The sequence below is a fragment of the Marmota flaviventris genome, chromosome 3 (genome assembly GCF_047511675.1).
Source record: "Marmota flaviventris isolate mMarFla1 chromosome 3, mMarFla1.hap1, whole genome shotgun sequence".
Lineage (NCBI taxonomy): Eukaryota > Metazoa > Chordata > Mammalia > Rodentia > Sciuridae > Marmota > Marmota flaviventris.
Window position 1 is genome coordinate 58,932,708 of NC_092500.1, and position 121,176 is coordinate 59,053,883.

A 121,176-nucleotide genomic window follows, 5' to 3' on the forward strand; every position below is an offset into this window, starting at 1 on the left:
GTGTGTCTCTTCCTTGCTGACAGACCTCTACCGGGTGTCTGTAGAGAACTGAACTGTGAACTTTTCTCCCAGTCATGGCCTTCTAAAATCTGGTCTTAGCCACTGTGTTAACATTTACCTCACTTGCAACCTCCCAACTCCTGCTAGCTCCTGAATGTGAATGAGTAATTATTTTTATTAAACTTTGCATTGCAAAAAAATAATAAAACTTAGTGGCTAAAAAAACCTCAGCGTATAGAAAGGTAGAAGAAGGTGAAAAGGCAACTGCTCACTCTCCATGGATCCCATTCTTCAGCTCCACCCTCAACTAGCAGTTCATTGAGGCTCCTCCCAGGAGGGTTTTTTTTCTTAAATGATATACAAATATAAATAAATATCCTTTAAAACTACAAGTGAACTCATATATATTGTTCTTGCAATTTGATTTTTTTCAATTAGTTTTCTTGATCCCTTTCCATACTATGTATGCATCCAGCTGACACTTTATATTGGCTCCTTGGAATCTCCTTGTTTGGATGCTCCACAATCTATTGGAATTGTTAGGCACTTAGGTTATTTCTAGTATGAGAAATGCTAAATGTGTCTCTGTAAAATGAGAAAATACCTGAGCCTTTAATTATTCTGTTCCCCCAGTTTCTCTGCTCTTCTCAGAAAAGTTCTGTTATTCTTCCTCTTCCCATCTTCCCTGTTCAAAACTTGTACACAAGATGACCTGAGTATCCAGAGTTTAGCCAATTGATTTTGTGGGTTCTATGTTCACCACTAGACTATAAACTTCTTGAGGGCAGAGATCATGTTTTTTTACTGCTTTGTATCTATCCAGCTCTTGATTGGTGGAGAGGTTGCAGGAGTGTTAGAACTTGGGAGTTCCTGCCTGATAAGGGAACAGGATTGCTCCTAAAGCACACATTATTCAATCCCTCTCCACCTCTGTGTCTTTTCTTTATATCCACTTCTTCAGAAGCTTCTTTCATCATCAAATGTTTGAGTTGGAATTATAGCCAAAATCATAAGAAATGAAGGAGGAATTCTCTAAAATTCGTGATCGGGATATCTACAATAGTGATAGACTGCAAAAAAGTTGGTATGCAAATTGTAAACCATCCTCCTTTTCTGAGTTCAACAGGGTCTCTAGTGTGGAGCTTTAAGCTGGCAGCTTTTGTACTGACATCAGGCCAGAGGCTACCACCACCTAGTGGTGTGAATAGGAAGGGATATTTGAAGAATCTGATGGAAGGTGGGGAGAGGGAAAAGATATTTATTGAGCAATTATTATATACTGCGTCCATGCAATGGACTTCATATGGTTTAACTCACTTAAGACTCATAGCTATCTTGCAGCATGGGTATTATTGCCAATTTGTAGACCAGGGAATTGAGGTTCAATGAAATTAAGGAATTTGTCCCAAATCTCTGAGCAGATTGGAGCCCCGATTTCATTCATTTACTAAACGTTTGTTAGGTACCTCATCTGTTCCAAGATTACAGTTTGGTGGGAATGCTCAATAAGGTAATTGAAAATTACAACACAATACCTTAAAGCCCATGATGAAGGCATGCACAGAGGGGCATGGGAACCAGGGAAGCATACATGTTCCAGGTAAGGAGGTCAAGGCAAAGAGGGCAGATGATGCCAGGCTAAATGTTGAAAAAGGAAGGAGATGACAAGCAATGACAAGAAGAAAGGGTGTTTTAAGCCTCAGGACAGGCAAAGGCATGTAGGCAGAAGGGAGTTTAAATATTTGAGGAATGGCAAATATGGCATGGCTCAAGTTTAGGTAATTTTATGGGGTGGAGAGTAATTTTGGGTGAACTGTCAAGAAGTCTAATCGCAAGGGGTGATTTTAGCCACATTAAGGACTTGGGTGTTTTTTTTTTTTAATAGGAGTAGTGTGGAGAACTGAAATTGTGGCTCAGTGGTGGAGGACTTGCTTGGCATGTGTGAGGCACTGGTTTCGATCCTCAGCACCACATAAAATAAAAAAATAAAGGTAGTGTGTCCAACTACAACTAAAAATATTTTTTATAAAGGAAGTAGTGTGGAGCCAGGTGAGACAATGATGAAGTCTTTAGTGCATCAGTGGTAAAGCTGTTCAGGAAGGGCATTTTGCGACACTAAGGAAGTAGGATCTAGTATACTAATTGGTTTATCATGTAGCCCTAAAGATAGCAACTGAGAAACTTCAGCTTACATTAGAATTTCTCAAGGTTACCAAACTTGGGATGTACATTATAATCACCTAGAAGTTTGAAAAAAATCCAGTATGGGAAAAAAACCTTAATACTGAAGGACTTAGCCTACTTGATTGTAAGTCTTGTGAGCTAAAGTAATCAAGATAGTGTGGTACTGGTACAAGGATTAGCAGATTCATGGGACAGAATAGAGAGCCAGAAATAGACTGACACTTAACAGGTATTTGATTTTTTAAAATAAAAATTCTATATGCATTTATTTTATAATGGTAGTTTTGTACATTTTTGTCTTGGAATTGTTATTTTTTTTCATTTGATTAGTTTTCTATGTATCTATCATTTTCCTCAAATCTTTAAATATAAGAAACAAAATCAGATAGTTAATCAATTTCTTGTTTCAATTCTTTAGTGTTTACCACTCTTCCGCACGTCTCCCCCTGCCCTGCCCTGTACCCCTGCAGTCCTGCTTTTTTTGGTATTGGCTGGGCATATTTTTCCTTTCTTTAGCTCTTCTTCACTGATTAGGAGACTGAGACAGGAGAATCACAAGTTTGAGGCCAGCCTCAGCAGTTTATTGAGGTCCTAAGCAATGTAAAGAGACCCTGTCTCAAAATAAACAAACAGAAAGGACTAGGGTGTAGCTCAGTGGTAAAGTGCCCCTAGGTTCAATTTCCAGGACCAAAAAAACAAACAAACAAAAATGTTAATGGGAATGTAGAGCAACTGGAGCTCTCATATATCCTTAGTGAAAATGTAAACTGCATATAGATTTGAAACAAGATGTGGTATTTTCTTATTTAACTAAGCATGCACCTACCCTATGACTCGGTAGCCATTCCTAGTAATTTATACAAGAGAAATGAAAACATGTTCGAACACAGGCTTGAACATAGAATATTCATGGCAGTTTTCTGATAGCCAAAACCTGGCTATTGCTTAGGTGTCCATCATTAAAAAATAAAAAAGATAAACTGTGGTGTATCTCTGCAATGGGATACTGCTCAGCAATAAAAATTAACAAACTATGGATGCATACAGCAACACAGATGAATCTCTTTTTTTTTTTAATTTAGTTTTCTAGCATCTATGGATACCCACTTTTCTTCTTCTTCTTTTTTTTTAAAGAAAGAGTGAGAGAGATAGAGAGAGAGAGAATTTTTTTTTAATATTCATTTTTTAGTTTTTGGCGTACACAACATCTTTGTTTGTATGTGGTGCTGAGGATCGAACCCGGGCCGCATACATGCCAGGCGAGCGCGCTACCGCTTGAGCCACATCCCCAGCCCACAGATGAATCTCAAAATGCATAAAATAGGCTGGGCACAGTGGCCCCTACCTGTAATCCCAGTGACTAGGAGACTGAGGCAGAAGGATCACAGTTTAAACCCACTTCAGCAGTTTAGCAAGATACTCATCAGCTTAGTGAGACCCTGTCTCAAAATATTAAATAAATAAATAAACAAACAAATAAATAAAAGGTCTGTGGATGCAGTTCAGTGGTAAACCCCCTGGGTTTAATCCCTAGTATCCCCACCCAAGAAAAGTGATGAGTACAAGAAGGCAGACATAAAAGTACATCTGTATTACTCTGTCTATATGAATTGTAGAAAAAATCAGAATGGTAGCTCCCTGCCTCCATCAGTTGGGATGGGTGAGAGTAATGATTCATATCATTTTTCCTTTCTTTTATTTTTTCCTTTTTGGGTCGTGCTGGGGATTGAACCCAGTACCTTGCACATGCAGGGACCAGCTTTCTACCTCTGAGCAACACCTCCAGCCCACAATCACTCCTTGATAAGAGTTTGAATATCAGGGCTGGGGATGTGGCTCAAGCAGTAGCGTGCTCGCCTGGCATGTGTGCGGCCCGGGTTCGATCCTCAGCACCACATACAAACAAAGATGTTGTGTCCGCCAAAAACTAAAAAATAAATATTAAAATTATCTTAAAAAAATAATAAGAGTTTGAATATCATACAGCAACCACATTGTAGGGCAGATGGTCTGGCCCCAGAAGTCATAGTTTACCACCACACATTGCCTTGCTTAGGACATAGAGCCTCAAGTGTGAATGAGATCACACAGAACGAGTTGAGCATGCAGAGAGATAGGAGGAAGACTAAGAAAGAGGGGCTTTGAAAGCCAGCTGAAGGGCTTACTCAAGAATGACTAACATGGCAGCCAGATATGGTGGTGCATGCCTGTAATCCCAGACTCAGGAGGCTAAAGCAGGAAGATCACAAGTTCAAAACTAACCTCAGCAACATAGTGAGGCCTTAGGCAACTTAGTGAGACCCTGACTCAAAATATAAAAGGAGCTGAGAGTGTAACTCAGTGGTAGAATACCTTGTACTGGGGAAAAAGAAAGAAAGCCTGAATGGCTGGGACTGGGACTGTAGCTCAGTTTCTAACATGCTTAAGATCCTGGGTTTGATCTCCAGGGTGCGATGCACAAGTGCACACAAGAATAATGGTGTTGAAAATTGCTGAGATCTATGAGATAAGGAAAAAGGGACAACACTTTAGAGGACACATGACATGGGCCAAAACCAGTTCATTGGACTGGTGGGGGAAGCAGCCAGCTGGCAATGTAATGAGGAGGTGAAGAAAAGAAGACAGTAGATGTGAAAAACATTCCCAGGAAGCTTGGCTGGCCCAGGGGAAGAGAGAAAGGCAAGACAGTAATTAGAGGGCTGGAAATTCCTTGCAGAGGCTCAATTCTGACCACAGCTGGCTCCATCCAGAGATGCTTGACTTTGCCCACCCACTAGGACTTTTGGGAGTTGAAGGTCTGTTGGCCATAGTAAGCCTCTAACAGCCTGAGAGCTTCTTGTGGTGTCTTGAGATCAGCTGATTCCACCATTGCTCACATCCTGTCACCCTTGGCAGGCTGTGATGGGCATCCACCCTTCTCCATTAAGCCCAGTGCTTCCTCTTCCTAACCACTATTGCACTATTTCCCGCCCCGCTTCTTGCACAAAACCCTGAGCCAACCTCAGTTCATGTTGTCCCTGCTTCTCTTTGCTTGTCTGAAACCTGGTTCTTCCCTGTGGACACTCTTCCTTTGAAGAGATCTCACTTATTTGTCCAAGTACACAAGAGGTTTGGTAGTGGAAGCATAGACAGTCTGCTCTGGGCCTATTGCTTATAGCCATTATAGCTTCACAGGGTCTCAGGGGGGAATGCATTTATTAGCAAATAATAGAAGGCTCAATTAGAGTAGACTGAACAATAAAGACTTCTAGAGCAGGTCAAGACTGATTCATCAAGGGTTTTCCATGTCTTCACACTGACACTCTGTCTTCAGTGACTACGTCTCCCCTCATATCTCCAATGTGGTTGCAGCTATTCCAGTCCTCACAAGTGGGCCTGGCACTGAAATTTCCAGGAGTCCCCTAAATCCTATGGGCTGGGTTTGAGTCACTGGCCAGGGGAATGGAAATACCCTGATTGGCTAGACCAATCAGATTCCTCTCCTGAATAGGTGGGAGAGAAAACCTGTACAAAGTCAGGACTTTACCTCAAGGGAGAAGGGCTTGACTGCTGATTAAGCACCATCAGTGCTTGCCTCAGTAGTCATAAAATCCTCTTCCTTTAAGGTCCAGCTACACTGCTTAAGGGCTGACGCCAGACTAACTGGATTCATCCCAGCTGCCTTACTTTGGCCTTGGGCAAGTTGCCTGGCTTTCCATGCCACCATTTCCTTGTCTGCTAAATGAGAGCTACCAGCACTATCCAGTAGAATTTTCTGTGATGATTGAAATGTCCCATGTCAGTGTACTATAGTAGCCACTAGCCTATGTGGCTATTGAGCATTTGAGATGTAGCTAGTGCATATGAGGACATACATTTTTAAGTTAAAATTAAATATTTACATGTGGTTAGTGCTACAGTAAAATGTACAGTGCTTCAACTTTTAGGCAGAAATTGAAGTAACACATGAAGCCCCATGTAACGTTAATTCTTATTTTTACGGCCATCTACTGAAGTCCTGGTGACCGGATCATTCTCCTCTCCTTGAAGACTTTGATAGGTCTTCTGCAAACCCAGATGGCTTTAATACTTACACAGTGACCTGTAGTCCAGCCAGCACCTTGGTTTCTTGCCCTCCTCTCTTCCACTGACTCACCTCCACAATGCCATAGCCACTCACTCCCACATTCTGTCCCCCGCCCTCCTCCAGAAGAGCAGGACTAAGATCTCACGCCTGGTCTCCAATCACAACATCCTAGCCTCACACTCTTTCTATCCCTTGCCCCAAGGAAGCCTGCTCTTTATGTCTGTTGAAACTTCCAGCTCCTTGATTCCATTCTTGCCTTTCCCACTGGCCCCTCATTTCTTTACTTCTCTTCCTGACCAGTCTCTTCCGTAGGCTTCCCCTCAGCTCTTCAACCCAATGACCTCCTTTTGAACCAGTTTCAGACTTACCTTTTCAGTCTGTCCTCCACACTGCAGGTAGGGCGATAGCTGTACTAAATGTCATCCTATTACTCAACTGCTAAATCCTCTAACACTCCCCATTGCCAGCTACTACTTGTTCTCAGAAGGCACTAAGCTCCCACAGGTATCCATGCCTTTGCATGTCCTTGGCTTTCTTCCTGGTTCAACTTTTTCTTTGTTCTTTCTTCAAGATTCACTTCAGACTTTTACACTGTCGGTGGGATTGTAAATTAGTACAACCACTATGGAAATCAGCATGGAGGTTCCTCAAAAGACTAGGAATGGAATGGAATGATGCAGCTACATCAGTGTTTATAGCAGCTCAATTCACAATAGCTAAATTGTGGAATCTACCTAGATACCCTTCAATAGATGAATGGCTAAAGAAAATGTGGTATATATACATGATGGAATATTACCCAGCATTAAAATTCACTGGATGTAAGTACTAGAAGGATTGGTTTTGTTTGTATGAAGCTATACCACTTCTCAGTGTTCATTCTAAAGAATCAAAGTCAGCAATACATGCATATCCATGTTTATAGCAACACAATTCACAATAGCCAAACTATGGAACCAGCCTAGGTATGTGCCAAGGGATTAATGGATAAAGAAAATGTAGTGTGTGTGTGTGTGTGTGTGTGTGTGTGTGTGTATAATGGAGTGTTATTCAGCCATAAAGAATAATGAAAGGCACACTCAAACATTGCTGATGGGACTGCAAATTGGTGCAACCAATCTGAAAAGCGGTATGGAGATTCCTTAGAAAACTTGGGATGGAACCATCATTTGACCCAGCTATCCCACTCCATGGTCTATGCCCAAAGGACTTAAAATCAGCATACTGTAGTGATGCAGCCACATCAGTGTTTATAGCAGCTCAATTCACAATAGCTAAATTGTGGAATCAACCTAGATGCCCTTCAATAGATGAATGGCTAAAGAAACTGTGATATATATATATATATATATATATATATATATATATATATATATATATATATGAGATGGAATATTACCGAGCATTAAAAGAGAATAAAATTATGGCATTTGCAGGTATATGGATGGAGTTGGAGAATATCATGCTAATCAAAGTAAGCCAATCCCCAAAAGCCAAAGCCCAAATGTTTTCTCTGATAAGTGGATGCTGATCCATAATGGGGAGGGGGCATGGGAAGAATGGAGGAAATTTGATTGGGCAAAGCAGGGGGAGAGGAGAGGAGATGGGATATGGGGCAGGAAAGAATATGGAATGCAATGGACATGTTACCCTAGGTACATGTATGGCTGAACTATGGTGCGATACTGTGTTCAATCAGAGAAATGAAAAGTTGAGCTGCATTTGTGTACAATGAATCAAAATGCATTCTGATGTCATACATACCTAATTAGAATTAAAAAAAAAAAAAAAGAATGAGGCTGGGCGCAGTGGTGTATGCTTATAATCCCAGGGGCTCCAGAGGCTGAGGCAGGAGGATCACAAGTTCAAAAACAACCTCGGCAACTTATCGAGACTCTAAGCAACTTAGTTAAGATCCTGTCTCTAAATAAAATATATGAAAGGGCTGGGGATGTGGCTCAGTGATTATGTGCCTCTGGGTTCAAAAAAAAGAAAGAAATTATGTCATTTTCAAGAAAATGAATAGAACTTGAGAACATTAAGCAAAATAAACCAAACTCAGAAAGTCAAAAGTTGTATGTTTTCTCTCATATGTGGGAGCTACAGAGGAAAAAGAAAAAGATGGAGGTGGATCTCACAAAAATAGAAGAGCAATCAGTAGAGTAGAAGAAAGGGACCAGGAGGAGGGAGGAGGAAAGGCAAAGGGAAATACTGGGGAATGATATTGACCAAATTATATTGTTATTGTTCATATAATGTTTATGTACAAATATATAAAAACAAATCCCACCCCATTATGTATAATCATAATGCACCAGTAAAAAATACAGATAAAATGGTCCAGTTCAGGCATTGCTTCTTCCAGGAAGTCTTTCCTGGTCTCCCCCATACTCTGCCTAATTTAATGCCTCTACATGTACTTCCACGGCACCTTGTGCTTGTTGGAATTGCAGTCCTGATTATCCAGTAGTATCATTATCTTCTAACTACTTAACTTTGCCTCTCAGTTATAAGTTCCTAAAGAGAGACATTCAACAAATGTTTGTTGAATTCACTGGATGTAGTACTAGAAGGATTGGTTTTGTTTGTATGATATCAGTTTTATTTTATTTTTTAAAGGTGGAATGGCTTTGAATGTATATATGCTGAGAGGATAGAACTACAATAATTAAAAAGCAAGAGATCAGAGGTTTGGCAGATCAAGAGGTAATGAATAGAAGCCTGGTGCAGTGGCCCATTCCTATAATCCCAGAGATTCAGGAGGCTGAGGCAGTAGGATCACAAGTTCAAAACTAGCCTCAGCAACTTAGTGAGACCCCCATCTCAAAGTAAAAAATGAAAAGGGCTGGGGATGTGGCTCAGTGGTTAAGTGTCTCTAGGTTCAATCCTCAGTACAAAAAGAAAAAGGAAAAAAAAGATAATAGAATAATTGCTTGGAGAGGCAGAAGGCAGAGCCCTTGAGCCCAGGTGGTGGAATATAACTCAGATAGAGAAAGGGATCCACTCCTTTGAGCCTATGGGTGCTGATATGTATGTCTATTTTAAGTGGCAGGCAGGAAAGTGGGGGAGTTTCCCACTAAAAGGCCCCTGTTTTCTCTAGTCTCAGTGGTGAATTGATATCAAGGTGGATGTAAATTTGGGCACAGTGGTGTAGACCTGGGAGACAGAGCTGACAAGGGGCCCTCAGCAACTTCCCATCTTCTGTGACCTCTTCCTGTCATCCCTCTATCCTCCACAGATGCCAGGCCGCTACCCAGCGCTCCTGTATTGTCTGGTCTGTGGAATGTACTGAGCTCTAGCAATCAATGCATCAATAAGTTTAGTCCTTATATAAGAAAGTTTGTGTAAAAAATTTAGTCCAGCTCCAGGAACATAGGACACACTCAGTAAATGGCTGCCCTGCTGTAATTACTAGCAAGGATACATGTTGTCTTTTCTAGCTGCCACATATCTGTGTGTACAGTGTAGTGAGTCCCCATCCTCCTCCAGCTTATGTTCTCATTGAGGAAGAAAGATGTGCTCATAAAAACCATTAAAATGCAATGCAGAGCTGGGGTGTAGCTCCAAGGTAAAGCACCTGTCTAATATGGGTGAAGCCCTGGGTTCCATCCCCAGCGCCACAAAAATAAAAACAGTTGATTCCCCCCACAAAAATAAAAACAAAAAAGTAATGCATCAAAAGATGCTTTTTTAGAAAATTTAACCTTCACTAGAAAGTAGGTTTTACATTATGACCTAGAATTCAGGTACGTATAAAATCTGAAATAAGCTGGGCATGGTGGCCCAGACCTGTAATCCCTGCGACTCAGGGAAGCTGAAGCAGTAGGATGGAAGTCAGCATGGGCAACTTAGAGAGACTCTGTCTGAAAATAAAAAGGATTTGGGATGTAGCTTACTGGTAGAGTGCCCCTGGGCTCAATGCCTAGTACTGCAAAAAATAACATAAAATCTGAAACAAAAGCCTTACTAAACAACACTGACTCTTTTTTGTACGGTGTCTTTTGATATTTTATATTCTATTTATATTCTATTTTACTTCACTTTTAAAAGTGATGCTTAACAATCCCAGAAAACCAAAGCCCAAAAGTTCTCTCTCTGATATGTGGATGGTACGTGGTGATATTGAGATAGGGTCTTTACAGAAGTAATCAAGTTAAAATGAGGTCATTATGTGGGTCCTAATCCAATATGGCTAGTATCCTAATAAAAAGGGAAGTTGGAGGCAGACTTGCATGTAAGAGAATACCAGGTGAACACGAAGGTGGCCATCTACAAGCCAAGGAGGAAAGCCTAGAATAGATTCTTTCTTCACAGCTCTCAGAAAGAACCAACCCTGACAATATCTTGATGTTGGACTTTTGTGCCTCCAGCACAGTGAGACAGATTTCTGTTTAAGCCACCCAGTTTGTGGTACACCCCTAGAAAACTAATACACTCACCAAATTGGTTTTGTGACTCAATATTGGGTTGCAAACTGTAGTTCACAGACCATAAAGTTCTCTTTTTCCTGTGCTTTCTTTCATGCACTCTTTATAGTCACTTGATGGACGGCAGGGCCTGGTTGAAGATGAGGAAGGAGGTGCTCACGCTCAGAGTCAGAAGCTGAGCAAGTTGTGTGTGTGTGTGTCTCAGTGCTGACTTGTCATTAATGAAGGTCTCACTGACCCTGCAATTACACAAACTGAAGATGACTGCTTCCTGAAATTCTGTACCCTGGATGCATCACTGCAGTTGAGGCCCTGTTGAAGTAGCTATAATTATTGTCCCCATTTGAGAGGTTGACCCACAGTTACAAAGCTCTGAGGTAGTATCAGACCCAAGTCAAATTTGCCTCTAAATTTTGGGTTCCTTCCATGACACACTGTCCCCCACTCATGCAATCATGAAAAAGAAAAACAGTAAATATTGTTTTCCTATCAGTACTTGCTCATCACCTTCCTACTCTAAAAGGAGCCAAAATTAGAGACTGCATTTATTCTTTCCCCTCTTCCTGCCCATCTTTAGGGACCTGGACCTCTTGAGACCCTCAGATGGCAAATCTTAACTTCAGCTACTGTCTGTGGATGTCTGTGGGCAAAGTAGGCATGTAAAGGCTATGTATCATGAGCACACATGTGCTCACACCTCAACACATGTAAAGACTATGTGTTGTGAGCACACATATGCTCACACCTCAATCCAAGCATTGCTTGCTAGACAATTCTCTGGATGGATTTCCTGCTTGCCTTCTTGACCTGTTGTCTCTCCTTTTTATTGCCTTGCAGACACAAGAAACACAAACATTCACACTTCCACTAAGGCTTTTTGTGGCAGTAATGTTTCCTCCAAATCAAGAGACCTTTATGTAGAATGTAGGCCCTTCTTTTTTCCTGGTTTATTCTGAGCCATAAAAATAATGCCTGGTGTTCACTATGTGTTGGACATTGTTCTAAGCCTTCACATGTATCATTGCATTTCCTTCACACAATCTTATGGATTAAGACCCTTATTTGCTCTGTTTTACAGGTAGTGAAAGTGAATCATAAACAGAAAATTGCCCAGGGTTGTGCAGTCAACAGTATTCATTGAACCCAAGCAGTTACTCTGCAGGTGGCTCCTACTCTCTGCTAACTGGTTGGATTCACGTGGCATGCAAGCAAAGATGTGCCTGTTCACATAGAGGTGAAGGGGAGGAATCAGCTCAGACACCAGGGGGCAGCATATGCCTAGCTTTGGCCCCTCAGCCCAGCCCTGTAGACGGAGGAGGGAAGCAGAAAATTCCTCCCATCTCCTGCAGTGCCCTAGACACTAGGCATTCCACATACCAGGGCTCTAAGTTTTAGGATCTTAAAGGCTTCCTTGGGTCTCCTGTTCTTCTCCAGCTCCTTCCCCAGCAAAAAAATTGCTGAACAAGCCACTAGTTATGATGACTCAGAAGCTGAGCAAGTTGTGTGTGTGTGTCTCAGTGCTAACTTGGTGTGCCCGCCTGCACGTGTGAGGGTGTGTGGAGTTCTTGTGGCTGAGGAAGTTGTGCATGTGTGTGTTTGTTTCCGGGTGTGTCTCAGTGTTTGTACCAGAAATAGATAGGAACTTTGCCAAGGCTGCAGATTCCTATTCAAACTTGTCTCCTGGGAGCCTGCAGGCAGTCGGTACTGCTACCACTAGAGTCTGAGAAGGGGTATCCAGTGAGGAGTAGCAAAGAAGGTCTTCAATATGAGGGACTCTTGGAGTCTTTCAGAATTCTGAGCTGAAGGCTCCCATAAGCCACCTCCTCCCACTAGTGGTCACGCGACCTCTAAGGCGTTGCCGGCAAGAAGGGAGGTGAACCTTGGTGTTCCAGATGGCCTCAAGCTCCCCAGCTACTTTTCAGGGTCCTCCACTGGAGGGAGCCCAGAGGGATTTGCTTTTCTGGAGAACGCCAGGGAGCCCAATCCCTCCGGGCCCCAAACTCTAGCCCTGAGAAAGTTTAGGTATGGAAGCCAGGCAGTTTGGGGTGGCATATTTCTGCTTGATATTATGTGATTTTTCTGGAGAAGCTGGTTGTTTTTGAGGGGGATAGAGTAAGAGGGGGTCAACCTCCCTTCCAGCCTGGTTCCAATACTGAGAGCCCCAGCCCTGCCCCACATCCCTACTATGTGCTTCCCCACCCAGCAGAGGAGGCACACATGTTCACCCCACTTTCTTCCTCTTCCTCCTCCAGCCCACTTTCTCTTTGCTGTGTCGTCAGAGCTCCAGGGAGGGACCTGGGTAGACAGAGAAGCCGGAAACAGCAGGCTGGGGCAGCCACTGCTTGCACTGAAAAGGAAGGCCGAGTGAGGGGGGAGAGAGAAAGAGAGAGAGAGAGAGAGAGAGAGTTGTTGTTGTTTTCTTTTTGGTGGTAGTGGTGGAGGGGGTGCTAGCAGGGCCAGCCCTGAACTCACTGGACAGAACTACAGACCCATGGGGCCTGGCAGTGCCCTCTGAGAGGGAGAAGACGGCAGAGGGGTGCCTGCCGAGGTGAGGGGATGCCTGCGAGCAAAGGAGGGGAGGGGGCTCTGGCTTTGAGTATGGGGATGGATTAGTGGGGCCTCTCGGGATCCTCCCCTGGGCGGGGCGGATTGTCCCCTAGAAACTGTTTCATCGAGTGTTAGTACCCCGTGGTACTAGGTTTTGGCAGTTTCCGACTCTCGGAATCTGGGTGGGTAGGGACCTCCGCATTCCCCTCTCTCATGGGTCACTTTCTAAACATTCCAACCTCTGCACTCCCAGGGGCATGGAAATTCGGGGGCAGGGGGCGACTGGAGGAGGGCCTCTCTGTCCCCTGGGTGGGGGAAGTGGCTGCCCCTCCATAGGAGGTTGCTGCCAGAGGGCGGTGGGCCATGTCAAATCTCTATTCTGCCCCCTGCCGAAGGTTCCTGTTCAAGGGTGTGGCTGGACTCGGGTGGGAGGGGGGCTGGTGAGTGAGCCCCAGATGTAGACCTCATGGTGCCCCAGAGGAGGAGGAATTTCCCCCTCAAAACCGCTCCACGCTTGGCTGCTGTAGACGCCGAGATTTCCCGGGGCGGCGTGGAGTTAACCCTCCTCGTGCTGATCAGGCTCCACCTCCCCGCGCCCCTCCTCCCACCCCGCCGCCACAGTCACACTCTAGGTAACTTAGAGCCGCTCGTTTGACTTTAGATCCTGTAGTCATGCGGTCCGAGGAATCGCGTTTGGAAGGGATTGAGGGGACGGGGTTTAGGCCACCAAGCCCGCGGTTGAGGATGTTGGACGTTGGGCTTCCCCTCCGGGTTTGGGAGGAAACTCCGGCCCCGCCCCCTCGCCTCTTGCTCCTCCCCATCCGTGGCCCTGGAAGGGACTAAAGGTACCTCGGTCCTCTCCAGACCAAGCGACCTAGCCTTGTCATGAGGTAGTAGTGGGGAGATATGTGGCTTCCTTATGCCTGGGGAGTGAGGAGAGCTGGAAATTTGAAGCCTGGCCAAGCCAGGAGACTGGTCACTCAACAAGGGGATATAGAGGAAATGGGGACTGCCTATGACCTAGGTATCTCCCCAGTCTCCAACAGGGTAGTGATAAGGGGTCAAAGGTCTGAAATCGAGGAATCAGCACCTTAGAAAGAGTGGAGGAAGAGAGAAGAAAAGAATGGAGTTCTCTCTTGAATTTGAAACAGACTGAACACAGTTCTGAATGTGCCTCCCCCAGAAGAGAGTTGATTAGGAAAAAAGCCTGTTGGAAGACCTGAGCAGGAGGGAGACTTCTGCTTTTCATAGAAAAGAGTTCAGGAGAATAGGAACTGGGGGCAAGAGAAGCAAAGGGTCTTGGGGTGGGAGTGTCCAGAGAAGGGTTCTCTGGTTTCCATCTATTTGGGAGGGCTGGGAGAGGTGAGAGGCTCAAAGTAACAGAAGGACTTGGTGTTGCTGGATTGGAGAGACCCAGGGAATTTCCATTCTATCCTCCCCCTCCTCTCTGGGAAAGTGACATTGTGAGAAACATGAACTGAGAGACCCCTGGGAAACCACTAGTCTACCCAGCCCTCCCTGCAACACCCGCACCCCTGAAATGGAGAGCAAGCCTCTTCTCTTCCCTGTCTCTTCCTTTCTCTCACTCGTTGTTGTTCTCCCTTCAGCTTTCTAGCTCTCTGGTTTTCTCATTCCCTCTTTTAGTCTCCTCACTCCAGGCTGACTAATCCCAGTGTTTCCCCAGTCTTTCTCACCCTCTTTCTTCCATCTTTCTACTTTTCCTTTTTCTCCATCTCCTCAAACCTTCCCCACTCTTAGGATGATGGTATTTGGAGCTGGAAGGGATCATCACAGCACAGTGTGGTAGTTAATCCCCACTCAGATTCATAGTTTGATTTCCAACTCATTTGCCAGGGGCTTTGGGCAAGTTAGAGAACCTCCTTGAGCCTTGGTTTCTTCATATATGAAAGAGGTATATAATTATATACCTTTAAATTTTTTGTGAGGGGGCTGGGGGTACAAACTCAGTGGTAGTGGTCTCATGCCTAGGATGCATGAGACCCTAGGCCCAATCTCCAGCATCACAAAAACTACCCACAATATTGTACTGAGTGTAATGCCTTCTGAAGAGAAATGCATGATAAATAGTAGTTATTGACACTCTATTACTCTTCTCTTTGTCATCTAGCCCACTGGTTTTCAGAATACCTCATGGAGTCCTAGAATTTTGACAGGTTTTTCAAGGGATACCTTTGGGATTAAGAGGTTAAAAAGAGGGGGAGCAGACACAGTTACAGGCCCTCCACCCTTGGCTTCAACAAAACAGCTCCAGTTTTATACCTTGAAGGGACAGTAGTTCCCCCTTATCCATGGTTTCATTTTCCACAGTTCAGTTATCCTCAGAAAACCACACTCTGAAAATATTAAATGGACAATACCAGAAGAAAACAATTCATGTTTCAAATAACTTTTGCTTTCAGTTTGTTGGGATCTATTTTATTATTAGTTATTGTTGTTAATCTCTTCTTGTGCCTGATTTATAAACTAAATTTTATCATAGGTACATATGTATAGAAAAAATAGTAGATATAGGGTTCAATACTATCTTCTGTTTCAGGTACTATCTGAGGTTTCAGGTATCCCTACAATATCTTGGACTGTATTCCTCATCGTTAGAGGGGACTACCATATTGGGATTCCACAAATTAAAAACTAAAATCATCCACTACTTAAAAATTTGGAAGCAGTGATGTGGTGGCACACACCTGCAATCCTAGCAGCTCAGGAGGCTGAGGCAGGAGGATCACGAGTTCAAGGTCAGCTTCAGCAGTTTAGCAAGGCCCTAAGCAACTTAGCAAGACCCTGTCTCTAAATAAAATATTTTTTAAAAGGGTTGGGGGATGTGGCTTAGTGGTTAAGTGCACTTGGGTTCAATCCCCAGGACCAAAAAAAAAAAAAAAAAAAAAAAGGAAAATGCTCCACTCATTCAGCTCTCAGATTTTGTGGATGAGAAGATCAAGGCCCCTAGACCAGATGATCCTTGCCCACAGAACAAGAGCCAGGTCTAGAGCTGCAACCTAAATCCTCTAGCTTCTGTAGGGAGCGCTTGCCCTGCTTCCCTGAGTTCCCTTGTCATCCCCTCTTGCTGCAGCTCAGCTCTTCTCACCTCTATCACCTGTGGCTACCATTGAAGGTGCTGCCCCATCTCAGGCATTGACAATGGGTGCCCAGGGTTTGAAGATTAAACTCAAAGTGCCCATCAGTGGCTGTGGGCACATTGTCTCAGAAGATAGTCTATAAGAGGTCAGTAGCTACCCCAGAAGCTAGGCCACATTTCTTGGCCATCTCCCAGAGTGGTTTTGTTTTTCTCTTCCAAGCACCCTCTAAACCCACATCATGTCTCTGTGGGGTCTGGTCTCCAAGATGCCCCCAGAAAAACTGCAGCGGCTCTATGTTGATTTTCCCCAACATCTGCGGCATCTCTTGGCTGACTGGCTAGAGAATCAACCCTGGTGAGTGGTGCTGTCCATGTCCTCCTTTACCTCTCTTTAGATTCTGTCCCCTATCCATAGAATTAAAAACTTGGGACCCATTATTCCTTGTGTGGTGGCCTAGACTTAGTAGGGACACTGTACCTTTTTAAGATCAGATTATGCATGTTGACATGTAGACAACTCACCTCCTAGGAGGCAGAGTCAAAGAGGAGGGAGGTCAAGTCAAGCACAGTGGCACAGTCGTGTAATCCCAGCTACTCAAGAGGCTGAGGCAGGAAGGCAGGAGGATTGCAAGTTTGAGGCAAGTCTCAGCAACTTACCAAGACTCTGTCTCAAAAATAAATTAAAAATTAATTAAATAAAAGGACTAGAGATGTAGCTCAGTAGTACAGCACTTGTCTAGCATGTGTGTGACCCTGGGTTCAATCCCTAGTGCTGAAAGAAAAAAAAAAAAAGAAGAAGGATGGAGGCCAGGGCTGAGACAAAGGCACTTCTCATGATAGCTAGAATGTTAGGGAGCAAGAGTGACCACTGCTGATGACCTAGATGGAGTATAAGGAGAGGGAAAGGAACCACTGAGCAGTTGATTGTGTGATGGAGGGTCAGGAACTGAGGAAGCCCTGGTTTAAGGTAGACTCATCCTGATCTTCCTGCAGGGAGTTCCTGGTCGGCTCTGATGCATTCTGCTGCAACATGGCCAGCGCCCTACTTTCAGCAACTGTCCAGCATCTGCAAGCCTCTGCAGGAGAGCAGGGAGAGGGGAGCGCCATCTTACAACATATCAGCACCCTGGAGGTGGGACAGGAGGGCAAGGAACACAGTTGGGGTGGGGCCAAGACAGAGCTGAGCATTGAGCATTAGAAGAGATGCTTGGATGGTGGAGGTTGTTGGAAGCAAAATGGTGTTCCTGTGGTTAGCTGTTAGCTAGCATGCAAATTCAATTTTAAAAGCATGCAAATGCACAAAACTTCTGGAGTCTATGCTTGTGCTACCTTGCAGTGTATGTATGAATGGGGGCCTGGGGATGGGAGGGGGAAGGGGATATGGGTCAGAGCCAAGCTAACTGCCCACCATAATAACTTCCATAGAGCATATATCAGAGGGATCCCCTGAAGCTGGTGTCCACTTTCCGACAAATACTTCAAGGGGAGAAAAAAGCTGTTATGGACCAGGTATTGTGATACTCCATTACTACCCTAATTCATTTCCCTGGTGCTTTAGCATGAGCCAATAGAAACTAGAAAGAATTTGAAACTCAGGAAAAGCTTAGTATTCTAGGATTCTTAGTAGTCTTAGTATTCAGGATGACCAAAGGGAATTCCTAGGTCATAGTAAACCCCAAGCCAAGTTTAGAGAAGCTTCAAATGAGGGGTGGTTGGTAGTGAGGCCTAGAGAGGACAGAGCAAGGGGTAGGGAGCTGATTCTGCCAGGTGAAAGGTTTTATCCCAGGAGATCCAGAAGGTCAGAGGAACATCCAACTGGGAGAAGGGAGTCAGAAAAGGAAGTGGTCTATCTCTTTTTCTGCAGAGCAGAGTGGAGGCTGGGCAGGGGAGGAATGGGCAGAGTGTCTCACCTCTTGGCATCTGTTCCTCTTGCACAGTTCCGCCACCTGCCAATGCCCTTCCACTGGAAACAGGAAGAACTCAAATTTAACACAGCTCTGCGGAGGCTGCAGCACAGAGTAGGGGAGGCTCGCCTTCTCCGAGAAGCCCTGCAGCAGGGGACTGAGGCTGGCCAAGGTGGGGGCCAGCACTGGAGCCCTCAGGGGTTCTGGGAAGTTTGGGAGTGATCCTCTCTTGGACACCAGCCTTGATGAACCTCTGTTCTTTCTTCATCCCTGATTTTTGCCCCCTCCCTCAGTGCCTCTGCGCAGCTTGATTGAAACTGCTGCCAATGGGACTGGGCCAAGTGAGGTGAGTAATTGATAGAGAGGTGGAGATTAAACTCAAAGTGCCCTGGAAGGGTGGAAGTTAGACCTCAGAGAAACACAGACTAAGGTGTGGGGAGGGAATGGCAGGGAGGTGAGAAAGAGAGCTCTGTTCCTAGGATCTGGGTGAGGAGGCCATGTGTGGCCCTGGCTCAGGCCCCTCCCTGCCCTTAGGCTCTAGCCACGCTACTGCAGGAGACTGTTGGGGAACTGGAGGCTACCCAGACCCTGGTGTTGAAGAGGATCCAGATTTGGAAACGGCAGCAGCAGCTGGCAGGGAATGGTGCACCCTTTGAGGAGAGCCTGGCAGCACTACAGGAGAGGTTAGAGCAAGGCTCTAAGAGGAGCATGGTAGGGTGGTGCTTCTGTCCCTGGTGGAGAATGCTCAAGTAGGGGAGGGCCGGAGGAGAGGGCCTTGATGTGGACAAGACTCAGAGAATCCAGTTCCAGAGGGCTGCACACAGTTGGTCCAGTTGCATCCTGCACAAGTGTGCTCAGTTGAGGGGTCACAAACAGCAGGTACTTTGCCTTACAGTATACTACATGCTAGGTACTAGAACCCTGGGAAAGAGGCAGCCAGTTTCCACAGGGCATCTAGGCACTAAGAATGAACATCCCCCCTAAAGCCAAGGCAGGCCTAAGAACCCCCTTCAGCCCAGGTGCCCTGTGGCCACTCCCACTGCCCACCCTACCCCTGCACATACAACATCCTGCTTTCTCCCTGGGTTTAGGGGAAGGGAGTCTGGGCCAGAGCAGACATCCTGAATCCTGTGCCCCCCTGACCACTATCCTGGCCCCAGGTGTGAGAGCCTGGTGGACATTTACTCCCAGTTACAGCAGGAGATAGGGGCTGCTGGTGGGGAGCTTGAGCCAAAGACCCGGGCATCACTGATTAAACGGCTGGATGAAGTCCTGCGAACACTTGTCACCAGGTATGCCCTATAAGATACCATTCTGGTCTAATGCAGATGCCATGGGGAATGACGTGGTGGTTAGAGTTGTGAGGAAGGTACCAGGAAGGACCCCCTTCCTAACTCCCCTTTTGTCCTCCTCACTCTTCCTAGCTCTTTCCTGGTGGAGAAGCAGCCCCCCCAGGTTCTGAAGACCCAGACCAAGTTCCAGGCTGGGGTTCGATTTCTGCTGGGTTTGCGGTTCCTTGGGGCCCCAGCCAAGCCTCCACTGGTCAGGGCTGACATGGTGACTGAGAAGCAGGCGAGAGAGCTGAGCATGCCCCAGGGGCCTGGGACTGGAGCGTAAGTGAGGATTGGATCTGGGGCTGGAGAGGGCCTGTTGGGGTGATGGAGGCAAAAGGAGCCAGGAGGCTGATACCACATAGAACAGGGAGATGAAGATGGAGGCCCTTGGGGTGTGGAGGCTCTGAATGGTTAAGGCAGAAGAAGGGGAGAGACCCATTCAATCTGTGGGGTGGAAGCATCAGGATTTGGCCAAAATGGGGACTCCTTCCTTAGGAACCAAACTTAGCATGTGTGAGCCCCTGGGTTGGATCACCAGTCTCCTCCCCCACTAAAAAAGACCCAAGCAGGGACATGGAGATCTGTGGCCAATGACAGTGATAGTCCCCATCACTACCCATGGACTCGAGCTTGTCACCACCCCTAGCCCAGCTGGAATAAGCTTACTCATGTTCTGACCCCCCTGGCAGAGAGAGCACTGGGGAGATCATCAACAACACAGTCCCCCTGGAGAACAGCATTCCTGGGAACTGCTGCTCTGCGCTGTTCAAAAACCTGGTGAGGAGCTCTAGAGCATGGGGTCGGGGTCCTCATACCTCATATGGGACTCTCCTTGGGGAGCATGTTGGGAGCCCCAGAGTACTGATCTCTGTTCTCACATTCTCACTCTCCTCTCTCTCATCCACTCTTCCCATGACTCCACAGCTACTGAAGAAAATCAAGCGGTGTGAGCGAAAGGGCACTGAATCTGTCACGGAGGAGAAATGTGCTGTGCTCTTCTCCACCAGCTTTGTGCTTGGCCCCAACAAACTCCCCATCCAGCTCCAGGTGAGATGTGGCCCCAGCCCCAATCCAGACTGGGATCTCAGTTCCCTCTCTGTGCCACACACCAAGACCTGGATCCTCACCCCACTTGACTGCCTCATACCTCATGGGTCTCAGATTCATGCATACTGGGGCGAAGGTGAGTAAGGGAAAGCAAGACAGCAGCATACTCATCCAGGGAACATACAGTGTAGCAGTTAACTCTGTGTGTGTGTGTGTGTGTGTGTGTGTGTTTGTGTGGTGCTGGGGATGTGAACCCAGGGTCTTGTGCATGTGAGGCAAGCACTCTACCAACTGAGCTATATCCCCAGCCCTGTAGCAGTTAATTCTTACCAAGCACTTTATACACCAGGGCACTGTTTTAGTGGCCCTCTCACACATACACATTTGGTTTTCACGTTATAAGGTTATTACTATTACTAGCCTCATTTTACAGATAAGGACATTGGGACACAGAGAGATTCTGTAGTTTGCCTGGGTCATGCAGCTATAAGTGTCAGGTGGGTATCTGAGCCTAAGAAGTCTGGCTCCCATAGTACTGACATACAACCACTTCTCTACAGTGAGAACTACCTGCCACAAGCTCTCTATAACTATGTCCTGAGGACACCACTAACAAGACATGCCTCTTCTGATCCCTTCAGGTCCTATCTCTGCCCCTGGTGGTCATTGTCCATGGCAATCAAGACAACAATGCCAAAGCCACCATCCTGTGGGACAATGCCTTCTCTGAGATGGTGAGGAGTGGAGGGCAGGGGCAGGGTTAGGGTGGGTTCTAACACAGGGTATGTGGGCTGGTGGGTAGCAAGCATGTTCAAATGCATTTTACTTTAATTTTTCTTCTTATGAGCCTACTTTTTTGCTTCTAACAGTAACAACTGTTACTCTGTAGCACCAGAAACTACTATTGGGAAAGTACCATGTTTGTGAGCCAGTTCAGGGGACAATACCAAGAGATGCAGGTGGGGGAGGTGGGAAGAACGAAGGTCTCCTGAGGAACACTAATGATGATATCATCCTTGCTTCTCTCCTTCAGGACCGTGTACCCTTTGTGGTGGCTGAGAGGGTACCCTGGGAGAAGATGTGTGAAACTCTGAACCTCAAGTTCATGGCTGAAGTGGGGACCAACCGGGGGCTACTCCCAGAGCACTTCCTCTTCCTGGCCCAGAAGATCTTCAATGACAATAGCCTTAGCATGGAGGCTTTCCAGCACCGTTCTGTGTCCTGGTCACAGTTTAACAAGGTTATTCTCCTGCTCTTTGACTCTCCCATCCTCAAGCTCTATATCCTCAGGGCATTCAAGGCCTCCCCACCCTCTGCTGAGGGACAGACTGCTAGATCATGGCCATCAGGAAGTCCTTTGTAGTGGCCCAGGCAGGAAAATCACTCACCCTGGTGGTCACCCCTGGGGTTGCATTCTCAGGCATCCCTCAGGTTTTGGTCTGGGGCACTCTGTCCTTTCTCTTTACCAGTGACGTGCATCACTCACCCAAATTGTGTGTAAACAGAGCTCTGATTAAAAAATGACTTTGACCCACTGGGAAAATAGTTCCTATTGCAAAAGCTGGATGAAACTCCATAGGAACATGTATGGTAATAACCCTGCTATGTGTCCACTGTGCGAAGCACAATGTTTTACACTTTATGTATGTTATCTCACTTAATCCTCCCAACATTCCTTTAAGGTGGGTTCTATTTTTATTTCTATTTTACAGATAAGGAAGCTATGGTTAGAGAAGTTAAATAGTTTGTCTAGGGTCTCACAGCAGTGAGTTGCATGGCTAGGATGGAGCCCCATATTTCTGACTCTTGCTCTAATTACTATATTTTACTGCCTCCAAAATGAGGTAGTTCAGGACTAAGTCAGTTACGAGAACATGAGAAGAAGCAGATCTGGTGTCTTGGTTGACACCTAGCTGGGTAAACACAGCCATGTACTACTCCCTTTAAAACAAAACAAAAAGAGGAGCCAGGTGCAGTGGTGTGCTCCTGTAATCCCAGCTACTTGGGAGGTTGAGGCAGGAGGATTGAAAGTCCGAGGCCAGCCTGGGCAACTTAGCAAGACCTTGTCTTGAAATAAAATAAAAGAGCTGGAACATAGCTCAATGACTGAGCACTTGCCTAGCATGCACAAGGCCCTGGGCTCAATTGCAATACTGTAATAAATAAATAAATTTTTTTAAAAGGAGGAAAAAGAAGCCCACATGACATGCTAGGAAAAGGAGCAGGGAAATTATAGCCAGCAAGTCACTCACTCTCCTCTGAAGTCCATCTCTGCCAGCCCTCAGTAGGGATGGAGATTAGTATGGGGGTTATAAGGGGCACCAGTACCACACTGCTTGGGCTTGAATCCCAGCTCTCCCTCTCAACCGCTCTGTGGGTGTGGACAAATCACTTGATCCTTCTGGACTTCCATTTCATTGTCTGTAAGATAGGATTGTTATAGTACCTTCCTCTATATTCTTGTAAAGAGCAAATAATATATGGAAAGGCTTGGAATGGTGCCTAACACAATGTAATCATGTTAAGAATGTCATTGATGGGCCTCCCTAACCAGGCTCCAGCTCTGCCCCCACCCCTGCTCACCCCAGCTCCCTTCCCCCTCCCAGGAGATCCTGCTGGGCCGTGGCTTTACCTTTTGGCAGTGGTTCGATGGTGTTCTGGACCTCACCAAACGCTGTCTCCGGAGCTACTGGTCAGACCGGTGAGTATCTGCCCCAGGTGGTCTGAGCAACTATACCTCTGGCTCCCTCTCCACATCCAGTACCCACACCCCATCTTTTCCTTCATTCTGGCCAGGCTGATCATTGGCTTCATCAGCAAACAATATGTCACTAGCCTTCTTCTCAATGAGCCTGATGGAACCTTCCTCCTACGCTTCAGTGACTCAGAGATTGGGGGCATCACCATTGCCCATGTCATCCGGGGCCAGGATGGTGAGGTCACCCCAACCCTAGCTAGTCCTCTGCCTCTGTACCTATGCCCTCTGGGGTTTCTACTGGGAAGGAAATGTTTTGGCTTTCCTTGATGCCAACCTGATCTTCAAGAACTTCTTCCTTGGGTCCAACTTCTCTTCCTTCTCTGTGGTCTTAATTTCTACCTCTTGCTGTGAGCTCATGGCAATGGAGACTAGTGGATTTCCCTCTCTCAGATCTAAGTTCACTCTCCCTTGCCTTGGTGGAATGAGAATGGGTCCTGTGCCAGGGGTAGGGAAGGGGGAGACTGGACAGAGGAAACCCAAGGTCTCATTCCTGTCATAGGTTCCCCACAGATAGAGAACATCCAACCGTTCTCTGCCAAAGACTTGTCCATTCGTTCACTGGGAGACCGAATCCGGGACCTTGCTCAGCTCAGAAACCTCTACCCCAAGAAACCCAAGGACGAGGCTTTCCGGAGCCACTATAAGCGTAAGCTGCAGCTGGCAGCATTGATGCCCTCTTGTTGCCCACCACTTCCCTGATCCCAGCCGCACCCTTCTCCCTGTCTGCTATATATCATCCCTAACTTCCCTTCCCCTTTTTAGTCCCACTTCTACCTGCCCATCAGTCTTCCCTGCTTTTCTACCGCCCTTTCTCCCTACCCCTGGAGCATTTATAACTCTCCTTTCCTTCCCACAACAGCTGAACAGATGGGGAAGGATGGCAGGGGTTATGTCCCAGCTATCATCAAGATGACTGTAGAAAGGTTAGTGTGGGGCCATGGATGGTGGGTGGCAGCTAGGGGCTGGTATTGACCTGCAGGAAGGAGTGGCAGCCTCATGCCTTCATCAGTCACCTGTGCCTTCCTCTCTCCTCCAGGGACCAGCCTATTCTCACTCCAGAGCCCCAGGTGACTACCATGGTGCCACCTTATGATCTTGGAATGCCCCCTGATTCTTCCATGAGCATGCAGCTTGGCCCAGATATGGCGTAAGGAACTGGATAAATGGGGAGGGATGTGGTCTGTGCAGATGGGCCTTCAGCTTGGGTGGCTGGGAGAGTTGGTATGGGGGCTGAAGCAGAGAATTTTCTCTCCCATGAAGGGAATTCCCCCTCCTAAGGTAGGGAGGGCTGACTTCAGGGATCTGTTTTCTTTCCCCAGGCCCCAGGTGTACCCCCCACACTCTCACTCCATCCCCTCGTATCAGAACCTCCCTACAGAAGAGTCGGTCAATGTGCTGCCGGCTTTCCAAGAGTAAGTTAGGATTTGGGGGGATGGAGTGGGGACAACATCCTACTGCAAGGTGTGGGCATTTGCCTCTACTAGGAAAGGCTGTTTGTGGAAATGGGCAGCAAATGCTAACACCCTTTCTTCTCCTCTGTTTACTGATGGTGCTGGTGGGTAAGATCCCAGTTGCCTGCTCTGCCACTTACTGACTGGAAATGAGACCTAACCTCCTTCTGGCTATAAAGTGGGACATAATAATAAGAATAATGCCTCATGGGATTGTCATGAAGGTTGAATGAGTTCATAATACATGTAGAGCTGAGCTTTATGCCTATCTTATGGCAAGGACCATTTTAATATTTCCTCTTATGCACCTGAAATCTACTGTCACTTATTGGCTATTATTGATTGATGGAATGATTGAGGTGCTAGGGATAACCCAGGGCCTCATGCATGCGAAGAACACACTTCATCACTAACTTATACCCCCAGCTGCTGTGTTGATTTTTAGTTATTCATTTTTACTTTACTTCAATCTTGAAATACCCTAGACATTTTTCTTCCCCAAGTATCACTCAGGTGTACATTAGCTCTTCATTAAGATACAACATCTGCCCTGCTCTGAGCTGAGGTGAAGGATGGGGAATGTGGGGATTTAAAGCCACCCCAATTCAGAGTCCAAAGAAACATTAGAAATGGGCTAAGCCACCCCTATCTCTCACCCTATCACATTTTATAGGTGAGGAAACTGCTCAGAGTATAAAAATGGCCTGCTCAAGGTCAAACACTCAGTGAGCAGCTAATTCAGAAAGCTGTGCTAGAGCTCACTTAGTGGTCTTGACTTTGCAATACCCTGCTTTTGTTCAGCCTTCCTTTCTTTGTTTCTTTTCTGCTTTTAGGCCACACCTGCACATGCCCCCCAGCCTGAGCCAGATGAGTCTGCCCTTTGACCAGCCTCACCCCCAGTGAGTGACAAAGCCCCTCCTGACCCCATGCTTCCCCTTTTTCCCTGACTTCACTCCATTCCTTTCTTCTTATTTCCTTTTCTGGTTCCCTGCAGGGGCCTACTGCAGTGCCAGCCTCAAGAGCATGCTGTGTCTAGTCCTGAGCCCCTACTTTGCCCAGATGTGACCATGGCAGAAGACAACTGCCTAAACCAGACAGTGGCAGGGTTCCCCCAGAGCACCTGGTGAGTGGCAGCCTGGGGCAGAAGCTGGGTGGGAGCAGGGGAGCGGGTGCTATGCCTATTCCACTGCTTCACCCTTTCTTTTTTCTCACAGGGTTGGTGAGGACATGTTCCCTCCCCTGCTGCCGCCCACTGAACAGGACCTCACCAAGCTTCTCCTGGAAGGTCAAGGAGAGGCAGGGGGAGGGTCCTTGGGAGCCCAGCCCCTCCTGCAGTCCACTCCTTACGGGCAGTCTGGGATCTCAATGTCCCACCTGGACTTGAGGGCTAACCCCAGTTGGTGATCCCAACCAGAGGAGGAGGAGCCCAGAGAGAGCTCTTCTATTGTCTCCATGGACCTGCCTTGGATACCTGCTCATGCAGGTGCCTTCCATCTCCAGCCACTCCTCCATTAGGAGGAAAAGACTGCCTGGAGAATGCATGGTGGAAGGAGCCACTCAACTCCTTCCTTCCCACTGCACATCGCTGTCCCCCCTCTTCCAGCACTGAGAGACAAGCCCCAACACGCCTGCACCTGTAGAATACACACAGCTCTCTGGGGAGAATGGGGCTGGGAGGGATCACAGATTAGGGTATAGAGGGCTTCTCTTACTCACTCTAAGCCAGGGCCAGGGGCATGTGCAGAAACAGACTTGCACACATTTGCACTAGAGGCCAGAGACTGAAGGCATGGGTCTGGGTCTCAACTTTGGGATCCTGTAGTAGTAATCCAGGAGACCCTTGGTGGGAAGAGAGGAGGGACCTGGACACATGACTACTTATACGGATTTTGCTAGACTGAAAAATAAATTCCCCTGAATTCTTGCCTGTTAGGTTTTTGGTACACAGATAAGATTATACAGTACAGGAGCCAAACCTCTGTATGGCTGTGTGAAATTATGTGTACCCGGGACATGTTACCGTACTATGTCATGACATATATATTCATTACATGATCACATATAACTTGTGTCTATCTGCTTTTGCTTTTGTGACAACACAAATTTGGAAGTATAAGACACCAGGGAGTATGCTGGCCTCTGGTATGCTAACCCAACATCATTTTAAGGTGACAGTGCCTGGGTGGGTCTGTGTGGCTGTGACATCTACATATAGGCTATAGCTTCAGTGTCTCCACACCCTCAATGTTGCCTGCAGCCAGAGGATGACAAGGACCCAGACCTTGCTGAGAGGAGCCCAAGCCTTGCTGAGTGGCTCTCCAGAGTGTTGGGGGCCATGCCCACTGCTTGTCTTGTATTTCCCCATCCACTGCCCACTTCCCTCCACTGCCCCATCCCATGCCACCCTTTTTTCCCCTCAGGGGTCATGGATCCTAAGCCATAAAATAAATTTTATTTCAAAATAACAAAATAAATAATCTACTGTACACAATCTGAAAAGAAAGACGATCTAAGTGTTTGGACAGATGCTGCAGTCTGGCCTTGCCTGGGGAGACCCTGAATCCAACCCAGGCCTCCCAGGGGCAGGTGGAGGGAGTCTCCATCTACCTCCCTCAGAGGGCATGAGGGAAGAACTGCTGAGGACTCAGAGGAGAGAGGGATGGACCGGCAAACTGCAGCTCTCATTAAATTAAAGAAACAAACTAGAAGCACAAAAATGAGGACAGGGAGGGGAGGAGGAAAGGTCCAGTGTTCTCAGGCCCCCCTTTCTGAGAGGAAATGTTGCCATTTTTAGCTGCTGGACCTTCCCACGGAAGTCCCCCTTATCCCATGTCCAAACTCAGTCCGGACTGTTCACACCACTGGTGGCCACCTAGAGAGAATGGGAGTGTGTTTTGTGAGGGAGAGGAGAGCCCCAGCTGCCCTGGAGGCAGAGTCCTTGCCCCTTGCTTTGGGCTCTGGGCAGGGGTGAGGGGGCACCACGCACCCTCCATGTGTCCTCTCGCCAGGCCCCCGCTCATTATTGCTTGAAGCCCCATAGTCCTGTGCCCATGGAGCAGGTGGGGAGACAGGAGGAGGGCAGCGGAAGGATTGGGGTGGTGACTTGGTTCCAAGGATGGAAAGTGAGGGTCTGTTTGAGCCAGAAGTTGGGGTCCTGGGTCCGCCTTCACTGCCGGCTGGCCTCGGCCTCCACTTTCACACTGCTCCTGCGACCCTCCACCAGTGCGGGATGGGGTCCTGGGGCCGGGCATCGGTCCAGCAGTCCCTCTTCAAACTCTGCAAGGAAAAAGCATAGGTTAGAAAACAGTGGGGCAGAAGCTGAGGACAGAGAAGCTAGGGACAGAGGCAAGGGCAGAGAAAGCTGTGAGACGTACTTAGTTTATTGAAATGCTATCTAATACCCTCTGCCTGTGCCTGGGGAGGGGAAGGTTCTGTACCCAAGTATGTGCAGCCCCCCTCCCCTTTCTGGCCGTGTGTAGCTGTCTCTGTGTGTGTCTCTGTCTCTGCCGCCTCTGCTCTGCTGGAATTTCTGGTTCTGTCAGGAGCCGCGGGGGCGGTTTGGCTCTGACCTCTCCCTCTCCCCCCTTTCCTGGCTGTGCCACCCCCACTCATCTCTGGCCCCCACCCAGGCCCCACCCACCCTACCATTGCTCCCCCAAGTTTTCTGGTAGCCAAATCAAGGGGATCACAGGAAGCCAGCCTCCCAGTTCTTCCCTCAAGAAGAGCCCCCCTTCTAGTCCCCGCCCCCACTTCCCACCCACGCAGAGTTTAAAAATACCAAGCCAGGGTTGGTGGCTTTGTCTGCTGCGTCACTCTCAGCCCAGCCGCTGCCCAGCCCTCTGCTGGCCCACTCCCTCTTCCCCTGTCCACAAAGCAACCCTCTTTGGGCTCCCCTGCTTCCAGGCTGGGCAACCCATCCCCACAAATCCTAGTCTGCTCCACCCCCTGAATCAGTGGAAGTTCTAGACACGCTACCCTTATTAATGACACTCCTTTCTGCTGCCTTCGTCCTCCATTCTCTACACCCCCTGGCCCCTCTTCTCAGATCTTTACCAGGGTCCAACCCCCCCAATGGGAACAGCAGCACCCTCAACTCCACAAAAGGCCTGATTAGCTGGAACCCCCTCCTACTGTCCCCTCTTCCTCCCCCCAGGTCCCAGGATACCAGGATTGTTGTTTGGGGCCTGGGTGACTGGGGTGATTGGGGACAGCACTGCTGGCTGCCTCACCTGCGAGAGGTGGCTTCGCAGGCACACAGGGGCTGAGGCGGCCCACGCGGTCATGGGAGACGAGGCGGGCGAGCCGCAGCCCCTCATCCATCAGTGTCTGCTGCAGGATGTGGCGGCTCCATAGCCCATGGGCTGGCAATGCCAGGGGCAGGTCAGCAGGGGGCGGCGTCAGCCTTGGGCACGACCCCACAGCTGTGGGCATGGGCACTTGTCAGGTAAGGGGCTGCAGCCAATGGAACCCCACCCTCATCCACACAGCCAGACCCATAGGCCCTCTGTTCCCATCCAGCCAGGCGTCCCAACCCTGTTCCAGGCAGTGGCTCCTGGCTCAATCCTCCCACCCACCCACCCATCCCTGTCTTCCCACAATGAAGAGAGAAGTGCTCTAATGCATACTCACCCTGCAAGTGTCCATCTAGACTCTCCCCAGACAGGCTAGCACTGTCCTCTTCCAGACTGGGACGATATGTGGATGCATAGGACTCAGGGCCTGGCGGAGGCTGCTGGATTTCAGAGTGACTCTGTTCTCCAACCTGTGGATACCCCAAATGGGAAAATGAAAACATGGCAAGGTAGGAGGCTGGGGCAGGCTTTCCTACCCCTACAACATCCCATAAAACATTACCTCCTGTTTGAGCTTCTTTAGAGGGGGACCTCCTAATTCTTCAGAGTGGAGCCTATAAAGATGAAAAGATTAAAGGAGATGAAGGGGAGGGCCACATGATGGTCAGGGTATAGAATCTGGTCAGGGACATGCATTACTTGAAAACTCTGAAAAGCTGCTAACTGAGTAGGAGTCTCCAGCTCAATAGCTGCTGCGGGGGGTGGGGGGGGTGGTGGTGTTGGGAGGAGCCAAGGCAGATGGGAGGAGGAACCAGACCTCAGACAAGTTCACTTGGCCAAAGGCAAAGCATGCAGGTGGGTGGGAAGCAGGTCTAGAGCTGCCTGAACTGGAAGTCAGAACGTGATCCAACTCCTTGGCAGCATTCCAATCTAGGAAGAACCCAGGGAAGGGGTCTCACCTGGAGCCCTTCAAGGATGACAGGTAGGTGCTCTCTCGGGCCACTTGGCGAGACAGAGAGAAGAGCTCCACCCTCCGAAGTAAGAGTGTATTGTCCCTCATGCAGAACTGGGCAGCAGCCTCATTGATGGTCAGCTGTGGAGGAGGCACAGACAGAATCCTAACTCCCCCATTGCTTTACCCAGACCACCTCACCCCACTTTACCATCAAAGAGACCTATCCACAGGAGGCTTGCTTTGTTTGGACAATACACAGGAATTTTCTAAGGGAGGAAGACAGGAGAGCAGCACCCACTGCTTCCTAGTAATGCTCAGGGCCTCCTCCACTCCTGTGGGGTCTTGAGTGAATACTACTGAGCAGCTGGGCTCTTGCCTATTATCTCTGCTCTCCTGGCTAAGAATGAAGGCATTGCAGCAGCCAGGGTGGGTGTGGGAAGGAGGGGGTCCAAGACAAGGGTCCTGGTCAAGGGGCAATGAAGCAGAGCTGGAGAACATAGAAATTCTCAAGAGGCAAGCAGACTGAAACCTAGGAATCAATGACAGTACTGAGAGGACCTGGGTCCTCACCTCATGCAGGCTGAGCTGCTTGCCCTCCCGCCGTTTGGAGTCAAAGCGGCCATAGATGATGCTGTACTTGCGGATCTCCTCTTCCTTCTGGCTATCATTATCATCCATCTCAAATATGTGCCCCACACTCCGTGCCAGCTTCTTATTCAGCTTCAGCAGTGATGTGACCTCCCCAGCATCACCCCTTGGGAAGCTCCGGAAGATCCTCTCCACACTCTCCACCACCATCCGTACCATCTCTGGCTCCAGCCTGTCTGGACCACCCCCAGCACCACCTGCTGCCATCCCCCCAGCCCCAGTCCCCTCAGGGACTCCTCCCCCTGCAGGTGGGGAGAAGGGGGGTGAACCAGACTCCTCTTCTCCTCCTGCTCCAACGTCCGACTCCGGAGTGCTCCGGCCTGGCCAGATCCTGGGGTCCCCAGCCCCAGGTCCCCCAGGCAGTGGTGACAGTTTTTCTCCAAGTTCAAGGGGGCTCTTGGGGCTAAAACTACGGGTACTACCCGCCTTTTCCCCTGGGCTGCCATGCCCATTGCTCATGCTCCCTTTCCGGGTACCCGCAGTCTCAGAGATCTTGAAAAGCGGAATGCTAGAGACAGGCACAGCAGGGACTGGTTGGCTGAAGAGCCCTGGATTGGTGGCCCACTCTCTCAGTGCCTTTTGCAGGCGTCGAACATGGAGAGGCTTGGTGGCCATGCCCACAAGTGCCATGATCTCCAGGAACTCCTCCTCACCAGCCTCACACAGCTGCTGCACATCATCCCCTCCTTGCTGGATGAAAGTCTCATAGTAGGAAAGGAGATTGGCGCGCTGCAGGACCCGGTACAGCTGCAGCTCCCCCAGTGTCCGAGGCAGTGCCATGGCTCGGGCACTGGCCCTGAGGAGGGTACAAAAAAGAGGCAGTCAGTGCAAATGCCCCTTCTGGGTACCAACCCACACTAACAATTGACCTCTCTTTCTTGCCTCCTCTTCTTCCCCTCCCTCCTTTGAATACTCTTTCTGCCCAATGTCCAGAGCTGAACACAGACTATGAGAATGTGGCACTCTTGGAGCAATAACCATGATAGAGCCATCACAGGCTAACCTTATGCACCAAAAGCCAGTGCTGTCTATATAAGTCAGACTCTTACCCTTCATCTTCATCTTCGACCTTTTTGGTCTGGGACAAAGACCTGGAATGCTGAGGCCCATTATCGCACCCTGAGATGGCTGGACCTTTTTTCTCCCTCAAAACAATCCTCACCTTTTACTCTAAACACCGAACAGTCTTAATACCACTTAACATAACTTCCCAAAGAAAAGAGAATATAGGAGTCTCTCCTACTCACAGTGGGACCCACTGCTGGGGCCCACTGCTGGCCAGATAGCATCCCTGCCCAGGTGGCTGAGGGAGGGGTGTGGCCCCTTCCCTGGCTTTCCTACTCAGTGAGGCAGGTGGACCCTTCTCCTCTACCCTCAGCTTTCCCACAAATTAGGCGGTCCCCCTTGCTTTCTCCCTCCAAGACCTCTCCTGCCTTCCAGCCTGCCCAGTACCCCTCAGTTGTGACCTCCCCTGGTGTGGCCTTCCCCACTCCCTCGGTAGTCCTGTCCCTTCAGCTCAGGCAATGGGGGAGGGGAGGGGCGCCTCAATTGTTCTGCTCCGGGGCTGTTCCACCCACACACTCCCACAGTGGTAGCGTCTGTAGGCGAAAACCGCCTGGGGGCTCCCGCCTACTCTCCTCTCCCTTATTTTCCACCCACATCTTTAAGGAGAGTGGGGAGTCGCTGAAGGCCTCTTCAGCGGGAGGCTGCACACCGAAACTCCCCTCCCCACGCTGTGAAGGAACGGTCAAATACAGGAAGGGACGCCTCAGGCATCCCCTGCTTCAAGCCGGCTGATGCGCCTTTAACTCAAAGGCGCTAGCTTCTCCTGGACCCGGAGACCACGCTCTGTGCCAACAACACACTGATACAGCTGTGCGTCCCCCACCCTCCGTACGGTCGCCAGCTCAAGCTTCTGGGCTTTCCCCAGGCACTTAGGGGCTCCCGCATTCTTTACAGGGGGTTCTCATGCTAGGTCATGCCCATAGAGTAAATCTGGAATGGAAAACGAGATAGTACTCTTTTGTATTCAGCTTCATCAGCTCCTTGTCTTTTCCCAAGGTCCCCTAATTCGAAGACTCACCCCCTTTTCCATCAGTCTCCACCCCCCACCCCCGTCCCACTTCCCCACGTCCTCTCCTCGACCTCCACCCTCCGGACCCCATTCCTGAGTCCAGCTCCACCCATCTCCACTCCTCACCGCCTCCCTTTGCCCACTAACTTGAGTCTAGGCTGCTGAGTCCGGCGGGCGCTGTCCCCTCCGCCCGGCGGCTGCTCGGCTGTGGGGGAGGGCGCTCTGTGCATGGACGGTCGAAGACCACCCGGGTTGCCTTCTCGATGCCCGGCGCTCCGTGCCTGCTGCACGCTTTGCTTTGCCCGGCGCGATGCTGTGTCCACCGCTGTCCAGGCTCAGTCCCTCCCTCCACGTCTGCTCTCTCCGAGCCTCCGCGCCTCTGTCTATGCCTCTGCCCCCCCTCCCCGGCTGCGCTTGCCGCCTCTCCGCGCCTCCACCCCCGCAGGACGCACGGGGAGCGAGGCCCGGCGCTGCGCTGGCTGCTGGGCTGGCGGGAGGAGGGCGTGGGCAGAGCCGGGGGCTGGGGCCAGGGGTTGGGGGTGGGCGCCCGGGTCTTTGGGCTGCCGGAGACGCCGCAGCAAAGACAGAAAGGAGAAGACTGGGGGCAAGAGGTGTGGGGCAGGGGGCGGGGGCGGGGGCTCGGAGTCAGGGACTGAGGTGACCGAGGCCGGGCCGTGGAGGGCGAGCTTGGGGACCCAGCGGGCGGGGCGAGGTCGCTCTTTGCCGCCCACGCCGGATGCACAGCCGGCCCTCTCTGCGCCCACGTACCCACGTGAGCGCCCCGCCGGCTACATTCCTACTCCCCCCCCCCACCCCTGGCCCTCCAAGCTGAGAGTGCTGTTTCACAACCACGCACAGGTACACAAAGACACAGAGAAGCGCACGTACGTGCACACTTGTCTAAACAACTATACGAAAGTCCGCTGCCCACACTCCGGCCTAGTGGTGCTTGCTGTTCGTGTGAATGTTAGAGGAGAGTGTGGGGAAAAGTTGGTGAAGGCTTTGGGGTGCGCGGCTTTTTCTTGTGCGTGCATCTGACTCCCAGGGAGTGGTACTTAGGGCAAGTGTGAGCGCGGACTTCTGTAGGAATCCCAGCTCCCTTCTCCAGCCCCAAAAGGAGTTCTTAAGATAACTCTCAGAAACGCAGGCTTTCTACACCCCTGCCTCCAGTCAGCGCCGGAGTTTGGGGACTAGGGATGGGCGGGTTAAGGGAGAAGTCATCAGATAGGTGCCTGTTGATTAGGTGCTAGGCGTTTTGTTAGTGATCAGGCAGGGACGGGGGGATGACACCCTATGTGCTGAGATTGGGGACCTCTTGAGGAGTAGATGGCAAAGCTGGGATAAGGAGAACACCTCTTCTAGGACTGTCTATTAGAGGACTCGCTGCAGAGAGTGTTGTGAAAGATGAGCAAGAGGTCCGGAGCGTCCGACGTGATTCCCAGTGGAAAAGCTAGAGGGAGGAGCTCCTTCAAGGAGCCTAGCCCCACTTCGCAACCCACCGCCCCTCCCCCCTTGCTTTCTCCTAGCCCCATCTGGTTCCCATTACACTCCCGCCCACGACTAGGAGGGCTGGTGGGGGGGCGGGCAAGTGGGGGTTTTAGGCTGCGGGGAAAGGAGGTGGGGGAAAGCTAGAGGACTAGCCACTGGCCAGGGTCCCCTTAGGTGCAAACGTCAGCCCAGCCCGCCCATTGCGCCCTTCTGAGTGGCTCGGTCAGGCAGGGCGTGGGTGGCGTGGGTCCCGCCTGGTTCTACATTCCAGCCTGGCCAGGGGACCTTTTTCTGGTGGGGGTAGGGGAGAAGGGGTGCGTTATTGGTTGGGAGGATCTCAGTAGCTCAGACTTTTGTCTTCATTCTCTTAAACACCATATATAATGTGGGTGGTAGGAACCAGTAAGCCCCCCCAATCCCAAACCCCATCCTGCAAGGAAGGAGCTTTCCTAGAGGGGCTCCCTCCGGGGGCACCTCCCAACACCCTTGGAGGAGTGTTAGTGCCCCTCCCCCACCCCCACTCGGGTTATTTTGGAGTCCGGGCTGCCAGCCGCTGGCCCCGGGTTTCCACGTGCCCCCGCCCTCCCCCGCCCACGCTCCCCGTGACGCACATCCTCCGCCCACGCAGCCTCTGCTCCAGGCGCCCCCTCCCTCCCACTGGCCCCCCTGGGGCGGTGCTGAGTCCTGGGATCTGCTGGGCTACGCCCGTCGGTGGAAAGAGGCGGAGTAGGGCGTGAATGAAGGGGGCGGCAACTTGCTGGGTGATGGGCTCCTGGGTCTGGGTCCAGGAAAGAAGAGGAGGGAGGAGCGATTTTGAGGGCTCCGGTCCGCGTCCTGCGGCGGATGGCTTGGCGGGAGAGGAAGGAGAGGAGTAAAATCCCGCGGAAGGGGCTTGTCCACTCTTTGAAACGCAGTCAGAAAGGGTCCGGGTGCGAACCTCTGTGTGGGAGAGTGAAACTACCGGGTATTTGTATCTCAACATTGTCATAAGGTTCAAATAGAAACTATGTGACAAACTCTGCAAATTGTAGAATGCAAAGCAAATTTAAGACGCTATTGTCTTAAATAAATAAGCTCAGTGCCCTGAGTTTATGTATTTATGTTTCTTTATATCTACTTGTATATCTGTGTCTCTGTCTATCTAGGTTTGTATTGGGGCCCATCTATGTGTGGATTTAAAAATATATACATTTTAAAAATCATTGACTTGTCAGGCCCCGCCAGAGGCCCAGAGCGCCCCCGCAGCCCGCGCCGGAGCTGCTGAGATGTCTGTTCTTCGCTTCCCTCCCACTCCTACCACCCCCACTCCCCTCCTACTCCCTTCCGTTGAGAACAAGGAATTTCCAGCCTTTAGCAAAGGGAGAGAGAGGTAGGAGAGACTAAGACCAGGAGAAACTATAAGAAAAACAAAGATAAGAGGGTGTGTGTGTATGTGTGTGTGTTGGGGGAGGGACAAAAAGGGAATGAGAAAAAAACAACAAAAATTTTCATTGCTTTTTCTGCATGGGCCCCATTCTCCTTAGTGTCCCACTTGTTCATTTAGGACCACATCGGTACCTGCTCCCCCCTCCCCCATCAGTGTTCTCAAATGCACACAGCAGATCAACTGATCTCATTTAATCAAAGTTTAATATTCTTTTTATTGTCTACACTGGTCTCTTCCAGGAAAGGAGACAGCATCCTTGGACCTAGTTCTCCAGGAAAAGGGGAAAAAGATTGTGAAGAAAAGGGAGAAAGTGGGTGGAAGAGGAGTGAGGATACTGCAAACCAGTCACTGCGAACCAGAAGGATTGTTGTTCCCAGGCACGTGTAGATTTTCATCTAGCAGATTGCACCGCTCACTCCTCCTCCCCACTTTTTCACAGTGCCAAATGCTTGAAGACTCACTCACTGTGGCTCAAACTCACCTTCCTGGACCCTCTCCTTCCTGGACCACCTCCATGCCTCCAGGCAAAATTAATTCCTCCCACCTCTCCAAGGAGGTCTTTATACACTATTTCAATATAGTTGTATTACTCTCAGCTCAGGACCTCTTTAGAGGCCTGATACCTGGTTTGCCCTCTAAAATGAATGAATTGATGATGCTATTTACAGGCCTGAGCAACTAAGAAGAGGGCAATTAACACAAAATTCAGAGCAAAAGGGGCTGAGCCTGGACAAAATTGTTTTTAAGTGAAGACATTTGTTTTTATGTCTCTCCTCCTCTTAGTTTCCAGTGAGTCCCGCAAGTCTGGCTCATTGGCATTCTTAAATGTCCACTACTCTGGTAAGTTAATTCACACCCTGGTACTATACATAGAAAGCTGAAATCCTTGCTGGTAATAGAAAAAATGAATATAGGGCTGGGGTTGTAGCTCAGTGGTAAAAGCTTTTGCCTTGTACGCGTGAGGCCCTGGGTTCGGATCCTTAGCACCACATAAAAATAAATATAAAAAAATAGAGATATATAAAAAAAAGAAAAAAATGAATATAAAGTAGTGATTCTCCTTTTTCTTTTCCTCTCCTCTAATAACATCAGAATTTATGGTCTATGAAGTGTTATCCTTCAATTTAGTCCATGAAGTGTCATCCTTCAATTTCATGTGAGAGAGAGTGTGTGTGTGTGTGTGTGTGTGTGTGTGTGTGTGTACACGTGCTAAAGGTCAAACCTAGGATCTTAGGTTTGCTAAATTGCTGAGGCTGGTCTTGAACTTGTGATCCTTCTGCCTCAACCTCCTTAGTAGCTGGAATAATAAGAGTGTATCTGCACTCATGACTCAGTTCTTTTACAAGAAGTGCTTCACTTCTTAAAGACAAATGTTCCTAACTTCTTTCTATGTAGAACTCAGACTAGTAGGGGAATAACCATACAAACAAATTATTACAACATACTGTAATAATAAGGGTACAGACTATGACAGAAGTGTTAAAGGGCAAGTTACCTATTCTGCCTGTTGTGAGGGACTGATTTAGACAGGGATCCAAGAGAGGCGATGAGGCAGTCCAGAATTTTGAGGTATGAAGAGATTTCTGAGAAGAAAGGAAGTCAAATCAGACCAGAGCGTGTGCTTGTGTGGAGTCATGAAACAGAACTCCATGCTTGGAAAACTAGGCATTATTGTTTATTATTGCTGGGTAGAGGGTTAAGGTGGGTGGGGTGGTTAGAAATGAGCCCTGGGAGGTGTACAATCATGGTATTAAGGATGTTATACACCAGTATATCTCAAACTGTTGTTAAGGACTGGACTAATCTTTTTCTTTTTTTTTTAAAAAAGAAATTCTAACCTAATGTTGCCCACTAATTTTATAAAATACAACAAAAGTGGATTAGAAAAATGAGAAAAAAATCACCCCATTTTAAAAATTAGAGTTCATAAATATTGTTTCTCCCTCAGATTGCTAGTAAACTTCTTAAGGGTACTTCTGCAATAGTTTCATTGCAGATTAGTATCAAAATATCAAACAGTATCAAACTTTGAATAGCAATTTGTAGTTTCTTTATACCTATATTTTGGGTTTCATCCTACAGAGATAGATAATGTGGAACCATAAAGACTGCATCTTAGTAATGGCAGGGTCAGATCTGCATTAAGGAGCAAAGTAGAGGAAGGATTTATAACTGCAAAAACCAGGGAAGCCAGATGAAGGAAACCAAAGGATGTTGTCGCTTCAAGATCCTCCCAGTGAGAAATTACAAAGTGCTGGGTGCATTTAGTGGCATGAAATGGAGAGGAAAGGACAGATCTAAAAGATAGAAAATAAAATCTATAGGACTTGGTGATGGCTGAATTGTTTTCATAAAATATTCACAATCTGCAATCCTTTATTTATAATAATAAATTTTGAAATTAGGCAAACCAAAAGTTTTTTTCATAACTTATTTGACACATTAAAACCTATTCTGGGGGCTGGGATGTAGTTCAGTGATAGAGCACTTGTTAAGTGCCAGGCCCTCCATCACTGAAAACAATAACAAAGCCTTCAACCAAATCTGAATTGTGCTTATTTGTGGCAAAGTATCTGACCTAAACTTACATGAGATTATTTATGGTTTTCATTTATACCTCTTTCATTTATCTTAGTATCATTATTCATATGTCATTGCAGAAATATTAATTTGGTTAACAGGTGTTGTCCTAGATGCCATTGTTGCCTTGTATAGTGCATATGTGCCATTTTATTTTTCTAAAATTCAAAAAGTTCTGAACACACATTTACATCCAGATTTCCCACCCTATTTACTCATCAGCCTTGGCCTAAGTTTTTTTGGCTATTTGCATAAATCAGATCCACCTGCAGATAATGAATATTCATTGCAGCTTGTGCTACATAGATTTTGAAGGTGAATCTCAAAGTGTTTTGAGTGGTGTCCTCGTTATTAAAATAAGGGAAAAAACTTCTTAAATTACTCCTTTTTTTTCTTTGTCTTTTGGTACTGGGAATGAAGTGCTTTGCCACTGAGTGACACCCTCAACCCTTTTTATTTTACTTTTTAAATTTTGAGATGGAGGTGTATACGTGTGGGGGGTATCCCTAAGTTGCCTCCAGAGCTGCTGGAATTACTGGCCTTGAACCTGAGATCCTCTTGGCTCAGCTTTTGGAGTCACTGGTACTATAAGCATTGAAGTACTATATTGAACCAACAGCAGTCATTTGTGTGATAAGGTGTGATATGTTTGTGGACCACTAATATCATTACTGTATACCTCATTTACACATTTTAATAATCAGTAGTTAATGATCTTTTGGAATTAGTTCCTAAACCTGAAATTAATTTGCCTTTAGTCAAAACCAAAAAGCAAGCTCTGAATGGTGTGGAAGAAAAAATGGAGTGTGTGTGCGTTTATGTAAGTGTATGTGAATTATATATTTGTACATAATAGTATTCTGAAATATATATAAAATATACATATATACACATGCGTTTTACTAGACTTTAAGACTTACAGAAACATTGAAAAGAGTGCAGAGAGTTCCCGTGGGGTGGGGGGGTTGGCGGGCCGGAAACCGTTGATTGAACTCAGGAGCACTCAACCACTAAGTCATATCCCCATCCTATTTTGTATTTCATTTAGACAGGGTCTCACTGAGTTGCTTAGTCTTACTTGCTGAGGCTAGCTTTGAACTCAGTGATCTTCCTGCCTCAGCCTCTGGAGCTGCTGTGATTACAGGCTTGCGCCACCAGGAGGGGAGGGTTCCCATTATTTACCCTATTACTATTCAACATTAGCATGGTATATTTTCCACCATTAGTAAAATATTATTCATTTACTATTATTATTATTATAATACTGAGGATTGAACCCAGGGGCACTGTAACACTAAGCTATATCCCCAGTCCTTTTTAAAAAATTTGATACTTGGGATTGAATCCATAGGAACTCTAGCGCTGAGCCACATTCACAGCCCGTTTTATTTTTTGAGACAGGGTCTTGCTAAGTTGCCCAGACTGGTTTTGAACTTGCTATTCTACTGCCTCAGTCTTCTGAGTAACTGGGATTACAGGTGAACATCACCATAGTCAGTTATTCATACATTATTATTGACTGAAGTTTGTAGTTTGTTCATATTTCCTTAGTTTTATTTTTACCTTTCTTTTTTTCTGGTCCAAAAATCTTACCCAAAATACCACATTAAGTTTTTTTTTTTTTTTAAGTTTTATAACTTTTTTATTCTTATTATTTATTTTTTTAGAGAGAGAATTTTAATATTTATTTTTTAGTTTTGGCAGACACAACATCTTTGTTTGTATGTGGTGCTGAGGATCGAACCCGGGCAGCACACATGCCAGGCCAACGCGCTACCGCTTGGGCCACATCCCCAGCCCTTATTTTTATTTTTTAACGTAGTGCTGAGGATAGAACCCAGTGCGTCACATGTGCTAGGCAAGACCTCTACCATAGAGCCACAAACCCAACCTCCCCACATTACTTTTAATTCTAATTCTCTTCAGGCTCCTCTTGTCTTGAACAGTTTCTCAGGACTCCCTGTTTTTGATGATCTTGATATTTTTTTAAATATTTCTTTTTTTAGGGGTTGGGGATGTGGCTCAAGCGGTAGCGTGCTTGCCTGGCATGCGTGCGGCCCGGGTTCGATCCTCAGCACCACATACAAACAAAGATGTTGTGTCCGCTGAAAACTAAAAAATAAATATTAAAAAAAAATTCTCTCTCTCTCTCTGTCTGTCTCTCACTCTCTCTTTAAAAAAATATTTTTTTTAAGTTATACATGGCACAATATCTTTATTTTGTTTATTTATTTTTTTATGTGGTGCTGAGGATCGAACCCAGGGTCTCACACGTAAGAGGCAAGTGCTTTACCGCTGAGCCACAACCCCAGCCCCTTGATATTTTTTTTCATATTTTATTTTTTGGTTATAGTGGGACACAATACCTTTATTTTATTTATTTGTTTTTATGTGGTGCTGAGGATTAAACCCAGCACCTCGCATGTGCTACGCGGGCACTCTACCGCTGAGCTACATCAGCCCATGGTCTTGATAGTTTTGAAGAGCATTTTTGATTACTGTCCTTCTGGAATTTGTGCAATATTTTTCTTTTGATTAAGACTGGTATTAACTAGTTTTTATTATTTGTTTTTGCAATGCTGGGGATTGAACCCAGGGCCTCATTCATGCTAGGCAAGCAATCTAACACTGAGTGACATCCCCAACCCTGTTATGAGTTTTGAAGAGGAATACCACAGAAGTAAATTACCATTTTCATCAGATGATAGCAAGGGTACATGTAAATATAAGTGTGATTTATTGCTTTTGATATTGACCTCTCTTGGTCATCTGTTGTGTGTTTCTATGAGACAGGATGAACATTGCAGTATGGTTGGCCTAAACGTTTTATGAGAATGTAATTTCTTTTCTTGTCCATAGCTCAGGACATTTGGAATTTTTAAAACTTCCTTGTTTTGATGGGCTGGGATGTAGTTTAGTGGCAAAGAACTTTCTTTGTATACCCGAAGCCCTGGGTTCAATCCCAGTTCCAAAAAAAGAAAAGACAGAAAACAACAACAACAACAACAACCCCAAAAACCTTCCTGTTTTGAAAGCTTGAATCTTCTTCAGAAGTAATCCCTGTCCTTGAATTTCTGAACTCACTTGGCTCCTTTGTGTCCAGTTTTATTATCTACAACTATTAGATCCTATGGGATTCCTTGCCTCTTGTCCTGGACTGCTGCTGTTTTTTTTTTTTTCCTTTCTATGCTTTTTAAATTGGTGAGTTGTAGTTGTGTATTATAGAGGGATTTGCTGTCGCATATTTGTACATGCTATCTTTGGCTTAAATAGCAATAGTAAAGAGACCTTTTCTTAATTCTCAAATTAATTTTGTTTTGAATTAAACATTTTTAAAAAAAATCCCTATGACATTTTTGTGTTGGTGGGGACCAAATCAACGCTTTGCATATACTAAGATGGTATTCCACTACTGAACTACATCCCCAGACATATGGCCACATTTTTTTAAATATTTATTTTTTATTTGTACACAATACCTCTGTTTTACTTATTTATTTTTATGTGGTGCTGAGGATCGAACCCACAGCCTTGCACATTCTAGGCGAGCGTTCTACCGCTGAGCCACAACCCCAGCCCCACACTTTTAAACTCTAACATTTATGCCTGACAACACAAAATTTTTGTGATTTCTGTTTTAAATCATTTAGGACTTTAGAAGACCACACTTCGCCAAATCGTTTTATTTTAAAACATGAATAGACTCTATTCATAAAGAGATCTTGATTATAGGCTTCCTATAACAAAAAGATCGTGGTTAAAAAAAAAAAAAGAAGAAAAAGAAAAAGAAAGCAGAAGGAACTTGAGACAGTTTCGATGGAAATACCAAGTTTTGTCCAGGAGGTTTCGCCAATTCTGATTTTTCATTGGCTAAACTTGCCATCAATTGCGCTTGTAAATAAACTGGGGAACGGAAGCATGTTGTTAAGGGGTGGGATCTTCCTGTTGTCATTGCTAAGGTGAGGCGAGAACCGGTTTTCTAATAGGCTAAAGCTGCTTCTCCCGCCCTCTTACATCAGTTGCTAAGGGGCGGGACTCCTAGGGTCCTGGGAGGAATTAGAGCTCGAAGCTCCGCCCTCCAAGTTAGTGACTAGGAGAGGGCCTTGTAGCTGACTGGCTGTTGGGACTGCCTGTTAGGGGCTAATAGCAGGGGAGAGGCAAGAGAGGAGGAGGCGGCTTAAGGCAACCATGGCGGGAGGAATCAAAGTAGCGGTGTCGCCGGCTGATGGTCCCGGGTCCTGGGTCTGGGGGGCCGCGGATGGTGGGGCAGTGCGGCTGTTCTTGGTCCTTTCCGGCTGCTTGGTCTGCGGCTCAGGTACCACCCGGGCAGCAGCTGCTTTGGGGGTGGGGGCGGAAGGGTTTATTTTTGGAAAAGTGGGTCTTGCCCTGAAGGCGTGGGCCGTTACTCTGCAGAGGGGCGGTGGCTCTGTGGAGTAGCCCGGGGTGCGGGGGAAGCCGCTTCGGGACTGATGGGTTAGGGCCCTTGGGAGGTCTTGGGGAGCTCCCCAAGAGTGGAGGATCCTGGAATCTTTTGGCGAACACTGGAAAAAGAGGCCTGCGCTGAGAATTGGCCGTGGGGACTTTGCCACGCTGCTGGGGTCCTCTCGAGATTCTAGGTTAAAAGGAATAAGATCCCGGGACATGGGGGAGAGGCCTCATGAAAGGGAGGATCACATTTATTTAGCAAATTAGCAAACACCTTCTCAGCCAGTGCGGTCAGGAGCCGGAGCATGGGCGGTTGAATAGGTCCTTAGAGTTTACAGAAATACATTGTACTTTAACATCTGCTCTTTTAAGACCCTGTCCCCTAACTGCCCTATTTAACGGACCTGAGGTCATTATACTTCAGTTTCCCAAAAAAGATACTAGTGCTATTTAACATCAGTGGGTTTGTTTTGGGAAATTTATGGATTCCTTCAAACACATGTGTTTGATATCTGCTAACTGGACTGTTAGTTTGGGATTGGGAAGGAACCTTTTCGCTTGAATCCAGAAATCTTAAAGTATGTTTTTTAGAAACTTCCTTTAACCCTTGTTAAATTCATGATAGAAAAATAAGTGGGGTTTCCAAGCTTCCCCTGGAGGGAGTGGAAACGGCGGAGGAGAGTAAAAATAATCTTATCTTGTAAACACATGCAATGCACTCTCATTTTTCCTTTTAGGTTCATGTCTATCTTCAGCTGTCATTTAGGATTAAGGCATCATATCAGCACTCAAAGATCTAGTTCCAAACTGCAGCATCTTTCTGAAAACTTTTCCCCCTAGGGAGAGGGGAATAAGTATCCAGGAATGTACTTTTACAGAGGCAGGGCCTACAATGACATTTGAAGGCTATTATCAGATTGAACTTCTAAAATGAAATTGTGGATTGTAGAAAGGAGAAAATATTAAGCACTCAGTCAGAAGTTTCTTTCTCTTTGAAGTTTCTTTTTTTTTTTTTTCCTTTGGGGTGCTGGCAATTGAGCCCTGCAGATTTGTTGAGAGGAACAGGAACTTCTTGGCTTGGAGAAAAGTAAACTTGGGGATGATATTTTTTCTGTACAGCCTGATATATTATGTGGGTGGCAGCTACAAAGAGCAATCATGTAATAGAGAATGAAGTATTATTGCAAAAGATAGGTAGTAGTGGTGTACTGGTGGCACATGCCTGTAATCCCAGCTACTGGGAGACTGAGGCAGAAGGATAGCAAGTTCAAGTCCAGCCTGGGCAATTTAGCAAGTTACTCTCTTAAAATAAAAAGGGCTAGGGATGTAGCTCAGTGGTAGAATACCCTGGGTTCGATCCATAATGCCCCCCCCCCCCCAACCAAAAAAAAAAAAAAAAAAAAAAGCTAGTTTCTTCTCATTGGATTTTTAAAAATATATTTTTTTAGTTGTAGACAGACACAACACCTTTATTTTATTTATTTATTTATTTATTTAATGTGGTCCTGAGGATCGAACCCAGTGCCTCACGCGTGCAAGGCAAATGCTATACCAACTGAGCTACAACCCCAGCCCTCATTGGATATTAAATATTTTTTTAGTTGTAGATGGACACAATATCTTTATTTTATTTATTTTTATGTGGTGCTGAGGATTGAACCCAGTGTCATACATGCCCTAGGCAAGTGCTCTATCACTGAGCCACAACCCCAGCCCTCACTGGATGTTTTTGAAATGTTTGATTATAAAGGTAATACATATTTGTTCTAAATATTTGGCAAGTACAATTAAGCATAAAGAAGTAATCAAAACTCTCATTGTTCATTCCATTTAGATGTAATCCATTTTATCACATTCTCTTCTGGTCTTTTTACATGATTTTATTATTTTTTGTTTTTTTGCAGAACTGGGATTGAACCCAGGCCTTGTGCAGGCTAGCTAAGCACCCTGCTACCTGGTGCTACTACCTGACTTTTGAAATAGTACTCCATTCTCTTTGGATACTTGAGCCCAGCCCCTAATTATTAATCTTTGAATAGGTACTTTATAGGTAACACAGTTAGCAATTTATTATTCAGTAAATTCTGGGAGGTTCAGAAGGTGTTTTCCTGAATGTTTTAATTTGCTCTGCTCTTTCATGTTTGCTAGTTTTTATTTTTATCATTTTGCAGTCCTTGAAATCTAACCCAGGGCCTCATACATGCTAGACAAGTGCTCTACTGAATTATACGCCTGACTTTAATTTATTCTGCTTTTTAACATGCTCGCTAACTCACTTTGAGGAGGGAAGGAAAAGTGATGTATGTTATTTTACTATGGGAAACACAAGGTACTAATATATTTAAGGTCATTTGGTTTAGTTGTATATTTCTAAAAACTTAATATGTATCTGGAGTCCCTGCTTGTTTCTGCAGATTATTCCCTAAGGCCGAATTGTCATATTGTCCCCCTCAGTTCATTTCCAAGGATATGGCTAGCCAAGGTGCTGATTTCTCTTGGAGGTTACTATGGAAGAGGTTTATTTATTTATTCATTTTTTCCCCCTTGAATAGTATGTGACTCAGGAAAAGAAAAAACTAGATTTTATTAATTCTGGCATTGGGTCTTATAGGACTGTTTTATTTCTTTAGGAATGTGGCTTTGGAAAACTTTAACGTTATTGTTAAAATGATGGTGCTGGGCGTGGTGCCATGTGCCTATAATCCCAGCGCTTGGGAGGCTGAGGCAGGAGGATCCCTTCAAAGCCAGCCTCAGCAACCTGGAGAAGCTGTAAGCAATTTAGCAAGACCCTGTCTCTGAGTAAAATATAAAAAAGGGCTGGGGATATGGCTCAGTGGTTAAGCGCCCCAGGTTTAATCCCTGGCACCAAAATAATCAAACACAAGAAAAACAGTGATGTTTTTTCTCGACATTAAGTTTTTCAAATGCCCTGTGGTACTGATGCATTATTTGTATCTACCTACCCTTTTGAAAGTAATAATAGACTTAGAAAGGTGTTATGTCATATTACTTGGTGCTGTGGGAGAGAAAGAATTAATAAGTGTGTTTTTTTTTTCTTTTTCTGCACAGGTGCATGTTTTTGCTTAGGGATTTGTAAATAGACTATATTATTTTAACAAAGTAATCAGTTCTTGTTTAACTTTGCAGTGTTTTTGCAGGCCTCAACACATTTGTAAATACAGTATGTTTAACGTTTTATGTAACCTTACTCTTCACTCTTCATAAGAAAATTAACTTGATCTATATTTGTGACTGGGTATTTTTTTAGTATATTTGTAGGCTTGTTAGGGAGATAAGTGTCAACAGGCCTTTGAAAAGGCTTCATTTTAGGAAAGACTTGGAGGAAATCCAAATTACTATTGAATAACCCTAGTGAGAAATTGATAGTTTATAAAGACCTAACTTTTTAAAAAAATTGAGATATAAATTTACACACCATAAGATTCTCTCTTCAGTGGTTTTTAATGTTTCACTAGGTTTTGCCAACATCACCACTGTCTAATTACATTAAATTTTAGTCACTCTAAAATGGAACTCCATATACTACCCATTCCCCTCTCCTTCTAGCCCCTGGCAACTACTAATCTATTTCCTGTCACTGTGGATTTGCTTCTTCTAGACATTTTGTATCAACAGAATTGTACAATATGTGGCTTTCTGTGGCGGCTGTGTGTGTGTGTGTGTGTGTGTGTGTGTGTCTGATTCCTTTTATGCAGTGTAATGTTTTCCATAGTCCTCTATCTTTTCGTTTGGTACTGGGAATTGAACCCAGAAGTGCTGAGCTACATCCACAGTCCTTTTTAATTTTTTTTTTTTTTTTTTTGAGATAGAGTCTTGTTAAGTTGCTGAGGGTCTCACTAAGTTGCTGAGGCTGGCCTTGAATGTATGAGCCTCTTGCTTCAGCCTCCCAAGTCACTGGGATTGTAGGCATATGCTACCATGCCCAACAAATTCATCTGTCTGGTAACATATATCTTCATTTCTTTTTATGGCTGAATAATATCCATTGTATGGATATACTACATTTTGCTTATCTGTTTGTTCGTTGGTGGACATTTGGGTTGTTTCTACTTTTTGGTTGTTTTGGATAATGGTGCTGTGAACATTCATTCATATGTTTTCATGTGAATACATTTCTTCAGTTCTCTTGAGTATATACTTAGCAGTGGAATTGTATGATAACTTTTTGAGGAACTACCAAACTTTTTCAATTACCAACTACCAAACTTCTCCATTACCATTAGCAATATATGGAGGTTCCAATTTTTCCATATCATCAACCAACACTTGTTATTGATCTCTTTTTTTTTTTTTTTACTTGTAGCAAGGATTACTATCAAACTCCACTCACTGAGTCAGAATGGAGTGTTAGCGAAAAACTTGCCCCTCATGTAGCATTGATCTCTTTTTTAATATAACCATTCTGATGGGTGTGAAATAGTATTTCATCATGGTTTTGATTTGCATTTCCCTAATGACTAATGATGTTGAATCTCTTTTCATGTGTTTATTGGACATTTGTGTATTTTCTTTGGAAAAATGTATACACATCCTTTGCTTATTTAAAAAATTGGGTTGTTGTTGAGTTTTAATAGTTATTTTTGTATTCTGGATACTAAACCATACACGATTGCAAATATTTTCTCCGATTTTGTGGGTTAGTCTTTTTGCTTTCTTGATAGTGTCCTTTGAAGCAATATTTTGTTGTTGTTGGTTTTCTTTTTTGGTGCTGGGTGAAGCACAAAAGTTTTTAGTTTTATGAGATCAGTTTACCTAGTTTTTCTTTAGTTGCTTATACTTTAGAGTTATATCTAAGAAACCGTTACCTAATCTGAGGTCATAAAGATGTACACCTATGTTTTCTTTTGAGTTTTGTAGTTTTTTTGCTAAAAGACTAAATGTGAAATCAAAATTGGTCTTAGCTTCACCCCAAAACCATTTGGACTCAGTGGTAGGCATCAGTGCTTTTTGTGTGTGTGTAATTTTGACTTTCTAAGGTTTGGTCAAGATCTTTGTATTATTTATTTATTTATTTTCTAGCTTATTTGAATTTCCCCACCTTTATACTATATCAAGAACCAAAGTGATAATTAAATTTCCAGTTGATAGCATTTGATAAACTGGTATGCAAAACATAGAACTTTAGGAAGAAGTTACAGGGTGGGGATGCAGCTCAGTGGGAGAGGATTTTACTCCAGGTGTGAGGCTCTAGATTGAATCTCCAGCACTGGGAAAAAAAAAAAAAAAATCAAATGCATGTGTTTACAACAGGAATGTGAACAAAATTGGATGGGAAAGTATAGGAAACTGGTCATTCCCCCCTCTGACCCCTGTAGTGGGGATTAAGCCCAGGGCCTTGCACATGCTAGGCAAGCTTTCTACTACTGAACTACATCCCCAACCCTTTTTTAAAAATTCTATTTTTGAGGCAAGGTTTCACTAAATTTGCCCAGGTTGGCCTAGAACTTGCCATCCTCCTGCCTCAGCCTCCCAAGTAGCTGGAATTACAGATGTGCCACCACACCTAGCTGAGTGGTCACTCTTAAACCTTGAATTAGCTAAGGGTGAATACAAACTGAGGGGAGAATCTTCCATTTTGATAAATCAGAGGGACTGCATATTGGCTGCTCTTAAAACTTGAAACAGCTGGAATAAACAGCAACTTTGCAATCTTTTAGTTTCTTCTTAAAGACTTATTAAAAACAAAAACAAAAAACTTCTGTTAGTTTGTCCTATTCAGGGAATCTAGAAAAATCAACATATGGGGTTACTTTAGCTTACTTTAGTTATCCCATTACAGGAAAAGCAGGATACATATGGTTAAAGCTGTAGTCAGACCTGGTTGTGACTCTCACCATTAGGCTGTTTACTAGCTCTCTAACTTTGGACAAATTACTTAACCTTTCTTCAATATTAGTTTCCTCATTTGTAAACTAGGCATTATGAAAATATAGCACTGTTAAGAGGGTTAAATGAAACAGCACTCTATGTTAATAAACACTTAATAGTAGTTAATACTTATTCTGAGTTAATGACTATTTGTAATATTTAAATAATAAAATTTTGGGGTTGAGTGGTAGATTGTGTGCTTAGCATGCTTGAGGCCCTGGGTTTAATCCAGAGTGCACGCAGTCATGCACACAATTAAATGGAACAGAAATAAGATTCTGCCTTATTCTTTCATTTTAGTTTTGTTTCGGTCTGGCTGATATTTCAGCTCCAAGTTTAAGAAAGTGGTTAGTTTAGTTCTTCTTATGAAATGAGTTGCAGTTATTAGGTTGTTCTGTTATACTTAATTTTTGTTTCCTTTCTTTGCATAAAGCTGGAATTGATGTAAATGTGATCATGCTTCAGGAATCCCGAGTTTATAGTATGAGTACCAGCCAACAGTTCTGTTATAAAAATGTGCTTGTCCCAAAGTGGCATGATATATGGACACGGATACAGGTAATAATTTGGAAGCCCCTCGCAGGGGCATCTCAGCTCCCTTAAGAAGCTTACAGTACTATGACTTTGAGGTAAACTTCCTTTCTTCTTTTCCCAAAGAAGCTTCCTCCCCTTTCTTCCTTTTGGCAGTATGCACATAAACACACCTCTCTCTTTTTAAAGCCCTTATGCCTTCTTTGGGCTGGAAACTGGCATGCCTGTCAGGACGTAAACTCTTGCCTTGCTGCCCCTGTTCTATTTTGATTCTACAAAAGATGTTTTATAAACCACCTGAGCTGAAGTTTCCCCTTGGTAAAATGACTTTGGTCTTATTTATTTCATAACACTGTTAAGTCACCTGGCAAGCAAGAGTGTCTGGCTGTAATAGTGATTGAACAAAATGAGTCCTTTTGAAAATGTTGCTGCTACTACAAGTATAGTTACTGATAAGGGTATTTGTTGTTCACCTCAAAAACCTATGAGTGGGCTTGTGGTTTTTGTTTTCTTTTTTAAATTCTCTTTTTTTAATGTCTCTTATAAAAATCATACTCCATCTGGGGTACATTATAATCAGCATTTACACATAATCAGTGATTTGCAACAATAGGTTGAACTTCTCAGCCTGTCATTATGGGAAACATTTTTAGTTTTCTGGGGCTGTTTATGACTGGTAATTTTCTTAATATTCTAGATCCTTTCTTTGTATGATCTCTTATAAATAGTTGTATTGATAACTCAGCTTGAGAGTCTTTCACCCCACTATGTTCTGGTCTAATAGTAGATTCAGATCATGTTAGCAAGAAGACATTCTAACAGCTTCCTTTCTGTGCCATGTGCAGTGTTATTTGCCCAACTATGTTTTAGCTGCTGTATCTCTATATTTCTGATAAGCCTTGTAGAAAACTGACCACTACTGATTTATTTACCTAAGGGTTTTTAAAAATTTTATTTGTGAAAATTTTAAAAACCTACTTCCTTCTTTCTCATCCTGATTTACTTGTGTTACAGATCCGGGTAAATAGTTCCACATTGGTCCAAGTCACCCAGGTGGACAATGAGGAGAAATTGAAGGAGCTCGAGCAGTTCAGTATCTGGAACTTTTTTTCCTCTTTTTTAAAAGAGAAATTGAATGACACCTATATCAACGTGGGTCTATACAGCACAAAAACCTGCCTCAAAGTTGAAATTATAGAGGACGCCAAGTACAGTATCATTGTGACCAGGAGTAAGTCTCACCCGTGTTTTTCTGATGGATTCTAGATTGAGAAGGGAGTGAGTTCTGGAGGGTGTAATTAGTGAGACAGACAAATCCACCCAAGATGGCTCCCTTTTGGTTCTGATTATAGCCTTGAGTATACCATAGCTCCAAACAGTTCACAAAGACTCCACCCACATAAGACTCTTTAGACCTAGAATCGAAACACTACCTCAGGCCGTTCTGAGTACTTCCTTCCTAAAATTGTGAAGTCTTGCGTTTTCTAATACTGCCAATGGCCCTGAGCTGATATGCATAGTACTCTTATAGTGAGTCAGTTATGTTTATGCCTTCTAGACACTTCTAGACAAAGGTAGCTGTCCTGTATTTGAAGATTCTAGTGGTTAAATAATAAAAACCAAAGAAAGATAAAATTGATTATTAATAATTCACAAATAAAAAGAGTGGAACTGTAAGTAAAGACCATTGCAGTTATAGAGTGGAGCTGGGAGATGTTTTTCCTTCTTTGAAGATAACTGAGAAAATTTTAGAGGAGATGGATTTTGTTGAGTTCTTTCCAACTTGGGTTTTCCCTGGTTATTACCTGGGATCCTGGCATATTGTGAGTAGTAGACATGTTTCTAGGTTTTTGCTACAAAAATAGATTGTGCCCTTCCAAAGTCCTAGAGTTCCATGGTGGTATAACTGTTTTTCGGTGTACCCTTCTACATTTACTAAGCCCTCTGGCTCTGTTTGTGGGCCTCCTGTAGATTTAGAGCTCTTGAATGTAAAAGCTGTAGGAGTCTCTAGTATGCCATTAAAGGGTCTTTGCTTGGGCTCTCTGGTCTTGGGCAAGATGTATTTGACAGGTAGCTTTTTCCAGCACAGTGCTATGTAGCAAAGAAAAGAAGGAGATTGGGCAAGACAAGCAGTCAGAGAGAAACATGAGGCTGAGACCCAGAGTTCTAGGCACATTTACTAACTTCTGTGCTGTAACTTAAGGGTATAAAGAGTGGTAGAGACCTCTTGTGGGCATTGCTTGAAGTGCTATGTCACTGTATCTAATTTGGTCCAAAGTGAAGCTTAGCCTCTTTGAGCCTTAGTGCAGGTAGCTTTAAGTAGGTATATACTTAAATATAAGTAGGATCTTCAGAAAAGTAGATTAAGCAGAAACCTAATTATATTCTCTCTTTGAAAGAGTGCCCAGGCTTTGTGTGGAATTTACAATGCTGTTTAAGTGGGCTATTTGTATTTATTTTATTGTAGCTGACCAATAATGTTAAAACTGCCTTTTATTCTATAATGCCTTAAACTGTTTGGCTCCCCTTTTAAGAAAAAAATCTTTATTTATTTCAGAATTTGACCCCAAACTCTTCCTCATTTTCCTCCTTGGACTTATGTTGTTTTTTTGTGGAGACTTATTGAGCAGGTAGGTTTGAAGGCTAATGTACAGCTTGAAAAGGTCTTACTTTTATCATAAAAGCCAAAAGTACTGCCATCCCCCCTTCAGGCCTATATGTTTTAGATGTTGCCTGCTTGTATATATTTTTCTTTTTTTTTAAAGAGAGAGAGAGAATTTTAATATTTATTTTTTAGTTATCGGCGGATACAACATCTTTGTTTTGTATGTGGTGCTGAGGATCGAACCCGGGCCGCACGCATGCCAGGCAAGCACGCTACCGCTTGAGCCACATCCCCAGCCCCACTGCTTGTATATTTTTAAAATAACATGTGTTGTGATTTTTGTTGTTTTCTGATTTGAATAGCAATGTTAATAATGACATTCTCCCATTGAGTAGACTCATGGAGGGCTAATAGGAGTTAGACAGTTACTATAAAGGTGACCGTCATTATCCTTTTTACTGTTAGAATTAATACTTCAAGGTCTCATATTTATAGGGTCATATGTTGATGAGTTTCATACTGTTCACATGTAAGGAGACAAACATAAGCTGCTGTACATTGCTTTTCTTTTTTACCTACTGAGAGAGGTGAAACTGTTATGTATAGATGCAAAGAAAATATGGATAACTAAGAAAACATTGGGTAAAGGTAGAATCATCATTATGTTTATATGAAGTAAAAAATATTTGTGGAATAGTGAATGAAAGATTAAAAATTAAAATTTGAAGTTGGAATGAAGTGGAGTTGGTGGAAATTTTTCCTTACTTTGGGGGATCCTAAGAGAAACTCACAGAGAGCGGGAAATAATTGAAGAAAGAACCTGGAATGGAAGTAGGACCTTTCTGTTCTAGGACCTATGAAAGGTTAATTTATCTTTCTGGATAGTCAGTTTGGTTTTAGTTTTTACTGTCTACTTGGGCAGTATTCTTGTTCCTTCCTTCTCCCCAGAGAAGCTGAGTTGTTCCTCAGAAGAGAGATTCTTAATAAGAATTGAGTTGGGGGCTGGGGTTGTGGCTCAGCAGTAGAGCGCTCGCCTAGCATCTGGGAGGCCTTGGGTTCAATCTTCAGCACCACATATAAATAAATAAAACAAAGGTATTGTGTCCATCTACAACTAAAAATAAAAATTAAAAAAAAAAAAGAATTGGGTTGGGAGAGAGATTGGGGATGTGAGTGGAAGATCAAGCAGAGTTATTTATTGTGGGGATATATTTGAGAGGACCTCATTGATAATAATTTTCATAATCTCCCAGCAACTATATTGTATCAGTCTTTATAATTCTCTGACCTCAAGTTTTTGGTAAATACCTACTCTAATCTCATACCTTTAAAAAAAAAAAAAAAAATCCTTTGGCTGGTTAGTTGCCCTGGCTTCAATAATGCTGTGTACAGAGTATATACCAACAGTCATGAAATAAATTTTTTCTCTGCAGGAGTCAAGTTTTCTACTATTCCACAGGGATGAGTGTGGGAATTGTGGCTTCTCTACTAATTATCATTTTTATACTATCCAAATTCATGCCCAGGGTAAGTAGCAGAATCTTCATACGCAGTTAGGATGAACTCAGAATAGCTGAAGGCCTGTTTTCTTAGGTAATCTTAGAACATTGAAAATTTGCATTGATGACAGAGTGAATGCCCTACTCTTTCCTTGATTCTGAAAGGTACTTTCCTTGATGAAACTTGAAGCCTGATTATATACAAAACTCTCTTTATTTAAAATCCTGTGCTCAGTGGGAGTGTAAAGTCACTTTTCTGTTTTCTAATTGCATAGCCAGGCTTTTAAGTTATTTAGCATCTCATTTTCCTAGTGTTCCTTGCAGACTGTACCTTTTAGATATAAAGGACATCTTTTTAAGAGATGTGTTTTTTGTGCATTTTGAGTAGGTTGAATTTTAAGAAAAAAATCATAATTCCATTTTGCTTCTTTTATGTATGGAAAGTCTGTTTAACTTTTGCTTTCACTTTTACTCTCTTAGAAAAGTCCCATTTACGTCATCCTGGTGGGAGGCTGGTCCTTTTCTCTGTACCTCATTCAGCTAGTTTTTAAGAATTTACAAGAGATCTGGAAGTGTTACTGGCAGTATCTTTTAAGTAAGTGTTGTTGGTTTTGCTTCTCTTTTTGCATGTTTGTAGGCTATTTTAGTTAATTTGATCATTAAAAGATGTTGCCTGCTTACAAAGAGTTAATAGTTTGTGTCATTTGATTAATTTGAAAAATCATAGTTTTCCATTTATTTTAAACATCTCCACCATTACTACCTTATTTTAAATTAAAATGCAGGTATTATGGAGAAGATTTTAATTTGTTGGTATTTATAAATGCACTTCTCTTTGCACAAAAAGTGTCTTTCTGACAAGTGATAAAATTGACTTTGTTAATATAATTATATTTTAAGTACATGAAGACCTAACTCATTAAGTTCCAAGTTTTCAACTCTGTATATTTCAAAGAAATTGACAAAAGTATGGTAAAATAATCTAGAGCTCATATATTTTGCATATATTTTCATATATATGAAATATCTTTTGGAATACTCTAATTATTCACCTATTTTCTCAAAAGAATAGAACTGTAAAAAGTTAATATTCATTTCAAAAGTTACCATAAATGGTATATTTCTTGCACAATTTAAGGATTTTTTTTTTTTTAATGGGTACTAGGGATTGAACTCAGGAGCACTCATCCCCAGCCCTATTTTGTATTTTATTTATTTACAGGGTCTCACACAGTTGCTTAGCACCTTGCCGTTGCTGAGGCTGGCTTGTGATCCTCCTGTCTCAGCCTCCTGAGCCTCTGGGATTATAGGCATGTGCCACCATGCCACCCGGCCCATTTAAGTTTCTTAGGTGTCTCATTTGGAACAATGGGACTTAAAGGGTTTAAGAAATAAAAGACTACAGGGGCTGCTGGTCATGGTGGCCTATGCCTATAATCCCAGTGACTCAGGAAGCTAAGGCAAAAGGATTGCAAGTTCAAGTCCAGCCTGAGGAAGTTAGTGAGACTGTGTCTCAAAGTAAAAAATAAAAGGGCTAGAGATGTATGTAGTTCAGTGATAGAGTGCCCCTGGACTCAATCCTCGGTACCCCAGTTTCCTCAAAAGAAGACTGCAGTGAATCTTGTCCATAAAATGAGAATTTTTTGGTTATGCTGATAGAAACCCTCAGTCTATCATTTGAGAAATTATGTGGTCATTAATCTATATTTTCATATTTTAGGTTTTTAAAAGTAAACTCAGAATTTTTCAACATGTAGCTTTATTGTTCATTTGAACCAAATAGTACAACAGAAAAAGGATAGAAAATTAAAGATATGTGTGTTTATATGTGTGGGTGAGTGTATATTTATATTTTCTAATAGTGAAAAATGAAAAATTCAATAAAGATCACATCCAGTTTCCTGCTTCTGTAGATGCTATATAGTGAATTTAGTACTGCTCCCATATATATTATCTTTATCAGGTATAGATGAAAAAGAATTTCTTCTGATAACTTTTCTCATAGGCTACATCCTCACAGTTGGATTCATGAGTTTTGCAGTATGTTACAAGTATGGGCCCTTGGAGAATGAACGAAGTATCAACCTGCTGACCTGGACCTTGCAACTGATGGGCCTGGGTTTCATGTATTCCGGCATCCAGATACCTCACATTGCCCTTGCCATTATCATCATTGCACTGTGTACTAAGAACCTGGAGTACCCTATTCAGTGGCTGTACATCACCTACAGGTGACTGGAAGGCAGTATAACTTTGTATTGACACAGTGCAGTGTGGGATACAGTTTGTAGCAAAAGGATCCAGAGGCGTTGCCCTGTGAGAGCCTCTTTGTTAATGAGAAGTCACTGTGTTATTCTCTGAGATTGTTTCTTCCTGAGACTATGTTTTTAGACTCTGTTAGGCTTTAAAAATTTTTATTCTAATCATTTTATATAAAAGCATCCAGTAAATTGTTATGTGTTCCTGTTACCACTAGATGGTGCAAATTATATCACTTTTATACCATAGACCTCAGGTTACCTTATTTCAGGTTATTTCATACTGGGGATCAAATTGCTCTGGAAGTCCTAATCTTATTTTAAGATGTAATTCATAGCATGTTATCACTTTGCATAGTGAATATGAAATGGTCATGGATTCTGAGATTATCAGTGGTTGTTCTATTTCAGATAGTCAGAGTGATACCTTCAGTTTGAGGAATGAAGTTAACAGACCACAATATTATAACATTGTTTTCTTGCTGTTTTTCTATTTATCAGGAAATAAATACTTTGTTTATTATTTATTGGAAGATAAATGAATTTGTTCACATTAGTGAATAATAATGACTACTCTGACTTTTCATTTGTAATTTAATATGTCAGGATCCATCATAACTAAGGATGTCTATGGAAGAAAAGTGGGAGTGATGACTCTTATTAAAATGTTCAGATTGTCTGCTGTATGCTTGGTCTGCTGAAGGGCTCTAGAAGTAAGGATGAATATAGGTTACTGATTAATGATTCATGATATTATTTTGGTGAGCACAGAAAGATGTGTAAGGCAACAGAAAAGCCTGTCCCCCCTCGTCTCCTGACAGAAGAAGAATATCGGATACAAGGAGAGGTAGAGACCCGAAGGGCTTTGGAGGAGCTCCGAGAATTTTGTAACAGTCCAGACTGTTCTGCTTGGAAGACTATTTCTCGAATCCAGTCTCCAAAAAGGTAAACTCTTAGCCAGATAAGCCAGGGTAATTGTGACCTTGAGTTCTAACAGAGATCATACTCTATAGATAGTCATGTTGTATTTATGGCCTTTGTTTATTGTTAATCTAAGGGTAGTCAAGAGAAAGATACCTATATCAGTAACCTGTTTCCTCTTTCCCCACTTTCCCCAAGGAACTACCTGCCTTACCTTTTATTTATAACACTGAGGTGGGATGATTCCATATTATGTCTGTCCTATGAAAGTTTTACATTGTTCCCTGAGTTGGTTTTTCTTTTTTCTTTTTCTTTTTCCTTTTCCTTTTTGTCTGGGAGTAGTTATACCAATGAGTATGTGAAGCTTCAATTTGGAATCCTCACAGCATGAAGTTTATAGGGCCATAAACAAAAATAACTGTGTAATGCCCCTAATCATCTCTTATCAGGAATATGGTGACTCAAGGAACCTTAGCACTTCCGTGACTAAAAAGGATAGGCTAGTGCTTATTAAGCAGAATAGGGTTGCAGGGAAGGTTGGCCTATGATCCCAGCCTTCCTTTCTCTCTTTGAAAGTTGATTTGATCATGACATTTCTGTCACTGGCTTTACTCCATTTACCTGTCAGAGTAAAGACAGGGATATTGACTAGACTCATTATAATTTGAGTTGTGAACATAACAGGTGTTGTGATTTGTTCTTATTGAAAGACAATCTGAAAGGACAGAAGGCTGGGCTGCAGTTGTGGCTCAGTGGTAGAGCACTTGCCTAGCATGTGTGAGGCACTTGGTCCGATCCTTAGCACCACATAAAAAAAATAAATAAATAAGTAAAATAAAGTATTGTGTCCATTTACAACTAAAACACATAAATTATATATATATATTTATTTTAAAAGGACAGAAGGCAGATTCCTAATGAATATTACCTTCTCTTTTCCAGATTTGCTGACTTTGTAGAAGGTTCTTTCCACCTCACACCAAATGAAGTTTCCGTCCATGAACAGGAATATGGATTAGGGAGCATTATTGCCCAGGATGAGGAAGCAACTTCTGAGGAGGAGGAGGAGGACTCAGGTTCTCAGCACCTCATTGCCACACAGAACAATTTCCTGACTTAAGTGTGGTGGTTATTTATTTTCATGTAGACTGATTTGGTGCCTCAGTGGTTGTGTTGCAAGCACTGTGCATTTCTTACAGGCCTTTATAGCAGGTTGAAGGGTAGTGCAGAAATTAAATGAGAGGCCTGAGTAGATCTCTCTGGGAATGATTGTGGTAGTCTCTGTGGGATCCCTAAGGAGGGAGAGTGGACAAAGTGAATGCTGTGGTAGTGTGCTTTCCACCTGTTAAGTTATTAGCCCACTCTTCTGTTTCTAAAAAAACTGGAAGGTCACAGCCAGCATGGCATTCTAGCTCCTCTTTGAAAGTTGATTTGATCATGACATTTCTGTCACTGGCTGGTCCTCTAAAATGAGAATTGTAAGTAGGGCTTTCAGACTAGAGGCTGCATCTTCCAGAGAGAAATCCATAAGTCTGAGCATCCTTCGCTTTCTGCTTTTATTACAGTGACTTTAGAATAATCTTTGATTTAACTGTTTTGAGAGGAAAATGGATTTTTGTCTGTCTTGTTTTTTTATTTTTTTATAGTTGTAGATGGGCAGCATGCCTTTATTTTGTTTTATTTTTATGTGGTGCTAAGGATTGAACCCAGTGCCTCACACATGCTAGGCAAGTGCTCTGCCACTGAGCTACAGTCACAGCGCCTGTCTTGTCTTTCAAACAAATGTGTTTTTTAAAATATATCAAACTCATGTTCCTGAACCAGCAAATGCTCCAGAGTGATAAGCCCCGTTGGCCCCTAGATATTTTTATGGATTATTCATTAAAGCCCTAGGAGCTGTTGTGTTGAGCTTTGAATTAGTTCTCACACATGATATTCTGAGTCCTGCTTGCTTTTAGTAACATGCCTATAGGTTCTTCTATAGTTAAGAGCTCTTGAACTTTTTATTTTATTCAACATTTAATTCCATTTTTAAAATATATTTGCCTTTTTCTCTTCCTATTCCTCCTTGCACTCTTTTTCCCTTTGAGGAAGGGTCTATTTCATACAGTTGAGAGTTTGTCTCATTTCTTCCCCTTGGTTTTTAGCATTATTCCTGCTGGCCAGGAGAAATGATGATGTTTACCCCATTTTTTTTCTCTCATGTGTTACATATCATTGAGTTGCTATGGAACCAAGAAATTATCTCCTTTCCCTTTTTCTTCCTTTGTATACCCATTTTATCTATTTCTTTCAGTCTTTCCTTACTCCTTGCACTCTCCCATTCTGGCTAATTTGTTGATTCAGGCTAATTTGTAAGCCCTAAAACCATCTGTGAAGTTTCTTGATGCCTTGCCAGGAAATAGGTCTCCAGGTTATCTTTATGCCTCTGATGCCTATTTAGCCATCAGGAGAAGACACATTTTCCTAAGAATACCATACTTATTTGTAATTCCATTTCTCATCAGAGGTTCATGCTGCCTTTTGTTATATATAAATCTATTACTTTCAGATTCTTTTGCCATTGGAAAGTACCCTTAGGCCAGCAATGTCATTTATGAAAGAGCAAATTCCCAAGTATCTGTCATTTGCTTGGTTCTTTGTTATCCTCATCCTTGAACCTTGGAAAAAGCTGTAATTCCTTTACCCAGGAGGATAGAAACTCATGGAGGGTACACAACATTGGATTTCCTGACTTATCTTGATCTTGGAAAAGAAAGATGTTTTTTTAAAAAGCTTTTACAATTTTTTTCAGACCAGCTATTAGCATGTAGTTTTGAAAGGCCCCAGGCTCCATTGCTAACTTCTAAAATATCAGCTCTGAGTCTCCCCTCCAGGTGGCCAGTCGATTATTTCCATCAGGGTTCCCTGGAGCCTTAAACTATCCTAAAGTGACAACTACCTCAGTTGGCAGAAAGAGACAAATAATAGAAAGTGAAAAATGAGCAATATTTGGGCAGATGTCTTAAAGTCACAGAGTACAAGTAACTTTATATTGGGAAACTTTTATGCCTTTGTAAATTGTGTACATGGTAAAATTTTATTCCTCTAAAGTACTACTAAAACCTCCAAGGGGCTGGACATGTACCTCAATGGTAGAGTAATTGCCTAGCATGTATGAAGCTCTGGGTTCAATCCCCAGCATTAAACACACACACACACACACACACACACACACACACACACACACACCCTCTGAAGTGTTCTCTTACCTTATTTATAGATTTTGAGATCTAGCATATGGATCATAAGTTGATTTGAAGAAGTAATTCTAACTGTATGGATGGTCTCAGGACTCTATGGGGATTTTGGTGCCTTCCCCAAAACAACTCCTAAGGAGGTGGTAGCTTTCCTCTAAGGTGACTTTTCCTGACTCATGTCTTTATTTTCATGAGAAAGGCATTGTGAAGTTAGGAAATGCTCTCCCTTTTCTGTATAGTAACTCCTTGTGAACTATAGTTTCCATACCAAGACCAATTTTTCACTGTGCTTGAATTTGAGATGAATAAAATCAAACTATTTTATTTCTCCCTGTCTGGTAGTTGAGAACTGAGTTGCAGGAAATGACAGTTGCCCTGCAGCATGAGAGTTGCTCTCAGACAGTGAAGGATGGTGCTTTTTTGGTGTGGAGCATGTCCTTGCCCTGCCTGCTTGTGTGACTATACTTCAGAGCCCTGCCTGGAGATTGCTTGACTCTGTAAACCTTCTTTAGGAACTGTTCTTGTCTCCCTCATGGCCACTTAGTCTGCTGGCTCAGTCACTACTTGAAGCCCCTATTTAATTTTCTCTGGCAGTTATATAGCTCTTGCAATTTCAGCACAGTCTCATCTCTCAGACCAATCTCATCAAGAAGGATTGAAGGGATAACTGTGGGGTGAGATGGACATTGGAGCCATGTCTGCTGCCACGTCAGCGTCTTGCTTGCCAAATATCAAGCTGTAAATTGGCTCTGGGGCTCAGGGTCTCATCAGCATTGGAAATCTATTGCCTCTAATCGGTCTGACAAAGTTGTGTAGAGCATGACTCCCATTACTGGGAACACAGAGAGGCAACTAGCCTAAAATGTTTTCCTTTCACTTCCTCACTCATTGTTTTTGTGAGAGCAACAGAACACATTACCAAAACCAAGAAAAACTTACCCATTCCGGGACCTTCTAATAAGAAATTCCTATCAGTCTTCATCACACAAAAGTACTTTGTTTCTCCCCTCAAATTTGTGATTTTTAAGTTTTTTGCAAAGAGAATTCTGCTAATGATAGCTTTTTGGGTCCCACATGTACCATTCTGTGAGAGTACATCCCATTCTAGGGGCCAGACCTCTCTTTGTCCACTAAGTTTCCTTTAACTCAGTCTCCACTGGGTATATCTGATAGAGGTTTGATGAATTAAAGGATCCAGATAGACCAGATAGTCCCCCCAGGTCCTGATATCCAAAAAATAAGAGGCTTAGGAATGGATTATTTAATTGGCCCTCAGATCTTTTTATTGTTACACACACACACACACACAAAGATGGGCTCAGATGGATGCCTGCATAAAAATGGTTCCTAACTTTTTTTGAATTGAGTGGTGAAAGTTGAAGTAGGAGGGAAGAAAATTAAATGTCCTAGTATTCCTTTGGACTCAGGTCTGACATGTTAGATAATAACCTATATTGAAATGCTAAGAATTTTATATGAACCAAGGAAAGGACAGTGGAACAGACTTATTGTGCCCTAACATTATGTAGGAACTGAAACCAAGTAAATAACCATTGCATTAGACAAATGCACCCAAAATTGTTATTTCTCTTTCTATGTAGCGGAAACTATTATTATTTTCTCCTCTTTAGAGAAATCTATGCAATTATGGTGACCCGATGGTATGTTAGTGATGTATGGATTCAGGTTGCTATTGAGTTGGATTCTAGACAGTTACTACCTGTAAAAGTGTGTTTGGTGCCTTACCTTGCAAAAGCCAGAGCTTGCTGGGAATAAAATTAAAAACAAAACAAAACAAAACAAAAAAAAACAGATTCATGCCAATGCTGACCTGCATCTTTAGCAGGAATGGGAGTGGTCACACAGACTTCCTAAATGTGTAGCTTTGGTGTCCCTTTTCCCATGTCCATGTATATCATCCTCCTCTTTCACATTCTTGATGATGACTTGAAAATGTTGAAATCACTTTTTTTGTACCTTCCTATAGCATGAACAGCATTCTTATGTTAACGAATAGCTCATAATGTGAATTTTAGAAACTGCTAACAGTGTGCAGTTGCTAGTTTCCCATATTTATGGAATTAGTGTTGAGATAACAGGGCTAAGAAATCACTGTGTGAATTTTAGCCTACAGGTAATGCCTTAGTATTACTTAGAGAAAAGATTTGTCATTTATATTTAAAATAAATGTTAATGAATGTTTGAAAGAAAAAAAATCAGGGATGGCTCTTTGCCGTGGGTCTCATTTTGCCCACTTTTCTGTAAGAAAAAATAATGATGTCTTATGTATTTTTTCATTTGTATTATATGGTTTGTAAGTAATCCCAATTTTAATAAAGTTTTATAGACTATATAGTGGTCTCTCTTAATGAACTTACAGTCTTCTTATTTGGATTTGATGTTTCCACATAATCAGCAATTTACTCCTCAGTGTTCATACCATTAATTTCCCATTGCTTTTTAACCATCCTCCCCCATCCTGAGTCTTTCTGCTTCCATCATTGTCACCCTTCCCAGGTGACAGATCTCTAAGGGACATTTAAAAAAAAATTTTAGTTGTCAATGGACCTTTATTTATTTATATGCGGTGCTGAGAATCGAACCCAGTGCCTCGCACATGGTAGGCAAGCAAGCGCTCTGCCACTGAGTTACAAAGAACATTCTTGTGTAAGTAGCAGGTTGTACTACTGTGCAGTCTCATAAAGAACCAAAGTAAAGGTTACTCCTTGTCCAGAGAACTACTCTGTGCTTTAGTTCTTTATTTATAGTATAAAATATCTCTTGTTTTTCCACTAGGATTATTGGGGAGACCTGTGGGTTCAGTGGATCCAGCTATGGGATGCCTGCCAAGAGATGTGTGTAGGATAAAAGAGGAGGCAGCGCTGTTGTAATAGGGGCCATGGAATAAAAACCTCAATTATGTCTAGGCCCAGCTTCTGTAATAGGAGTCTGGGGCCTTCCATTTTCTTTTTGGTATTGTCTATTTTCTTCATTCTGGAAATTCTTTATGGCATTTGTATTAATTCTGTACTTATCTTCTCTCTTTTTCCTTAGACTACATGAAAATCCATTGTCCATATTTTTTAAAAGACAAAATTGGCAAAATAAGAAAATAGGATACAGACTAAATTTATGTAGATGAATGCACACTGATGACACCCTTTCTCCTTTCCCTTCCATACTAACTAGGTAACTAAGAGACGTAAGTGATCATTAATGGTTTAGTTAATAAAAATTTGAAGCATAATTGCTAGATGGCTACATCACAGAGCTTTAGTGAAGACAGAAAAAGACCAGGATGCATAAAGCAGCCCTTAAACTTTTGACATGCATAGGAATCATTTGGGGAAACTTATTAAAATGCAAATTCTGATTCACTATGTTTGTCTGAATTCACTATGTTTATCTGTGCCCAAAATTCTGCATTTCTAATCAGGTTCTGGGTGATCTAGATGCTGCTGGCTTGTGGACCTCATTTTGTATAGCAAGGATGTTAAGTACTTGGCTTGATGCCCGACACAAAACAAGTATTACTAATTGACATCAGATAACTTATGAGAACCAAAATATTTTGCCAATCATATCTTAAAACTTTAGGTATTTTTATTGCATAACTGCTACCAAATATTTTGCCCATCATATCTTCAAACTTAAGGTATTTTTATTGTATAGCATCTTTGAAAAATTTATATCTCAGAATTATTGAGTGAATTGGTTTAAATCAGATTGCTACCCTCCCAGCTTTATTAGAAATCCACAAGATAGGGTTTGGAATTGTTTCTTCTTTGTTTGCTTTTTTTTTTTTTTGCCAGCTTTATTGAAGTATAATTTATTATACAATAAAATTTATCTGTTTCAGGTACGGTTTTGCTGAATTTTGACAGGGTCAGTTGTATAACAACTACCACAATCATGATATAGAATGTTCCACCACTCCAAAAAGTTTCCTCATGCCTATTACATGGACCAGACCTTTTTTCCCCTGGTGCTAGGAGAACCTAGGGCCTACCAAATGCTAAGGGAACACTCTACCAATGAGATATTCCAGATTGGACATTTTAATGGGGCCAAGTAAGGTGGTTTAGGACTCAGTAGAAGAATAAGCTAATAAGTTCCATTTGCTTCAGTTTTGTCTAGAAAGAGATTACAATGCTATATCCCTCTGTACCTCCCACCTTAGGACGTGTTTTGATAGATGGATAGATCTTGAAATCCCTGCAGACTTGGGTGTGTTTCTTTGTACCTTGCTAATTTAGGGTGACCTACATGTTCCATTTTACCCAGGACTTTGATACCCAAATTCATACCTCCAGGTGGGTGGGACCTATCATGTGTCCTAGGCAGACTAGCATAGTTGGTTGCTATGGTTGTGGTATTCATACCATTGTTTTAAAACCCAAGGTTGCCATTTCATTTTATAGTCACTTCTCTCCTAAGATCACATAGTAAACACTCAAATAAATGAATGGGTAGACACACAGATATATCCCAAGTGACTGTAGATTCCTGGCCAAGAGAACATGAGATCTGGGTTCTAGTACTTTGTCAGATTTGCAGTGGTGTGGCTCTGGAAAAATATTTTTCTCACTCTAGGTTTGTTTCCTCCACTAAAAAATGGGGTCTGTAGTCACTTCTGCCTCCGATCCTGTGGTAATGCTCCACTTTAACAGCGATAATGTTTTTAACTCACTTCCACTCAGCTTTCTCTTTCTTTTTTCCTTGCTTTCCCCCCACTTCAAATAGATACAGTGGATCAATAAATTATGTAAGGGCAGGTTGATAATGGAACTGCTGATGGCCCAGTCTTCTGCAGAGTGTTTCTGTGAGAGCAATAGAATTTGGACCTTGAACCAAGCAGCCATGGCTGGGAGTTGGAGAATCAAGTCTCTATCTTTAGTTAAGTGTGTGTAATTACCTAATTTGCTCTTTGTGCATGCCTGGGAGAGAGGATGGCAAGCAGAAGAGGCCTACTGTTTAGGAATTTTCTGGTAGATGAGAGGGTGCTTGGGAAACTGGATTTGATAGGCTTTTTATCTATCAGAGGGAGCTACTTTCTGCTAGGCTAATGCGCAGGAAACACCATCTCAGAGTCTTATTCAGTTCTTAGATCTGAATAAACATCATGGGCTGGGGCTCCAGCTCAGTGGCAGAGCACTTGCCTAGCATGTATGAGGAACTGGGTTTGATCCTTAGCACCACATGAAAATAAACAAAGGCATTCTGTCCATTTACAAGTAAAAAAAAAAAAAAAAATCACAAACATCAGAATGTGAACTATACCTTGGGATAGATTTAGGACGGTGCATTCTGTTCCTGGTTCTGACATGTGTAGCTGTGGACTAATATTTCTGAGCTCGGTGTTTGCCTTTTGAATGGAGAGTCTGCATTGCCTATATCACAGGGTGGGGCTACTCAGAAGAGATAGTTGGGAGTTCAGTGAAACTGTGATGTCCATACAAATGTGAGGTATTACTACTGTGAATTTTAATATTTGAATCTTTGTGACGAGTTCTGATTCACAGGCAGAGGGAACTAGAGAAAGATTTGGGAATTTTGTCTGCCTAACTCCCCAAATAATATCATGAATAACCTATGACTCCCAATAAGATAGGAAAGGGAGGCTGGAGGGAAGTACTTTCTTTGCTAGGAAGATATTCCAGCCTGCCTTCCTCCTTGGCACAATTCCTGACTTCTTGGAAAACATTTCCCTTGGCTATGAATTTCATTTTTCCTACTTTCACTTCCAAATTTTGGAGACAGTGGATGGAGCAAGAACTCTCAGTGAAATCCAGCCAGGTGAGACTGAGCATGGCAGACCTGCAAGGGTTAAGTGAGCCACACCCTAAGCAGGAAAAGCCTCGGACTTTGTGCTGAGCAGCCATCTCTCCCAGCCCCTCCTGGCTTGACTGGCATAGGGAACCTGGACTGAAGGAAGCAGCACAAAGGAAGGTCAGAAGAGTGGACATTAGAAAAAGATCAACCTCTTTCCTGGCTTCCCGACACCATGGACAGCTCCTGTTAATTGAGATACCTCTCCACCCTTGGCACCTGGGACTCCTGCCTGTTTCTTGTCAAATTGGGATTTCATTCACCATTCTCCAAGGGACGCTGAATTACACCAGTGTGGTAAGTCCTGCCTTGACTCGTCACTGCTCCTCTTTCATACCTTGGGGTGCTCCACTTGAGGCCTTCTTCCTTTTCCCTTTTCTATCTCCAACTAATTACATTCCCACTCCTCTCAAATTCAAACCCAAAGAAAATGCCTCTTTCTAACCCACCTTCTGCTTCTCACCCTTCCATGTTACTTCAAAGATTCAGCGTTTTTTGTTTTTGTTTTGTTGTTGTTGTTGCAGTACTGGGGATTGAACCCAGGGCTTTGTGTGTGGTAGGCAGGTTCTCTACCACTGATCTACACCGTAGCCCAGCCCTTTTTTTTTTTTTTAATCTGGAAAATCTGAGATAACCATAGTATCTATTTCATCAGGATACTCTAAGCACCAAATCAATTAGTATTTGCATAGTGTTTAGAGCCCAGCCTGGCCCATGGTAAATGCTGCATGATTTCTGGAGACTGCTTTTATCAGTATTCTTATTGCCTCCTTAGGTGTGTCTAGGAAGTTACTGGAGCTTAGGGGAAGCAGGTTGAGGAAAGAAGAAAGCCCCATCCCTTCTTGCCCCACCTTTCATTTCTCTCCCTCTCCTCCCCTCCCCCATTCAGGTTCTAAGATACAGGAGAGTGGGAGAATGTGTCTCTCTTATTCCTATTTGGGAGTGGCATTGACCATTGTACAAACACTGCTGTCCTGTACAAGGCCACCCCGCCTACTCAGTTCCACAGGAAAGACTGAAGAGGGCTGGGCTTCCTCCTGAGAGAATACCTGTCATGCCATTTGTCTACTGCATGGGGGCCCAGCCCCCACTCTCCCTGTAGCTTACCTCCTTGCCCACCTACCAGCTACTAAAAAGCTGGGTGTGTCCTTCTGGACAAAGTCCATGCCAGAAGTTTACAGGAATGGGTGTAAAAGCTAGAGATGGAAAAATAGAGGACATCCAGAGGCCTGACAGCTATTTATTAATTGGGGAAGCAAACTCCACTCTCATTTTTTTATAGGGAATTCCAGTTTGTTTGATTTTGGTACTGGGGATTGACCCAGGAGCTTTTATTTTTTATTTTGAGATAGTGTCTTGCTAAGTTGCTGAGGCTGGCCTTGAATTTGAGATCCTCCTACTGTAGCCTCCTGAATTGCTGGTATTAGAGGCCTGTGCTACTGTACCTGCAGGAATTCCAATATTTTTCAGAGTACTCCTGCCTCTGTTCTCTAATTCATTGCCTCCTTGACTCGCCATTTAAAGTTGAAGCTCAGTGAGGCATAGTGGCACATGCCTATAATCCCAGCAACTCAGGATGGTTGAGGCAGGAGCATTGCAAGTTTGAAGCCAGCCTGGGAAATTCATGGAGACCCTATGTCAAAGTAAAATTTAAAAAAGGGGTTGGGGATGAGGTTCAGTGATAAACTGCTTGTCCAACATGTGTGAGGCCCTAGGTTCAATCCCTAGTACCACAAAAAATATAATAAGAAATAAAAATGAAGGTGGTTGTAACAATGGCAGGGGAGGAGAGACCTCTGGAAGAGCTCCTGAATTAGTTATATGGGGTTGGCTGACTGGAATAGGGGCTTGGAGAAGTAGGGGATTGAGCAGAGTCTGGGTGCTGGCCAGGGCCTCAGAGCAGGAGGGAGGGAGCTTTCTCACCTGGCTGTGGCTTAACCCTCTCCTCCTCAGCCCTCTCTCCTTCCAGCACAACTCTGCTCCCTCATTGCTGGCAGTTCTTCTTCCCCAGGTGGTCAGAGGCGGGTTGTTCTGTCCTTTCCACCTCAGGAGCAGAGGGTTCCCCCTACATCCCACAGAGAATGTTGGCCTTTTTGGTTGGTCCAAAAGCCCTTTTAGGTAGGTATTCTCCTGGACAGGGGGAAAGGAAAGCTCCCAGGTCCTTCTGCCCTCTTCCCTTCATGTGGCCTCTTAAGCTAAGCAGACATCAACAAATTGCCCTTTTATTCCTAGGATCCACAGCCCCTCAGGACATGCCTATCCTAGAAGGTACCATTGGCGTGGAGGACCTTGTCCTCCTGGAACCCCTGGAGGAGGAGTCTCTGCTCAAGAACCTTCAGCTTCGTTATGAAAACAAGGAGATTTATGTTAGTTTACTGTGGGTGCCCCTGGCTGTGGGTGTGTTGGAGAGTTCATGCTCATTCCCTTCGCCTTCTTCCTGGTTCCAGACCTACATTGGGAACGTGGTGATCTCAGTGAACCCCTACCAACAGCTGCCCATCTATGGCCCGGAGTTCATTGCCAAATACCAGGACTATACCTTCTATGAGTTAAAGCCCCATATGTGAGTAGAGGGACCCAGGCTGACAAGTTCCCAGCTTTGTAACAATCCCCTAAAGAGGATTCACCAGCTGCCCCCTTCTCCCCTGGCCCTCTGGAGGCCCCTTCCTAGGCCTATTGTTTCTTATCTGATCTGACCCATTTGGGGAGGGTGAATAAGCATAGTGCTAGGGACGAGTGAAATTGGTGTCTTGGGTTGGCCTCCCATTAGTCATAGCCCACTTCCTCCCTACCAGCTATGCTTTGGCAAATGTGGCATACCAATCACTGAGGGACCGGGACCTAGACCAGTGTATCCTCATCACAGGCGAGAGTGGAGCTGGGAAGACTGGTGAGGCACCTGGCCAGGAAGCCTTGGAGTCACCTCTGGAACCTCCTCCCTACCTCTTTCCAAGCCAAACCCAGCCCTGTTCCTTCCAACCCAGATTTTGTTCCCACTCTTTCTGATTCCAAGGGGGTGTGAGGTGCTAGGGTGAGGGAAGTTAAGGAGGAAGGTGGGAGGATGGGTTAGTCTTGGGTGGACCCCTGAGTAAGAGTTTCTTCTGGACAGAGGCTAGCAAGCTGGTGATGTCTTATGTGGCTGCCGTCTGTGGGAAAGGGGAGCAGGTGAACTCTGTGAAGGAACAGCTACTTCAGTCAAACCCAGTGCTGGAGGGTGAGCATTCTGGTCTCTGCCCTCTTCATTCCCCCCATTTCCCCAGTCCCCAGCCCCAGAATCCCTCAGACCTAGACCCACTTCCCCAGTGCTCCAAGACCACTTTTCTCCTGTTTAGCCTGAAAACTGAGATTGGCATGAGGATTTCTCCTTCCCTTCTCTGGAGTTTTCTCTCCCCTCAGCCACCTCACTTGCCCTCTCTTATCCCTGCAGCATTTGGCAATGCCAAGACCATTCGCAACAACAACTCCTCTCGATTTGTGAGTGAATGTGGCCAGCCTGGGAGGAGCAGGTGGGGAATTAAGACAGGGTGGTGAGAGGGGGAGAAGCAAAGTCATTCTCTGGTCTCTTTCTGAAGGGAAAATACATGGATATTGAGTTTGACTTCAAAGGATATCCTCTTGGCGGCGTCATCACAAACTGTACGTGTCTTCCCCATGTTGTTCACCAACTCTCCTGCCCCTGCCCTGCAGCATCCCTTTCTGCTCATCTACTTCTATAGGAAGGAAGAACATTAGACTTCTGGAAACTTCCCAACCACTAGGAGCACCAGGGCTGAGGGCAGAATGAGATGGATGCCGAGGTATTTCCCAGGCCCTCAGGAGGTTTTTTCCTAATTTTCTGCCAGATCTGCTTGAGAAATCCCGAGTGGTGAAGCAGCTCAAAGGGGAAAGGAACTTCCACATTTTCTATCAGCTGCTGGCTGGAGCAGATGCACAACTGTTGAGTAGGTGCCTTCCCTGGACACATGGCAAAGCCAGATCCCCAGGCCCCTGTGAACCCAGTGGTGCCCATCCCTTGAGGCCCCAGACCTCTCCTTGTCTGAATTCCCCAGCTTGAACCTTTCCACTCATTGTTGGGGACAAATCCCATGACCCCACTGTTCTCTTCCTTTGCTGTGGATTGATTGCCAGGGATATGCTTCTTGCCTTTTCACTACTCTCATCCCTCTGTCCTGCCTGATTCCTCTTTCCCCAAGCTGGCCTTAAATATGGAACAATCACCCCCATCTACCTTCCTTCCTACCTCCAACTTCACGGGCTTTATTTATAGTTGGAAAGAAGCTAAAATGTTGTAAGTGTTCAAGAACTTTCAAGGAACTCTAGTTGAAGCTGTCCTGGGCCTACATCAGCCTCACCTAGGACTCTGTCACTGATTTTCTCTTCTTAGATAGTTTAAAGTGGCTTTATACATTCATTCATTCATTCATTCTTCAGATAACTCTTGAACACCTACTATGATCAGGCATTATGTTAGCCTCTAGGGATACAAAGTTTAGTAAGACATGGGCCCTGTCCTTAAAGAACTTAGTCTTCTAGTTATAGCATGCATGTAAACAGATACATTGCAGTACACTGTGACTGGTGTCAATAGACCTGTATGAATGGCTTTAGGGGATTAAGGTGTAGAGTCCCTTGCTTTGTCCTGGGGGAGAGCCTGGATGCTGGATTGGATGGAGGTGGCTCTGGATGGGCATCACTGTGGGCTCTGGTGGGACTTTGACCCTGCTAGAATTTACCTCCTAATTTCCTCTCTTGCTAGGAGAACCATGAGTTTCTGGTCCCCAGACATCTGTCCCTTTGGTTTCTTGTTATTCTCTGCTGGTCCTATGCCTGACTACATTTCCCCTCCTGGAGATCTCTATGGTTCAAGAGTCTTCACAGGTCTTATCCTCCTGCTTGGCTTAATAGTCTCAGCCATGTTCGGTTTGTCTGAATCATAGGCACTGGAGTCTTGTTCTAGCTTGTTTCTTCACCTCTTAGTTTAAGCTGAGTCTAGATGGAGTCTCCCTGGTGTCATTATCCCTAGGTTTTCTGACTCATTCTTCCTCCAGATGCCCTTCCTTAGCAGGCTCTTGTTTCAAAATTTGTGTGCTAGAGGGAGCTGCCATTAAACTCTAGTTTAAGGCATACTCCCTGATTCTCAGCTTATTTGCAAAAGAGATAATTGACACCTCTCAAGCTTCCTGATTAGAATATCTTAGGTATGCAGCTTTGAACATTTAGGTATACACATTTTAACATTTCCTTGATTCATTTGTTAAAAGAAAAAAGTTCCTACCTGTCAGCTAGGCATATAGAATATGGAGATGAAAAACACAGTCCAAATACACAGGTTGCTCATTTGTGGGAGAGAGAGAAAGAAACCAAAATGCAGCCCATGTGATGTGGGCTAGGATAGAGATTCACTGCAGGGGAACATAAGAGAGCCATTTAACTCAACTCCTCAGCCTCAGAATAAATCTTCTAGAAGAGGTGTCATAGTCAGGGAACACACTATCTGCCACTTTGTTGGTGCTTGGTGAACATATAATGAATGAGCAACCTCGGCCAAGGGTGAGTGAGGTTTTGAGCTCCAGGGTTAGGGTAGAAGATAGGTATTTGTCTTCTTTCCTTACCTTCGTCTTCCCAAAGGCACTGAGACCTGAACAGGATGGAGGGTTTGCTTGATTGTTTTCATTGTTTAAAACCCCAAGTGTGGGGAGAAGTGGCAAATGAAGCTTTTCTTTCATAAAAGTTGGGAAAACAATAAGTATGAATACCCAAGCCTTAAATACTACCTAGGTCTATCAATATAGGAATTAATGATCCCCAAACAAAGGAGAAAAGGGAAGAGCCTAAGACCAACCTTAGGAATAAAGGAATGAATCCAATGAGGTCAAGGACAGTGAGATGACAAGATGTCAAGGCTACAGGGCTACGGAGAGCCTAGTACTAACCCTCTTCCTCTATGCTGGCCCTCCCAGAGGCCCTGAAGCTCGAGCGGGATACAAGTGCCTATACCTATCTGAACAAGGAAGTATCCACAGTGGGTGGCATGGATGATGCCTCCAACTTCCAAGATGTACAGGTGGGTGACCAATGTGGGGCAGGCTCAGACTCTTAGTCTGTCCCTTGAGCCCAGGTTCTGGCTTTGAAAAAGATGGAATTGGACTGGTACCACTAGTTCAGCTTGAATTCTGCTTTCTCCCCAAGAGTGCAATGACAGTGATTGGGTTCTCAGAGGAGGAAATTCGACAAGTGCTAGAGGTGACAGCCCTGGTCCTGAAGCTGGGAAACGTGGAACTGACTGATGAATTCCAGGCCAGTGGAATCCCAGCAAGTGGCATTCGTGATGGGAAAGGTTTGTGCCTACCTGCTAGAGCCCCCATCCTGAATCTCCTACTTTGAGTCCTATTTAACCATCTCCAGTATAATTGACTTCACCTGATGAATCTCACGCAGCCCACCCCTGAGTTCTGCTCCCAGAGACTCAATGAGAACTCCCAATGAGGTGGTAAAGTTTAATAGAACTGGGTCCAAGATTTCTCAGTCTCAGTTGCTTCTTTGCAAAATAGGGGTAATCACAACTATTTCAGGAGATATTCATATTAAAGTAGAGGTTGCACACAGAGTGCCTAGATCCCAACACCCACGGTGCCTCCCCCACCCCCATTCCTCCAGGGCCATGTTCTGAATTAGCTATAGTGACTTCCCCAGCAAGACCCAGGGCACCAGTCTCACAGACAGCTTCACTTATTATCCTCTCCCCAGAGGGAAGCCCCTTCTTTGGCCAGGTTCTATTTCCTCATCACTCCAGGTGTTCAGGAGATTGGGGAGATGGTGGGTTTGAATTCTGAGGAACTAGAGAGAGCTTTGTGCTCAAGGACCATGGAAACAGCCAAGGAAAAGGTGGTCACTGTACTGAATGTCATCCAGGTAAGGGCTTTCCTGAAAGGGGCTGCTTTTGAGTCTGTTTTTGTGGCTTCCACACTAACCAAGTTGCCCGTGCTCCCTGCAGGCTCAGTATGCTCGTGACGCTCTGGCTAAGAACATCTATAACCGCCTCTTCAACTGGATAGTGAATCGAATCAATGAGAGCATCAAGGTGAGTGATGGGCCTCTTCCCTCAATGCCCTCTGCCTGCTGCGGCTTCTTACATTGGCTCCCATCTCCATTCCTTGGTTTCTGAGATGGATGGAAAGAGGATGGGGGAAGGGTACAGCTCCTTTCCATGTGTTGTGGCAACATCACTGGTGTTTGAGTTTGACAGTCTGATTCATCTACTTCCCAGCTATGTGTTCTTTCAATTTCACAAAGATCCTAAGCTATACCCCCAGCCCAAATAAAGCTGTTTTTAAGCAATTATCTATATGAAAGTACTATCTACTTAGAAGCTACTACTGAAAGGCAGCAGGTAAGATGAGACTTGAATTTAGGCTGGGGTAATTGCTTTTCCCTTTTGAAATTTGATTTTTTTGGTCTGAAAAATGGGAATAATCATACTTTATAAGGTTATGATAAGCTCATTAAATGAAATGGATTTTTTTTTGTAAATGCTCTATAAACATAAGGGATAGTTATTATCCTGAAAGGATTTTAATGTCTTTCTACCTCATATCATGGGAACATCATCCTGGAATCTATTTCTATCTTCCTTTTCCTCCTTCCTCCTCCTCTGCTTATCCTGCAGCTTATGGAGGGAGAAGGAGAATAAGATACCACAGTTCCTTTTCAGCTTGGTCAAACTCATTCTAGTCCTCTTTGCCCCCACTCTGACCCTGTCTGCTCCAGAAGGGCCTGGTCTGGTGTGCTCATAGGGCCTGTCCTTAGATTTATCTTTTCTCCTCTTCAGGTAGGCATTGGAGAGAAGAAGAAGGTAATGGGGGTCCTGGATATCTACGGTTTTGAGATATTAGAGGTGAGAGAGTCTCACCCAACCTCAGCAGCCTGCTTCCTGGTTACGGAGGGCAGGCTGATGGGGGGATGTGAGAGGATGGAGGTAGGGCTGCAAGGGAGGAAAGGTCTTGGGTGAGCTGATCTCTCTCTTTAACCCTCAGGATAATAGCTTTGAGCAATTTGTGATCAACTACTGCAATGAGAAGCTGCAGCAGGTATTCATAGAATTGACCCTGAAGGAGGAGCAAGAGGAATATAAGAGAGAGGTAAGCTAAGTCTTCTCCCTCCCCTTAATCTTTTTTTTTTTCCTCCCAGTACTGGGGATCAAACCCAGGACCTCATGACTGCTAGACAAGCACTCTACCACTGAGCTACATCCCCAGTGCCCCCTTACTCTTTTAATTATTTCCAGACATATGCCAGATCTTCCTTTCCTCTTGACCACAACTTCCTCTAAATTATCTCCAGATGGGAACACAAAGGATGAAAAGTTTCTCTTGCACAGCTGAGCATTCAGCATTCCTAAGTAGTCCTAATGCTCTGCTCCCATCCTCTGTGTTCCCAGCCTCCACTCCAGGCCAGGCCAAGCAGGGGACAGATTGATGTAAGGATGTGTCTGTGGAGAGTCCTGACATGAATGAAGTGACAGCTGTGCATGGCCTATGGCAGTCTGTGATCCAGATTTAGAAGGGACATTTCTTTTGGGCTTGGCATCCTCCCACATTCCTTTCTGTGCCTTTCTCCAACATCTCAGAATCCTTTGTTTCCTCTGGGCGCTTGCTGATGTTGCCATCCCCTCATAGCACTCTGATTCCAGACTTCCTCACTGGAAGTGCCCCATGGCTCCAAATTTCCACACCCCTTCCCTGATTCAGTGCAAACTCCTGTTTTCTATGGCGAGGCATTAGAAAAGTTCTCTGATTGAGCTAATCCATCCCAAAGTGTGAATGGCTGTCTCACTCTTCAAAACCCTCCCAGGGATATTCCTTGTTAATTCTCAAGAATCTGTTGTGGCAGAATTTCAGGCAATGTGGTCACAATGTGCGAAAGAGTTTTTGAAGTTGTTTTGTGTATTTTTATTTTAACAATTTAAATTACCAAATAGATAATAATTCCTGTGCTTCAATTTTCAAAAAGCTTAAAAAGGTGTGTACACAAAGTCTCCCTGCCATCCTTGTCCCTGGCCTCCTAGTTTCCATCCCCAGCCAGAGGCAACCAAGATGGGCCTCCCTTCAGAGGTTTCTTGCATAGATACAAGCAAATATGTAAATGTTTTTTTCTACAAAAATTATATAAATGGCAGTAAATACAGTGTTATGCATCTTGCTATCATCACTTAGCAAGAGATTTTTCCACATAAAGATCTTTTTTATACCTACACAGGATTATAAGGTTATCATAATTCATTTAACCAGTTAGGGAAGATATTTTTAGGATGAAGTTGGAGAGAAACTTGATTTAATTTCCTTCTACTTTCTCCAAAGACCTGGAAAAAAAGAAAGGGTTGTGCTCCCTAGCCACATTTGGGAGTGACCTCAGCCTGGGAGAGATTAGGAGCTATCCTGACTGTGGGCCTGAAGCTCAACAATTCCCTAAAGCAGAGAACGATTGTCTTTGAGTCTTTTGCTGTTGTGCCATTTTTGCTTTTTAAAGTTTTATATTTTCCCAAAGTATGGTCTAGATCAGTGGTTCTTAAACTGTGGTCCTAGACCAACAACGTTAGCATCACCTAGGAACATGTTGGGAATGTAAATTCCTGGGCACCATCTCAGACCTGCTGAATCTGAAACTTGGTTGGGGAGGACCCAGAAATCTGTGTTTAGCAAGTCCTCCAGGTGATTAGGATGAACTCTCAAGTCTGAAAATTACTGATGTAGATCTTAGAAAGTGTTATCAGTTGAGTTTTATTTTTGATGCTAAACTCTTGCTCAAGTGTTCCAGTCTTAGAGTTTATTGTCAGAGAAGAGTAGCCATTACTCTTTCACAGACACATGGATCCCTCCCCACTCCCATACTGGAGTAATCTCTGTCCTGTTCTCCACCCAAAATATTATACTTTCCTCCCATCCTGCACTACCTGCATTGTCTCACCTATTCTTTCAGGTGGCTCAGGTTCCTGCCATTTGTGTGTCCACTCACCCCTCAAATTCTCCACCAACTTGGAGGCTGGAATAGAACCATACTAAGGACTCTTGGAATTATGGGCTTTTCTGATGGTCCTTTGTAGGATAGGTAAAAGGAAGGTCTTTGGAGACTTGATTTGAATCTGCTCCTACAATTTCTCTCTCCCCTTACCAGGGTATACCATGGACAAAGGTGGAATACTTTGATAATGGCATCATCTGTAACCTCATTGAACATGTGAGTTATCTTTTTCTTACCTCTAGGACCTCCCTTTCCAGAACATCCTTCCCCTGTCTTTCTCTCCACTGTCCCCTTGGTAAGAATGGTAAAGGAGAGCAAAGGCTATGAAGGGCTAGAGCAGGCAATGATGAGAATGTGGACATCTTGAAGGATCAGGTCTAGGTTGCACTGATCTTGTTCCCTTGGCCCAGAATCAACGAGGCATCCTGGCCATGCTGGATGAGGAGTGCCTGCGGCCTGGGGTGGTCAGTGACTCTACTTTCCTAGCGAAGCTGAACCAGCTCTTCTCCAACCACAGTCACTACGAGAGCAAAGTCACCCAGAATGCCCAGCGCCTGTATGACCACAACATGGGTCTCAGCTGCTTTCGCATCTGCCACTATGCGGGCAAGGTGATATAGCAGGAATGTTGGGTAAAGACTAGGGCCTGGGCACAGGCTGAAGGCAGCTGGGGGCGGGGTTTGGGGTGAGATAAGAGCTGACAATACTTTACAACAAGACTGTGAGGACCCAGTGCTGGAACAGTGTGTGGAATTTTTAAACCGATAACTGCTTCTCTATAGGTAATGTACAATGTGACCAGCTTCATTGACAAGAATAATGACCTACTCTTCCGAGACTTGTCCCAGGCCATGTGGAAGGCCCAGCACCCTCTCCTTCGGTCCTTGTTCCCTGAGGGCAATCCCAAACAGGCATCCCTCAAACGCCCCCCAACTGCTGGGTCCCAGTTCAAGAATTCTGTGGCAATACTCATGAAGAACCTGTATTCCAAGAACCCCAATTACATCAGGTGACAAGTTGGGCACACAGGGGAACATGCTTCATAGGTGATGACATGTGCAGGCTCCATGCAGTGCAGAACATGTCTGTGGGGGATGTCTCTGGAACAGGGTGTCAGAGATCCTTTCTTCATGGAAGACAGAGCCAGATGAGAAGCTGAATGGCTTGTAGGTGGAGAGGATAGTATCAGAGTAGTGAGTGAAACTGGGAAGATGAGTGGTTCACTTTCACTGAAATTTTCAGCTAAGGAGACTGTGTGTGGAATAGGTGTGTGGAGACCAGGACAGTCCCCACCAGCAGTTGTATCTGCTCCTGAATCCTGTACCTTACTCCATTTCCTACCAGGTGCATAAAGCCCAATGAGCATCAGCAGCAAGGTCGGTTCTCCTCAGAGCTGGTGGCAGTGCAGGCACGGTACCTGGGTCTGCTGGAGAATGTGCGGGTGCGAAGGGCAGGCTATGCCTACCGGCAGGGCTACAAGTCTTTCCTGGAAAGGTACCGACTGCTGAGCCGGAGCACCTGGCCTCACTGGAATGGAGGAGACAGGTAAGACACTGTGGGGAGACTAGGGAGCAGTGAAGGGCAGCACAGGGAACATCTCTGGGGAAGGCATCTGGAGGCGCCAGCCATATCTCCTGAAGCTGGTGGATGGATACTGGAGGAAACGAAAGATCTCTTCCTAGAGGCTGAAAGGATTAGAGGCAACATGGAAGAGGACTCTCTTCTGAGATGTCCCTCTACAGCTTTCCCTCATTTGCTTCTGTAGGGAGGGAGTTGAGAAGTTGCTGGGGGAATTGAGCATGTCCTCAGAGGAGCTGGCCTTTGGGAAGACAAAGATTTTCATCAGAAGCCCCAAGACTGTGAGTTAGAAAGTGCTGTTGCATTTGGTGGGGGTGGAAGGTGGAGGATTCAAAATCCCACTTAAGAAAGGCTGGAGGGAAGGTGGTACCCATAACCTGGAATGGACTGTGGCTCAGGAAGTCTGCAGGAGACCTATCCTTGGGAACTGAATCCTCATGAGTGTTACCCTGCCCTGAGTTTTGGGAGCTGGGTGTGCAGCCTGGCCTTCTCTGAAGGCCTCTGCCTGAAGCAGAGCTCCTTGAGGGCTGGGAAGCCTATGGTCCTGTGGGGTCCAGGAGGACAGCACTGTTCCCTAGGCCAGCCCCTCTGCCCCACCCTTTTCTTCCCCCACAGCTTTTCTATCTGGAAGAGCAGAGGCGCCTGAGGCTCCAGCAGCTGGCCACCCTCATACAGAAGACTTACCGGGGTTGGCGCTGCCGAACCCACTACCAGCTGATGCGGAAGAGTCAGATCCTCATATCAGCTTGGTTTCGGGGCAACAAGGTACAGTTTCTCCCCAAATCCCAACCCTTTCATTAGCGTGGGAGAGGTGATTCAGGATGTGGCTTTTGCTCACAGTGCTAATGTTTTCTACAGCAAAAGAAACACTATGGGAGGATGAAGGCATCGGCTTTGTTGATCCAGGCTTTTGTGAGAGGGTGGAAGGTAAGGGGGAGGTAGAAGGGATCCTCTCTGCACGTGGCTCCCCCTCCCCTGGATTAAGCCAGCTTCTGGGGAGAAGGAAACCCAAGGGCGGGTCTGTGGCACCCAGGCATTCCTCCCACGCTGGCCTGTGTGAGGGGGTGTCCAGGAGATCTGTACGTGTGTCAGAGCAGCAGAGCTCTGCCTTCTGCGGTAGGCGTCCCCCTCACCACCACCCATCTGACTTCACACCCATCCACCCCTACGGTTTCAGCTCTTTATCTTGCTCTCTTCCTTCATGGTTGAAAAAATAACCTCTTCCAGAATCTGTCTTCACTTTGGCTTCTTCCTTGTATATCCCCACCAGGCTCGCAAGAATTACCGAAAATACTTCCGGTCAGGAGCTGCCCTCACCTTGTCAAATTTCATCTATAAGAGCATAGTAAGTGCTGCGTGTTAGGGTGGAAGTGGAGGGTGGAAGAGGTTGGGGCAGATTTGGAAGAGGAAGAGGTGACTCAAAGCTTTCCCCAAGAGCTTCCTCAGCTTGTGTGTACCTGAGTCCTAGAAGAAGACTGGATGGAGCAGCAACCTGGGGAGTGGCCCCAGCCTGCCTCAGGCCCAGAGCAGAATCAGACAGCATTTTGACTTGAGTGGATACTGCTGGAAGCCTGTAGCAGAAAGGGTCCCAGCATGTCTACCATCTGGTCCATGAGATAATGGGTTGGAAGAATGACTGGGATATCAGGACAGAGTGAGGACACACAGAGGGTTAACTGGCCCAACCTTCCAAGATCTACTTTGGGGTGAGGGTAAAGCAATTCTCATCTTCCTTCTATGCCCTCTGAATCCATATCAGGCAAGTCAGAAAATGAATCTCAGGAAGGATCTCTCTCAATTCTGGAGGACTTGGGTCAGGATGGCAGGAAAAAGCCAGGCCCGGGGTCACATTCAAACTGTGGGCAGTTTCCAGGGAGGAAAATGGGACAGAGAAGTGTGATTTCTGGAGTCACCTGTCAGATAGCAGTGGTGCTTCTGAAAGGTGTCTGAAAAGAAGCCAGGGAGAAAGCAGCACTTTAGTGAAGCCCTGGGAAAGGCCAGAGAGGGGAAGGAGGAGAGGAGATTGGCCAGAGGACTGCAGTAATTATAACTGACTTCCATCAGTGAGATTTTGGACAATTGTTAGGACCCTTACTACTCATTGGAGCCTCTCTTTGTTGTCAGAGAGGCTGGGACCCTCTGCTGAGGAGGGGAGTTGGCGTTCTGAGGCTCAGGGCCTCCTGGTTGTCCCCCCAGTCGTGATTCCTCCCACCTCCTGGGGAAATTCTTTCCTCCCTGGCCTTTTCCTCACCTGGCCTCCTCTCCTGCTGGCTCCAGTGTGTCTGCACCTCCAGAGTACGTGCTTTCTTGCTCCATACCTGAGACCTGTAATCTGATTTTGCTCCTATCTCCTGACTGGCCCTTGCACTTTCTTTCACCTGTATTTTATCAGGCAGCTGCTGAGTGTCAACCCAGGAGCTGCTGGGTTCAGATTTCAATAAATCACACCCCACCATAGAAGCATGTAGGGACTCTAGGCATTATTCCTCCAGTGTTTCCCACTATTCCATAGTTTGCCAAGGCCTTGATGATAACTAAGGCTAGTCTATGTGCCCATTATATTTTAAACACTTACTATGTGCTAAGCTCTTTACATGCTTAATTTCTTTTTTTTTTTTTTTCCCTTTTTGGAGTTGGGGATTGAATCCATGGCCTCATGATAGGCAAGCTAGTTCTCTACCACTGAGCTATATCCCCAGCCCATATGCTTAACTTTTAAGGTTTTTCAGTAGTCCTATGAAGTAGTCTCTTTTCTTTCCTCCATTTTATAGGTTAAAAACAAAAACAAAACAAAAAACCCCTAAGACTCAGGGGTCTCATAGCTGGTGAATGATAGAGCTGAGATATAAACTATTTGACTCCAGGGCTTTTAACCACTGCCTAAGACTGTCTGACAATAACATAGGCCTGGGAAACTCATGGCCCTTGGCAGAAGAGGCAGGAGGACTGCATAGGGAAGGGCAGAACTCTCTAAATATAGACAAAACAAGCAATAAGAATAAAGTTCTCAGATGTTCCACACTGATTGGAACAAAGGAGATTATGAGAGATGCTTAGAAATGTTTCTTGAATTAAATCAAACCAGACCAAGGACTGGGTACTCCAGAGTAACTAGAGGCCTCACCAGGTTCAGGTCCTGTGGCCCAAGCCAGCTTCTGAGAGGAGACTTGGGCAGTTCTTGCAGAGTGACAGCAATACACCACGTGCTCTGCCTTTGTCTATTGTAATTTTTATAATTTTTAAACCTCATGTCTTAGTAAAACATTTTCATAAAATTCCAATCATTTTGCAGTACCCAAGATCAAGTTATTTTCCCTATCTTCAATAAGTCTATGCCATAAACAAACAGGGTGCTAGGTGTTCTCTGGGCAGTAAAAACTGAAGAGTCCTTGTTCTAAATTATAGAGGCTAAACAGTAAGATATCATGCATCAAATTTGATTGCATCTTAGAACAGGAAAAATAAAAATGGAGCTAAAAAGGACATGTTTAGAAGCTTATAAAGGACATATGGAGACATTTGAGCCTAGATGGCTGTTAGATGAGTGTTTCTAATGAATGTGGATTTTCTTAGGTGTGATGGAATTATGGTTATGCAAGAGTATCCCTGCTCTTTGGAGATGCATGATGAAGTTCTAGGGGGGAAATGTCATGATATCTGTAACCTACGAAGGATAGTGGGGTAGCAAGGATTTGTGTCTATGTGAGTATGTATGTGTGTGCTAGTATACATAAGAAAGAGCATATAGTGAAGGCAGAATGTTAACATTATTAGTTGGGGAATTAGGTAAGGGGGTACACAGTATAGATGTGTTCATAATAGATTTTTTTCCTAGCTTTTCTGCAAACATAAAAACTCAAAATAAAAAATAAGCCATATTAGGTATTAAAAAAAAAAAAAAAAACACCTAAGTCAGATCATGTTACTCTTCTGCTTTAAGCCCTCTAATGGTAAAAGGCTGCCACACCCTCACCAAAACCTATGAGGTCCTTCAGGATCTGCCCCTAACCAAGGTTCTTCTTACCTCTTGCTCAATCTACTCCAGCCACACTGTCTTTCTTTGTGTTTCTGGAATGTGTCATATCTGCTGCAGGGCCTGCTTCTTTGCATCCTATCAGATAGCATTATCTGATATTGCATTTTGTATTCTTTTGCTTGTGGTCTGTCTCCTTCCCCACCCCCCTGTAGAATGTAAACCCAATGACAATCAAGACTTTATGCACTCTGTTCACTGCTGTGTCCTCATACCTAGAAGAGTGACAGGCAGAGAGACAATAAATGTTGAATGGTGAAAAAAAAAATTGGTACTATGAGATCTTTACTCCCAAAGACTCCCTTTCTAGAAGGGGAAGATGTTTTCTATACAAATAACTGTAATGTAAACACAGAGGTCTAGACAAAGTATGAGGAGGCTTCAGAGTAAGGAGAGGCACTCTATTGCCTGGAGAATCAGGGAGGGCTTGAGCTGTATCTCAAAGGATGCAGCAGAATCTGGGTGGGCAGACCTAAGCTAAGGGAGGCTAGGCATGGAAGGAAAGTGTGTGGGCTGAGTAGAGGTGTGGTAAGGAGTCCTATCTGGTTGGTGTGGAAGGGAAGTGCAGAGGATCCTAAATGGGGTTCTAAATGGGGGAGTTTGAATGGCAGACTGAGGTGTTAGACCTGACTGATCAGAGGAGAGAGCAGATTTGCTACCCATTGAGTAGCCAACACAGACAGTGGCCACCAACTGTAGGCCACTGAGCTGAGAGGATAGGAAACATGGGAGTAATATGTTAAGACCAGCCTTTGTATTGGTTCCTCCCACTTCACTGCCCTGGGTAACTGGTCCCTGGTTGAAGCTAGTCTTTGTCTTCCTCCACTCTCCATTCATGCTCTCACCTCCTAGTCTCTATCTACACTTCATGTTAATAGATCTCCTTGTCTCTTTGACTCTGTTCTTGCTTCTCATAGGGGCAGCCTTCTTCCTGGTGAGTGGCAGGATCTGGGTGTGAGTCTGCCTGCCACGAAATGTTACTTATCATCATTCCACTCCCAATCCTCTGCTCCCAACCCAGGCACAGAAATTCTTGCTGGGCCTGAAGAACAATTTGCCATCTACCAAGGTCTTGGACAACACGTGGCCAGCGGCCCCCTACAAGTGCTTCAACAGGGCTAATGAGGAGCTGCATCAGCTCTTCCACCAATGGAAGGTAAGGATAAGCTACCTTTGTGCTTTTCTTTTCTCCATCTTCTACTCGCCCCACCCCCATTTTTGTTTATTGTAGTAAAATATGGATTACATAACATTTACCATTTTAGCTATTTTCATGTGTACAGTTCAGTGGTGTCCAGTACCTTCACGTTGTTGTGCAATCATCACCATCATGTATTTTTCTTCACCCCAAACTAAAATTCTGTACCCATTAAGCATTAACTCTTCATTACCTCCCCCCACATAACTTATAATCTACTTCCTGTTTCTATGAATTTGACTATCACAGATACCTCCTATTACTTGGAATCATATAGTATTTGTCTTTTTGTGTCTGGCTGATTTTACTCAGTGTGATGACATTTGTTCTTTTATTCAGGAAATACTTGTTGAGCCCCCGTCTGAGCTAAGCCTTGCCCTGTGTGCTGAGCCTATGCCTCATGATGCTCATACATGACAGTTTCCATTTCCCTCTCCAGCTTCTTCCCTTCTCTTCAGCAATCCTCAGCCCTGGACCTCTCCTGAAGTGCACACACTTTTGAAGCATCCAGTGCCTGTCCTTTTCCCTTTGTTCCTCTTCTCCTCTAATATGTGCTAGTCCATGTCTTACCTTTCTCCCCAGCTCTGCCTGCCCTCACCTCCATGATCTTAGCTGCTGTTCCCCCTTCCTTACAGTGCAAGAAGTTCCGCGATCAGCTGTCCCCCAAGCAGGTGCAGATGCTGAGGGAGAAGCTCTGTGCCAGCCAACTGTTCAAGGGCAAGAAGGCCTCCTACCCCCAGAGGTGAGGGCTCAGAACCTGCACAGCTAGTTCCATCCAGAGGTGGTTCTCAAACTTGAGCCTGCATCAGCGTCACCTGGCAGGATTGTAGACACCCAGATGTTGTGCCCTTCCTCAGAGTTTCTGACTTACCAGGTCTGCCAGTGGTGCTAATATTGTTGGTCCTGGATAACATCTATGAACCACTGAGACAAAGGATATGATGAAGGGTGGGGGAACGGCCCATAGAACTAGGATAGATACTCTGAGGGTGGGGAGGTGCAAGGTCTTATCCCCACTGTGTACCTTCCATGTGTCCTTAGTGTCCCCATTCCATTCCGTGGTGACTACATTGGGCTGCAAAGTAACCCCAAGCTACAGAAGCTGAAGGGCAGGGAGGAAGACCCGATTCTGATGGCAGAGACTGTGAAGAAGGTCAACCGTGGCAATGGCAAGGTGAAGGCCTGCATGCTGAACTCTTCCCCACAGCCCCGTCCAGATCTGGGGCCAGTGGGTGGCAGAGAACAGGGCTGTGTGTGCTCTGCTGAGTAGAACGGACTGGAGGCTGATCCTGCCCATCCTCACTCTCTCCTGTTCCATCCCTAGACTTCTGCCCGGATTCTCCTCCTAACCAGGGGGCATGTGATTCTCACAGACACCAAGAAGTCCCAGGCCAAAACTGTCATTGGGCTGGACAGTGTGGCTGGGGTGTCAGTCACAAGCCTCCAGGATGGACTCTTTGGTTTGCATCTGAATGAGGTATCTGAGCTGATGGGGCCAAAGAGGGTGGGCATCTGGGGCTGATGGGGGCCAGACCTCTCACTCTGGGTCTTTCATATCCCTTAATCTACTTCTGAGGAGAAAAAAATGAATCCCTTTCCTGCTGTTTTTTCCTCTTATAAGATGTCAACAGTGGGATCCAAGGGTGACTTCCTGTTGGTCAGTGACCATGTGATAGAACTGCTGACAAAAATGTACCAGGCTGTGCTGGATGCCATGCAGAGGCAGCTTTCTGTCACTGTGACTGAGAGGTAAGGCCATGGAGCTGGTGGTGAGGGACAGCTTAAGACAGATGATTGGGCTGATGGTCATTGTGACCGGGGAAATTTGTGCAGTAAAAGTGAAGGATGCTATGTCAGGGCAGGTCTTGGCAGTGTTTCTTAGTCCCTCACCCAAGTTCTCTGGGACCTTGAGTCATCTGACAGAGGGTGGGGGATGTACCATGTGCTTGCTTCAGGGCCAGGAGTGGAAACCATCATGGATATGTAGGAGTAGGGCTAAGGAGATGGGGGCACTAGCTTTAGTTTTTCTGTCTGTTCCCCCTCCAGGTTCTCATTGAGGTTCAAGGAGAGCAGTGTGGCTGTCAAGGTCATCCAGGGCCCTGGGCGCGGTGAAAAGAGCAAGCTTATTTGCAAGAAGAAGGGGAGTGATGGCCTGGAGGTGACTGTGTAGTGAGGACAGGTTCCCGCAGAGACACAGCTTCTTTCTCTGGGAACAGCACTAACTCCCTCGGCCTGCCTCTTTGGGGCATCTTGTGTCTAGCCCCTCTGATCATGAGGTGGGCCTTGGAGACAGAAGAACTCTTGAAGAGGACTTTCCCAACCCTTCCAGAGCTCTCCTCTAAATGCTGCTCCCTCCTGCCCTGAGCCTCTTTGCCCACTAATAAAATGTGGTTCAGAAAGGTTTAGTCATTGTGGGTGAGTCCCTGTTCTCAATCTCCCTACACAGTTGCATTTAGATCCCTGTCCCCCATGCCCTTTCCCCTCCCTCTGGCTCCTCAGAGCCAGCTAGTACGGATAATAAGGGAAAAGAAGGGAAATTGTCTCTGAGCTCCTTGACCGGCTGAGCTCTGGGGGGAGGGGTTTGGAGAGAGGGGTGGGGGTGGGGCCTTCGGGGACAGTGCTTAGGTCTCAGGTGGCCGATGGGCTGATTCATTAAATGTGTCCCTGGAAGGGAAGAAGTGAGGATCCCTTCTTGGCAGAGACGGGATTGCTTTGAAGACTTAGCCTGACAAGAGGCCCAGGGCTGGAAGGCTCATGTAAGTTGAGGTGAGCTGGGTAATTCAGGGTCCCCTGCACCCAGGAGCTCCCATCACCCCTCCACCCCCAGGCTCAGCACTGGACTCATCACACCTGCCTGCCTTGTACCCACTGCCTTTCCGCACATCTAGAATGCCAAGCTGCCGCCAACAGTTATCTTGCTAATCACTGTTCCACAGCTGGGGCCTGCGGCTGGTGGCACTTGACAAGAGGAGGTTCCCCTACCCCTATGATTTAACTCCTTTCCTCTTTATTTCTACTGTGTCATTGTCATTATCTTTTTCTTAGTCCCCAACTGTCTCATACCATCTCATTGTCCCTGTTCATGTGGGCTCTAATATCAATATATAATTATATTTTATAGAATGCTTTATATATTTTCCCACTCCCCTTAACATCTGTTTCCTCATAGATTCTGTCTTGTCCGACCTCTTACTTTCTGTTCTTTACCTTTGGGAAACATGCTGCCCATATACTCACAGTGAAATTTAGGTTTACCTTCTATAAGAGCTTAAAAAGCGCTGCCTTTATTACTGTCTCTGGAAGTCTCTTCCTCCTTCCATAACCTCCACCTTCCCTATCTCTTCCTTGTCTCCTCCACTAAGCTCTGAGCTTGGTGTGCCTTGAGGCTGGGGTCTGCCTCACCTGGCTCCCATCAGCAGGCAGCTCACGGCTCCAGGTAATCATGCTGTCGGGGAGACCTGATTAACTTCTCTTCCTGCCTGCAGATTAATCTTGCTTTCTGAGCTGGAGCCCCATGCTTCTGCACATCCTGCTCTGAGCTGAGATAGGACCCAGGGTGTCAGTTCTTCCCAGGTGGGTGAGGGGCTGGGCCCAGATTGTGGGTGCTATGTCTAGATGAGGGGCAGCTCCAGCTCTGGCCAGCCTTCCTCTACCTGATGACTCCCCCATCCTTGACTTCTCAGAATCAGGCTGAAAAGATCCTGTCTGGCTGAGCAGGGGGTGGGAGGTGTGGGAGGGGTGATGACCTGATCCTGATCGCCCCCACTCTCTGCCTCATCTCCTGCTCCCAGGGCCCAAATTGTCGTCACTTTCCCAGTGAAGTGTCTGGTCATTTTCAGAAGCAATTTCAGGAGAAAATGCAGCTGCTGCTTCCTATCCTGCTTTTCTTTTCCCAGGGCTGAGGGAACTGTCAGCTCTCTGACCAGGGAAGGAGGGGGTGGGTGTAGGGGGAGGAATAGATCTCTGGCCTACCTGTGTCAGTCATGTGGGTAGATGATGGTTCAAGGATGGATGGGGCTCCTCTTCTCCTTTATTCTTCCTTATCTCCATTTTTCTCTTTCCTGGTGTTGCTTTTCTTTGCTTCTGAAGCCCGGGAATCTGAAAACTACAGGTCTCAGTTTTCCCCACCTGTGTTACAGGGTTTGGAATTGGCTTTCTCATCATGAAGAAGCAAGGGTTCTGCATCAGCCTTCTCTCCCAACCCTCCCCACTATCTGCTCAGCATCCTCAAAATCTAGACTGTTCCATCTTTTGAGAGGCACAGCCATCCTGGGTTCCCCTGACCACCATGAGGAGCCATTCTAACATATCACAGCTTAAACCAGCTCTGGCACAGTCCTGAGCTCTGGCTCTGCTGATTTTCTTCACAGGCTCTAAGAGGCCCTAAGGGGATCTTCCTGATCAACCTGCTCTGTGGGTTGTCTCCAGCTGTCTCCTGGCTGCAGGCATGGAAGGTCACAGATGCTGCTGATTTTCTATTCTTCCCTGGTATCTCCAACCAGTGTCTCATATGGCCCTAGCCCTACCCTCACACCCAGCACCTCTCCAGGATGTAGAGGAAGTCCACAAGTGGAGCATGAGGTGGTGGACAGGTGCAGGTCTTCATGTGTGCACAAGGTCTACCACCACCTCTAATCCCTAGAGAAAGACTGACAAACCTGTCTCAGCACATCTGTACACACCTTTTCCTTGCCTTGCCCTCAATAATGAGGGGGATCTGTTGGGGGGTGAGGTGGGATCTGCTGCTAGGGAGCCTGGACTCCAAGTACCATCTACTCTAGGCTGGTGACAGCATCTGAGATGTGGCTCACATAACGAGTAGATATTCAATGAAAAAATACCTAAATGCTCTATAGCTGCAATAGGCAATTTACATGTCATTTGCATATGATTCATGGGCAAAACGAAGCTGCCTGCTACAGCTCTCCAATGCCTCCCTCCATCACCTTTCTAACTTAGGTTAACATCAGCTCTTTCAAGTCTTAGCTAATCCCAGAGATCAAGGGTGATCAGCTTTCCCTGCCATCCCTTTGCTCCCCACAGCCTTGGCTCTCGCTATCCTCTGTGAGATGCCGCATCATCAAAGGACATTATTCATGGTGGACCTTTGCTAAAGTCCTGCTTCCCTGGTGCCAGGGCTTGGGGGCAGGGACACATGGGTTAGTTGGGGAGGGGTCGATATAGAGATGGGGCCCAGGAGGCTATTGGTCCAACACCTCCTTCTGCACACCCAGCTCCCTCCACCTGCCTAGGTTGGGCTTCTATCTCCAGACTGATGGGAGAGAAGGCGGAGAGATGACAAGTCAATTAGGAAGAGCACCTGGGCTTCTCAAAAGAATAAACCAGTCATGCCATTTGTATGTAAACTGCCACCCACTTCTGTTCTTCATCCCACTAAATGCTTCCAGCCCTGGGTTCTGGCCCATGTTCTTTGCCCACACACCCCTGCAATTAGCTGGGTAATGAGAAGCTTTCAATCAGGCCCCATTAGCCTCTCAGATAATAAAGAGGACTTGGTACCCAGCTGCTGCCCTCAGTCAGGGTGAACATGAGGCCATATGCAGCCAGGGTAACTTTTGTCAATATAGCCCAAATCCTAGAGTGGGTAGAGTGGTGAGTAAGGATTTCAGGATCCCATCAACACTTGAGAGACTCCATGAAGGATCCATGATTTGGGCTGAGTCGACTCTGGCTTTCCTTTTCATTGTATTGAGCACCTATTGTATGCCAAATACTATAGGATATAATAGCAAACAAAACAGACAAAAGTGGGCTGGGGTTGTGGCTCAGCGGTAGAACACTTGCCTAGCACGTGCAAGGTGTTGGGTTCAATCCTCAGTACTACATAAAAATAAATAAATAAATAATAAATAAATAAATAAATGTATTGTGTCCAACTACAACTAAAAAAAGAATATTAAAAAAAACAGACAAAACTTCTTGACCTTGTGATGCTTATATTCTAGTGAAAGTAGTGTGTGGTAAAGAGACAATAATAAGTAATTAGCATAGTGGATGTAATGAATGTGCATGAAGAAATAAAAACAGGAGGGAGATGTAGGGAGTATTGGGGTGGTAATTATTTAAATAGGATGATTAGGGAAGACCTTGTTAAAAGGAGTCTTTGAGGTAAATGTGAGAGAGATACTGTTCTCATCCCAAGATGTAGAAAAGTAAATGGTCCCATATTTCAAAGTCTCAGAGAGGTGGGCCATCTGCCCCTTTGGGAGTGCCAACTGTTCTCTCACAGGTCAATGTTCATGACAATGCAGTAAAAAGAGTGGAAGAGATGAAGTGAGAAGAACCTGAATTCGTGGTTGTTCTGTACCAACTGGTAGCTGTGTGTATGGGAGTGAATGACCGAACCTCTTGAGCCTCAGTTTCTTCATCTGAAAAAATAGACATCTTTCTTACCTACTTCCATGATGGAGTTGCTGAAAACCAAATGATTGCTCCATGCCAGAGTACTTTGTGAATGCTGAAACCCTGTGCCAGGGAGAATACTAAGGTTGATGCCTTGCTTGGAAGCTGGCTTTCACTACAGATCTCCCCCATCTCTTGGGAAACAACTTCTTGCTCTGAGTCTGGACTCTGTTCCTGACCTGACTCTGCCTCTCCTCTGGGACTCTCTCCCTTGGGTGGCAATAGGCAGATAAATCCCTTCATGGGTGTGGGGTGTGAACAGAGGGTTGAAAGGTCAGAGGAGAAGATGCTCAAGCGGCAGGGAGGCAGATTAGGGCAGGGAAAAATGTAACTTTGAAGGAAAAGGGAAGCAATGAGATCAATGCTGGAGTACAGTGGAGCAGGAGAGGGATGAGGGACCGTTCAGTGGAGTGTTCATACCTCCTCCCTGGGGGATAGAAGGTAGAACTGTAAAAGATGTAGCTAAGTCTGACTATTTCAGGGTCAGGAAGGAGGGGGGAGGGAGGCAGACAGGGCTCTCTGCACTCAGCAACAGGAGAGCAGCATTGATACTTACTTGGGGTGAGGACTAATGTGATGGGGCAGTCCCCCCTCGGAGGAGGACAGAGAGAATGCAGATGGGAGGGATGCCAGACTCACCCCCAATCCTCAGGTAGGGGGCCTGCACCTGGTGATCCTGATGTGACAGGGACAGAGAGGCACTTGCTGTGCTGTTCCAGCCTGGCTGTCAAGTTTGAAGGCTTAAAGGGCAAGGAGCTAGGGGGTGAACATGGAGGAAAGGGGTCCAGGGTCCACACCTATTGAGCTAGACCTGATATGGTGATTTTATGACAAATCATACCCAACAACATTCCTTAGAATGCCCACCTTCTGTGCCATTGGAAAGTGGGCTGCTGGACAGCTCCAGCTTACTGCCAGATCTGGTGTGTGTGTGTGTGTGTGTGTGTGTGTGTGTGTGTGTGTGTCTGGGTATGTGGCTGCAGTCTGCGTCCTCCCACCCCCACTATCTTCCCCCCTCCCCTCCAGCCACCCTGGGATTGGTGACTCTCAGCCCCTCCCCTTGGCTCCCCCAGACCCTCCCAGAGCCTTAATCGGGGAGCTGGGACTGAGTTCCTGCAACCTTCCAGATCCTGCCACCATTTCTCTCTTTGCCTCAGCATCAGCAGCACCGGCAGCACCAGCTTGTGGGGAGTGGGGAGTCTCCACTGATCAACTCCCTGATCTGCCAGTCCCCCCCAGCACCAGGCTCAGAGCTGCCCCACAGGTAGGCACAAGGGGAAGAGTGTTGGATAGTCTGAAGCTGGCACCAAGGGTCAGGGGCCAGAGTCAGGAGGGAATAAAGGAGATGGCATTCTGATAGGTGAGCAGAGTAGTGAGCAGAAAGTGTCCGTAGGGTAGTGAGCTGCTAATATTTGGAGCTTTAACAGACTGATTATTCCACAGCAGAAAGTTTTTGCATAAGTCTTGGGGTTATCTAGTCCTGAAAAATAGCCTTCAGGACCTCTTTTTAAACTGATTAAGGAAACAGACTAGTTTATGTTGTATAAATCATCATCTTTGTTGGGAGCTAGAGGCCGGCAGCATTTACCACTGCTCATTGCCAAGGGCACATCCTGGGGTGATGTCTAATGAAGGAGCAGGAAAACTGAGCCCAAAGGATGAAACCCTGGCTCTGAGATGTGTTTTATTCTTTTCTGACTACGAGTAGGATGGGAGAATTGACGGCTGGGAAAGCAGGTTGAGTCGAGCTGCTGGTCACAAATGCCTCTTGTGTTTTCATGTATCTGTATTGTCTTCCCCTCCCTGCCTTGCCCAGGGCCTCTCTGCCCTCTAAAGCACCATGAGGAGTGCCCTGCTGTTCGCAGTCATCCTGGCCCTTGGTCTGGCTCGGACCTTTGGGGTTGTCTGTGAAGAGTCACAGGAACAGGTGGTGCCTGGCGGGAGCCACAGCAAGGTAAGGCAGCCATAGCAGAGTCCTGGGAACATCATGGACACCTGGGGTTCTGCCTGTCTGGAGTACGGAAGAAGGGAGGAGGGCAGGGTTGGGAGTTACGTGGGTTCTCTGTCCTAGGGTGTTTTGTCTTTTTTGGGGTTTCTGCCTCTCTGATCCTCTCACGTTCCCATTGTCTCAGATCTTTAAGTATCTTTGTCTCTGCATGTCTTTGTGCATAAAATGTGCCCAACAAATATGTTGGTTGATTGTCAGGAGGCTTGGTGATTTGATAGTCCTGTGAGAGGTGAGCTAAGGTGGTCTAAGGTTCTGTAGGGTCTGGCTCAGATTCTATTCTTGGCAAGGGCAGATCTTATTTACTCCCTGGATAGTAGGAAATGCAGAATGTCTCTCCCAAATGATCATTCGCATACTATTTCACCTATCAGTTATGTGTATTATCTTATTTTTAAAATGAAAATAAATTGTCTTTTCCTCCACTTATCCACCTCTTATAATCTTGGGTACTTGTAAAATCTCAATCCGTCTCCTGCCCTCCTCTACCTTTGCTGCCTCTAGCTTCTGCTTAAATGGGATAACAAAACAAAAACAAACAGAACAAAATAAAACCCCAAAAGTCAGAATGAGCCCTGATTTCCAAAGTTCCTCTAAGAAAAAATAGGAACCGCCAGGGTTACGGTGCAGGGAGAGTGCAGGGAAGAAGGTTTTGAAATGACAGCAATTACACTGGTACAAATGCTTTTAAGATGATTATGGGTGGAGTTTATTACAAATTCAGTGTGCAAAGTCTAACCGCCTCTCCAGCTCCAATCTGTTTAACATCTCATTACAAGAGCTGGGCGGCAGAGTATTTGAACAATTTGGGGAAAGTGTCTGCTGGGCCAAGAAGAGAGAGAAAAAGAGATTGCAGGGCAGCCTTGCAGGTGGCAGCAGCTGCGCCAGATCCAAAAGCCCTGAACCCATTCAGAATCACCCAGGAGTGCCAGATATGGGCTGGACCCTGTGTTTGGTGCCCCAAAGTTCCAGTCTGGGGTAGTCAGAGTGTCTGGGTTATTAAGAGACAAACCTGCTGCTGGATTTTTGGTAATAAGATGTCCCTTCTGCTCTTCCTGGCAAATGAAAGACGAATGCCCTCTAGCCCTTTCTCCCCACAGGTTGTGAAGATGGGGAAATTGAGGCAGGAAGAGGGTAGAATATATGTGTGCCCTTAGTGTGCCCAGGCAACTAGGTTGGTATGTACTTGGGTAAATGCACTGCTGTGTGTGCATAGCAGCCTAAGGATGCCTGGGCTCTGGAGAGAGGTTCTGCTGAGTTTGAAGGTGAAAGTCTCCAAATACAATCATCGTCTTTGCAACTGCAATTAACTGGGTATATGGCATGTACCCACTACCCTGCTGTGCCCAAGTTGCTAGAAAAAAAATCATAAGAGCCCCTGCTGGGCAGCAGTTCCAGAATCTGGGTTCTGTTTGTGAGGAAGAGGAAGGGATATCATTCCAAGTATGTGGCCTTCCTGAAATTACAGATCCAGGACAGAAAGGAGAGAGAGCAAAAACCAGAGGCAAAAAGCCATGGAGAAGGGGAGTATGAGAGAATTCCCTCCCATAAAGAAGCAGAGAGGGGAACGTCCATGGACATAGCCCAGAATGGGGGGATCTCATAGCTGGTGTGCCCTGGCTATCTATTGCCACCCCACCTCAGGACTGAGTCTTGTCTGTGACTCATTCATGGAGTATAGACCAAAGGACACCTGCTTTGTCTGATGGTGCTTTCTTGGGAATGGGGGCATTCGTGGCTCTCTCTTAGTAGAACAAACACATCCCTGGGCACACTGGTTCCTGATATGCCAGGGAGAAAAGAACCTATGGCCTTTGTCACTGAGAGATTGCAGGATTGGAATGGGGCCCCAGAGGACAGTCCTCGAGCTTAGGAGTTAGTGTGATCAACTGACCCATTTTGAGCACAGAATGTCCTTCATATCTGGAAGTCCTTAGTCCTAGGCAAACAGGACAGTTGACCAGCCTACAGGGATGCTTCATTAGGGTTTCTCAAACCTCACAGTAGATATGAATCACCTAGGGATCAGTCAGGTTCAAATGCAGATTCTGCTTCAGCAGGTCTGGCAAAAGATGGAGATTCTGCCTTTCTAACAAACTCCCCTCTGTGCTGGTGCTGCTGTTGGTCCATACATTATACTCTGAGTACTTGCTTCTCTTCCAGTGTAAACCAGAGGAAATCCTGAAAGAAAGATGTATTGGAATTCAGCTGTAATGGGTTCAGGCTGCTTTATATGGGAAGAGTGTGTGGACAGGGTATGAGCCTTCTCCTTCAGCCCTCCTTTTCTCTTCCCTAAAGGACTCGGATCTTTACCAGCTGCCCCCATCGTTGCTGCGGAGACTCTTTGACAGCCGCCCTGTCTCCCTGGAAGGATTGCTCAAAGTGCTGAGCAAGGCTAGCGTGGGTAGGAAGCAGCCCTCGGGGGAGAGGGTGTGAGAGGAATGACTCTGAAGATGAAATAGGCCTGGGAGACCCATTTAGGTGGGTTGGGAGGGTGGGAGACAGAGCATAGCTTAGTGAATCTGTAAGGGTTGTGATGCTAATCCCCCTTCATCATTACTTTCTTGGTCTGCTCCCCATTTACGCACATTTTCTTGGTTTCTCAGATCCTAAGGAATCATCACTTCCCCAAAAACGTGAGTAGCCTCTTCGTCCTCCAAATACCTATGACATGGACTCTAAGATAATCTTGCTGCTGCTGGGAGGGAGACACAAGGAGGCTCTGCTTCCCTGGTCACTTACTCAGAGCTCCATGGACAGGGGCCTAGGGGCCATTTTGGCCAGCCCCATCTCAGCTGGTGCAGACACTATGTCAGCTACAACTGATGAGCCAGCTTTGTATGACTGGGAAAGACAACTAGGGAGCTAGGAGGACAGTTTTAGGAGTTGTCTCTCCCACTCATACATACTTCCTCAGCAGGTGTGAAGGCCAGGGCCCAGAGGGTGGGGTGGGGTGGTATCCTACTTCACTGGCTGGACATTAGGAACCAAAGGATCTCTTGGGGCCTATGAAGATGCTAAACAGGCACCTGCTGGGACAGAGAGTCCTTGAAATGTGGAGGAGGGAAAGGTGGTCATAAAGGATAGCTGTGAAGGGTCAGTATAAAGAAACAGACTAGAAACCCAACCTCAGAAGTCCTGACACATGTATGGGGAAAGCATCACTCCTTCTGTTGACAATTTTGGCTTTTTTCTGCAGGTGACATGCATGATTTCTTTGTTGGACTTATGGGCAAGAGAAACAGCCAGCCAGGTAGGAGTGTATGGAGGTATAGTAGAAGAATTTGGAGAACTGGTAAGGACATGACAGAAATTAAGTGTCTATTTGTCACCAGAGGAAAAGTAAGATTTTTGGGGGGGGTTGCAATGAGTGGGGGCCTTTTCTAAGATAGTCCTGCTACTGCTAGGAATGAGGCTCTGTTTCCTCACCACTCTCCCAACTCTCTTCCAACACTCTCCTTTCTAGCTAGGATGTTGGGTCAGGGTAAAGGACACATTCAGAAAAATCCCTCCTGTCCTGCATGAAACCCTGGGTTCAGTCCCTAGTACTGGAGGGAAAAAAGAAAGAAAAAAGAAAAATCTTTTCTAATTATTCTAATTACACTGTTTACTTCATCCAGATAATCCTACTGATGTGAATCCAGAGAACATCCCCAGCTTTGGCACCCTCAAGTATCCCCCCAGTGCAGAATAAAGTAAGGACCATTGGTGGAGAGTGGAGAGGGGACTGGTGTGATTGTGTGTGTTGGGGGAGGGGTTGCCAGTTGTACATTTCCTTGGATGCTAAAGACATTAATGCTCATTAATTTGCCCTAAAAGAAGCCTAACAGGCAGTTTCTGTTGTTTGGACCCTGTTTTCTTATGATGGAGAGGTCATCATCTGATTACTATAGATATGGTGTCCAATTCACATTTGAAACATTTGCCTCCTGGGCAGGCTGAATCTTTTGGTTCAAAGACTCAGGAAATAGGCATAGAGCTAGTCAGACACAGGATGATTTAGGAAGAGATGCAAGGGACTCTAAAGTCTAACAGGAGTAGCTGGAAACCACATCTTAGCCTCTATGTGCCATGTAGGGATTAGAACATGGCCTAACTTTGAATCCTGGATCTGCCGTTTTCTAACTGTGACTCCATGGCCAAGTTACCTAATTCTCTGTGCCTCAGTTTACTCATCTGAAAAATGAGGGCAATGGTGGTACCTCCCAGCATTGTGGTCTTGGGGATGGAGTAAAGAGAGGATGTTTAGAACAGTGCCTGGTGCCTGGTGGCCCAATGCTGTGTTAGCTGTATCATGGCTCTTTGGACCTGGGAGGTGGGAGGATGTTGTAGTGTTTCTCGTGGCTGGCTCTGAACTGCCTGCGAGAGCTGTCTGGGATGGACCTCAGGCCTGAGTTGGCTGGCAGATTCCTCACTTGTCTGTGAGTGTAAGCCCCCAGGGAAACTGTCTAGTCAAATCTCAGAACCTAATGCCTTGACACCATCTCCCCACACCCCAGCAATAGCGCACAACTAATAGCTTTCTTTTCACTAACTTCCATAAAAAGAGGGTGAGAAGAGGAGAGGAGAAAGATGCGTGAACCCCAGTAATCACAGGGAGCCCCCTGCCTCTCTCCCTGTGCCCCTAGAACCCACACTTGCTGGTCTCAAGGTGGCCAGCCAGAGACCCAAGGGGCTGGCTGGTGATGATACTGCCTGTGCATGACTCCCTGGACCAGAGACTGGGTCTGGCCCCCCATTTACTATTGGGTGAGAGGGCACAAAGAGCTGTAATAACTGTAACTCGCTGATTACATGGTGCTTACCGTATCATTTTGCTCTCATTAGATGGTTATTTCAGTCCTGCCGTCGGCCAGATAATTATATGGGCAGCTATATCTGGATGACATACTCTCCTCCAGCGTTATGCACCGGCCATAAAGATAATTACAGTGCAATTTTGCCATAGTATTTTATACAAATGGCAAAAACAAGTGCATTGTGGAAATCTACTTTTAATGTTTGCTGGTGAATCCAGGCTCTTTCAGAGGGACCAGGCCCATAATTGCAGCCTTCATAATCTCAGCACTGATGAAGCATTCTCAACCTGTTAGGTGCCAGGCAGAATAGGACGGAAGGTCCCTGAAGGCTGGTGTTTAGAGGAGATTAGATGAGATGGATCAACACAGATCATTGTATCATCTTCTTCATTCACATGAAACTGTTGGAAAAGGAAGTAATCTGTGTGCCATCCTTTCTCTGGGATGTTTCTGGGAAAAGGAAGGACTAAATAAGGCAGGGGGAGCACTAGCACCTGGTGCCTTGGATGGGCAGCAGGGAAGGGGCAGGCACCTGATATTAAGAGGTCCAGTCTTTCTGTCTAAAGGTTGCAGTGAAACTGAGGTGTAAAACTTCCCGTCTCTTCTCCTTTACAAATGCCCCTTCCCTGTCCCCTGCTTCCCCAGCAGGTGGTCAGTGGGAGTTTCACAGAACATAGATGTGATTTGTGTTTTTGTTTTTTTGTCCTTAGCACTCCACTTTTGGACCCCTGGGCTGCATCATGAAGACACTGTCCCCTATCGTGATGCCAGGTGCACGTTCTCCTTTTTCCCTTTTTCTTCCCCATCCTTGTAACTTTCTTGTGCTTTGACACCTTCCCCAACTCTTCTACCCCAGCCTGATGTGGAAACTGCAAAGAAACTACACCAGTCCCAATGGTCATTGATTGTAGATTCTGTAGATTGAATATTGTTTCTGTAGCATCCTATATTAAAAATATAATGTCTCTCTCTACTCCCCAATAATAAAGAATTTTTACGTATGAGTGATGTGATGTATTCTTTTCCTTTTCTCCAGCTACATTATAAATACATATATACCTGTGTATGATACATATATTTAAATGGAAGTATTTTTATTTTGTACACATATCAATTGCCCTAATAGTGCCTTTGATAGTGCTTTACACAATTACTATTAGATTTATTTAATGGTTAAAAAATAAATATATGAATTTAGAATATAATTTTTAACACTCAGAGGCTTTCACAGACCAGCTTCAGATAAGGAAAAAACCAAATATTCTGATTTTGTGTATATTTCTTTTTTTTTAAATTTATTTTTTAGTTGTAGTTGGACACATCACCTTTATTTCACTTGTTTATTTTTATATGTGGTGCTGAGGATGGAACCCAGGGTCTTGCATGTGCGAGGTAAGCGCTCTACCGCTGAGCCACACCCCCAGCCCTTTGTGTATATTTCTAAGATAAACCTGGGAGACCTTAGTCCCTGAATTGACACTGTTTAATTAGAGAGGGAGGTAGGATCGAGGCTGTGCAAAGCACACTGCTACAGAAGAAGATGTGTCCATAGTACTGCACCATCTTAATATCTGTAAACATGGAGCACAGGTTCTGTGACAGACCATGGAGATGAGATGGTGATCTGTACACAGATTTTATAGACTAGCAGGGTTGTGGAAGAGCAAACAGAGCCAGGCATAGTGATACATGCCTGTAATCCAGTGGTTCAGGAGGCTGAGGCAGGAGGATCTCAAGTTCCAAGCCAGCCTCAGCAAGTTAGCAAGGCCCTAAGCAACTCAGTGAGACCCTGTCTCTTAATAAAATACAAAGTAGGGATGGGGATGTGGCTCAGTGGTTAAGTGCCCCTGAGTTCAATACCCAGTACAAAAAGAAAAAAGAAAAACAAACAGAACTTGATCTGGCTGGAATGGAGGGTGGACAGAGAAGTGACTACCGAGGCCCAGAAAGAGAGGAACAGAAATCTTTAGCATTAATGGGGAAAACATTTGTTTCATATTCCTCTATAATGTGCCTGTTATTAGCCCCTGCAGCACTGGCCTAGTAGTTCAGAATGTGTAAAGGCACTTAATGTGGAGGGTGTGGGTATCTTTCATTAATCTGATATGCCAGTGCTCACAGCCTACTGATCCCAGGGGGTCTCTGTACCCATGAAACATCCTGGGAAATTCTCAGGCTCCCCAATCTTAACGTGGTTCAGGTGCCTTGGTTGTGCCCCCCAACTGCATTAATATAAAGCTGACATTCAGCTCTCCCAAGGTGGCATCAGGACAAGATCTTGGAGTCAGAGGCCATTTCTGGTAGTTCTTTCAAACTAGTGAATGTTTTGTCTTCCAAGAACCTGACTGGAGTCACCTTAGATTGACAGTTGTTGCATGATGTGGATGGGGAAAGGAGAGAGAGAACCCCCTTCATAGCAGAGGTCAAAGGATGCCCCCCACTCTAGATCCTAGAGCCTTTCTCCCGTGAGGCACCTCTCACTTTTCAAAGGGGATATTTTCATGGAATATGGAGAATTCCTTTGGGTTATGGAAACTTTGACAGTTGATTCTGCTTAGACTTGGAGTCAGGCATATATGCTGAGGTGAGATAATTGCTTGCCAAGTACGAGTATAAATGCAGAAAGATTGCTCTCTGGTGGGGCTGACAAAAATTGCAATACTGGAGATTGCAGGAAAAATGAAGACAAATTTTAAATCAAGTTTCTCTTTTTAAATTTAGAGAATGTGTGAAGGGATTTTGACCCTCCTTTTGCTGTTAGTTGTGAAGAGGTTGATACTAGAGTAGACCCATTCAAGAAGACCTTGGCTAAGTTCCTGGTTCTTTCTTCTCCATTTAGCATTCTGTATGAGTGGTGTTGTGACTGTGTGGTGCTTTATTTTAAAAAGAATATTCAACAGGGCATGGTGGTGCAAGCCTGTAATCCCAGTGGCTTAAGAGGATGAGGCAGGAGGATCATGAGTTCAAAGTCAGCCCAGCAACTTAACGAGGCCCTAAGCAATGAGAACTTGTCCCGAAAAAAAAAAAAAAAAAAGGCTAGGGAATGTGGCAAAGTGCCTCTGGGTTCAATCCCTGGTACCAATAAATAAATAAATTAAATAAAAATACTTGAGTATAAACAGCATAAACTTTCACCTGCATCCTTCGGGTGGTTGCTAGTTCATGAAGTTTACTGGAGTCAACACTCCAGAGATGGCCTAAGCAGATGGTTAGGAAGATTGAACCATGGCCCTTGCAAGTCATTCACCTAGCATCTCTAGAATTGTACTGGAGGTCTGGAATCTTCTGACCAGTGTGAGTTCTTTCACCTGCCTAGTCATGGGGGCTGGGCTTTCCATTAGAACATCGACTGCATCAGTCTCTAAGTGACCCTTTTACTAGAGGGCAAAATAGAATTCCTCAGCCCCAAACCATAAGATCGGGTTGCATGGCTGTTTTTGTGCCCTCTAGCTAATAAATGCTACATTTTTGGGGTACAGTGCCTCCTTTCAATACTATCAACCATCAGTTAGTGAGGTTGTGGAAATGAAGACATATGATCTTCCAAATTCATCAAGAGAACATGCCATCACCAAATGGCCAAACTTGGCTTAGATCAGTTGGCAAGATCCTGTGTTCCCTCCTTCTAATTTATTCATCAGGGAATTTAGAACCCTACCATATGACTGTCCTGAGGGGTTGTGCCTGACTGAGGGTTATCTTTAGGCAGTGGACAGGAGGAAACCAGAAAGAGGATGAAACAGAAGGGTCCTGGAGCCAGGACCTTTCTTCCTTGTTGGGAGACAGAGTGGGGTAACCAAGACCTCCAAAGTCTCGGAGGCGGTTGTGGGGAGGGCAGGCAGGGTAGGTTGTTTTGTTTTGAGGGCTACTTTTGGACAGGCACATCTGAGGAGAGTATTTAGAATGCTGAGAAGGCAGAGTGATGGAGTTCTATAAAGACTCTGGAAGTACAGGCTTCAAGGACTGGCCTGGGTTTCCAGGGTGCAATGGATTCTGTGACTTCCTTCATCTGGCTAAGTGGAAGTGTTATAGTTAAAGCTTCGTCCCAGGGTTTCATAAACTGACTTCCAGACCACTCACGTATAATCAAATCAAGCCTTTATTGAAGCACACCGGTGGCAGCTGACCAGAACATAAAGCTGTTCCCCTGACCAGCCCTGAACAATTCCAAGGGCGCTCCTTATAAGCCTGAAAACCGCAAAAGTGATTTTGGGGGGGTCTAGCCAATGCAAGCAAGCCATGTTACAGAAGCGGGACAGTGCAGTCAAGCGGAGGGAAGCCTAACCAATCAGTTAGCCCAATCACCCCAGTTACAGAAACAGAGCCCCATTACCCTAGTTACAGAAACAATACCCCATTAGGTAGTTTTATGTTCTTAAAGGTTTCTATAGCAAAAGGAAAAGAAGATCTTGCCCCAGTCATGACTCTTCTACTTGGCATGGTTGTTTTACAGGATGAAGTCAAAAAACAAAATGGAGTCATATTTGCTCCTATTATCACAGAAGGAGGGACAGTAGTGGGTCATCAGTGGAATGAGGGACACCAGTGGTCCAGCCCTCAAGTGCTCCTTCATTCATTCATTCCTTGAATCATTCACACAGGCTTTGTTAAGCATCTACCAGGGAGTGTGGTTAAGAGCGGAGATGAAGTCAGGAGCTGTCTTCAGAAAGCATTCAATGTTTTGTAAAACTGCAACAGGGGACATTCTGAGAAGCTTTTGGACTACCAGATCCAAAATGAGTTTTGATCGGTCTTTTCACTCCCCAGCCGCTAAGGCGAAGAGTAGGTGATCTTCCAGTCTTGGATCTGCTCTTGGAAAGGCCAGGCCTGGGGTCTTGGAGCGGAGGCAGGCTCCCGGCCCCGCCGTGAGGGGGCGCTGCTTCCTCCCCGGCGGCTGGGGGCGCTGCGGCCTTGCGGCGGGGGGCGCTGCCTCCTCCGGGACGGCGGGGGGCGCTGCGGGCCGGGCGGCGGGGGCGGCCCGGGCCGGCGCGGCGAGTGGCGCGGCGGATGGAGAGTCTGGCCGCGGCCGGCGGCGCCGCCTCCTCGTCGGGCCGGGTACGGCGGGCCGGGGCCTTTGTGTGAGCCGGTGGCGGCGATGGTGCTCGGGCCCCGCGGAGCCGGGTAAGCGCGGCCGGGCTAGGGCTGCCCCTGGCCGAGCCCGACCCCGGCCCTGCCTTTCTGTCGCTCTCCTTGGGCTCCTCTTGCCCGCTCTCCTGGCCGGCCCCATCCTTCCGCCGCGCGCCTCCGCGCCGGCCCGGCAGCCGTTCTGTGGCCCCTTTCGGCTCCGCGCCCACCCCGCCTCCCACTCAGGGTCGCCGGGGTGGACCCCGCGCTGTTTGTTGGGGGGCGCTGGCGCTCGGGGTCCTTCAGGTGGAGTGCCCCTGTCCAGTCCAATGCCCTGCCCGCGCGGATTCTATCGTCCGTGGGGGAGACCGCGGTGCCACCGTTTGTTGGGGCGTCCTCCCCTGAAGTTCCGAATCTCCCACTCTGGTCTCGGCTCAGGCTGCCCAGTGCCCTGACCTGTCCACCGTGGATGAGTGGCCGCCAAGGCCTGAGAGATGCGTGGCTGGTACCCAACAATACTCAGAAGCTTGCTGGGCCCGGAAAAAGTTGGGAGTTATTGGTGGAATCTGTGAAATGGAGAAAGGGGTTTTACTGCGCAGGGCGAGTCTTGAGACTGAACAAGCATGCAACTTAGGTGTGCAGGAGCTGAAAAGGGAAAAAGTGATATTGAACTAGCCTGCAGGAGTCTTACCTACGTAATTAGATGCCTCTCTTAAAGGCATTGAGTAAATCTGTTAGTATAGTGTCAACATAAGCATAAACCTGGTAAATGTTGGTAAAAAGAAATGAAACGTATGGAAGTAATATTTACCACAGTTGTGTTCTAATTCGCTTTCCTCTTTGGTTTAGTATTTAAACTTCATCCACAGAATAAGTACAGAGAATGTGGTAGACCAGCATCTGTAATAACTCTGGGTTATAGGGCTAGAGAGTAGGCATGTAGTGTAGGTAGTGAAAGATGGGAATTCATGAGTGTGAGACGTATATAGAGTCTGAAAGAACACGGAAATGACAGAAGAGAACACCCTTATCTCTTCCTCAGCAGCTAATGGAGCTTTGATAATTATATTTAAGTATATGCATGGCATTTAGCATCAAGAGGAAATAGAATTACTGAGATAGCACAGTGTATTTAAGAGGAAATTAATGTGAGAAAACTTTGAGCTAGTTGCTGTGGTAATGAAATATAAGATTATGTTCAAAGGAATGCCTTCTGTCTAGCTGTAAGGCACTAACTTAAGGCCTACAACCTCTCTGACTTTTAAGATGGAGTGAATCAGCTTTTTTTCTGATTTAGGTTTTATTATCATGATTCTGTGTTTGGGTGTTTATGCAGGGGGACAGGTCATTGTCTTACCATTTTGCTGTCCTTGCCCCCAGAAGAATAGAACAGCTGTCCATGTCCATTTATCCTCTTCCTTGGGACTTAGGTGCATTCAATATGGTGGTATTTTGGGGCTGGGGTGGTGGCTCAATGGTACCGCGCTTGCCTAGCCTGTGTGAGGTACTGGGTTCAGTTCTCAGCACCACATATAAATAAATAAAATAAAGGTCCATTGACAACTAAAAAATATTTTTTAAAAATATGATGTGATTTTCTCCTGCAGAGCCCCCTCTCATGCAGGGATGTGTTTGGCCATCCATCTTTTTTTCTTCCTGTCTACAGATTAACTGTGCTGATAAGGAGGCAACTTCCTAGGAGCTGCTAAGATGGGCATGAGGATCAAACTGCAAAGCACCAACCACCCTAATAACCTGCTGAAGGAACTCAACAAGTGTCGGCTCTCAGAGACCATGTGCGATGTCACCATTGTGGTGGGGAGCCGCTCCTTCCCGGCCCACAAGGCCGTACTGGCCTGTGCAGCTGGCTACTTCCAGAACCTCTTCCTGAATACTGGACTTGATGCTGCCAGGACCTATGTGGTAGACTTCATTACTCCTGCCAACTTTGAGAAGATTCTGAGCTTTGTCTATACATCAGAGCTCTTCACAGACCTGATTAACGTTGGTGTTATCTATGAGGTGGCTGAGCGTCTGGGCATGGAAGACCTCCTCCGGGCCTGTCATTCCACCTTTCCTGACCTCGAGAGCACTGCTGTGACAAAGCCTCTGACTAGTACCAGTGACAACCAGTCCAGCACCCTGAGTTGTCCCTCAGCAGATCCTGCCCATTCCCTTGGAGAACTCCGGGGTGGTGGGGAGCACTTTGGTCCTGATAGAAACTATGTGTTGTCCAGTGATGTGGGAGGAAGCTATAAAGAGGAAGAAAGAAATGTTGCTAGTGATGCTAATCATGGCTTGCCTCTGCCGCAACCATCATTGCCACCAAAGACAGAAGACCATGATGTCTCTACTCCTTTCACATCTGTTTCTAGTATTGTGACCCAGCCAGTCCTAGGCACTGTTAGCACAGGTATCCAGACTAACACGAGCTCTTGCCAGCCATACAAAGTTCAAAGCAATGGAGATTTCAGTAAAAACAGCTTCTTCACCCCTGACAATGCAATAGACATTACCACTGGGACCAACTCCTGTATGAGCAATAGTGAACACTCCAAAGATCCAGGCTTTGGGCAGATGGATGAGCTCCAGCTAGAGGACCTGGGAGATGATGACTTGCAGTTTGAAGACACTGCTGAGGAGATTGGGACAGCTGAGGAGGTGATCGAACTGAGTGATGACAGTGAGGATGAACTTTTTGGAGAGAATGACAACCGAGAGAATAAAGCTATGCCCTGCCAGGTGTGCAAGAAAGTTCTAGAGCCCAACATTCAGCTGATCCGGCAACATGCTCGGGACCATGTGGACCTGCTGACAGGTAACTGCAAGGTCTGTGAGACCCACTTCCAGGACCGAAACTCTCGGGTGACCCACGTCCTGTCCCACATTGGTATTTTCCTCTTCTCTTGTGACATGTGTGAAACAAAGTTCTTCACCCAGTGGCAGCTAACTCTTCACCGACGGGATGGAATATTTGAGAACAACATCATTGTTCATCCCAATGAGCCCCTGCCTGGGAAGCTGGGTCTCTTTTCAGGGACAGCCTCACCAGATTTGAAATGTGCTGCCTGTGGGAAAGTATTGGCCAAAGATTTCCATGTGGTCCGAGGACATATCCTCGACCATCTGAACTTGAAGGGACAGGTCTGCAGTGTCTGTGACCAGCGCCACCTCAATCTTTGCAGCCTCATGTGGCACACACTCTCCCATTTGGGCATTTCGGTCTTCTCCTGCTCTGTCTGTGCCAGCAGCTTTGTGGACTGGCACCTCCTAGAGAAGCACATGGCTGTGCACCAAAGCCTAGAAGATGCCCTTTTCCGCTGCCATTTATGCAGCCAGAGCTTCAGGTCTGAGGCTGCCTATCGCTACCATGTCAGCCAGCACAAGTGCAACAGCAGCCTTGACATAAGGCCTGGCTTGGGGCTACAGCACTCAGCCCTCCAGAAACGGAAGCTGCCAGCAGAGGAGTTCCTGAGTGAGGATCTGGCTCTGCAGGGCCAACCTGGGAATAGCAAGTACAGCTGCAAGGTCTGTGGCAAAAGGTTTGCCCATACAAGTGAGTTCAACTACCACCGTCGGATCCACACAGGCGAGAAGCCATACCAGTGTAAGGTGTGCCACAAGTTCTTCCGAGGCCGTTCGACCATCAAATGCCACCTCAAGACACACTCGGGGGCACTCATGTACCGCTGCACTGTGTGTGGCCACTACAGTTCTACCCTTAACCTCATGAGCAAACATGTTGGTGTGCACAAAGGCAGCCTGCCACCTGACTTCACCATCGAGCAAACCTTCATGTACATTATCCATTCCAAAGAGGCCGAAAAGACCCCAGATAGCTGACTGGTCCCAGTAGAGCCAGTGGGGAGCTTCCAGGTGGCAGCCAGGGTAGTGATTTTCTAATGGCTGTTGGTCCCTCCTCAGTGGGTGCTGCAGTTTTGCCTTGCTAGGAATTCTATTCTGTGTTGTGTTTAAAGGAGAAAAAAAAAAGAAATAGCACATAAGCTGTGACTGTTTTTGAGAAGCAATGGCCCTATTGCATTTACCTCCATACCTGTTCTTGCCCACACAGGGCTGTTTTTGATTCTTTTGAGGCTGGTTTTGGGATCTAGTCAAGCATTTATGGCAGTTAGATCCCTTTCCCCAGCCTGTCTAGTTTTAGTTTACTGTTAGGTTTCATGCTGCTAAGAATCCAACCAACAGCCTCACTGGAGAGGATGTGGAGAGAGGTTTTCACTGTGGTTATTATAGCCAGACCTCCAACTGGGATGACCAGCTATGAGAAAGATTTGGGGAATGTGGTCATTTGGAAGGGACTGGTTAGCAGGGGGGCTGCTCACCTCAGGTTCCAGAGCTAGCCCTTAGCAGGGGAAAGTTGTCAGAGATGGAGGTACCTGCCTGCTCCATAGCTCTAATCTGCTGACTGGACAGTGAAAATCTTTTGACAACTAGATCCAAAATGGGGACAAAGCTTTCTATTTATGTTGGAAAGCTTTGGGATGACTCTTTGCCAGCAGAAGGGGTGTCCTGTAGTGCTGTTAGCAGTGGCAACCTGGATGGACAGGAGAGGAGGCTTCTCTTTTCTCCTCATTTCCAAAGAAACACAACATGGAATGATGGCCGAGATGTCAGGCCTTCCCTGTGGAGCAGAGAGTAAGGGAATATAATCATCTGTTATTCTGGTAGCCTCTAGTGACCTTGAGTTTCCTGGTGGAGAGGAGAGGGAGGTCTGACAGCAGCAACCTTGCCTTAATTTACATCGGTTTCCCACCCAGAAGGGTTTGGCCTATAGGATAGATGGGAAGACCCAGGAGGTGTGCAGTGGTGGTATATTGTGATCCCTTCAGGATTAAAGGGACCTGAGTAACTGGTGGTATGTAGCAGGGTGTGCATTCTGACTGTCTCAGTCGGGTAACCTGTTGTTTACTTCTGTTCTAACAGTGCTGGAGCTTTGGCAGCTCACCTTTGACCTGCTGGAATTGATCTTGATCTGTTTTTGCATCACCTTCAGGGGGCGCTGTTGGGTGGAGCTGGTTCAGGCCCTCCTGGGTGACCCAGTCCATGTAGCTGTTTGGCTTCATTTTTAGTTGGTCTTTGAAGGGGTCTTGCCCAAAGAAGGCTGGAGGGAGAGGGCCCTCAGTCTTGCATACTCAACGAGGTGGCACCTCAGTAGCTCATACTACCTCACCCTGTTTAGGCGAGCTCTGGGAGTTCCTGGCCTCGCCTGACACTGCCCCTGGTGGGACTTAGCAACACCCGGGTTGTTTCACAAGCAAGCTAATTAACTCACAAAGCCTTTTTGGATGTTAATATTTATTTATTTTTTGTTTTTGTATGCATATTACCCAGCATCTCTTTTGGATAAGAGAGTTCAGGAAAATGAGTTTCTCCCCAGCAAGTAGCCATATTCCAGGGAATAGTCCTGGTCAGAGATTTGGGGAATAGGAGTATAATCAGGGAGAATGTGTCCAAGCCTTTTAAACAAGTCAGTTTTCTTGTCTCCACATGTCTGTAGCAGAATAAATACACAGAGCCCTTTAGGTAAGTTCTAGAAAGTTTGGGCCAGTTAAATTTCCAGACTTTTCATTCCCCTTCCATCCTGAGATGGTGTAGATTGGGGATTGAGTTGAGAGGATCAAGTCACAGGAAGGACCTTTTTACAGTTTCTTATCCTTTCTAAACATAGAGACCCTCCTGTCTTTGTTTGTATTAAGAAACATGGCCAAACCAAAGCTCTGTCTCTAATAGGCCTGCTGCCTCTCTCCCTGGCTTGGAATTGAGGAAGCCTCAGAATGGAGCACAGGAATCTCCAGTCCTTCACTAGATGACAGGAGACTTTTATGTGCCACTTCAAGGCACACTGTCCAGTTAAAGGCTCACCTTTAAACCCAACTTGGGACATTTTACCATCTAAACCCAACTTGGGACATTCTCAGGAGAGAAGTTCTGAGACTTCATTCCTGACTGTCTTCTCACTTTCTTATGCTGACCATTAGGAATTTGAGAAGGGGACACGTAATAGGCCACAGTCAATCATCTGCCAAGCTTTTCAAGCATGATGGTTACTCCCAGACTGTTGGTGAGGACTGAGTTTTGAGGGGTCAGTTTGAGAGAAATAGTACTTACAGGTCAGATAGCTAAAAGTAGATAAACATGCTGGAGAAATCCTTTAAAAAAAAAAAAAAAAAAAAACAGGCATGGTGGATGCTGGGTGGTCTGTATACTTAACCTGAAACTGTGAAGTTTTCCTTTTTTGCCAATGAACCAAAAAACAGTTCCTTGAAACTTTGCCCTTGAAACACTAAACAAAAAAACTGCACCCTCTGATGCCCCTAAGGCTAAATGGTTGATCAGGGAGGCCCAGTTGGTCCCAGTCAGATATGTAGCAACAGGATCAGTAGATCATGAGTCTCATTGACCAAACCCTACCCTGCTGGGTGTCCCCTGTATTCACATTGAACTCCCCTTCTGTGTGAAGTCACACTGAAGTCCCCTTCTGTGCTTCCTCTGCCTCTAGCTCACCCTTTTCTGAGTTTTACTTGAAACACTATATTGTGACAAAGGGCACTGTAAGATACCTACCCAGTGAAAGGGATTCATTTTATTTTGCCTTTTTTATTTTTCAACCTAATGCTCATTTGATTGTGTTGCCCCCTCTCTCCAGGAACCCAGTTTAGCACTGTCCCTTCTGTAATGCTCTGAAATTCTATTTGACCCTTGAATGTTCTCTCTTTACCTGTTTTCCCTTTTTCTTGATCTGTACTCAGGACCAGCTACATAATTTGCAAAGCCCTCTGGTTCACAAATTGTTAGGAATTTCAAGATGGCAGTTGTACAGCATTAAACCAAATCTGAGGCCATTGCTGATTTGTTTCCTCCAGGGAAACAGCAATCCTTGTATGGCATGCTGGGATGAACTGTGGAGTCTGCTTGTGGCCAGAACAGGGGATCAGTACCCTGGCATCCAGTGACTTGATGGCTCATTGATGCCACAGCATCCACTGGGAGCTCTGCTGAACAGTATTTGGTCCTCAATTTTAAGACTCCAGGGAGTCCCTTTAGTTCACGGCTAGTTGGAAAAAAAGGAGGTAAGGTGGGTGTTGGGCCCAAACAACCCCTAAAAACTAAGAAATGGGTAAAAATTCTTTTTCACTTATTTTCTCCTCTATTAGCACCCCTTTATCTCCAGGACAAATCTTTGGCTTCAATGCCTTTTTTCCCAGTCAGGCTTTTGCTACTGATTATTCCTGCCCCCCTCTTTCTGGCCTCCTGCTGTGCTCTTTTTCCCCAGACCACTCAACTTTGAAAGTGAAATTAAATCCCTTTGTAGACAGACACTGAATTTTTTGGCATGGGAGTGGACTGTGTGGAGCAGTCTGTGCCCATCTGGGAGTCCCCACATGTCCTTTTCCCTAAATCCTGTACCAAATGAGACAGGAAGCAGGGTGCATAGCATAATGTGATTATGCATCATAAACTTAACATCTGAATTAAAATGAAATATTTGATTTTGATGTTTCTTTAACACCCTCCCCTGTCCAACCCTTCCAATTCCCTCCATCTCTAATAGCTAAAGTCTCTTAAGAAACGGAAAAAAGTTGTTGACATCTAACTCCTTCCATTAAATTAATAAGTACTGACCTCCTAATATTTAAGTGTTTACTATCTATTGCTGTAAAGTTTTGTATATTTTGTAAACTTTTTTTCCCAAATAGTAGATGTTTAAAATCGTTGTACATCTGATTCTTTTATATTCCATTGTTCAGCACAAAGTGTGGTTTTTATTTAGAATAATAAAAAGAAGAAATTTAAAATGAGAGTTTGCTTCCTGTGTACTACAAACATGTTCATACCTTGAGTTCAGAATATCTGAGCTCATCACTCTTTCAGTAACACATGTTGGCTCAGTACACACCAGAATTCTTTCAGGTAGCACATTTTCCTTTCCTGTAGTTGGAATCCCCCAGGATTAGCTTGTTGACCAGTTTTGAGTGGGAACTTAAGTCAAAAACTCAACCTCTTCAGGGGGACGTCCCTGAGGGCCTCTTCTGTCAAACTGAGAGAGAGCAGTGAGACTATGGATGTCTAGTTGGACTAACCTTACTAAGTAAGTGATTCAGTTGTAAATTGTCTTACCATGGCCACTTATTTCTTGGTGAAGCAGTATGTCTTTGAGTGGAGAGAGGCAGATGGAAAGTGGGAGGGGGAAGGAAGATTTGAATAGGGAGGAGGGAAAGGTTTGGCATAATTTGTTGAGGTTGATGCAAATAAGTTAACACAGAAGAAACAGACCCCTAGCAGGTAGGGAGTGATGTGGTACTGTTGGTCCCAGAGCACATGGCCCAGGCTCAACTGTCATTGTTGCTCAGTAAATGTTTGCTGAGCACAACAGTCTTGTCACAGTCAGCATAGTCAGTTCCTAGCCTTCCCTTCAATGGGTGAAAAGATTCTAAGGAAGTATTCCTACTGCCAGGGTGATAACAAGTTTGGGGGAAGTGGCCTCTGTGGTGACTTGGGATGTGACACATGTAAAATTGGATTTCCTTCAGAAAGGTCCTGGAGCCCAAGACAAAGCAGTTAGTGATAAGGTCATCAGATCTTGGCTTGCTTTCTAAGTAGGGATAAGGGAAGAAAGTCTTTATATTGCCATTTCTGCATTGTTAGGTTAAGCCCTTATCGCATCCCCAAGAACAACCCAGAAACCTTGTTCAGAAAGTCTTCTCTCTATGTGTAGCTTAAGATCCTCTCCAGTTTGGGCCAAGTGATCAGGGAATGGCAGATACAGGTTTCCCTCTGTGCACCTGACAGACCTGGGCTGCATCCGCCATTGCAGCACATGTTTAATGCATCTGCTGAATATGAGTTGAGATTTCCAAAAGTAGAGTATTTGGCCTCCAGGTAATGGGTAGTTAATCCAAGTTAAACATTCCTGGCACAGTGAGCTCTGGAGCAGAACAGAGGAAACAGAAGATCAGCAATTGTATCCATAGCTCCCTAGCTCTCCACGCAGGATTGAGAGGCCAAAGATGTGACTCGTGATTGAAAGGCGGAAACCAGAGCCTGTTCTTAGACTTTTACGTCAGTGTTCTTGAAGTTCCTGGGCCTAGTTTCCCAAACTGATAGTGAGCCTTTTCCAGAAGACCTACTTGTTAACAAGAGGACTTCTTTCCCCATCTATACAACAAGTGTTAATAAGTGTAAATTGTCAGGCAGGAAAATTATGAAAAGACTTGGCCAGGGAGAACTGACTTTGTGCTAGAGCTCTACTCTGTCACAGAACTGGGAAATTTCCACTTTGGCCTTTCCCATCCCTGTAGGGGGGCAAAGGCTGAGGGATGGAGCAACTGTCAGCACCTGCTGCTAACTGTCACCATGTTTGCTTCAGAATGAATGTCTCTGGATATTTTCCTATTAATTGGAGAGAAAGCAAGAGATGGGGATGGTGGTGGGATTTTTGGTAGCTCTGTGTCTCCATGAAAGATAGATTGTCCAAAATCAAAAGCTACAAGGAGCATTGACTCTGGAACAGTGCCTCTGCTTTCGGGGAGGAGGAGCAGGATGGACAAGGGGGAGGGGAGGGTATCAGTAAGGAAATGGAACTCTGTTTCCTGGATGGTGGAGGGTGGAGAGACTATCCTGCTGACCCAGCTGCAGGGTGCCTGTCTCAGACCCAGGCCCCACCCCTGTAGACCCCATCCCCCTCCACTTATCATTGCACTGACATGCACAGATAGGGAATGTCCTGCTGAGGCCTCCTGATTCCTTGACCTCTGGCCTCATGTCCCCACAACCTGCATAGTGAGCTGGAAGATCAACAAGCACACAAACAAAAGGAAAGTTTTGTGAAGTTCCTGTGGAGCTCATTCTTTCTAGCTAGGATGATTTATGAAATGCATGTGTCTAGTTTCCTATGCAGGGCATCCCCTTAGCCTCAGCTTCCTTCCCAAGCCCAGCTGCAAGTGCAGAGTTCTCAGAGATCCAGACCATGGCTATCTCTATTATTTATTTCACTTTTTTTTTTTTTTCTGCATTGCTCCCTTAGACACAAGGGCCAAAACAAATAATACAACACCAAGGAAGGACCTGTTCTCTATTCCTCCCCATCCCTTCTCCCTCTCCCATATTTCAGATATACCATGAGTATTCTGATGCTCTCCCTCCCCCCTCCCTCCAAATGTCTCACCTCCCTCTTCAGCCTTCTACTCGACTCCTGGAAGAGCCTGGAATCTACCTCAGCTGCCTATGGGATTGCCAAACAGAGATGAGAAATTTGGAAGCAGAGGGCGGCTGGAAGTTCAGGCTTAGGTGGGACTGGGGGAGGCAGCTGCAGTGGGCAGACTGCCCTCCTTGGTGATGATGATGGAGTGCTGAGTGGAAGAGGAAGAAGAGGAAGCCCGTGCACCTGCCCTGGCCTGGTCCTTTGGAAGGTAGTGGACAACAGCACTCAGCAGCCGGTCCCGGAAGCTTGGACTGAAAAAGTTGTAGAGGATGGGGTTGGCAACACAGTGCAACATGGAGAAGCAGTCAATGATGTCATAGAAGAAATAGAGCAGGTGGGCCAGGTAGCAGTGGACGGATATGTGGCTCCCATGCAGAGTGAGCAGCAGCAGAGTCACATGGTAGGGCAGCCAGCAGATGACAAAAACAGCTATGTAGGCACACACCAGGAGGCAGTGCCGCCGGCCCTGGGGCTGTCCCTGGCTCCGAAGTCGGCAGGCTGTCAGCACGTTGAAGACTGCAATGAGAGGGAAGGGCAGCAGGAAGCCCAGGACAGTGGTAGACAGGGCCACCACCAGGGCCCATGTGCTATATGTTTCAAAAGGTGCCACAAAGAGGCACATGGGCTCTGACCCCTCCACCAATTGAATGTGGACCACCTCGGGCAGTGGGATGATGGCTGAGAGGACCCAGACGCCTGCACATATAGCCCGCCGCACTCGGTGCTGGCGATGCTGCCAGGAGGAAGAGGCATTGGTGAAGGTGATGTAGCGGTCAACACTGAGGCACACCAGGAAGAAGATGCTGCTGTACATGTTAGCAAGGTAGAAGTAATGAGTGAAGCGGCAGGAGAAGTCTCCCCAGAGCCAGGTGTAGTCCAGCATGACCTCCAGCATCCAAACAGGCAGGGACAGGATGATGCCCAAGTCCGCGATGGCCATGTTGAGGATATAGAGGTTCAGCAGCCCAGCCCGGCCTGAGCGACGCCAGTTGACACATACCACCAGGAGGTTCTCCACCAGCCCAACCACAAAGATGGCCAGGTAGAGGACAAAGAGGACCACTCTCTTGGTGTCCTCACTGAGCTCCAGGTGGCACTCGGACAAAGTGTGGTTGAAGAAGTAGAGCAATTCCTCCCAATTGTGGAACTCTTCACTGTCAGGCGCTGCGGTGGGCCCTTCAGAGGGGCCTGGCCCCGAGCTGGGTCTGACTGACATGAGGACCTGCAAGCACCTGTTGGGAAGAAGAGAGGGTGGGAAGAGAAAGGAAATCTTGAAAGCAGCCTTGTGCCTCCCAGGTAGAAGGCATAGGGGCTGGGGGCCCTTGGGGAAAGATTCTGGGACAGAAGGAATAAGAAAGGGGTATTTAGCATTCAAACCTTGAGTTGCCAGCTTTGGCCCAAGAGCACAGACATTTTGCTAAGGGATTTCAGGGATAGTAGAGACCAGGATGGTTTGCCCAACAAGGTTTCTTCCCAGCCCCAGCCAGTCCCATCCCACCTCCAGCCCTAGAGCGTCTCCAACCTCCACTTCTCTCCACTTTGTCGTGCGTCTTCACTAAGGGTTCCACACTGTCTAGCCATTCAGGCATTAGGTGTGAGAGGACACGCATGTGTGCACACACAACACCCCTCCCCTCTGATTTACCCCTGGGAAATCTGTCTTCAAGCCCTGGCTTTCCATCTTCCCTGGGAGGGGACAACACTCACCTGGATTTCCCGTGTATGCACCTCTAGTCCTGGAGGTCTTGCAGGTCTGGGCTGTTAGGGAGTTGCAAGGAGACTGAAGGGACCCTGGCTGTGGGGCTCCTGGCTTCAGGGACGCCCTTTGCTACTGGCTTCAGGGCTGCCCTTCATCCGGGAAATAGCTGTCACTGGCTAAAGCTCTGTGGGAGAGGGCTGGGGTTTTTCCTGCATTCCCCCAATCCAGTTAGAGGGGACGTCCCAGCAAAAAGCAAGTAGGGAGGTCAGGATGCAAGCATTAAAATCCAGCTGCTTCACTTACTAGCTCTATGAATTGACTTCTATAAGCTTCAGTTCTTCTCTGCAAAATGGAAACAACAGTACCTACTAAGAGGGATGATGTGAGAATTAAATGAGCCACCAAAATAAAAGGCTCAGGGCAGGGCACACAAAAAAAGATTATTTTCCTCTCTGAGCTGGCTTAGAGTCCCACTTTTCCCGTCTGTCTTGATTTCTACTAGAGCAGAACTGTGGGGTGGGGGTGGGGGCTAAAACAAATCTGAAAATCAGTCAGGCTTTTAATGGCTCTGGTGTCCCTACGAGTTCACCCCCCCCCCCAGTCTCCCTGTACCCACCCCAACTCCACCCACAAGGGTTTCCAGTTCCCTGTCTTCATTCTGTGATCTGAAGTGAGAATCTGGGGAGAGAAAAGTCTGAACGTGGAGTGGAGACTCAAGGATGGGGAGGGAGGAGAAGGGCATAGTCTTCTCCAAGACTCCACACTTCACCACGGGAAGGAAAGGGAAGGGCACAGTGTGTGACTAGGGCAAGGTGGGCAAAGGGGTATGAGGGAGGGACCAGACTTCCCTTCTCCTTCCCTGAAAGCTATAGAGTAAGGGGCTTGTGTTGGTGAGATCCTGTGTCAGCAGACCTGCCTTCCTCTCAGAGCACTCTCACCTTAGCCATTTCCAGAGACCCAGGATATACTTCTATGGGGCGGGAAATGGGCTTCTCCATCCTCTGTAGGGCCAAGAGAGTTGCCTATCTCATTGTGCATGTGGTAGAGCCACCTGAACCTGGGCCCTTGTTTTGTAGGATGTAGGGTCAAGGGTATGTTGGCTGGAAGGGATTAAAGAGATAAAGGTAAAATTCTCATAAAATTAGTCATTTTAAAATGTACAATTCAGTGGCATTTGGTACATTCACATTGTGCAACTTCCATTTCAATTTAGGTCCTCAACATTTCCATCACCCCAAATTAAAAACCCTGTACCCACTAAGCAGTCACCCACTATTCCTTGTTCTCCTCCTTCATGGTCTTGGTTCCACGGAGACACTGGTCTGGCAGCAAGACCAACTTTGTGGCCAGCAGGGACTTCTCTGTGGACAGAAGAGGGTTTTCCCATGTACTGGTTACCACCTCAGAAGGGATGGTCCATAGGGTCATGGTCATATCCTACATGGGTAGCCAGCAGTTCTTCTTTGCCTTATTACTTGTGGTAAGCTCATTAGCCTACAGGATGGGTTTGTCATTTTGGCCACCTATGGCACGGGAGATGACCCTCATAGAGCCAAAGGGAAACTTCATGCTTGGCATCTTGGTCTCCAGGTTGTGGTAAATAATTGGTACTGTTCCAGAGGCTCAGGCCAGCTAGCTGTGATCCTTAGGCTTTTCCAGGTAGCACATGATGGTCCCCTCAGGTTTGGGGCCCCTGGCAGGAACATTGGCAGTGTTGAGCTGGGCCTTTTTGATGCAGGACATGAATTAACCCATGTGGATGCCCTTGGTTGTGATGAATAGCATCTTCTGTTTCTTAAACTGGTAGTCCTTCACAATGTCCTTGATGTATCTATGCAGCTTGGAGAAATCCCGGGCACAAGAGCAATGCCCTTGTGGTGTTTCCTATATACACAGAACTTGGTGACATCCTTCCTTTCCATAGATCCCAAGGCTGGTACAGAGGGGTCATTCTCAAGCATGGCCAAGAAAACATGCAGACCCCAGCCTGCTCTCCACCTCTATGGATTTATCTAGTGTGGATATATACTACACATGGACTCATACAGCAGGTGACATTTTGTATCTGGTGTTTTTCACTTAGCATAATATTTTCAAGGTTCATTCTCAATATAACCTGTGTCTGCCTCATTCCCTTCTGTGCTGAGCTATATTCTACTATATATACATACAATATTTTATCTACTCAAGGAGGGGATTTTGTTAAGTTTGCTACTTGATTTTTTATTGTTTGTATATATGTGTATATCTTTAATATTAACATTTACACTATAAGCAACTTGTAGGTGCACAGTTCAGTGGCATCAAGTGCTTTCACATTGCTATGCCATTATCACCCCATCCTTTTCCATGGAGGGGATCGTTTTTTGCTTTGAGATTTTCTTGAGTCCTCTCTATTTATTAGACCACTTCTGGATCAAGAAATCTGTCATAGCTATGGTTTACTTTAATTTTTCAGACATTTCCACATATTCTCTTTCTCTCTCCTTTTTTTAATATTTATTTTTTATTTTTTAGTTGGACACAATACCTTTGTTTTATTTATTTATTTTTATGTGGTGCTGAGGATTGAACCCAGGGCCTCACACTTGCTAGGCGAGTGCTCTACCGTTGAGTCACAACCTCAGCCCTCTTCTTAATTTCTATCCCATTTCTTCCTTTTTTCAATAAGGAAGCTTCTGAAAATTTTCACTTCCATCTTCATGTCTTTGAGCCATGCAGACGGAGCTTCTGCTAGACTAAAATCCCTCCAGGGAAGCCCTTGTTCTCCAAGTGGACTGTGCCTATGGCCATTTCCATTCCTTTCAAGACTGCATTTTAGTGGCTCTTGTCACTTAGGTTTTCAAATCTTCCTGGCATATGAAGATGCACCTCTGCAGCCTCACCTCCACCTGCTCCCAGTCTTTTCCTATGCCCAACAAGAGGAAGTCATGGTGGTTCCTTTGAGCAGAGGCTAAGAGGGAAAGCTGTTCCCTCAGGAAGAAATAAGTGAGAGCTCTACAGTTTTCATGTGAAGGTATTTTTTTGGGGGGAGGGGGGCAGCTGAAAAGAGAGAGGCTGGGAGGAAGGGAAAAAGGGAGGGGCAGGAGACTAGGCTCTTTGCCAACCTGGGCAGGAGGGGGCACAAGGCTTTGCTCTAAGCAGTAGGAGCAGCAGTCCTGAAACAATTCCTGGAAATTACTCTTTCCCCCTCCCCCAAGCTCACTTTTTTTTTTTTTTCCAAAAAATGTAGACAAGACATTGGGATCAACAATGAAAAAGGAAGGAAGGTAGGGGAAGAGGTATTGACAGACACAGATAAAGGCAGGCAGCTTCCTGGGGCTGGGCAGGGCAAAGGGCTTGTGCTTGGGCCCTGGAGAAAGGGAGAGGCAGGCTGTCCCAGGAGATCCATGTTTCCTGGCCTGTGTGGCAGGGGCAAGTAGAGAGTGGGAAGATCAAGTCTGAGGAGTTTGGTGACAATTGGCACTCCTGTCCCCTTCCAGAAAGTCACTGAGTGAAGAAGTCAAATTAGGCTGAAAGTTACTCTGTTTGGCCAGCAGCCCTGGAAAAGGGACTCCCCAGGTTTCCCAAAGAAGGATGTTCCCTGCCCTGGGCTTTCTCTGTTTAGTCAAGAGACACGGTAGAGACTGTAAGGAAAGAACAGAGTGAAGGAGATAAAGGCAGAGGACAGGCAGCTCAACGCTAACACAGGTTTATTCAGGACAAACCTGCAGAGTGGGGCCCACTTGAGACTGAGACACATCTTTACTCAGAACCTGAGGTAGTCATAGGGGAATGAGGGAGGGGGGAGATTTTGCAATTAGGCCTTTCCTAGGAGTTTTCAGGGAAGGGTCCTTGGGGTGTCACCCTCATATTTCGAACCAGGTGTTTTTTAGGATTTCAGTCCCAGATAACAATTTCCTTTCCTTTGCATGATGATTGTCTGAGGTTTAGGTCAGGCTGAGTCACTGTGAGGTGACTGTGAGGGACTCTTGTTCTAAGATGGAGGATATGTTTCAAACTGTGTCAAGTTCTTCCTAAAAGGTTTGGGGATCACCACTGAGTAGCTGTGTGACTTTGGGTTATAGTCAATTAGCTTTTCTGAATCTCAATTTCTTTATATGTAAAGTGAGGATATGATGCTCCTGTCACTGAGATCATGGGATAAATACATGGAAAGTGCTTGGCATGAGCATGCCGTTTCCCACTTTTGAGCATAAGGAAGAAGACGTCACCTTCTGTGTAATTAACATTGAAATATCTCTCTATATATTCTCACTACCACCAATCACTTTTTATCTGAATTAGGTCAATACCAATTTCCTTTTTTATTTATTTCTCTGGGGTTGTAGTTCTTACATTGAATGGTGAGACCGCTCCCAAATGCCACCATGAATTACCACAGAAGAGATGTAGTAATAGTAATAACTAATGTTAATTAAATATTTGCCAGTTGTCAGACATAGTTCTAAGGTGTTTTACACGTATTATTTCATTTAATCCTCATGACCACTTATGAGGTGGATTCTATCATAGGATGAGGAAACTAAAGTGCAGAGAGGTTAAATAAGTTCCCCAGGCCACACTGTAATAGTGGTCCACTTTATGCTTTGAATATAGCCCTTGCTGCTCTGCCACTATGTTTTTTTTTTTTTTAATGGATATGTTTCTTTCACTTTCTCTCTCCCTGTTCCTCCCTTATTTCTCCCCCTCCCTAATCTCAGGGGAAACAGGATGACCTTTCTTTCCCATTTTAGGCAGATTTTTCTCTCCCTGAGTACACACCCAGAACAAAGTAATCCAGACTTTGGGGATGGTACCAGAAGATCTCAGAAATAACTATCTCCCAAATTAACAAGTGAATCTCAACTCCAATGAAGAACACTCCAAAGGTAGCCTTTGAATTACCTCTTTAAAAGCCCCTTGTTCCTGCTGATGGGGAGAATCACAGGCTCTAGGACATAAATCCCCTGTTTTTCTTCTTTGCTAGCAAAGCAATAAAATCTTTTTTCCTTCTTCTCAAAACTGTGCCCTTGTTATTGGATTGGCATCGGGGATAAGGACTGAGCTTTTGGTAACAACACTGTTAGTGGTTCAGTAAACTTCTTCAACTGACAAGAATTCCTAGCTCCACTGGCTTTGGATGGGATCTTCCTGTAAAGTACTGTATATGTAAGATTTTGTTTTGTATGTGCATTTTCAGGGGACTTAGAACTTTCCTTAGATTCTCAAAGGGGTCTGTGATGTCCTCAAAGGTTAAAAATCACCCTTGAAGAGTTTCTCCTGCAAGGAGCTAGGAAGACAAAGAGTTGGGCATCCACTTCTGGGAATCCTGGGAAATTTCTTGAGTGAGGGAGGAGGTGAATCCCTCATGAATTGTGACCTATAATGGGATGGTCTGAGGAGGGATTTGAAAGGGACTTGTCTTTAGCTCCCCCCCCACCCCATTCCATGAGAAGGACAACTGTTCTGTGAGTTCTCAAGGGTGGAGGAGGGGAGTGAGCAACATCACTCTAAGGAAGAGGAAGCTTGGAAAGAGTGATAAGAGATGGACAGGACCCCAGATCCCTTCCCCACAGGACATTACCCAGAAACCTCTCAGCATGCCTCTGCCTTGCCCCCTCCTTCCATTTCCCACCTCTCTTCTAGCTTCACACAGAAGCTGGGTGGCTCTTCCTCAGATCTATACTCTCCAAACCCCTCACCTCCCCCAGCCTCTCCGTGGATGTGGTGACAGTCCTTTGCTGATTCCAGATTTGTTTCAGTTTCTGCCAACTCTGGTTGAGCACCTAATGTATGTTGGACAGAAGTTCCCCTTGAATTCTCCAGTGCTTCCTGAGGCTCTGACTTTCTAAGTTTTTACCATTTTGGTAAAGACATATGGATTCTTAGACTTCCCCAAACTTGGAGTTGGGAGGACTTGCCAGAGTCATCTTGATTCTCTTTCTTTATTATAAAGATGAAGAGAATAGAGGCCTTAGGAAGTCTCATACTGTCAAGACAACATAAGAAATACAGATGGAGGGGTTGGGGCTGTAGCTCAGTGGTAAAGCGCTTGCCTCACATGTGTGAGGCCCTGGGTTCAATCCTCAGCACCACATAAAAATAGATAAAGATGCTGTGTGTTCATCTACAACTAAAAAATATTTAAAAAGAAAAGAAATACAGATGGAAATGGAAAGTGCGGCCAGACTTTGCAGTGTCATCTCCCTCAGCAGTCATTCTGCTCTGGGAAGAGCTAGACACTACCAGGTGCCAGAAACAAAAAATGGTGGGAGTCAGTCCCTGCCCTCAGGGGTCTCTGAGTCCACCAGAGGTCTAGTGTTAAGTACACTCAAGCCATCAGCCATGTTTCTTTATTTAAATGAAACTATTGCTTCAGGCTTAAACTGGAGTTTCTAGATTTCTATTATTATTCTTCTCTGAAAAATACAGTGATTGTTGATCCATTATGTAACTCCTAGGGGAAGGTGTTTAAGAATATTAGAGAATGGACTGTTAGGTCTCTGGTTTCCGCTAGCACCTCCGGATTCAGGGCTTTACCTGGGGCTGTAGCTCAAGGGCTTGACACAGTGGAAGGAAAGGCGTGTGGACAAAAGTTCGAGGCACTTGGATCTCAAAGTCTCCTTAGACCCTCAGCATGCACCACCTCCTCTCAGGCCTCTTTTCCTTGGAAGGGAGCCAGATCCCGCGTGGGGGATCTGATCATAGCCCAATCCAGTCATAGTGTACCACTGCCATGAGGAAAACCCCCTCATCCCTTCCCTTTTCTATTCTGACTCTTCTGAGATGCAGAGGGCCAGTGATACCCCACTTGTGCCTCCCAGATATTTGACTCGGAGTTACACTCCAGGAAGGAGTGTCTCTTTTTAGGTTTGGGTTTCTGTCCCTGGCTTAGAAGAATGCTACATGCCCTCTAGGGCTTGGAACAGGTTTGAGTAATTAACACGCGATTCAGGCCTTTACCTGTCTACGATCTTGTTTTCCTTCCTGGAAAACTCATGTAGGATGCCAGCTGGAGCGGCACCTGGAGAGAGTGGCCATTACAGGGATGGGCTGAAGAATCCATGGTGGCAGATCCCAAGCCAACACCTGCGTTTAGCCTGCAGTACCACAGTGGAACCACCAGGGGGAGCAGCTCTTCTCCAGCCCAGGTTTCTGCAGGAAACTTCTTTCCCTACTTGTCTATCTCCTCCTCCTCCCTTCCTTCAGGGACAGAAATTCATGTAAATGTGGACTGTCTATAGCAGCTCAGAACTATGAAACCCTTGTTTCTTCTCCCCACTACTCTGCCACCCTATCCCCTTTCCCCCAAGCCCTGATGAGAAATGACATCCTTTTCCTCCCCCTGGGAGCCCCTCCATGGACAGTGGTTATGTGGTCCAGGCTCTAGCTGTCTTTGGTCTCCTGGGGGGAAGTTCTGTTCTATCAGCCATACTGGATACACACTGAACAAACACTTTTCCAGTGGTTAGAGCTCAGGGCCTTCCATGCCTGGCTGAGGCTCAAGAAACCCTGTCATCTCTGTGGGGCATGTTCTTTTTATTATTATTATTATTATTAGTTACACATGACAGTACAATATCATACATTTGACATATCATACATTTGAATCAAATGGGGTATAATTTCTCATTTTTCTGAGTGTACAGGTTGCAGAATCACATTGGTCATACAGTCACGTATACACATTCAGCAATACTAATGTCTATTTTATTCTGCTGTTCCACTAAGTCTTTTCTGCTTTTAGACACTCAGCGTGTGACCAGGCAGGAGAAGCCCCAGAGGAGGAGGGGCGGGAAAATGTGACAGGCACTCAGGGCTGGTAGTCTAGAACAACTCATCTGAGTGTATGAGGACTGGCTCCAAGGTGCCATGAGACTGAAGAAAGAGACAGATAGATCTAGGATTGCAGTAGGGGACTTACTGAAGGAAGCGTGGCCCTGCCTGGCAACAAGACCAGTTGGATCCCTGCCATTTGGGTCGAAAGAAGGGTGTGTGAATGGGTTAGGACAAAATGTGATTTCATCCTAGTTGGCATGTATCTAGCTTATTTTAATCTTGTATCAAGAATTCAGATATATCCCCAATTCCAGGGTCTGATTGTAAAACCCCACATCCTACTTGAATTGTTCCCATCTAACGGGAAACTATGCAAAAGAAAAGAAAGCTGGCTGGGGTTTATTCTGGGGCAGTCATGTAGTTATGATTCAAGATGGCTGTAGTCATATCAAGCTGAATCCATATAGCTGAAGAAAGGACATCTTCAGGGGGTGTTGATTTCTATAGTTATACTTGCTTTGTGCAAGCCCTTCTATTCCTTCCTCCCAGCAACTTTGGGAATATTGGTGCTGGGGTTCCCGTCCCCATTCCCTTTCTTCCCCCTGACCTCTGAGGTCAGACTCCTTGTTTGGGGTCCCTCACTCCCTTTTTCCAGACAACTGCTATACCAGGAGGACACTTCTTCCTGTTCACTCTTTCTGCCTATTCCTGTAGTCCTAGAGAGAATGAACACGACTTTGTTTTCTGAGGAATGATTCTGGGTGCTGAGCCTGATAAGGAAACTCACATTCAAAGAGGAATTTCATTGTAAATGTGTCTCAGCTCAAAGAGTAGGTTCTCAATAACCACGCAGCTGGACATGCAAGGCTTGAGGGTGCTGGCTGCATATGCAGAAAGTCCACAGTG

The 121,176-nt window shown here is 45.6% G+C and overlaps 7 protein-coding genes across 9 annotated transcripts; 5 read left to right on the plus strand and 2 right to left on the minus strand.

Moving 5' to 3' along the window:
• Positions 1-12,994: 12,994 nt before the first annotated feature.
• On the plus strand, positions 12,995-27,306 carry Stat6 (signal transducer and activator of transcription 6). Its single transcript, XM_027926430.3, has 22 exons — positions 12,995-13,225; positions 16,542-16,676; positions 17,315-17,453; positions 17,747-17,830; positions 18,259-18,397; positions 18,519-18,571; positions 18,760-18,908; positions 19,386-19,517; positions 19,650-19,838; positions 20,249-20,336; positions 20,484-20,606; positions 21,248-21,340; positions 21,640-21,846; positions 23,213-23,307; positions 23,403-23,539; positions 23,864-24,010; positions 24,224-24,287; positions 24,401-24,511; positions 24,684-24,776; positions 25,649-25,714; positions 25,810-25,938; positions 26,030-27,306. Exons 2-22 carry the CDS (start codon positions 16,561-16,563, stop codon positions 26,217-26,219), a joined length of 2,544 nt encoding a protein of 847 aa, XP_027782231.1. The 5' UTR covers positions 12,995-13,225; positions 16,542-16,560; the 3' UTR covers positions 26,220-27,306.
• On the minus strand, positions 27,246-33,402 carry Nab2 (NGFI-A binding protein 2). 2 transcript variants are annotated; one of them, XM_027926443.2, is made up of 7 exons: positions 32,932-33,402; positions 30,633-31,506; positions 30,067-30,200; positions 29,670-29,721; positions 29,445-29,577; positions 29,045-29,236; positions 27,246-28,091 (listed from the first exon to the last, which is right to left on the minus strand). In XM_027926443.2, the coding sequence occupies exons 1-7, from the start codon at positions 33,012-33,014 to the stop codon at positions 27,982-27,984; spliced, it is 1,578 nt and encodes a 525-aa protein (XP_027782244.1). In that variant the 5' UTR covers positions 33,015-33,402; the 3' UTR covers positions 27,246-27,981. The 2 variants fall into 2 exon arrangements, with proteins under 2 accessions (XP_027782244.1, XP_027782257.1); XM_027926456.3 differs by lacking the exon at positions 29,045-29,236.
• Positions 33,403-42,466: 9,064 nt separating this feature from the next.
• On the plus strand, positions 42,467-61,998 carry Nemp1 (nuclear envelope integral membrane protein 1). 2 transcript variants are annotated; one of them, XM_027929284.2, is made up of 9 exons: positions 42,467-42,593; positions 49,026-49,150; positions 50,138-50,354; positions 51,681-51,753; positions 53,162-53,255; positions 53,708-53,822; positions 55,233-55,458; positions 56,257-56,430; positions 57,349-61,998. In XM_027929284.2, exons 1-9 carry the CDS (start codon positions 42,467-42,469, stop codon positions 57,524-57,526), a joined length of 1,329 nt encoding a protein of 442 aa, XP_027785085.2. In that variant the 3' UTR covers positions 57,527-61,998. The 2 variants fall into 2 exon arrangements, with proteins under 2 accessions (XP_027785085.2, XP_071465845.1); XM_071609744.1 differs by lacking the exon at positions 42,467-42,593 and having other exon boundaries at positions 49,042-49,221.
• A 5,728-nt stretch (positions 61,999-67,726) lies between these two features.
• On the plus strand, positions 67,727-84,705 carry Myo1a (myosin IA). The gene is made up of 27 exons (XM_027928629.2): positions 67,727-67,840; positions 67,922-68,037; positions 68,270-68,364; positions 68,584-68,688; positions 68,902-68,948; positions 69,047-69,110; positions 69,317-69,415; positions 71,435-71,538; positions 71,664-71,811; positions 72,268-72,386; positions 72,469-72,555; positions 73,303-73,368; positions 73,508-73,612; positions 75,645-75,707; positions 75,902-76,102; positions 76,274-76,500; positions 76,836-77,036; positions 77,257-77,350; positions 77,685-77,834; positions 77,928-77,996; positions 78,340-78,414; positions 82,124-82,258; positions 82,936-83,042; positions 83,342-83,474; positions 83,625-83,777; positions 83,922-84,049; positions 84,347-84,705. Exons 1-27 carry the CDS (start codon positions 67,727-67,729, stop codon positions 84,468-84,470), a joined length of 3,129 nt encoding a protein of 1,042 aa, XP_027784430.1. The 3' UTR covers positions 84,471-84,705.
• Positions 84,706-84,926: 221 nt separating this feature from the next.
• On the plus strand, positions 84,927-96,529 carry Tac3 (tachykinin precursor 3). The gene is made up of 8 exons (XM_027926469.2): positions 84,927-85,056; positions 89,881-89,987; positions 90,540-90,677; positions 93,027-93,132; positions 93,335-93,364; positions 93,928-93,981; positions 94,349-94,423; positions 96,238-96,529. The coding sequence occupies exons 3-7, from the start codon at positions 90,564-90,566 to the stop codon at positions 94,420-94,422; spliced, it is 378 nt and encodes a 125-aa protein (XP_027782270.1). The 5' UTR covers positions 84,927-85,056; positions 89,881-89,987; positions 90,540-90,563; the 3' UTR covers position 94,423; positions 96,238-96,529.
• Positions 96,530-100,542: 4,013 nt separating this feature from the next.
• Positions 100,543-108,405, plus strand: Zbtb39 (zinc finger and BTB domain containing 39). Its single transcript, XM_027926481.3, has 2 exons — positions 100,543-100,648; positions 102,258-108,405. Exon 2 carries the CDS (start codon positions 102,302-102,304, stop codon positions 104,432-104,434), a length of 2,133 nt encoding a protein of 710 aa, XP_027782282.1. The 5' UTR covers positions 100,543-100,648; positions 102,258-102,301; the 3' UTR covers positions 104,435-108,405.
• Positions 108,406-110,818: 2,413 nt separating this feature from the next.
• On the minus strand, positions 110,819-112,026 carry Gpr182 (G protein-coupled receptor 182). Its single transcript, XM_027927468.2, is given in 2 exon segments — positions 110,819-110,908; positions 110,911-112,026. Coding segments are annotated over 2 exon segments (1,206 nt in total).
• Between the last annotated feature and the right edge of the window lie 9,150 nt (positions 112,027-121,176).

Excerpts from the sequence above, each read along its gene's own strand:
- Zbtb39 (XM_027926481.3), top strand. The coding sequence starts at position 102,302 with ATGGGCATGAGGATCAAACTGCAAAGCACCAACCACCCTAATAACCTG.
- Tac3 (XM_027926469.2), top strand. The coding sequence starts at position 90,564 with ATGAGGAGTGCCCTGCTGTTCGCAGTCATCCTGGCCCTTGGTCTGGCT. Across the intron at positions 93,133-93,334 it reads GCTGAGCAAGGCTAGCGTGG|ATCCTAAGGAATCATCACTT; the intron begins GTAGGAAGCAGC and ends TTGGTTTCTCAG. Across the intron at positions 93,982-94,348 it reads CAAGAGAAACAGCCAGCCAG|ATAATCCTACTGATGTGAAT; the intron begins GTAGGAGTGTAT and ends TACTTCATCCAG.
- Myo1a (XM_027928629.2), top strand. The coding sequence starts at position 67,727 with ATGCCTATCCTAGAAGGTACCATTGGCGTGGAGGACCTTGTCCTCCTG. Across the intron at positions 77,835-77,927 it reads CTTGGTTTCGGGGCAACAAG|CAAAAGAAACACTATGGGAG; the intron begins GTACAGTTTCTC and ends TGTTTTCTACAG. Across the intron at positions 83,778-83,921 it reads TTGGTTTGCATCTGAATGAG|ATGTCAACAGTGGGATCCAA; the intron begins GTATCTGAGCTG and ends TCCTCTTATAAG.
- Stat6 (XM_027926430.3), top strand. The coding sequence starts at position 16,561 with ATGTCTCTGTGGGGTCTGGTCTCCAAGATGCCCCCAGAAAAACTGCAG. Across the intron at positions 18,398-18,518 it reads GGGGACTGAGGCTGGCCAAG|TGCCTCTGCGCAGCTTGATT; the intron begins GTGGGGGCCAGC and ends CCCCTCCCTCAG. Across the intron at positions 21,341-21,639 it reads ACAATGCCTTCTCTGAGATG|GACCGTGTACCCTTTGTGGT; the intron begins GTGAGGAGTGGA and ends TCTCTCCTTCAG.
- Nemp1 (XM_027929284.2), top strand. The coding sequence starts at position 42,467 with ATGGCGGGAGGAATCAAAGTAGCGGTGTCGCCGGCTGATGGTCCCGGG. Across the intron at positions 42,594-49,025 it reads CTGCTTGGTCTGCGGCTCAG|CTGGAATTGATGTAAATGTG; the intron begins GTACCACCCGGG and ends CTTTGCATAAAG. Across the intron at positions 51,754-53,161 it reads TGTGGAGACTTATTGAGCAG|GAGTCAAGTTTTCTACTATT; the intron begins GTAGGTTTGAAG and ends TTTTCTCTGCAG.
- Nab2 (XM_027926443.2), bottom strand. The coding sequence starts at position 33,014 with ATGCACAGAGCGCCCTCCCCCACAGCCGAGCAGCCGCCGGGCGGAGGG. Across the intron at positions 29,722-30,066 it reads TCATCCTTGAAGGGCTCCAG|GCTCCACTCTGAAGAATTAG; the intron begins GTGAGACCCCTT and ends TCATCTTTATAG. Across the intron at positions 29,578-29,669 it reads TAAAGAAGCTCAAACAGGAG|GTTGGAGAACAGAGTCACTC; the intron begins GTAATGTTTTAT and ends GGGTATCCACAG.